We start from the raw sequence: 144,179 nt of genomic DNA on the forward strand, positions 1-144,179 counted from the left end.
TCCACCCTTGTCTCCCATATTAAGGTTATTTTATTGCTACGTAATGGGTTAGTACTGGAATAATCATGTATGTTAGGAGGCAGAGAATAATGTGGTTCTGTTATACCTACATGCTGATAAATTGAATCCTCAACTATCTTTTCTGCAATATAGAGTTTAATTCCTCCCACTTGGCCCATGATGGCCTGATAAGAACATTTGAAGTGGTAAGAAACACTAAATAAGCAGTTTAGGACAATGAAACTTGTCAGAAGGAAAACGGGTGAAATCCAAATCCTTTCTCAAGATTGGAATTAAGAGTATTTTGATTCATCGGTTTCTCTTAAGGTAGATTAAAATGAAATAAATACATACTGTGTATAAATTTAATTGACAGTAATTCAGATTTTTAAAAAAGGAATATACCTTTTTGGTTTCTCTCTATTTTTAATGTATATTTTAAATGAAGGCGAACTTGAGTGAGAATCAAAGTGGAAGTCTCAAGGTTTGGAGCCTTTTCATCAAACAAGCTGATACTTTTGTGTTAAGGAGACTTGTCTTGAGATCAGGCCATTTCTAGATTTGGTAGTTTCACTGCAAAGTTTTGTTGTCCATAAGACAACAATAAATATACAGTTTGAAATTTCATAACCTTATATTGCATATGTTTCTGTAAACTGAAATTTTGTCAAATACCATGGGCATTATGAAAAGAATACCTTTTTAGACCTGCCGAAATTCTGATCTAAACAAAGATCTGGGAGGAAATCGAGTTTATGATTCATAAGCTCTAATTTGGGTAGATTAGTTGGGTTTGATTCTGCCATATGTTTTTATGGTTGTAAAGAATTATTCTTACCTTTTCTGAGATTAAATGTCACCTACTTTTATCAGCATAATCATAGAAATGAAGTCTTACCCCAAAGAAGCCCTAAAAATAAAAAATTAATAAGATATTATCTTCAGTTCATTAAATAGATTTGTACTTTATAATAGGTTAAAAATTGATATGGACTTACCCCTAGTTGATTCAAAATAGAAGTGATTAACTGTGAAAGAAGAAAAATCAGTGATCAGTGTTGTCAATAGATTTATTTTTAACTTAGTACATATATAAGTTAAAATTCTTGCTACATGAAAATCTGTTTTTTAAAATTTTAATTTCCATTTTACTGCTTAGTTCTTTATTTGCATGATACATAAGGTTTTAAAATGAATATGCAATATCTAGATTTGAATTCTCTTAATTTTGTCAACTATAAGAATGGGAAGCTGGTAAAAAAGTCGCCTGTAATACCAGGGATAGTTTAACATCTGGGTTAACATCAGGCTATTGAATGACTTGCTTGTTTCACTTGTGGATGTTAATAAATGCTAATAAACAGAAGAAAAACAAACAAACCAAACAAAAATTCCCTTAATTCACAGGAATATTTTCCTGTAACTACTTTATAACTATCTTTACTATATCTGAAAGATAGAAAATGGATGTGAATGGTTAAGAAACTCACTGTGTATACTTCCTTCCATACAAGCTCTGTTTCTTAAATTATGCAAATTCCCGGTGTGATTGATGCTTGAACCAACATTTTAGGACAACTGTGAATACTTTGCTTACACAGCCAGTTTCACTGGAAAAGTATTGCTTTGTAGCTTCCACGGGGTCCTTCTGTTGTTATAAGAGAGTGGCAGCTTGCTCAAGAAATTGACCTTTGTTCCAAGAAGGCAAATCTCTATTTGTAGAGCTGGGAGAGTAAACACTGTCCCAACTTGTTCTTAGGCAAGAACAGTGACCTGATGTGTGTGTTCCTTTAGGATGCCTTTTTCTGCTCCCTGACTTAACCAGGTCGCTCGGAGAAAAATGTTCTGAAATCACCATGAAGATACAGGCAATTCTATGCATTATTACGTCAGAATTCTTTCCAGTGTGGGTTGTGGTCAACAGTTCAGAAAAAAGTTCAGAAAAGTAAAGTATAAATAGTTCAGAAAAGTATAAATAGGTATTAAGTGTTCCTGTCTGGTAATTTGAATGAGTCATGTGTCTGGGGAATCAATATTTTCAAAGGAAGAGACCTGGGAGCTAAATTCATACATTTACCAAAGGTCACACAGATAATTTAATTGTAAAGATGAGATTAGAATCTAGGCCTTTCAACCACAGGCCACTGCTCTTTTAGGCATGTTTTGATGTGTAAAGGTGAACTTGCTAATTTTGTAGTCAATAATTAATCGTTGAAGGTAGTTTCCTAAAACATTTTTAGTTAGAAATATGCTAGAATTTTTGTGATTTTCCATTTGGAGTTGCACTATAATATTGCTTAAACAGAGTGGATTGTGGGAGGAGTACTTCACTATTTGAACTCAAAAGACTTAGGTTCTTGTTTAGTTAGGATCAGAAGCCACCTGTTTGACCTTCAAGTTTCTGGGACACTTAAATATTCTTCAAGATGGTTGACTTTAAATAGTCTGTATTGAAGATCCTGAAAATTTTCTCTCAGGCACACAAATGATTTAGGCCTAATTTTCTGACATTTTTACAAATTAGTGCATATCTCTGATTCTAAGATATCATCAATTGTAAAATTTACCATTTTATAGTTAAGATAGCATTTTAAAGAAAAAGGAGATCCCAGATGAAATGTGTCTGTGTGAAGTGTCTCGATTTCAGAAAATGTTTTAAGTATGAAAAGTAGTTCTTAGACCAGAAAATAGAATTTTTTAATGTTATCTTTCATAACTCCAAGTATTTCTTCTGTGTTTTTTATAAACTAAGATTCTGAATAACTTATTGTATAAATAAAGGGCCCCATTAAAAAGTTGAATGATGTGCAATTCAGTTAAAAAAAATTATCTGTTGGGATTTAGATTTGATAATCTTTAATATATGTTTATGTGAATGCTTTGTTAGTGAAGAAATAATCAAATCTATGTCATCTCTTGTGAAGCAATTTACCTGTAAGTAAGTCTTTTGACTCTTCACTTTTACCCTTATCAATAATTGAAGAGGTTGTTTTATTGATTTATAATTTGGATGAATTGCATAAATGAATGTACAACTGTTTGCAGGCATTGAGGTTGTTTTTTAGTTTTGAATTTAACAGTTGTGCTTTATTTTGTTTCCTAATGAATTGGAATAATGAAGACAGTAATTTTCATGATGAACTGCCTCATCTTACAAGTATGTAGGGTGTTGAATGCAATATTCTTATAAACTTTATAGATTAAAAGGCTAAAATATAGTTACCGCTATAAGGTCATTAGGTGTCAGGGCCTAAAATAAAGGAAACAATCAAATAATCAAGAAGTTGTAATTCAGCATTTTATCTATCTTTTTTGTTACACATTTTATATTAGCTTGATTAATGAAATCATGCTGTTTAGAATTCTTAACATTCTGAAAATTATCATTAAGATTCATATAGTATTATAAGTAACCTACCATAATCCCCCCCTTTTTTTTGTGGGCTGCAAATGTAGCAGAGACTTACTGGAAAGATAATTAAACTTATGCTTACTACTGTGTTTCCCCGAAAATACGACTGGGTCTACATTAATTTTTGCTCCAAAAGATGCATTAGAGCTGATGGTCCGGCTAGGTCTTATGTTCGGGGAAACACGGTAGGTTGAAAAAAGACTATATTTTGGGGCCACTTATTTATGAAAGAAAACTTTAATAATGACATTTCCTATAATTGTAGAGAAAAATTGGAATTAATATGCTAAAATATACACTGCTTATTTTTTGGTTTGTGACTGTGTCAGTCTTGTCATATGTAGTCATCCCTCATTCAATAAAATCCTGTCAAAAGTAAAATTTAAATAATCCTTTAATATCATGACCATAAACTTCAATCTAGTTCAAAGGCTTCTAGGACAGATTTCATTTCAATAAATGCATTTTCCCCCCATTAATGGCAGATATAAGCATAAAATTTAAGAGGTGAAATGTACTTTATAAATAAATCATTTCACTATTTTATTTTCTAGAAGAAAATAAGGCTCGGAGGAATTTAAGATTACTCCAAAGTACTAAATGGCAGAGCTTGCATCCCCAGGTTATTTGACTTCAAATGTTTTTTCTGCTGTTTCCTGGGTTTCCTCCACATGATCAAAGAAAGTTTCAGGTCTTAGGTAGTTCAGTTTTTCAAGGGCATGTGAGATTTGTACATTAAATGTTTCAAATCAGACAAAATATCAGTAACTAATGGTTCCCAAAAGAGAAGGCTAACCATTAATTCTTGGTATCAAATACTCTGACTAAATCTAAAGAATTTTCAAGGTTTTCTTTATATTCATTTAAATACTTTCTTAAAAAAAATTAAGTATAATTACCTGATTTGGATCATATGGAAAAGGAAAAGGAAGAGGAATTGGAATCTACAAAAAAAGAAAAAAGTGAATTGTGAATAAAACAAAATTTTGTTTGGGCTTTTTTCTCATTTATTCATCTATTTATTTATCTATTTATCCATCCATCCAGGATTTGAACAATTATATGATCTCAGGGAGCCCACCTTCTAGTTGGTAGAGATTAGATTCTAGTGGATTTTAAATAAATTTTTTTCTTTGAAGAGGTATGCTTATTTTGCTTAGTCAAAACTGAAGCCCAGGAATTTGTCTTATATGTTAATAATTCTTGCAAATCCATGTTTCTCTACCATGTTTCCCCAATAATAAAACCTAACCAGAAAATAAGCCCTAGCATGATTTTTCAGGATGACATCCCCTGAACATAGCCCTAATGAGTCTTTTAGAGCAAAAATTAATATAAGACCCAGTGTTATTTTTGGGGAAACACGGTAGTTTATTTTTTGCTGATTTTTAATACTACTCTGCCCTCTGGTGGAAGGAAGAGTTTCCATTTCAGATACTACTGATTTTTTTTTTTGCCACATAGATTTTATAAATGATATTATACATAATTTTATATATAAGATGTTAACAGAGATTCCTAAATTCTAATTACAAACCACGACTCCAGGATCTTGCATTAATTTAAAGCAAATCTTACTGAATTTCAGCCAGAAAAAGGGGAAACAATGCACCTAAACCTGACTAGAACCAAAATAATTAACAGTTACTTTTAAGTGTAAGTACTTAGAATTTTAGTGGCTAAAATTCATTTAAAACATGTGAAAATATTAAAGGGAGAGAATGTTCCATTGAGGACTGTAGTTTTAGTGACCAATTTTCAAACGCCTACTTAAAGTTGAGATATAAACCATTTGAAATTACATACAAGCAAAGGGAAAGTGTGTTTATTACATTTAGATATAAAATCAAAAGTATGCAAAATAGTGTTTTTTTTAAAAAGATACTTAGGTGCTAAATAAGTTAAGCAAGATGCTATTTTAAAATGTATGTGAACTTTTCAAAACATCATTGTTTCAATACTATCCAAATTTAACATGTTTCCACCCTGTGTTGCAGCCTCATTGTACTGGTTTCCCTCCCACCCCCCAAACACACACACTGCCATGTCCTCCTTAGGTCTGTCCTATGCATTTTGCTGTTCCCTCTGCCTGAGTGCCCCACCCACTTCTCATTCTTCATGGCCTGGCTCAGACACCATCTCCTCTGTGAATGAAGTCTTTGACCCACAGCTTAAGTTGGCTTTGTATTTGTATCTAGAAGCACTTACCAAATTGCACTGTTTTTTCATGTATGAATCTCTCCTCCTCATCAGACTATGAACTTATCTCATTCTTTTTGTATTTCCAGCCCTCACTATAGACCCCGTTATACAGTAGACACTCAGTAAATATTAACCAAATGAATGCTATCTGTCCATACCAACAAAAGAATTACATATGGAATAAAGAATAAAGGCAATTCTATTATATATTTAGCATTATTCTGGCCTTTATTAAAAAATGTTATTAGAATCCAGATATCAAAAGATTGGAGAGGGTCCAACAAGAAGAGTAAACTAATGATATTGTTTGACCTGTGAGAAAAAGCTACAGAGAGCTGGAAGAAAACTTTTTAGAGAAAAGCAGCAAGGTGATTTAGAAAAAGAATGGATGTTATAGAAAGAAGTTGGTATTATCTTCATGAAGAGTAGGCTCATCATAGTCAAAGTAATTCAGTACAAACACCTTTTTGATGGCAGGTGGAGAAAGACATTGGAAGAAGTTACTAAAGATTTTGGGGGAAATTTGCTCACCCCTTGTCATACGCCACCACAAGCTATGCAGAGAGGGGATTGTGAATAGCTAATGACTGGTGACTTAATAAATCCTCATATTCCTGTATCAAAATTTGGAAAATATCCTAACCATCATCCAACTAATAAATGCTTTTCACAATTTGAGTTTCCCCAAACCCATGCTTACCGGGGGCAGTTGTGGAGGTGGGGGAAATGGGATCTGAGGAAAAAGTGGTGGTCCTTGTGGTGGGTAAAAATTAAACCTCTGTAAAGAGAAATATGATGTCAGTAATTGCAGACAATTGCACTTTTAAAATAATGAACATGCCATTTGAAAATACTACTAGAAGTTTACCTGACAACTGGAACTTCCTCCCGATTGTTCAAACTTGTAAAACAATGACAGCAACAAGGTGAGGCAACATATGGCAATACATCACTCAATAACAAAGATATTTTATTCTGAATGAGAACAGGTAGCAAACCACTCTTGAGCATTATACCCATCAGTGATGTAGCTTCACCTCTGAAATGAAAAGCATTTGAGTGTCTAATAGGGAAAAGTTGAATTAATTTTGTCCAGTGATGAAAACACGTACTTTTTGCCTTTAAACTTATGTCCAAAGAATGTTTTTATTTACATTTCTTAAGATTAACTACATATGGCATACCTCTTTATCTTTGAATCAACAATTTTTGTCAATTTAGTTCTCAGCATTTAGAAGTTCAAAGTGAAGGGAGTATGGAAGTGTAAATTTAAATTTTATATCCCCAAACATACATTTTGAAAACTCCCTCACTTATTCGAAAGCTCCTTTGTTAACACACAGACACAGAAATGTTCAGGGGAGAGGGTTTCTTGCCTACTTGTTGTCCTACTTATTCAGACTAGGAAACACACATTAGACTCATAGATCTCATTTGTACAGATGTGGAAAGCATGGCTATAGTCAACATGAGACGGTTTGGGGGAAGGGTACTGTAAATGAAACTCAATTTAAACTGTGTAAGACCTAGGTCACCGCAGAATACTTGTCCTATATTGCTAAGTTTCTTTGAGAGTTTCCTATGTTCCAATTAGGACCCTTTAGTGCGTTAGATGCATTTTTATCATCCTCACAATACTCTAAGGTAGTTTTTTTTTTACCTTTTATTTATTTAAGTGTGTTTTTCCAGGACCCATCAGTTCCAAGTCAAATAGTTGTTTCAGTCTAGTTGTGGAGGGCGCAGCTCACAGTGGCCCATATGGGGATCGAACCAACAACCTTGTTGTTAAGAACACCTCGCTCTAACCAACTGAGCTAACCAGCCGCCCCCCTTAGGGAGTTTTGATAACTCATTTTACAGACAGGAAAGCCATGGGTTACTTCCTTGCTCAAGGTCATACACTTAGCACATGGCATGTGGAGCTGGGATTTGTACTGGGAAGACCCTGGGCCTACAACTTTCCTGGACTCCACTTTCCTCTTTTGTGAGATGGAAAGACAGGAAATGCTTTCTAGCCCAGAAACACTGTCTCTAGAATGGAGGGGAGTACTCACAGGGATGGGCAGAGCGGTGGTGGCAGTGCTGAGAAGGCCAGCCAGAATGAGAAACTTCATTCTGAAGGAAGAGTCTGGAAAGGAAGGGTTAGGAGATCATTTATTTTATTTTTTCCCCTTTCTTCTGCCTCCCTCCTCCACTCCGGTTCAAGCCATTGTTTCTCACTCTGGTTGTGTAGGACACAGCTCCCTGGCCCATGCTGGTATTAATGAGCCTTGTGCTCCCCCGGCTGAGGCAGTTGCCCGCTAGTGGGCTGCTCACAGCAGCTCACAGCAGCTCTTGCCGGTTGCTGGCTGCTCACGCTGGCCACTGGCCACTCATGGCAGCACACAGTAGCCCACGCCAACCTCTGGCTGCTCACCGCAGCCCAGCTCCAGGGAGAGCTGTTGTTCACAATCTTAGCTGTAGAGGGCGCAGCTCACTGCCCATGTGGGAATCGAACTGGTAACCTCGGTGATAGGAGCAGGGTGTGCATGGCGTTCCAACCACCTGAGCCACCAGGCCGGCCAGGAGATCATTTTTAAAAAGGTTTTTCTATCTAAGTCCTATGACCATTGTAAATAGACTATTTAGTTAGAGATGTTGAAACAGTGGTCAGGCTAAATTCTGCCTCTAGATTCTGGTTTTGTAAGCCTACAGAGTGCTTTAAAAAACTTGAAATGTCTTTAGACAAGACATGCATTCTCTGGCTCAGAGCAGTGCATACACTTCCTACTCTTCCTTATATTCTCACAGTTCAACCTATACCTGTTTGGTCCCTGAAGTTATTTGAACTTGTGATCTCTACCCACAAATCAAACACCAGTGTCATACCATGCTTAATATTGTGAATGGACCACCGCTGGCTCAAATGAAATTTCTTTTTATGTAATATACAAATAAATCTAACTTCATGAGACTCACCAGGCCTTCACATGGTCTGGGTGCTGTTACTGCCAATTACAATTTCTCAAGAAGGAAATGATATGGGGAAAATCTTGTAAGGGGTTGGCAGGGAATACGCATAACATGAGTAAATTCCATAAAGCAAATCAGTGTGGCCTTTACGGGCCAGCTGATACTGAAAGCAAACCTTTCTATGGTCTTCAATCACATTAAATTCAAAATAACTTACCTTGTGTGTTTCAAACCAAATCTCTGTACTCTGGAATTGAATTTTGGAAGAAAAAAATCGACTTCATCATGTTCTTATTAAGATTTGTCCCCAGCACCTGAAGCAAGTTATATCTCTTTACATAGCAGTCACTCTTCAACTATTTTATGTTTTTGAAATTCAACTCAGTTACCTTTGTGCTATTTTATTTTGCCTGAATTTAGGAAATAATCCCCCTTTCCCTCCTCTTTCACGTCTTTTTCTTCTTTAGATTCAAACCCTTGAATTTCTTTCTTACTTTAAGTGGAACTATTATATATTATGAAATTATCCAACACAAGACTATCTTACATTCTTTTACCTTGTGCAATAGAATCAGTCCAAGTAATACTGTATGTCTTTTTAATTACCTTTGCTGCAATGGCCCTTGGAGCAAGAATTCAAAGAGCAGTGGGATCTCCTGGGATCTCTATGCCTGCGTAGTATTTAAGCCAGGTTGCTAATACCTTGGTGGTCATGGGCAACATGAGTCACAGAATTCACAGTTAACTGAATAACTGGTTCTAGACTAGGAACTCCAACTTCTAAAGTAGCTCAATTACACAGACATGGGCTTAATGACTGATTACTGAGAAAATAACTTCATCTCCTTGGTTAGGATTACAGTAATGTCTTTATCACAAACAACCCACAATTAAAAACTATGACCACCAAGAATATTAAAATGCTTCTACAATATATTATTTAGGGCAGCTATATACATGGAAGGCTTAACAGACAGAAAAATTTAAGGTTTTAAAATTTTCTGTTATATAATATTTTTCTTTTCAAAATGGAAATTATTTTCAAATAAAACACTTTTAGTAAACATTTAAGTAGTGTCTTTAGCATTAAAATTACTTTTCACTATTCAAAAACATTTAAAACATTTAAAATAGTAACTTACGTCTAATTAATGCCTCCAAACATAATTTCACTGTTCTCAACATAGTAACAACTAGAAACTTGGTTTCTAATTAAGACCTCTAATGACAGTTCTCTGCAGCCACCCATAAAAACATTCTGAATTTTGAAGTAATTTCTAAAATTATTTCCCTAGTTGGAAAAAATTATAAGTAATAATTAGACTTTGATTAATCAAATTGAACATAATTATTTAGTCATGACATGGTGTGATGGGGTCTGGTTAAGAACAAGTGATTCATTGAGCTAAGAAAAGAGATAAGAAATACAACTTTGATGTTAATTAGAGAAGATTATTCTGATAGAAAGCAAACTTCCGTAAGTATCCTTCAGATAAATTCCGAGAGGCACATTATCTCAGTGACTATCACAGATAAGGCTCTTAACAAATTTTTGGTTATTTAAAAAAATCATCAAAGACAATCGCACTGATAGCTTCCATTTCAGATAGGACAATATATAAAACATCTAATTTTCTTTCAAATAAGTTGAATAAAGTGGGTGACAGCGTCTTCTATTGCCTTCAGACCTTGTAAAACTCTATTATGTTTTCACAACCTAGATTTTACTCTAGTCATAGTTACCAAAGAACAGCTCAAATGAAAACACAGATATTCCCTTACGACACAGTTTCTTGCTATCAATTTACAGTAGTAATATTTATCTCTGACTAATAGGACATTAAGACAAGTCAGGGCTCTCCACTCTATTATTTTGAGGATATGAAATGTGTAGAAATTTTGCAGGGCACTCTCTCCCCCAACACACATGCACACCTGTACAAAGGCTAAAATTAGTTGGATCAAGCAGTGCATAATCACACTTTTAACTAAATTTGGTGTAGGGCATGTCATGTGGGGTGTCATGCGGGAAGCTCCTACTCCCTGCATAAAAACGTGGGATATAGTGAGGCCAAAAAGGAACACCCACGGAGCCATAGATAGGGGAGTCATACCACTATAGTCTCACTGGTGGCTGGGTTGGAGACACAGGAAGCAAGAGCCACACGATGTGCAATCCGCTGTCTGCTTCTCCGCCAACCAACCAACCCCTTGCTAACTGCAATCTGCGCTTGCTAGCTTAGCCACGGCAGTTAAATCAGTGGCTAATGGCTAACCGGTAAAAGCTGATGGCCAACCAGTTACAGCTGATAGCCATTTACTACTCGAGCCAGCACCTTTCCGAGTGTGGGGACTGTCCCCAGATTCTACCCCTACAGGGTCTCACTTCACAATTTACGTGACAAGTGTCTTCCGCGAGGGGCCCTGTGTCAGGAACCTGGAGGTGGATGCAATACCCTGGGCACAGCCAGGCTTTCTGGGCACAGCCAGGGTTCTCAGGATACCACCAGTCTTTCTGGGCACAGCTAGACTTCCTGGGCATAGCCAGGGTTTCTCATAAATAAGACTAGTCCTACACCTGAGCTATTTCATTAAGCGCATCTTCCATGTTACAACGCAACACAGTGAGGAACATCCAGCCCACACGGCCGGCTGTATCCTTTGTCTCCTCTGGCAACCGCTCAGCCAGAACCTGCAGGGCCCTCTCCACGCTGGCTGGAGAGCCATCCATGTCCTCCCACCCCTTGGGGGTCCGGCTCCTGAGAACAGTGTCTACCGGGCACCACACACTGTGTGGGGGCCACCTGTTCTCCTGCCCAGAGTCAGACACCATTCCTACCCGGCCGGAATCCTGCTCGCCATGCCAGGTGTCATGCCAGGTGTCCGATTGGGTGGAGGCCTCAGTGCAAGACGTCCACAACCCTCGGAGCCTACAGCAGCAGCAGGTTACCAAAAGGAAGGCGACGCCTTCTATGGCCAAGAGGGAGGTGTGCCATCTGGAGGCTCAAGTCTCCCAGGCAAACTGGAACTCCCGTTCCTGGCGCTGCTCCTCACCGGCCTCCTGAAGCTGAGCTTTCACGTGTATAAACTGCTCCATTACCCCTCTGGGCATTCTGGCTGGTGCCATACCCTGTTCGCTGTGCTTTGTGTCATGCGGGGTGTCACGCGAGGTTTCTGGTCCTGCTCCTCGCGTAAGAATGCAGGATATGGTGAGGCCAAAAAGGAACACCCAGGGAGCCATAGACAGGGGAGTCACACCGCTATATTCTCGCTGGCGGCTGGGTTGGAGACACAGGAAGCAGGAGCAACACGATGTGCAATCCGCTGTCTGCTTCTACTGCCAACCAACCAACCCCTTGCTAACTGCAATCTGCGCTTACTAGCTTAGTCATGGCAGTTATGTCAGTGGCTAATGGCTGACCAGCAACAGCTGATGGCCAGCTAGTTACAGCTGATGGCCATCTACTACCTGAGCCAGCACCTTTCCACGTGAGGCCGAGAGCCTGGAAACTGCTCTCTGGGACTCTGTCCCCACACGGCACTTGAATTCAATTTTTGCCCTCTTTATACTTACATTATGAAAAAGACATTCATGAGCAACTACGATTTAACAACTGAATATTTGTTTTCCATAAGAAACATCTCTCCCAAGCACACTCATGTTTTAAAAAATAAATTTTTTTTAAGTAGTAGGGTCTAAGAAGCACAATTATAATTTGATATGAAGTGTGAGACTGCAGTTTGTCTTTCACATATAATTGTTTAAATAAATGACCAGAAATAAACTTGAATAAACATTTGGACTTTTATGAATTTTTATTAGGATATTAAGATATTGAAAATAATACACATTCACAACAAAAGAGCATTAATCCATTTTCTTGACATGCATGTGGTATTCTGGACAAAATGGCCATATTATGTTTTCGAGTTTTAGAAATCAGTATTTCATAAATGAGTGCTGAGTGATGAGTTAAACTCCTATTCACAAACAGTATACAGTATTTTGCATATATCGATTATACTTAATTTTAAAGTTTATTTTCCAAAGTTAATGTTAAATGCCTGGTGCATATACTGTTATCAAGCAATTATTCTCATTGTCTTCCTTGACATGCAAATGTTTTACTAAATATAACTCTACAAGTATCATAGCTGCATATATTTCAGAAGTGGTCAGAACAGAGGAAGATGCTGGAAAGTTTGAATTCTTTCAGATCTGAATTCAAAACAGGAGATTTTCATCTATGTCTTCTGTAAGAGACGAAAGCAAAACACAATTTTAGAAAGTAGACAGAGCAATAACATAAACAAATAACGTCAGAGCTGGGGGATTAGAGAAGTCACTAAGGCAGTACGATGGTTCTCGGCCCTGGTAGGGCATCAATACCACCCATGAAGCTTTTAAAAAACACATCCTCAGTCTTCACCCCTGGTTTCTTGAATCAGCATTGCCCACGGGTGGGCCAAGGGCATGTATACATTTAGAAAGCTCTGCAGGTATAGTTCTGATGTAGGAGTCAGAACCACTGATAGAAGAGATTGAAGGGAGACCCTCCAAGAAGTGTCAACTGTACTAATCTGTAAGGATCGCTAAAATATATATAATACAAATCAATAGAATGATAGGGCCAAATTTCCAATTAAGTAATTGTGAAAGAACTTGTTGCCACACTATGGAAGAAGACTGCATCCTGTGGGGGCTACAAGCCCACCCTTTACCAGTATGGCACACCCTCACTCAGTAAGTGTTGAACAAATATTTAAAGCACATTAATTTGAAGTGTGCTGAACTACTATCCTGTCTGGGACACTAGGTAATTTTCCTGCCCAATATAAGTCTTCCTCTCACCCCAAGAGCGGGAAAGATTATGGGCTTTGGTATATTTCTTATGAGCAGTGACTTCATCTGTAAAATGGGGATAATAAGTCTCATTACTTATAGATTTACATATATTTGCACTTCTACTTTTTGTCTTGTTTCTGTTGTTTGGATGAGAGATGTTCCTCCTGCTGACTTTAAGGATAATCCTCTACCTGTGCCTCAGATCTCTTCCGACCTCAGAATTCTCCCCTTATTTCCGCTTGTTTTAAAGAATTATAGGTAGGGTCAGGGAGAGTTGAGAGATTGAGAGAAAGAATAGTGTGACACCGAGGTTCCTGGCTCCGGCCAGGGAGGGTACATAAGGGTACCTTCTCCTGAGATAGAAAACACAAGAACAGAAGCAGATTTGGGGGAGATGACAAATGCCATTTAGGACACACTGAATTTTGAAGTTCTTGAGAGACAATATACAGTTGATAGTTGAAAATATGGGTCCGTTTTTTAAGGCAGAGTCTGGGAAATGAGATACATATTTGGAATTCGTAGCATACAGAAAGTAATTGATACCAGGGAAAGGAATTAATTCCCCAAGGGAAAATGTGTTGAGTTACATGGAAAAGGGTCTAGCATTGAACACCAGGAAACAACATCTAGACGACAGATAGAGGAGAAAGAAGGAGTCCACGGAGGGGAATGAAAAGTCTCCTAAAAGGAAGAAAACACGGTAGTGCCATGTCTAAAGGGGTGTTTCAAAGAGAAGGAAGAGAGCACAGTGCCAGATGTTGCCGAGGTGTCAAGTAAGATAAAAGACTGAGAATATTGGTTGGACACAGAAATCAGGATATCTGGGGTGGCCTTGGTAAGAGCAGTTTTTAAGGAATGGTGGAGATGGAAGCCATATTCTATTGGTTCAGAAAGAATAGGCGATGAGAAAGGGTAAAGAGTGGCTGTTTGAAGGCAAGAAAATACTAGAGAGAGATGTAGAATTGAGGAAAGCATTTTGGGGAATAATAGAGGCTTGAGCACTCGTGCACTCATTCATTCATTCATTCATTCCTTCATTCATTCAACAAATCTTTACTGATGGTCCACATACTGCCATCATTGTTCTTGAGGCTGGATCTAGTCATACAGCATATGTAAATGCCAATGGGAAGAAACAGTACAAAAGGAAAAGATGAGGTTATAATTCTTTAAAACAAGCGGAGATAAGGGGAGAATTCTGAGGTCGGAAGAGATCTGAGGCACAGGTAGAGGATTATCCTTAAAGTCAGCAGGAGGGAACAGAAACTCTCTCATCCAAACAACAGAAACAAGACAAAAAGTGTAAGTGCAAATATATGTAAATCTATAAGTAATGAGACCCTACCTATTCCCTATCAAATATTATCTTACTATTTCCACATGTTACACATCTTGAATGTGTTTATATTCTTGGATATATCTTGAACATACTTATATTTTTAAATATGTATCTTGAATATGTCTATTTTTCTTTCCCCCAATGGAACCGATCTAGTTCAAGTTCTCCTCAAGTCTTGCTTGAATGTACCACATCCTCTCACACTGTTCTTTGGCTTCCCCACTGTCGTGCGGGGTGTCAGGAGTGACATGGTGAGGCCAAAAAGGAATACCCACGGAGCCATAGGTAGGGGAGTCACACCACTATACTCTCGCTGGTGGCTGGGTCGGAGAATCAGGAAACAGGAGCCATACAATTCTCAACCCTCACTGCGCCGCTTGCAGACTCAGCCACCATCTTCTTGCTAGCCCCAATCTGCTGCTAGCGTAGCCACGGCAGTTATATTAGTGGCCAATGGCTCACTGGTTACAGCTGATGGCCAACTAGCCACAGCTGATGGCCATTTGATCACAGTCGATGGCCATTTACTACCTGAGCCAGCACCTTTCTATGTGAGGCCGAGAGCCTGGAAACTGCTTTTTGGGGCTCTGTCCCCACACCCACAATGTAACCAAAAGAATCTTTTTAAAATACAAATCCAGTGAAACCACTCCCCTGTTTAAAACACTTTGGTGATCCTCTAGTATTCCTAAGGTAATATCTTTAATTGGCTTAGCAGGACCTGCAGGATCTGACTCGTTTACCCTGTTATTCTCACTGGGAAGGTTTTTCTGAAGATTCCTTTGGATATGTGGCACTATTTGTAATGACATGGGCAGTAAATAAATAAGACTTCTCCAGCTCTTAATTGAACACCCTTTTTACGCACAAGGAAAAGAAGACTTTCTGAGGATGAGCAGCACGCTCTAATTCAGGTAGCTAGTTTAGACAGAGCTGGAACATTTTAGTGCTTTTGGTTCAGAGGAAAGGCAATTAAAATTCAGGAAAACACTGGATAGAATTTATCTTGTCCTTCTGCTGACATCCCAGCCCCGAGGGAAGGAAGAGTATACTTACCAATAGAGATATATATTCTGTTGCTTTCCCTAGTTGCATCTCAAAGCAGTAAGGTGTTTATTTGTTCTGACTCAATATTTAATATCTGTTTTATTGGCTGACTGTGGTGATAATTCTTTCCCTTCTTCAAAATAACGTAATCAGAGCCAAACCGCAGTGAACAAACAAGACTATTAGGAGCTTTGCGAGTCACTGAGCTTTAAGCTCTTCTCGCTCTTCCCTGCAGAGCCTGAGTGAGCCTACATGCTGAAGAGCTGCCAGAAGTTTAAAACGAACAGCGAAGAGCAACGGGTTGCCTTAACAAATGGTCTCTGTTCAAATTTGCCTTTTGAGCACTCGTTTAAAATTAAAATGAAAGGAGTGTATGCCATCTAAAAGGGCATACATACACAGGTCCTGTCCCAGCTGTTATTCCCCTCTTCATAACGGTGGGGGCGGGCCAGCTGTACTTGGGTACCTTTTAACAAGGGAATTGGAAAAGACAGTGTTAACCATTTTTGTGGGTATATTTGAATTTTTAAGTACTGTGCTTATGGAAGAATAGGTGTTAGAAAGGAATTTGGCATTATTTGTATGGGTCTTGGTCTTAAAAGCTTGTAAATTTTTTTGAATGGTATAAATAGTGTGTGGTAACCGGCCTCCAGGATGGTCCCCAATGATCCCCACCTCCTGTATCTCCTCCCACATTGTAGCAGGGTTGGTCTGTGTGACCAACAGTATATGGCAGAAGTAATGGTATGTCATTTTTGAGAACAGGTTATAAAAGACATTGCAGCTTTAGTCTTGGCTATTCTCTGTCTCTCTTTCTCTGTCTCTCTGTCTCTCTCTCTCTGATCACTCACTCAGGAGGAAACCACATGCCATGCTGTGTGCAGTCCTATGGAGAGGACCATTGGTGAGGAACTAAAGCCTGACAATAGCCATGTGAAAGAGTTTAGAGCAGATCCTAAGCCAGAACCATCCATGTAAGCTATTCCTGGGTTCCTGACCCTTAGAAACTGTGGGAGAGATTTTAAGCTTCTAAGCTTCTAGGTTAATTTGTTATGCAGCAATAGACAACTAATACACAGAATTAGGTGCTTACAAAAACATACATTTTTTTTTTTTGCTCATTCCCGTTGTGCTTATTTCTCAGAATAGTATAGCAGAGAAAAAGTACTAACCTTTTCGGCTTACCTATTTATCCATAAATAACTAAATCTTCATACTCTCAACTCTTTCTCCCTAATTTTAAGGCATTATACATAAGCATGAAGAATATTTTTAAAGTGAAATTCACACAACTTGCCTCTTTTGGGGGAAATTCTGACCTTTGATGAACTTACTTTTCTTTACTGCTTGGTTGCATGTCATCCTACACATATGCTGTGCTTATATGTATAAAATGTCTGCTTTTGAGATTTGACGTTCACTGTTCATTTACATTCTGCAAGCAGTTTTGATTGCCTATTTTTTGATCATCTTTCAAACCTTGATTATTGAAAACATGCTTGCTCATAAAAATCAACTCTAGGTTAGGAAAAGAGAAGGAAGTAGATTAAGATATAGCCTCGCAAAACAAATGTCTAAATTTAAATTTCTCCACAGTGGGAGTAAAGAAAGAACCCTCTGATTTTTATTGTTTCTCCACCAAAGATGAAGTAATGGGTCACTTTTGGATTAAAGGAATAATATCTGGACACAACATGTGATGTAAGACCCAATTGTTAGTGTGTTGACAATGCATTGTAAGATTCTTCTGACGTCTCCTATTGTAAGATTCTTCTGACATCTCCCATCTCCCAGAATCAGGCTGGCTGTTTTACTCTTCACATGTGGTTTTTAAAAGTTTGGCTCCATAACCAGGTTAAAGAAGGATATAAAATCCTTCCTTTCTCAGAAGGGTAGCCTTCTGAGATTTGGCACAACTTTCTGGGTTCACATCATTTTCTTAGGCTTAACCAACTGCTGAGACCTCAACGCAGTTATGCCCTCAGTAGTCACACTTGCTATAAAGAGGGTTCCTCTTTACTTCCACTGTGGAGAAATTTAAATTTAGATATTTGTTTTGCTAGGCTATATCTTAATCTACTTCTTTCTCTTTTCCTAACTTCGAGTTGATTTTTATGAGCAAGCACGTCTTCAATAACCAAGGTTTGAAAGATATTCACAAAATAGGCACTCAAAACTTTGAAAACAGAGTATCATAAAGGAAGTAAGAAATAACCTGGCAATGACAACATGTGCACTGAAGGCTGCTGCCATTTTGTCTCTAGGTTTCAATTTGAACACGCAGCAGGACCTCTCTCTCAGAGCTGTAGGCCTTAGGGCTTGTCTAGAGAATGAGGATGAATTTACCTTCTTTAATTCCAAAGCAGTGGCCCCACTCCTTCAGGGTGATGTGCTTATCTTTGTTGGGGTCACACTCCTCAAAGAAGCGAGTTATGCAGTGTTCCATGGGCACCAGAGATGCTCGCAAAGGAGCAAGCTCGGAATGTGTCAAGACTCTGCAATGAAATCAATGGCAACTTGTTAACTGCGTTAGCTTGTGTATGAAAGTTGGCTCTCAGAATCACAAAGGCCATTTTTCTTCTACAAGGTTGCTGAGTATGCCAAATAAATAATAACACTCATGAAAAGCTGCAAATGAAATAAACTATTTATGGGTAAGATAGACAGCATTGGGAGCGTCAATTCACAAGGTTTCCTTCTTGACTGGGAACTGTCCTCCCTCCACCCTAAATTTATAGGGGTGCACCCCTATAAATTTATGCAATCTGTTTGTACAGCCTGGCTCTTATGCACTTGGCCATACCTGATTGTTCCAGATATAGGCACGTGACCGAATTGGGCCGATCCGATTACTACCTTGGGACTTTAGGATCAAGAATAAGAAAGAGTTGGAAGCGTTTTTGTGGGAGGCTGGACCCCAACATGTAAACGTGGGAGCTACAGCGTGGTTATAATCTGTTATTTTCAAAGCAGTTTTGTGGTTAGGCACCTAACTAGAATTGTTTGGCATTTCAGTATTCTAGAATGGAACTGGGAAATTTCCTAAAACTGTTTAGAATTCTCTTTGTAAAGATAACTAGACATTATATCAGGGAGGTGACCTAGCAATGGGAAGGTAAAGAGCTTTTACCTGTCCATAGGATGTTTGTCAAGTTCACTAAACTGCCAGTGCACAGGGTACACATACATGTGGTAGTTTTTCTTAAAGTCCCTTAAGAGAAGGTCGATGGAATGGTCCCCAGCCAAGAGCCTCTTTTCATCCAGGTAAATTTTCTTGACCTGGGATTAGGAAGGGAGAAGATCATCAGAAAATCAAACAAGTGTAATCAAATTATCAATAATATGACAGAGGTAAACAAGCCCAGGCCATCAAATGAGAGCAAATAAAATGCCTTCTAATCAACACTTCAGCCTTTCTTATTTCTACGTAGAATTATACCCAATGTTAAAAAAACCTATAGTTTTCAGAAGAAATTTGTCTTTTTTGATTTTTTTCTTTTAATCAAGTAATGTTTATGATATTCCTTAAAATTATGAGAAGATTTTAATGAAAAGGGCTGAACTGACTTGGGCAAAATTATTGGTTATATAGTGAAAAGCCCCACTCTTCCCCCGTTGGCATGTTCCATTCTTAATTTTCTGTGTATTTCCATCCAGTGCCTGCTGAGTCTCAGTTTAGCCCTAGTGTGATACTGTTTGGCCACCTCTGTTGAAATTTCTGTTTTGTTTCTAATGCTCTGAAGGGTTTCTGTGAGGATGTATTAAAGAGAGGATAGAAATTATTTGATGGCAATGCATGTAAAACTCTCAGCTTGTGATGTTACCCATTATTTCACTGAGTTACTGGAAGCAATCAGAACAAAACTTCTACCCATTTCCATGACCACATCTACCAACTTCCCTCCCTCCTTGTTATCATAGATGAACTTCCTTTGCTCCTCATCTAAGCCCATCTCACTGATGCTCAGGAACCCACCCCTTCTCATTTACTCAAGACTACCCTATAACAGTTGGGTACCTTTCCTTCTTCACTGGCTTATGTCCAGAAGCATACAAACATCCTCTACCATCTCCCACTGGTAGGTGGGACTCTTGAACTCACATTCCCCTCCAGCTGCCACCTCATTTCACTTTTTCCCTTTAAAGCAAAATGTCTTGAAAATATTGTTTATATTTACTGCTTCCACATCCTTCTTCCTGTTTTGGATCCTGTCCACTCAGGCTTTTCTCTTCCCTACTCTGCAGAAACAGCTCTTGTCAAGGTCAACTATGATCATGATTACCACATGCCAGATGAGTGGCCAACTCTCAGGCCCATCTTACAACCTATAAAAACAGTATTTGGCACAGTTAATGCACACCCTCTTTTTTGTTTTATTTTTGCTTCATAGCACGTTTCATCCCACCTGAAATATCTTATACATGTATTTACATGTATTTATATATTTGCATGTATGTTCATATTTGCACATATAAATACATATCTACACACACACACACACACAAACACACACACAGAGACATTTGTTGAGTCTTATCTTTTTGCCTAGAATGTAAGCTCAGGAAAGCAGAGATTTTTGTTGGGTTCATTGCTATATCTCCAGCAGGTAAATTAATTCCAAGTACTTAGAATGTACTCAGTAACTATTTGATGAGTAAATTTTTCCTGGAACTTCTGGACTCAGTATTTTGCACATTTTAATCTTAACATATTAATTACATTGTGAAATGATGGATTTCCATTATATCATAAATCTACGTCTGACCTATGAGGACAAAAAGATGTTTAGATTTAAATAACATGTCTGGGCCTGAATGTATAAATGCTGGACTGAGGTTCAGTTTACTCAACCAGAGGTTGCTCTAGGTATGAATTAAAGTGCCCTTGGTCAGGCTACTGCCCTTTGTACAGGAATGGCGAGGTTTGGCCATGTCCCAAACCTTGCGGCATGAACGTTGACCATTACTGCTCTGTTAATCCATATGTGCTAACCAGGTATGGGGAGGCACAATGGGCTTTTGCCGATATGCCGAGGGAGGTAGCCGCTCCCACCACCCGGGCACTTTTTCTTCAGGCCCTGTAGGAGACCCGTGGCAGCTGACCCATGGAGAACTTACTTTATTTCTCTGCTTCTCATTTAGATATCCAGCATGTTCAGGGTTAGACTCATAAAGCTGCATGAGAATATTCTTGAGCCAGTCTCTCATCCTTAGAGGAAACTGAGTCACTTCAAAGTCCGTACAAGTGGGAATAGCTGTTTCAAGCAGAGAGTAAATAGAGTTTAATCTTCGGGTCTTACTCCTATCCTATGGCAAGACCTCAGAATAGGAAGCTTAACAACTTCCGGTGACCGATGGCTTCCTCACTGCCCCACCACCACAACAGTGGTCTTCAACCCTGGTGGCACAACAGAATTGCCTGGGTGTTTTAGAAACATATCAGATGCCAGCTTCCATTCAAAGAAATTCTGATTTCATTGGTCTGGGGTGAAGCCTGGGCCTCAGGATGTTTCAAAAGCTCAAAAGCTAATTTTGATGTGCAGCCAGGGCTGAGATCCACTTCTCTAGAACTAGAGAGATGGAATTCAGAGGTGGAGGACACGGGGGAAAAGAGAAAACGGGAGAAGTTAGTTTATACTGTGGTAACAATATAATAGTTTCAAATCTCAGTGGCTTACAGAAACAAAAGTGGTTTAGTTTTTCAGTTTTATTGAGATATAATTGACATACAACACTGTCTAAATTTAGGTGTGCAGCAGAATGACTTGACACACATATATTGTGAAATAATTACCACAATAAGTTTACTTAACATCCGTCACCTCATATGGTTCCAATTTTTTATTTTACTTGTTTTGAGAACTTTCAGAATCTGCTCTCTTAGCAATTTTCAAATACAGAGGGTGCCAAAAACATGCATACGCTTTTTAAGAAAGGAAGGACCTGTACTAAAATTGTAATACTCAATATACACCAATAACAAAAGACGAATACAAGTCATGTGCATACATTTTTTGGCACCCTCGGTATACCATTGACCAGTGTTAACTATATAGTCGTCAGGTTGTACGTTATAACAAAGGTTTATTTCTTGATCTTGCTTCACATCCAATACGAGTTGACAGGAGGACTCTGCTCATCGCAGTCTCTCTGACACTCAGCATGATGGAGACTCCACCATCTCAACACAATCTTGGCACAAGGAAAAGGGAGCCTGGAGAACCACACACTAGCTCTGAAAGGCTCTCGCCCAGAACTCACATGGATGACTTTTGCTCAGATTTCACTGGACAAAGCAACTCATGTGGCCATATCTAAAATCAAGCATGCTGAGAAGTTTAATCCTCTCATGTGTCTGGAAGTAGAGGAAACCGGAAATACTAGTGAATACTGCTAATATGGAGAATCACTTAGTGACAAGGAGATCCAAAGATAACTGAGAGTATCTTGGGAAAGGAAGACAATTTTTAAAAACTTCTGGGAGGATATGTTGTCATAAAACTTCTTGGCAGAGGCTTAACTTAACTTGGGAAGAGGACAAATAATTTAGCAAAATTCCAATGATTCATTCAGTTATTAAGTGGATCACATTATCATAGTAGTTCTGAACCCTGGCTGCACATTAGAATTGTCTAGGTTACTTTAGAAACAAATGAAAAAACAATGCCAGCATTCCAAACCACTCTAATGAAATTGAAATCTCTTAGAGTTAAAGCCTGGACATTATTGTTATTTTTTTTTAAGCTTCCCCAGTTTTTTTCTAATGTGCAGTCTCGTTTCAGAACTACGTTAAGCTTTTTCCTTTTGCATATATATGAGTACGTATGCATATATTATAGAGATATGCACAGATTCACCAAAAACCCTCTCAGGAAAGGTGGTTGGTTGTAGTGATGGGATCTTACATTTGCAGGCTCCAAAATAATCCAGCTGCAGGTGGTGCCCCTTTTTGGTTCCCTCCAGTCTGCACTTAGCAGCAAACAGATGACAGGAGCTAGCATAAGTCTGATTGTCGGTGCCACAAACCTAGGAAAGACAAGCAGGAGAATAAGCTTATGTTTCCGAATGTTCATTGGGAAAACACTCTGCTCCTTAAAGCTCATAGTCTGTCTGGCAAACTGTGCTGCGACAGATATGGTCGGGTAGGTCAGGCTATTATCATCATAACTATCCCATTTGGCACGCAAAAAATCAATTAAATTATACCACTGATGATGACAATTTAGTTCCAGATGAGTTCAGTACAATGAAAACTGCAGATGTTTCAAGGGTAGAATGAATTTTAAAATGAGTTCTATAGATCAGCACCATTGTTACCTCTTTAGAGCACAGTTGACATTCTTTGATTTTTGTTGGCATTTGGTCCTATTTAATATTAATTCAAATATTAGGTGATAATCTGGGCATTTACCTTTTTTTATACAAAAAAAAATTAATTGCAAACTGCTTTCAAATCACTATTTGGTGTCCCTTAGGGATCATTTCGTAGAATACTTACTTGATCAAGGACTTTTGTAGGAGGACAAGTCACTGGATCTTGGCAAACACAGTGAGGTTTTCCTTGTTGGTCAGCCTTACACATGTGTCCTTTCTTACACTGGAAGTTCATGCAAGAATCTAAGAGAAAAGTTTGAACAGGAAACGTGGACTAAGTCAAACTGAGTATGTAAGCTCAAATTCATCTGGACAATTAGCTCCATTTTCATTAACAAGAGAAAATTTGGGAAAATATTAGAAATCATTTTAATGCTAATTTTCAGGTGGGATCATCTGGTATCAGACTATTACACAAAAATCTAGATTTTCTGTGCAGTTGGGTTGGAGATTGAAAAAGAACAAACAGCTCTTCTTAACCTGCCTGCAATGGTCGTAGTCTGAAGTCTATAGTGCAGTTTTGTGCACGTTGTTCAGAAGTTAAATAAGTCACAATAATTGTATTGTGTTGAAATTAAAAATGTGTGTGATTGGGAATTAGGTCTTAATTAAATATGGGATCTAAATTCACTGGTAAGTTGTGGATTTGAGAATAAATAAGGTAGAATTAATTCATCTCAGAAGGAGAAGGATGTAGAGAAAAAGAATTCTAGCTTTTGCAATAATATCACAATAAAACTTACAGTTTGTAAACACATTTACCCATAGTTGTCCCCCCTTTCTCTGTGTGGGGGGTTATGTTCCAAGATCCCCGGTAGATGTCTGAAAGCATGGGTGGTATTGAACACTACATACTCTGTTTTATCCTATACATACATACCTACATACACACATATGATAAAGTTTGATTTATAAATTAGGCGCAGTAAGAGATTAACAACAACAATAATAAAACAGATAAATTATAATAATATACTGTAATAAAGATTATGTGAATGCGGTCTCTCTCTCTCTCTCACTGTACTGTACTCACCCTTCTTCCTCTTGTGGTGATGTGAGATAATAAAATGCCTATGTGATGAGATGAAATGAGGTGAATGATGGAGGCATTATGACGTAGTGTTCAGTTACTACTGACCTTCTGATGATACGTCAGAAGGAGGGTCACCTGCTTCCGGTGATCCTGGATCATTGAGCCATGACGATGTCAATGGTTGGGAAATTTAATATTTTCAGACCCTAGTTGACCATGGGTAACTGAAACCGTGGAAAATGAAACTGAAGATAAGAGTGGACTACTCTATATCATATGTGTGCAAGAGAATGTCAACAATTCATGAGAGCATTTCTTTGGGGAGGATTAGGGAGAGGAAAAATTCTGTGCAGTAGTCACACATGAAGAGCTGAAGATAGCTCAGTGTGGCTAATTCTATCTCTTCCTTGACATAATCACAAATAGCTTGCTGAGTTTGTACTCACCAACACCGTACAACCTCACGTTGACTTCGCTTGAACTTTCATCTTCATTTGGTGAGAGCTCTGCTCTTTTGGCCTTTATAATAACAAGAACGGAAGTTGAAATTTATTGGAAGGCTGTTACATAATTTTTATTTCCACTGTGCATAACTTCACAGAGCTTTTCATACCCAAATAATTTCAGATCTCAAAAAGAGACACCAGCCACAGCCGTGGAAATAGACACTAACCCTTTGAGAACAGGAGCCATTTCTATCTTTCTCAGCTCTGTTCAGCATGGTATCTCTGAGGATGACTCAATAAAAGTTGAAACTACCATCAGGATTAAAGTTAGAATCTCTCCTTTGGATTTGGGGAAACAGTAGAAATGTAGTATTATGATGTGATTCTGTGGTTAAGACATGGTTATGTCAGTAATCTCTATGAAGCTGTTAGTAAAAGTTTCTTACCAGGTTTCTAAAGTGTAAGAAAACTCCTATTTTAGAACAGCAGCAGAGTTCTCAGTAATCAAGTTTACTATTGACCTTGCCCACCAAAAGCTGTGTCAGGTCCTGGTAGGCGGCTGCCAGGGTTTTGCATGAAATTTCCAAATGCTTAAACAACCAAATAAGAATATGCTTCTCCCCCATACCCACCCACCCTACTGCAGTTTATGATTATCACTTCTAGTGTGTCTTTGCTTAATACAGTTGTAGCGGAAGTCTCTCTTTGTTCTTAGTCTTTATAGCTAAATTAACAAATGTTGCCGGGTCTCTTATCATTGTAAAGGCATTTGGCCAGACATTGGTGATTCAACTTGATATGACATGGCAACTACCTGCTCTCAAGGCATTAGAGTAGCAATTGTCAGAATGTCCCGTCCCTCATACCTGTCAGAATTTAGAATTCTAGTTAGCTCCAGGGACTTTCAATGGCCAGTATCTATCTGTGGTTTCAAAACCATGGAATTCTACTTGGCTTGCTCAAAGAACAGACTGAAAGTTCTGGGGAATTAACACCCCTCCAGGCTCTCCTCAGCCTGTATAAATACCCCAGCTCTCTCTCTCTACATGGGGAAATTCAGAGGAATGAGCTTTACATGGCTTTCTCCAGGTACTTTTTTTTTTTTTTTTTTGCTGTTAAGAACACTGTTTATTATGTGAAAAAGTATCTTTTTTTGTGAAGATTTCTATAAGAAATATCTGTCTTACTGCCAAGAATTTTATCTCTAGGCAATTGATTTATTTAAAGCTACTGGACCCAAATGAATGTGTAACTGACAATTTCTTTTGATTCGCTTCCTTTCCTTCCCTGTGTCACTTCTTCACTCCTCTTTGTTCCCTGAACTTGCCAAAAAAAAAAAAAAAAAAGTGCTAAAGTCCAGGGTCTGCTCCTAGGGGAACCCAACTAAAACAGGCATTTTCAGCCTCATGATGGAGATGCAGAGGAAAGCAAATAACTGTAATATATTTGGAGATGTACTGCTAGAGATAAGCACAGGAGACTGGGAGAGCGCGGAGAAAGGTCATGGCTGTTTCTTGATAAAGCTAACTGCTTTATCAGACAAGCATCATTGTACTTAATCCCACCCCTTGGTTCATGGGTACCTACATTCACATTTTCATGTGTTCTTTCTCTTTGCTCCTCATATTTGATGTGATGGTAATTGGAAGTAGCTTTTTCATCCTCATGGAAGGCCTCACTTGGGATGAAGTAGCTGTCACTTGCACCATGTCTGGGGCCATCATCACCATTATCAGTAGGATCTGTGAGCAAAGCCTCAGAAACAGTCTTTTTATCTGTCTCCTCAGGGTTGTTGATAACTTCAAGGCCAGGTTTTCCCTCTTGGCTCTGCTGTTCAGTATCTTGATTGTGCTTTTCGAGTTTTGATGAAGTTTCCTCTTCCATCTCTTCATGAGAGTTACCATCTTCTTGTTCTTGGTGACCCTGCTCAAATTCATCTTTCTGCATCTTGCTTACTTGAGTTGGTTGATTGGACTCTTCCAAAATATCATCAGATTGCGTATTGGCTTCTTCCTGCTTCCTGCTAGGATGCTCCTCCGAAAATTCTCTTTCCCTTTCTTGGTTATCATTGTGGGTACCAACTTCACCTTGCTCTTCTTCCTCTTCCGCTTCTCCATTGGGACTGTTTGGATCCTGCTCTTGGTTTCCTTGATCACTTAGGTCATGGCCATATATGCTGCTCCTGTTCAACTGAGATTGTGAATCATTTATGGGCTGTCCTTGGTTTTCCTCTGTGATGTTTTCTTGTTGGTTAGAATCTACAATGGAACTAACATCATGAGCAAGTAAATCAATGTTCTCGGGGAGTGTTTTCTCTTGAGGCTCACTCGTATCTTCTTTTAGGTCTAATGTACCTTCAGTTGGTATATACTCCAAATTCTCACTTAAGTCACTTTTGCTTTCCTCTTCATCCTGTAATCCAAGCTCTGGGCTGTAACTCTGGTTCTGATCTGCTGATTGGTTTTCCTCCTTTGACTTTATTATTGAAGAGTTTTCAGCCTTAAAAAAAAAGTTTATTTTGAAATTATTTTGAAAAGATAATTTAATATATACATCACATTTATAATTTATAAGCTAACAATGTTTAGTATTCTTTTTCTTCATGTATCATGTAAATTTATTTATGATGTTCTTCACATTCTATAGCTAGAAGTTGTATCTGAATTTGAATTTTGTGAAATGAAACAATTATATAGCATGTCAGCCCAAGCAGTAAAACTGATTAAATCTCACAATTCTTCAAGTGATTGGAAGTGGTTGACGTGATCATCTTTAAAAATATTAAACTGAGATGAGGATGAAATAATCTCTTTGACCATGCTTGGAAATGGAAACTTTTGGAGACTTTAAAAATTACATTAGCTCAACCATGTTACCTTTACCTCGTGGTGGGGATGGTCTTCTACGTATACTGCCGTTTCTGTGTCATTTTCTGCATCGTCAACCCTTAAAATGGGCACAGTAGTGTCATCAGGTGTTACCAACGTTTCAGCCTGTTCGACGGAACTCAAGGAATCAGCAGTTGGCTGGGGATGATCAGATAAGAACCTTGCATTTGTCTGAAAAAATTAAAAACTGGTTTGTGTTATTCATGTCTAGACATTAATGTTCAAACTTTTCAGTTTTTATTATCATCATTAATAGCAATATTTCGTTTCTATCATCAATTAAATGATATTTTCTAGAATTTTTAAGGATAAAGCAAATATCCAGAATGTAATCTTAAGTGAAAACAGAATCCCAATCATGTTTAAGAAAAAAAAAATACACACACACACACACACACACACAAACACACACACACACACACAAACACACACATATCTCTAAGAGACTGGATTAAAATAAAACAAAAATGATTTTAATAATAGTGACCTTTGAGTTTGGAATTATTTTTTTGTGTTTTTCAAACTTTTACAAGCATTCATACTTTATGATTTTGATAAGTGTTTTTTAGCAGAAAGTAGAAGTCAAATTAACTCAATCATAGGATATAATGTACATTTTTTAAAGTTAACTTTTAAGTACTCACTGATAATTAACAGAAAGGTTATACACATTTTATTTGATATTTGTTTACTTTGTTAACACTATCAGCTTTATATCCATCAAGAAATCTTTTAATAAAAACAATGTAATCTTCACTAATTAAAAAACTGTGAAACAGAGCACCAAATCTAGTAAGGAAGAGCAGCTGCTATTTCCACTAGGGATGGCTCTATCTATTTTTAGCAAGATTGGGGGCATAGACGAAGAGTTGGGCACACGATGAATAGTTGAACAACTGGACTTAGAGATAGGACACCTCCCTTCAAGTTTTGACTCTGCTATTTACTATCTACTTGTGTTTTTGTTAATCTCTACCCTGACATCTCTCAAGGAGAAGTGAGCAGAAATATGAAGATAAGGTTATGTACGTTAAAATATTTTGTAACTTTTAGGGAGTTACCCAAGTGAAAACTTACCACTGCTTGTAGTGTCACTCAGTGGTAATAATATGAACTGTTTCATATCTTAGGTAAGTAGTCACCATGGGTCTTTATTAGAGAGATGCTGTGGACATTCAGATGTTAGATCCAGGTGTAAGAATAAAACTCAGATTCTATTTGGATTGGCTCGTGTTTACTCCATCAGCAGGTTCTGTAGTGCTGATTTTGCAATATAAAGAAAGCCATGAAGTACAGGATTTATTTTAGATTTAGTTTGCTCTCTTTCTTCTTATAACCTTTCCAGCTAAGTTAGGAGTACTATATTTGAAAATATTGCCAAAGAAGCTATTATTAAGAAGCAAAAGGAGAAAGAATGGTGACCAGGTTGGCAAGTTGCTGGCAGGGGCACCATGGAAGCCAATAGCTAGAGGAGATTTTAGGCTTCTTAGTGGAGAGCTGCTCTCTCTTTCTGTTCCCTTTCTCCTTCACTCGCCTTCCCCCATCGAAGAAATGCACAAAAAAATAATGGCAGTTTATCTTCTTTCAGAAATTTTCTGAAATAAAATTGTTTTATCATTATGCTCACATCTATATTTATAACAATATACCCTCTGCAAATCTACATGGAGTCTTCTAACCACACAGAATCAACCCACAGAATCAATCAATCCTGTGGCTCAGAATTGAACCACCGAATCGGTCCACACAGATCAATCAACCAACCACTTTCAGATTGATTTTCCTCAGGCACAACGGAAAATGATACAAGATTTCTAATCGGTAAATCTATTTTGAGCATTTGACTGGGTCTACATGATAACAAATTGTCCTAAAAAGGAGGATGGCTTAATGGATTAGAAAACAAAACCCTTACATATGCTGACTACAAGAGACTCACTTTAGATCGGAAGACACACACAGACTGAAAGTAAAGAGATGGAAAAAGATATTTCATGAAAATGGAAATGAAATAAAAAAGCTGGGGTAACAATACTTATACCAGACAAAACATTTTAAACAAAAGCTATAACAAGAGACAAAAAAGGACCCAGTAATCCCACTTCTGGGTGTTTATCCAAAGAAACCCAAAACACTGCTTTAAAGGGACGTGTGCATCCACATGTTCATTGCAGCATTGTTTACAATGGCCAAGATGTGGAGGTAGCCTGGGTGTCCATCAATGAATGAATAGATAAAGAACAGTTGGTACATATATGTAATGGAATATTACTCAGCCATAAAAAAGAATGAAATCTTGCCATCTGCGACAACATGGATGGACCTAGGGCGTATTGTGCTGAGTGGACTATGTCAGACAGGGAAAGACAAATGCCATATAATTTCACTTACATGTGGAATCTAAATGAACAAACCAAACTGAAACAAACTCATAGATACAGAGAACAATTTGATGGTTGCCAGAAGGGAGGGGTACTGGAGGTGGGTGACAAAGGGGAAAGGATTAAGAAGTACAAATTAGTTGTTACACAGAAGTCATAGGGATGTAAGGTATAGCATAAGTAATATAGTCAATAATATTGTAATAACTATGTATGGTGTCAGATGGGTACTAGGTCTATTGGAGTGATAGATGGGAGGCAGTTGGGGAGTGGGTGAAAAAGATGAAAGGATTAAGAAATATAAATTGGTAGTTACAAAATAGTCATGGGGATGTAAAGTATAGTATAAGAAGCATAGTCCATAATATTGTAAATATGTATGGTGTCAGAAGGGTACTAGATTTATTGGGGTGATCACTTTGTAAGTTATAGAAATGTCTAATCACTAGCTTGTACACCTGCAACTAATATAATATTGTATGTCAAATGTAGTTGAAAAATAAAAAATATATATATTTTAGAAAATTGTCCTGAAAAGGAAACCTCTGGAATGTGTCTATATGCAGGCGTGTCATTCAAACATTCGGTTGAAAGACACTTTTGATGCCTGTTTACATAGCAGCAACAGCTGCCAGGGAAGAAAAAAAGTACAGGAAAAAACAGTGGTTCAGAGGGAACTCCTTTTTGTGCTGAACATAATTTATCCCACTTTTGTAATTTCCTTTTTTAAAATAAGAGTTTATTTAAGCCAAACTGATGACATATGCTGGGGAGTAAGATCTTAAATACTTCCCCACGTTTGTAATTTCTGAGGACAATGTATAATGCTGGAGTAGCTTTCTATTCCTGAAGCATGATTCTTAGCATTGGTCATCCATTCTGTTTCCTAAGAACTGCCTGGTCTGGGTGGCACGGTGTTTGTCTCTGCTGACACATCTATCAACCAGAAGCTAGCCACCATCTATCCAAAAAGCAAGGATAGAATCTTAGATGTGGAGAGGGAGGGAGAGAAGGGACAAAAGATAAATTGCTTTGTCCATTTAAAGGAGCCTGTTTCCTCCATTTGGTGAAATAGAAAAAAAATACACAAATCCTTTAGTGTGATTAAGGATGATACGATCATCCAGCCATGGTTCCATATATGTAACTTTCAGTTTATTTTGAGGCTGCTGACATGGTCTCAAATAATCCAATTTGTATCCGGCTTATTTATTACTGTGTGAATGGTAGGGCCAGTATATCTGACCGTGAAGAAAAGAATGTTCTAGTCCTGTCTGCTTTCAGCACGTTTGCTTGGACAACCCCCCCAAGAATGAGTTAGGAACTGATTTGAGGTTACCATACCATTTCCTGTCCCTAACCCCTTATTCCAGACTCAGAATTTCTCATTCAGTTTGTATATGATCTTAAAGAAAATGCTGCTGGAGAGTATGGGCGTGCACTCCAAGATTTCTCATATTATTAATGTGATGAGCTTCCATAGACTTTATTTCTTCCTGTTCTCTTTGGTATTTGGGCATATTCCCTGGCTAATGAACTGATAACTAACACTTCCAGCTGCATATTTATTACATCTTGTAGAACCTGATAGTTTTTAAAAGAAATATGTTTTTAAAAAAGTAACTTATCTCAATTTTTCTAGTCATCTATTCCTTGCTGGGATAAAATAACAACAACAACAACAACAACAACAACAACAATAATAATATGATTAAGATAAAAAGAGAGTTTCAAACCACTGTATAGGAACATTTTCTTTTAAATGGAGGATTTCTAAGCTAGATGTCAGGAGGGAGAGATGTAATAACAGAAGAAAGAATATTTACCGGGATTGCGGCTGCAGTTCCCAAAATGTTCAGGAAAAAAAGCACAGTCTTCATGTTTCCTAGACCTGTGAACCAAGCAGACAATTAGCAGTGGTGGGTATAAGTTTCCTTATGAAAGAGTATCTAATAATCTTCTTAGCAAATATTGAGCTTGATATTGTCCTTTGTATTTAAAGGTAATTATCTTCGTGGGCTAACATGTCTGAAAAGACAGATTAATGGCAGTTTTTACTCAGTTGTGAGAATGATTCCTTGATTTTTTGGCTCAGCTGTGTTCAGTGGAAACTCTATTTATGATTGTTCTTCCTTGAATGAAAACTTCGTAACATTTGAGAGTGTTCACAGTGAAGATAAAAGTCATCAAGTGAAGTAATGTGGTATATAAACAAATTGACTCTTTGGTAGTGGGGAAACCCATGCATTCAGTGAAGATGTTTAGGAATGAGACATTGCAATGCCCTAAAGGTACCACCAATGTTCACCTAATTTAGAGGTCTCACACTGGCAATCTGTGAGTTAGCAGTGTCCTGCAGATGGGTTTGGTTTGGTAGGCACTGTGTGTTTTAAATTAGCATTTAAAAATCCAGAGGTTTCACATAAAAATCCAGATTTGCAATTTCTCTTGAACTATTAGCAACAGCAGGGCTTCATGACGACAGTTGGCTCCATCTGAGTAGATACTATGCTGTATAAGGGATGCTGGCATTTGTACCTGGTCTGTTTCACTTTTGTTATTTGCCTTGCATTTGAGTTTCGTTATTTCCAAACTAGCTTCTTCAGTTTAGAGATGAGACAAGTGAGCCTAAGAGGCTAAGTAAATCGGCCTCCTCATGAACTCTCTTAAAAGGAGTGAGCTGTCTACATTTTCTTTCAGTGTATCCATAAGTCTCATAGTCTGAACTCTGGGATTAAGGATACAGGTTTTGGATTTTAATAGAGATTTTTTTTCTATCTCTGGATTTCCCAGAAATAGTCGGTAACCCTTTTGAAATATTTTTTTAATCATAGTTTTATACACAAATGCATCCAAAGAGATTTAAATAATACTTGAGGTTTATAAATAAAGTGAGTAATTTCTTCTGCTCAATATTTCTAAATAACATGCTTAAATGGATATTTTAAAATATATTACGTTAAGCTGTTATACTGATTTAATACCGTAACAGCTATCACTTCACACAGACATGCGACTTACGCAGGCACACACACGCATACCATTCTCTTCTCATCCTTCTTCCCCTCGCCTCTCTACCTAAAATAATTGTATCACAATCCTTATTTAAACCATTTTTTAACATTTATGACAATATAAATATTCTTCACACCTCAGCCAAGTAGTAATTTCCTGTTTTGAATTATACTCAAATTTCTTTTCTTGAACAATATTTTGATTTTGTCTGGACCTAGAAACAGCCTCGTTTTTTAAATGTACTTTTCCATGTACCCATTATTTAACCTTCTAAATTTTTGAACAAAATCAAAAAATTCCTTTTAACATGATAACAACAACAATAACAATAAAACCACCACAGTGAACCCACAAAGAAATCCTCCAGTCTCATTTTCCCCCTTTGAGAGGTCCCTCCCAGAGTGTCAGTTCTCATGCTCCATTTGACTTCTTTTCTATTGGGATCTCTAGTCACCACCACCCTGGGAATCCCCTTTGCTCTTTTCTTGTGTTTGAGTTCTTGCTTCCTGTGTCCCATATGTGTTTCTTTTTTTGGTGTTCTCATTTTCATGGAGCACATTCTCCAGAAGCTTTCTGAGAAACAGTCATATAGGAGACAACATTTTTGAGACTGCATATCAGAAAAACATCTGTATTTTTTTCTTCACTTGATACATAGTTTAGCTGGATATAGAATTTTAGCTTGGGAACTTTTTAGTCTCAGAGTTTTAAAGCATGTTTCATTTTCTTCTAGTTTCCAGTGTTGCTAGTAAGAACTCCAATGTCAGTTTCCCTCACTTATTTATAATGAGATTGTTTTATTCTTCCTGTCGAAGGCTTTTAAGTTTTAATATTTATCCCCAGTGTTCCAAAATATTACAATTTCTGCCTTAGTTTGGGTCCTTTTAAATTTATTTTAGGTACTAATTCTTTGAATTCGGACATTTATATATTTCAGTTCTGGGAGACTTTTTACCTGTTAAGTTCTTTGATAATTTTTGCCCCTCTATTTTTTAATTTGTCTTTTGTTTCTGATATTCATGTGGGGTCTCAGCTCCTGCTCCGCGCACAAGAACACAGGCTATGGTGAGGCCAAAAAGGAACAACAACGGAGCCATAGATAGGGGAGTCATAGCACTATATCGTCGCTGGAGGCTAGGTTGGAGACACAGGAAGCAGGAGCCTCACGATCCACAATCCACCATCTGCTTCTCTGCCAACCAACCAACCAACCCCCTTGCTAACAGCAATCTGCCATACTAACTGCAATTTGTGCTTGATAGCCTAGCCATGGCAGTTATAACAGTGGCTAATGGCTAACCGGTAACAGCTGATGGCCGTCTACTACCTGAACCACCACCTTTCCATGTGAGGCTGAGATCCTGGAAACTGCTCTCTGGGACTCTACCCCCACATCATGTTAGTTAAATGTCAGAATTCTTGGGTTGATGCTCTAATTTACTTACTATTTTTGCTCCTCTTTTCCATCTTTTTAATATTATTCTGGGAAACTTCTTCAACTTTATCTTTCATTTCTTCTATTGATTTTTTAAACATTTTGCTCATATGACTGTAACTTCTTATTTCTTTATGGTCCCCCTTTTAAAATATTATTGTCTTCTTTTTTCATTAGTGTGTGTAATATATACTTTTGTCCTTTTGAGGACATTAACCAAACATTTTGAAAATTTCATCTGCACACTACGTTTTTCTGTTTCATATTATCCTTCTGATTTTGGTTTGTTCATTTTGGTCTTTGTTTTTCTTGTTGAAAGCTTTTCTCAAGTGTCTAATGTCTTTGGTTGTCCAGTAATATTTAGTAGTGAGTCACCAAAAAGCATATTAGAAGTTTCATGGGCAGGACTTGTCATCCTGCAGAGCTTTCACGGAGGAGCTGAAGCAGGAACTTAATAGTTTAATGGGGCACCCTAAATGTCACTGTCAGATCTTTTCTCTTGGAGAGATATTTTTTTCTAGAGAAGATCTTCATATCTCCTACTTTGGGGACGTGGGTATAAGCCTGGTTGCTAGCATTCTGTGAGATGAATGAGTGAAAAGACTGGAGTTCTCTCATTACATACACTGACTCTCACTTAGTCCCCCAGGTTTCTGCATGGCACCATATCCCACTCTCCACTGTGTCAATCTCAAGTCCAGGGCCAGAGAAGAATGACCTTTTTCCTGTTTAGGGTGAAATGGGAAGCCCCCTGTCTGTGCAGGCATAAGGAAGGATCTCATATCTGTTTATCTGATACATTTTCAACAAATCCTCCTGATTTCAAGCTCTACCCTCACCACATCTCCCAAATTACTTGGTCCCTCCAATTCTTGAAATTTTTCTGGGTTCTCAGTGTGAATTGCCTTCTTTGTCTGTGCACCCTTCTCTGAAAACCCTTAGGTTTAAGCTTTTCTTGCTCTTCCAACTGCTTTATATGTCCTAAAAATTTGCTGATATCTTTTATCTTCTTTGTCTTCTCCTCTTTTTCACTTTGTCATTGTGAGTTTATAATTTTTCTTTTTCTATCATTATACTGGAATTTTAACAGGGAGTGGCGATATATGCATATATTTAATCTACCTCATTTAATCAAGAGGTGATTTCCATTTCTTCATCTGATTTATATTTTCCTTTACTATTAATATTTTATTTTATTTTTTTAGGACACATAGGAATTAGTATGGGTATTTGGTTCTAACTTCATTAGCAAATAAAGTTTTTATTGAAGAAAAGGAATCTATAGGTGCTAGCACAGACTTTCTTATCATGTGAGAAACAAATAAGAACTTGTTTTCACCTGTCTTACTATGTGTACCCCACAAGGTGGGCCACCTGGACTAGGGAACAGTGCTTTGGAAATACGGAGAGTAAAGCTGCACATAGGTGATTCGTGATAGAATGTATGGGAAAAACTGAAATCATTCATAACTTTATGTAATCTAAAATTACTAATCTATTCCAGTTTTTTTTAAATAGTTGTTTTAAGTACCACCCAATTTTTTTTTTTAATTTTATTGGGGAATATTGGGGAACAGTATGTTTCTCCAGGGCTTATCAGCTGTAAGTCATTGTCCTTCAATCTAGTTGTGAAGGGCGCAGCTCACTGGCCCATTTTGGAATTGAACCGGCAACCCTGTTGTTCAGAGCTGCTTTCTAATCAACTGAGCCATCCGGCTACCCCAATCTATTCCAGTTTTAATGAAAACAATGTACTCACCTTGGAGACTTAAATTCCTCTAAGAGACCCCTCTGAAAATTACTATACATAACTTAGGTAGAAATTCAGAGTACTAACAGTGAAATGTGTATTATATCATTTATACCTTTGGATGAACATTAGTTAGAAACAGTAATGGTGTATAACAGACCCTGGGAGTTTATATTATCAAAGTGCCTCAGGTTTACCAAACAGATTTACAAATAGGATATTACCTTATTTAATCTTTGCAACAACCCCATGATGTGGCAGATGAACAGGACTAGAAAGGCTGTGACAGGACATACTTAAGGTCACAGAGCTTTTAAGAAGGGAACTGGGCTGGAACCCAGCTTTCCTAGCTTCTGTTCAGATGATTTCTCAGCTCTCTTGCAAATAAAAATCTCCATTTAGTTCTTACACAAAGATGTTGGGAAAGAGGAAAAACAAACAAACAAATAACCCAAAACCAGTATTAGAAAAAATTCAGAATTCACTTTGAATGTTTAAATAAAGAATTCCAAATATTCTAAGGTTTTGCATATGTGGCAAATATATTTTTCTGTGTTGGGAGAAACAAAGGCTTATCATAGGAGATTGGTTGGGTTATTTGTTATCAAAAGTCCCTTTCCATGATACTTCTTATAGTCTCAACAAGGCAAAAGCGTAGAAATTAAATTTCTCTTGACTGAAGAACATGTTTAAATAAAAACATATAGTATGTTAGAAAGGGTCTTTGGGACAGCTATGAGGAGGATAGAAGAACAGAAAGACTTATTAGGAGGAAATTGCAATATTAAGATGAGAGGTGGTCAGGCCCTTAAATTTTGGCTGTGGTCTTAGAAATGGAGAGGAGAGGATTCGATCTAGCTTGTATTGGCTCATGAGAGCCAACTGTTAAATTTCCAGGAATTTGATGAGCTGGCTTCAAAAATTGAATTATATATGCTTACAATTAAATTAAATATATCAAAAACAAAGGAAATAACTACTCAAAACTCAGCACTTCATACTCATACTGTTACTTACTCTTTTGAGGTCATTTACGCCTGCTGTATCTACAAGTGGAAATACCATAGAATGTGTGCTACTGCACATTTCTTCCCAACTATGTTTGGTGATGTCATGTTACTAGCTTGCAATCAGCCATGGTGGGAGGATTATACCATGGAAATCATAAAATGCCACCCAATCTCTCCCCACACTTTCCCAAAGCTGGTTGTTGAACATTTACCAGCATACCACTGGATAGCTTTGAGAAATATTTAAAGGCAGAGCAGATAAAATGTAATGACCAATTGGGTATTGTGGGAAGAAGAGAAGGAAGAGTCTTAGGTTATCACATTTCTACTTTGGGCAAATGGGTAGATGATGGTATTAATCACCAAATAAGGAATTATAAGAGGAGGGTCTGGTTTTAGAAGAAAGATGATGAATTAGTTTTGGACTTGTTGAATTTCAGCAGAGATATGTTTCAATAAGTGGGTCTGTAGGAAAGCATAGAATTTGGGGGTTAAATACATAGTTTAGGTGCTATTAGCATGAGAAGCTGTATAATGAGTAGAGCAGAGGGCAGGAGCAGAAACCTGGTGAGTGAAGACAGTTAGGTGCCTTTAGAGCATGAAAAGAGCTAAAGCCATAAATGATGAGAGAAAGGAGAGTCACATAAGAAAAAGAAAGTGTTAAATGTCACAGAGAAGTCAAAGTAAACAAGGTCAGGGAATTATCCATTGCCTCTGGAAATACAGAGGTAATTGGAGAGTTGAGAGAGATTAGTTTTGGTGCCACAGTGTTGGTGGAGGCCAGTCTGTAGTGACTGGAAAACACAGTCGATAGACAGTGATGAAGTGAGGACAGTGAATGTAGACCACTCTTTTAAGATGTTTGGGCTGTGAAAGGAAGGAGACTTAAATGGTAGCCAAAGCAGAAAGTATGATCGCAGAAAATTTTTATTTGTATTAAAATGTGGTCATCCAATATTTTTTATGCTTAGGAGAAAGCATAAGTAAAACATATAAGAAGATAGAGTGACAGAGAGGAAATGTAGTATTTAATGATGGCTCCATGAAGCCGACAACTCCTGGGCTCCATGCCCTGTGTCTTTGACCTTTGCCTTGTGACTTGTTTTGGCCAATGAGACATTAGACAGCATGACTTTAGCAGAGGCTTGGCAAGGACTTGCACATTGGGATTTGTTATCCCGTGGAAGCCATCCCCCATGCTTTAAAAAAAGCTTGGACTAGAGACTAATTTGTACCGCTGAATGATAAGCGGCCACATGGAGAGAACTCTGGAGGATGAGAGACCATCTGAGATGGTTCAGCTTCAGCTGAGCTCCCAGTTTGCTGGAGTCACACAAGTGACTCCAGACAAAATCAACAGAAGAACCATCCTGTTGAGCGCAGTACAGATTAGAGAATCATGTGCAAATGAGGGAACTGGTTTTAAGCCATTTAATTTGGGGGTGGATTGTTCTGCAATCACAGATAACTGAAATGGGGGAAAACAGAGAAGTTGCCCGAGCCATTGGGAAGCTAATTTTGCACAGCAGTTAAAGACATAGGCTCTGAAACAGGACTACATTGGCTCTAATACTTAATTTGCATCATCCTGGGTAAATTATTTAGTTTTTTTGAGCCTCACTTCTTTATCCGTAAAATGATGATGAAGATTAAGTGAGATGATAGAATCTCAGTAAGCCCTTGATAAATATTTGCTGATTTAATATCAATGTGTAGGTGGAAGGTTTAACTCTGAACAGAAGGAGGGATTATTTATTTCTTCAGCAAAAAGGGAGGAAAGCTTAACTGTAAGGATGTGTTTAGACAAGGCCCAGTAATATCAATTCAGTAAGTTAGATGTAGTTACACCTTCCTTACATTTAATAGCATTTCACAGTTTATAAAATATTTTCTTTTGTACTTTCTCATTTGATTCAATAAGGAGAGTAGATAATATTTAACTATAAGAAACCAAAGAATCTAAATTATTTGGTTTGGTATGGAGAATCTAAATTATTTGGCTCAGTGTGCAAAGGCAAGAGGTGAGCAAAGAATGGAACACCACACTTTGGACTCAGAATCCAGAGGTTTCACGTGGTCCAGCAGAACAGGCTGCACACCAGAAATCAGAGGTTTTTGCTTTGGGCCTTAGCTCTGCCAAGTACTAAATGTACTTTGAGCAAATGACTTAATCTTTCCAAACTGCATCTATAGAGTGGGAATAACAATTCCTTCCAGTATCAAAGGGAACCATTGAGGTGGGGAGGCTTTTTGCAAACTCTGAAGTGTTAGGTTGGTGCAAAAGTCATGGCAGTTTTTTGCAATTATTTTTAACCTTTTAAACCGCCATGACTTTTGCACCAACCTAATAACATACACATGTCAGTGATTATTAGTTCCATTGCTCTGCCTGGAAATATTATCACTATAGTCATTTATGTCTTGCAGGAAGTGCTATATAGGAAATGAAACTTTAGCGTTCCCTTACTTTTTTTCTCTCTTCTTCCAAGTCTTCCTCCACTCTGTGATTTCAAGCTGCCCAAGAGTTCTAGTTTCAGAATATCTTTACATTTAGTTCATTCAAAAACAAGCTCACTTGTCTGATATTTCATGTATTTAAAGTCTAGTTTTCTATATGCATCTAAATCCACACTTAGAAGATAATGTGCCTGACTTAATGTCTTTCTAGTCTCAGTACGAGGTATTTTCACATTGGCCTTACCCCAAAGGAGCTACTAGAATGCTGAGAATCTTGGCATAGCTGTGGGGGAGACATATTAAGACGTGCAAGTAAAATAAGTGTAGGGTTTGTCATATGACCTTTGGTGGCCAGTTGAGGGTCAACCCCAACATTTGCTGCATGGTCCCTGATTGTGTATTATGTCCCAGGTTGGAATTATTTTTTAGGGGTCTCATGTTTTGTTATATTTCCATCCAGAAATGGAAAACAAAACTTAACGATAGACTATGGCTATGTCATTTACAATGATCCAAGTGGGAAATCACCTCGAGTTTTTAATTCTAAAGCAGGTGCCTGTGTTGTGTTCTTGTGGAAAAATCTAGTACCTGTAATGTAGAAGGTCGTGAGTTATTCTACTGTGTTTCACATTGTCCTTCAGACCAGCCACTGGGCATTTTTGTCTCGCTGAGCTAATTGTATTTGCTACATGCTGATTGAAATAATTTCATGGCCTTTCACTTCTTATTTTAAGACCTGAACAAATGTGCTCATTTGTATAAATAAGACTGAGTGGAGAACTTTCCTGGGAAATGAGAGATATTTTGAAAACAACTGTCATGCTGAAGACTGCAGGAATGCTTAATTAGCTGATGCTTACAAAGTACTTTGAAAATGAAACCCATGATGTTCTTGCTAAGTATGATGAATACCATTTATTCTTGGATAAGGAAAAAAATCCTATATTTTGAGATATTTAAATTTGGTGTGCACTCTCTACAAAAATACAGATTGTTATCTTTGCAGAAAGAGCAAATAAATCTCTAGGTGAAAAATGCAAAAATGAGACATTTTTGAATAGAATTATTATCTAAAAGACTTAAATATGCAGTGGATGTGAAATTAGATAAATATTATTTTGTTCGAATTGCATGAGTTCATTCAAAGGCAGCAGCATAGCTGAAAGAACATTTGGTATAGAATTGGGAGATCTACGTTCCAGACCTGAGCTGCCTTTTGCCAGCCAAGAGACTTCGGTTAAGTCACTGGTTTCTTCATCTACAAAAAAGGAAAAATAATAGTATGCTTCCTATTTAGCTTCTAGGGTTGTTTTGAGACCCAAATGTGATCATATAGTCATCTGGTAATTTCACCAACTGTAAAAATGAAACGAGAGCTATCATTTCTTTGAGACACTCATAAGGCAAAAAATAGCTTAATAACCCCCAAATTAATATTTTACAGAGACTTTAATTCATCCTTTTACCTAGAGTTTTTCAGTTATTTCTTTCTTTTCTCTATACCTCTGTTTCTTTTCATGGGTCTGGAGAGGTTAAAGATGAGAAATGGTGGGCACTTCAAGGAGAGCCTTTTCCTTCTGTTAGGAACAGAGTGCCTCCTTACCAATCTTTCAGGAGAACCTTATCTGGAATTTTGAAAGATGACAGCTAGACTGCTTTTTAAAGATATGGCCTGTATGGGAAAACCAGGATTTGGAATTTCAGATGTCTAGAGTTCTTGTACTGGCCGGAACCATGGACCATCGAAACAAATGTCCAGAAGAAACATTTGGTGTGGCAGAAACAGGTCTCCCATGAAGAACCAAACACCCATGGGTGTGAACTCTATTCTAACTCATGGGGGTAGCTGTCTTGAGACAATTTCTAACATTTTTCATTTAATATTTATAAGCACTATGGTATCGTAAAGATGGCTGTAAATTCTTCGCTCCTTCTCCCACTAAGAGGTAGAGTCTAATTCTCCTCTGCTTAAAGTTGCTCCTCTGGATCGACTTACCTGTCCAAATGATTGAGGTAGAAGTGATGGTCTGGGACTTTGAAAATTAGCTCATAAAAAAGCTTTGGAGTTTTGACCTGAATCTCTCGGAATACTTGTTTTGGGAGCTCTGACCCACTTTGTAAGAAACTGTCATTCCACAGAAGACCATTGTTCAATGGTCCCTGCTGATCCCAGTTTTCCATCTATCCTCACAAAGGAACCACCTTGGACCTTCCAGAGCAGCTCATCTGCCAGCTCCATACCTCCGAGTGACCAACCTAAACTCCTGACCCACAAAATCTTGAGACATCAGCTTGGTGTAAAAGTAATTGCGGTTTTTGCAATTATTTTTAACCTTTTAAACTACAATTACTTTTGCACTAACCTAATAAAACAATTGTTGCTTAAGCCACCAAGTTTATAAGCAGTAATAATGAATTGGGATAAACATTAAATATCTTTTTTTTAAAAAGTTTTATTGGAGAATATTGGGGGACAGTGTGTTTCTTCAGGGCTCATCAGCTCCAAGTCATTGTCCTTAAATTTAGTTGTGGAGGGCACAGCTCAGCTCCAAGTCCAGTTGCTGTTTTCAACCTTTACTTGCAGGGACCTCAGCCCACCATCCCATTGAACTGGCAGCCTTGTTGAGAGCTCACGCTCTAACCAGCTGAGCCATCCGGTGCCCCGCTGGAAGCTCAGTGGCAGCTTGTTGTCTCCAATCTAGTTGTGGAGGGTGCAGCTCAGCTCCAAGTCCAGTTGCTGTTTTCAACCTTTAGTTGCAGGGGGCACAGCCCATCATCCCATGAGGGAATTGAACTGGCAACCTTGTTGTTCAGAGCTCGTGCTCTAATCAGCTGAGTCATCTGGCCGCCCCTCCAGAAGCTCAGCAGCAGCTCCTGTCTTCAATCTAGTTGTGGAGGGCGCAGCTCACTGGCCAATGTGGGAATCTAACTGGCAACCCCATTGTTCAGAGCTTGTGCTCTAGCCAATTGAGCCATCCGACCATCCAACATTAAATATCTTAAGTGAAATAGCACTCAAGTATATTCACTAGTAGTAGAATCACTTGTGTTCATCAAAACCTTATTTTATTAAAGCAGTAGGTTTTATCATTGACTGTTTAATACAATAGCTAATGTAATGTCTTACATCTTTTTGAGATTTTACTATATGCCAAGTACCATGCTAAGCAATTCATCTATGCAGCACCCGTGTATTCCTGTCTGTCACCTCACACCCACAGCACAGTTATCCAGTGAGAACTTCCTGAACATCCCTTTGTACCACTGTGTCCAGGCATGACGGAGGAGCATGGAAGACAAAGGATGTGATGATTTCAAAAGGGGTAGCTTTTCAGGGACATTCTCAAAGATCTCTCTCTCTTTCTAGCTCGAGAGAAAGTAATACTCCCTGTAGTGCAGGGGATCCTGCGGACTACGCCAAGTGTCGTGCGGGGCGCCAGGCGGGGTCTCTGGTCACACTCCCCACATAAGAACGCAGGACATGGTGAAGCCAAAAAGGAACACCCACGGAGCCATAGGTAGGGGAGTCACACCACTATACTCTCACTGGCAGCTGGGTTGGAGACACAGGAACCAGGAGCAACACAATTCTCAACCCTCACTGTGCCGCTTGCAGGCTCAACCACCATCTTCTTGCTAGCTCCCCCTTTTTTTGCTAGCGTAACCACAGCAGTTATATTCATGGCCAATGGCTCACTGGTTACAGCTGACGGCCAGCTAGCCACAGCTGCTGGCCATTTGATCACAGTCGACGGCCATTTACTACCTGAGCCAGCACCTTTCTATGTGAGGCCGAGAGCCTGGAAACTGCTTTTTGGGGCTCTGTCCCCACACTCCCTCTTCTCTAATGAGTAATTGAAAGATTACTTTAATTATATTTAGAGGATCCCCACTGGCTTATCTTAGGCAAGCTTGTGCTATAGCCATGTTTCCACACCTCTTATCATTCCTTTCAGAGTTCCTCATCTTATTGTACCACTCACCACTCACTAATCCTACTGGGTGTCATTTCACAATTCTTTATGGGCTGGGCCTGTGAAGGCAACACTCTGTTTTTTTCCCTTCAAACATTTGCCAGCTCTTCAGAAAGTCTCTACCACTCCCTGCCCTGGGGTGTAGTGAAAGAAATTAGTTTGGCCATATTTATTTTTCTTTGCTCAAATCGTGTTATGATATCTGTATTCTCATTTCCTCTCTCTCTGTGAATGTGGGGTTTTTTCATATTTACATTTATTTTCCCCTACCTTTCATATTCTTTGGAGTACAGATAGTTGAGTATGGCCAGAGGTGTAAAGGTAAAAAGCTTACATTTCGGGTCTCCTCACTTGTACAGGACTCTTACATAGCTCTGTACCTGATTTTGATTTTCCTAATTTTAAAAAAGAGGGCCCCACACATTGTGTCACAAATTCTGGGTCCACTCCTGAGTAAGGCTCGCCGGAAGGCTTGTGGCATTTGTCATGTTGCAGGGCTTAATAATGTCTGAATGATTTGCTTCATAGTGTTTGTGATGCAGGGTGTCAGGCGGGGTCTCTGCTCCCATTCCCCACACAAGGACACAGGATATAGTGAGGCCAAAAAGGAACACCCCCGGAGCCATAGGTAGGGGAGTCACACCACTATAGTCTCACTGGAGGCTGGATTCACACGTGTGACCTGCTGTCCGCTTTTCTGCCAACCGACCGACTCGATTCTCCTCCTCTCGACTCCCCAGCACAGCTGCGACAGTTATACTAGTGGCCAACGGCTCAATGGTTACAGCTGACGGCCAACTAGCCACAGCCAACGGCCATCTACTACCCAAGCCAGCACGTTTCCACGTGAGGCCGAGAGCCTGGAAACTGCTCTCTGGGGCTCTGTCCTCACACTCCACCCCTACAGGGTCTCGCCTCACAATCTACGTGACAAGCGTCTTCCGCAAGGGGAGTCTGGAGGTGAATGCAATATCCTGGCTCTCTGGGCACAGCCAGGGTTTCTCAGGGCACCACTAGTCCTTCAGGGCACAGCCAGACTTCCTGGGCTTCTTAGGGTACCACCAGTCTCCCTGGACTCAGCCAGGGCTCTCAGGGCACTGCCACTCTCTCTGGGCACAGCCAGACTTCCTGGGCTCAGTCAGGGCCACTCAGGGCACCGCCACTCTCTCTGGGCACAGCCCGACTTCCTGGGCACAGCCAGGGCCTCTCAGGGTACCACCAGTCTTTCTGGGCACAGCCAGTCTTTCTCACATATTCTCCACGGCAGCTGGTTGAGACACAAAAGCAAACATCCACCAGTTCCACTACATGGTGGTATGTTCCCAAGCAAACAGTCAAGCGTTCCATTAAATTAGGGATAGAAGGCCATTCCCCATAGTCCAGTCATTGGCCAGGGCTGTGAGCCTCACAATCTGTGCCCCTCCGCAGGGCGAGGGCTCCAAGTCCTCCCCAGTCTGGGGGTGAGGGCCTCAGTAAACACTTCCCAGCCCACAGGGCTGCAACGACCTTCGCTTTCTCCGGCCTATTCTGGCTGGGGAACCGTCCACGTCTTCCCACCCCTCCACGGGGGTCCAGCTCTCCGGCAGCTGCTCCTCCTGGTCTTCCTGAGACTGAGTGTTCATAGGCACAAACGGCTTCACTGCCCTTCGGAGAGCTTTGGCCGACACCGTACCCTGCTCGCTGCGCCATTTGTGACGCGGGGTGGCTTGCGGGGCCTCTGGTCCCACTCCCCACTCAAGAACAGAACACAGGATATGGTGAGGCCAAAAAGGAACATCCACGGAGCCATAGGTAGGGGAGTCACACCACTATAGTCTCACTGGAGGCTGGATTCACACGTGTGACCTGCTGTCCGCTTTTCTGCCAACTGACCCACTTGACTGTCCTCTGCTCGACTCCCCAGCGCAGCTGCGACAGTTATACTAGTGGCCAACGGCTCAATGGTTACAGCTGACGGCCAACTAGTCACAGCTGATGACCATCTACTACCCGAGCCAGCACCTTTACACCTGAGGCCGAGAGCCTGGAAACTGTTCTCTGGGACTCTGTCCCTACAGTGTCAACAGCATGACAATGCTGTTTTTTTTTTGACACCTTTAAAGCCTACGTCACCACTGAAATGATCAGATACACTAATCCTGTCCTTTTTCTGCTTTTAGCTCTCCTCTCTATTCCCTAATTTCTTTTATTCTCTACCTCCCTAGAATTTCTTTCCCCTGAATGCGAAGTTCTTAGCTTTCTCCTCTGACTACTCTTATTTGAATTTCCCTTATTTATTAAACTCTGCCAGCATAATATAAAACTTCTTTGGATTCAATGGAAATTATCTCTCCTCTCTTGTTAACAGAACACGTCGGTTGTTAAGTTCCGCTTGTTGGGAGAGGAATTTCAAGTGTTTTCAGCTCTGCGACTATATTGAGAATAATTCACTGGGGGTAGTTCTTTTCCAGGATTAAGTAAAACAGCAAATCATACCTAACTTGGAACAGTTTCAAGTGGCCTCATTCTCTTGGTGTTGGGACCTGTTGGGGAACGATGGTGGGATTTGATGAGTATTTCTTGCATGAAAGCACTTGCTCCCAGCAGAAGTTCCTCCAGGATTTAGCGCATGGTGACACTTCTCGTGGATCTTGGTGAGGGCCAACTCACTGAAGAGGGGAAACAACTGCTTGCCCCAGTGGTACAGTGTTATTCATTACCTGCTTTCACCAAAAGAAGCAGATACAATAAACCCTAATGGATTTTGTAACTGGGTGTTGAAGAGTTCTTTGAAAACAGGTGAAAAACCTAAGCTTATTTATGCCTTCACAGAGGAAGAAGCACTAGAAGACTCATTCAAGCAAGGATAGGACACAGCTGGTCTGCAGCTGTGAATTCTGCCTCGTATGGGGAAGAGAGTTTTTTGTTTGTTTGGTTGTTTTTTTCTCTGAATAGCTAGATAGTTTCCATTTGCTCCCTCAGATCCACTCCACATCCACTCACCAGCCTTCTCCACGCTGAGCTGCCCCTGGGGGGCCTGTGTGAATTGCATCATAAGTTCTCTTGCTTGATGGTTTCTGTTGGGGTTAGCCAATGGGGAGCACTGGCAGGAGAGATTTGACCGAAGGAATAGGGTAAAATTTGGATATATATTTTCTCAGCTCCCTTTCTGTGATTAGGTTCCTCTCCTGAAGGTCACAGCCCCTCTCAGTGACCTCCACACAGCATTTTCTGTCTGGGTTTAGAAAATGCTCCCTTTCCTGGTTCATACAAGCTTAGCTCTTATTAGCCTGTTCTTCTAACCCCTTGTGGCTTCTCCATACACTGCCTACACGTTGTTAAAATGCTCCCTTAATTCCCCAAATTCAATTTTCCTGCGTGGATCTATCATTTCCTTGCTGGGGTTGGACCAATACAACCCTTGATTCAAAGGTTAGGATTCATGGGTTTGAATAGTTTTCAGATCCCCTGCCAACAAAACTGGCTCCTGCTCCACAGTGCTGCCCTATTTCAAGTGTCTCTATAGTTGCTATGGGGAACCTTAGAGTTAGTGTCAAGATTATTTTAAGATGGAGATATTTGAGATTCAACAGATGCAGAAGGAAGCCTTCTCAGTGCTTCCCTTCAATGACTAAAAGCGGAAACTTCTGAGAAATGAGAACTGCTGTAAATTCCCTCTTTGGTGTGGCTTCTACTCCCAGGTGAGAGACCACAAAAGAACCTACCATAATCCCTCTCCAGGGGAGCTTTCTGACCCTGAACAAAACAGAAAGACCACTTATACCTGTATAGATAATTGGCACAAAGGCTCTTTATCTCTGGTTTGTTCTAAAAACCCATTTGTCTTTCCTAAAGAAACTTTTTCTTTCTTCCCCCAGAAGCTGTTTCTACCCCCTCCCTTTTCCCTAGTAAATTAGGTATATAAGCCTTTAACTTCAACAGCTTAATTAAGTGCTCCAATGTGTGTACGAATAAACCATTTTCTTCTGTTCACCTGTCTTTTATCAAGTTAATTTGCAGGCCTCAATTACTGAACATAAGAGGGTAGAGGAGAAAGTTTTTCCTCCCCTACATGGCCTTAGTGGGTGCACATTTTTCTTTATAAATGGGACATAGCAGTCCTCTTTTTTGGAAAGAATAAAAAGGTACAAAGTATCAAAATGTGATTAGCACTCAATAAAGATGATTTCACTAATAAAATCACAAGATTTGAAGGTGCTATGGAATTGAAGAGTTTTAGAAGAAAATATAGGCAACTAGCTCTGGGAGCATTTTGTGTTGGAACATGGCACGTTTCACTTTATAGTACTCTCCCATTTCTTTTTTTCATGCAATCTCTAGAATATTATGGCACCAGGATTAATCTGGAACCGTGGGAAATAAATTAGTCTCTCTGTTCTTTTCCCTTCTGTTAGAGTCCTTTCCCACTCCAAAGGAAACCTAATTCATTAACTCAGTCTGACTCATTTTAAAAATTGTTCTAAAAACACTGTTTTGGGGTTGTCAGTCCCAGAACATGTAGAAATTTGCCTAATCAAAAGTAGTCTAATTAGCCAAATTGAAACAAAGTTGTATTTTGGGTGTAAATAATACTGCACAAGGAAATCTGTTGTTAATTTTTTTGGACAATGACTATTTTTGTTTTCACGGTACTAAAATGTACACACATTTAATAACTAGCTATGGAATTCAGGAGATATCAGCCCTGTTATCAACATGGCAGTAAGCAGGAGGTGAGTCAGACAACTCCAGCCATGACCACAACCCCACGCCTTACTGTGGCCACCATCCAAACACATAAGAGTTGAGAAAAATAAAACAACAAAGAACCAAATGTAGAGTAAGCATGGGCTGGATTTTTTTGTGTCACTTTTTGGGAAAGAAAAGCAGTTAATCATATCCAGGTCTCAAGCTATAGTAATCTCCTACATTCCTACCTGGAATATTTTTCAAATTATTAGAAAACATTTGCTTTTGAAATCAGTCACTTCAAATTATTTTCAGATTAAAAGGAGAGAATCAGTTAGTTGTTTTTAACAGTGAGCTGACGCTGGTACTCGGCCCCCATACCCAATGCCTATCTAAGAAGCTACTAAATGCAAGATCCCTGGGAATACCAAGGTTTAAACCAAAGGTTTCCCAGATTAAAATCAAAGCTTCTAGTATCTTCCTCTCACTTACACTTTAGGAAGTTACTGAAAGTTTTCCTAGAATGAGCTTAACCTGTACTTCTCTATGAGGTCCTCAAAGCCTACTGCTATGTGCTAGATCAGGGAAGAACAAAAGAGAAAGAAGACATCTGGGGTTCAGCATTTGTGTTTTGATTCCTCTGAATTCCAGCAGAATGCTGTGTTGCTTTAGAGTTAGCTCAAAGTTGTTTGATCCCAACAAAAATTTGGGAAACCGCTGAACTATTGGTTTGAGAGTTAAAAATGATTCCAATGTGCTAAGACAGCATGAAGAGTAACACAGTGTCTTAAAACAAGTCACATGTTTTCATTGACTCATAATCTTGATTATGAGTCAAGATTATTTCTACTACCCAAATTCTGACTTTCATAGATCTCAGGCCACCTTCCCACTGAGTCCCTATCATGTTATATGGATATTATCCATTATATGGAACTCAAGCATCAAGTATAGTAAAAACGTATTGCATTCAGAGCTATTTCAGGGTCATGCAGAATGGTGCATTTTTATCCTTGTTTATTTTATTTACTTTTATTAACTCTATGGGTATAGCACTTTTATTAAACCTAGGGTAAATTTCAACCTACTTGTCATGCAGGGTCTCAGTGCCTGCTCCCCGCACAAGAACGCAGGACATGGTGAGGCCAAAAGGGAACACCCACGGAGCCATAGATAGGGGATTCATACCACTATATTCTCCCTGGCGGCTAGGTTGGAGACACAGGAAGCAGGATCCACACGATGTGCAATCCGCCGTCTGCTTGTCTGCCAACCAACCAATCCCCCAAAGCAGCCATGGCAGTTAAATCAGTGGCTAATGGCTAACAAGTAACAGCTGATGGCCAACTAGTCACAGCTGATGGCCATCTACTAGCTGAGCCAGCACCTTTCCACGTGAGGCCGAGAGCCTGGAAACCGAGGTCCTGGCTCTGTCCCCACAATCCACCTCTACAGGGTCTCGCCTCACAATCTACATGACAAGCGTCTTCTGTGAGGGTGCTTGTGCTGTATTAGCCTATAGGCACCTACGGGTGGAAAGAAATAGTAGTCATAGGAACCAACAATGGCAAATCCCTTCCATCTGGGAGGATACATGCTAGCTTTTAGTCCTGGGAAAGGAGGGTCGCTGTCACTGGCACCTTTCCAGGTTTGTGGTACCAGAACTTTATGGCAGTGCTTGGGGTCCCCAATGTAGTTTCAACATGCAACAGAACAGGGGACCCCATAATTGGCCATAGCAAGAGCACATATGTTCCCTGCAAAATCGTCCTGGCATCGGGACCTCCATATACTACAGTCACTTGCAGTGGCCACTCGGCCACCACCCCTGGTGTCACTTAAAAATCATAGGTCAAACCAGCCCCTCATGGGGCTATTAGGCCCAACCACTGACAGTGGGGGCTTTTGACCTACCAGGGCCAAGTCCATTGCTGCTGTTGTTCCCCTGCTTTCAAGCATGTGGGTGCTGGCAGCAAAATGTTTCCATTTCTGCCATAGCCTGGCTTTAAAAGAGTCTCACTTGTGGCAACCTGTAACTGAATGGGAGCGGCCGTTAGATGTAGCAAAGATTCTACTGGTGCGGGCCATCCCTTCCGTGGTCTCTCATTCAGGATTCTCAAGATGTCCCATAGATGCAAGTCCCACTAGTGCATCATGGGAGAGTGTTTTGACACCCGGAGGCCTTGCTTCAAAAGGCCGTTGTAGCATTGAATCATGCCAGCTGCTTGTGGGTTATACGGAGCATGAAACAACCATTGCACGTCCATCCTGGCAGCCCAGCGCTGCACTTCTTGACCTGTAAAATGGGTACCCCTGTCACTTTCAATGACTTGGGGGCGCCCATAGAGGGCGCACAGCCATGTAAGAGTGACCCTCTATGCCGCTGATCCGCAGCCAGACACGGCCAAGCAAACATCAACCCCGTAGCAGTGTCCCCTGCTGTGAACGCATATATTGTATTGCATGCTTTAGGTAGGGATCCAATGTAATCCACGTGCCAGTGACTGAGGGGTACCCTCCCTTGCGTAATCTGCTGTGTCTCCCAGGGGAGCCTCCGCCTTTGGGGGCTGTCCTGGGCACAGACGGCACAGTCATAGCAGGCATCTGTTATCTCCTGCTATTTCAAAGGCAGACCCCAGCGTCTGCTCACCTGCCACATGGTTCAGCTTCCAGCGTGCTGCAATTTCCTATGCAGCCAATGGGTCACATCAGTGCCCGGGGCCCGTTCTAACCATTGGACCCATGCTAAGGCATCTGCTTCATCATTACCTGGGGATACAAGGGGGAGTGGCCTGTGATATGCCTCCTTTCTCTGCCCTAGGTCCCAGAGGTCCTGCCATATGGCTTGACCCCACTGTGGACGGTGTCCTACCAACCAGTTTTGGTGTTTCCACATAGTGGGCCACAACTTTATGCCCCGGAACACCGCCCAGCTATCAGTACTAGGGGCCCAGGCTCGTGGCTGATTATCATCCACACAGCCCGTAGCTCAGCCCACTGGCTACTCTGGCCCGTCCTAGTATCAAACCAAATGGTGTCTGTTTTGGGCTGTACACCAATAGCCATCCAAATGGCTGTAGCTCCTTGGCTAGAACCATCAGTATACCAGGCATTTTCAGGTACTGGGGGCTGTCCTTCTTTGTAGGGTGAGGGCTCCAAGTCCTCCCCAACCTGGGGGTGAGGGACGACCTTGACCTCACCCGCATCCTCCACCAAGGACTCAGCAAGCGTTTCCTCTTGGGATTACAAATCCCACATCTGAGCTGCCTCAGCAAGCACTTCCCAGCCCACAGAGCCGTGACGACCTTCGCTTTCTCTGTCCTATGCTGGTTGAAGAATTGTGCACCTCTTCCCACCACTCCACTGGGGTCGAGCTCTCTGGCAGCTGCACGGCTTTTTGTATGCTGGCCACGCTTGCTAGCATGCACAAACTGCTCCACCGCCCTTTGGAGATCTTTGGCCAGCACAATACCCTGCTCACTGTGCCATGTGTCATGCAGCGTCTCAGCTCCTGCTCCCCACACAAGAATTCAGGATATGGTGAGGCAAGGAAGGAACACCAAGAGATTCATAGATAGAGGAGTCATACCACTATATTCTTGCTGGCAGCTGGGTTGGAGACACAGGAAGCAGTATCCACATGATACGAAATCTGCCATCTGCTTCTCTGCCAATCAACCAACCCCCCAACGCAGCCACGGCAGTTATATCAGTGGCTAATGGCTAATCGCTTACAGCTGATGGCCAAATAGTCAGTTGATGGACATCTACTACCCAAGCCAGCACCTTTCCACGTGAGGCCGAGAGCCTGGAAACTGCTCTCTGGGACTCTGTCCACACACTACTAAAACCCCCCCAAATTAAAGAATTTACCGCTCCTTACTCCATTCATAGTTAATTTAAAACCTACTAGTGAATGAGCCTTCTAAAAATGTTGCCCATTTTTTGGATAAGTTGCAAATCTGGGCTTCATACATATTCAGTGGACTACAGTGACTGTTGGTAGTGATAGAGATGTGATTAAAATGTGGTTAGTGGGATTTCTGGTCAAGATGGCAGAGTAGGTAAATGCTGTGCTTGCCTACTGTCATGACCACATCAAAATTACAACTAAACTACAGAACAGCCATCATTGAGAATCACCTGAAGCTAGCTGAACTGAAGCTCTACAACTAACGGCATAAAGATGAAGCCACCTGGAGACTGGTAGGAGGGTAGAGATACAGGACGGGCTGTTCCCACACCCACATGTGACCATTAAAACTCAAGAGGGATATCTTGGCTGCAGAGGTGCCCCTGGAAGGAGCGAGGGGCCTCAGCACCACACCAGGTTTCTGAGATAAGGGTTCCAGTTCCAGGGAGAGAACACCAAGAGATTCTCTCTCCAGGGAGAGAACACCAACTTCTGGCTGTGAAAACCAGTAGAGACTGTGGCTGAGTGAGATGAGGGTGGCTGGAGTCCCAGGTGCTCCTCTTAAAGGATCCACGTATAGACTTACTTGCTGATGGACTCACTCACTCTGAGCTCCAGTGCTGGGGCAGCAGCTTGAAAGGCGCCAGGGACATATGGGGAGGAACTGAGTTGTCTGGCTTCAGAGTGATGGCTGGAGGGGCAGCTTTCTCCCAAATGGAGGAGCTGGTGGAAGCCATTGTTTCTTTGTTGAGCCCTGCCCCTCCCTGCATGCAGACACAGGTGGGCTGCCATATCTGAATCTCCATCAACCTGTCTAATACCATTTGTTGCCCTGCCCTGGTGATTCCCTGAGATCCTGCCAACTTCCACAAGTCGTTTCCAGTAGCTTTTCCATACAAAAGGCCTATCTTGGCTAATGCTATGGGCTTTCCTAAAATCTCTCCAAGATTCAAAAAACCCAAATAAGCAGTATCTGGCTTCAGTGTGTCCTGTACCTCTGACTGAGCAGCTGTAAGCCTGTAGCTAATTGCAGCTGGCCTTGGTTTGCAGCTTGGCCTCTCGAGGTACCTCCAAGCTCAGTTTGAGTGGTGGCCATCTGTGGATTGCTTTGTGGCTCATGCTAGCTGGCCCCAGGCAAGGCACAGGCTGCACTGGACTTGGCGTGCAGTGGGATCCCTCCAAGAAGGCCCCGGGACTGGCACACCCAGTGGCCTGCCGTAGACCAAGCCAGAGCATCACCCAGCTGCCTATAAGGATGACACACCCAAAGGGCAGACTGGGCAGGCACCAGAGACCCGCTAAAGTGAATCTTGCTCTGTACTATCAGCCTCTGCACAACAGCTCCTCCACTGTAGTTATGGCCAGTCCTCACAACCAATCAGCCTGAGTGTCAATCCCTCTTACTGACGTGCAAAGAGCAACCAAGTCTCAACTACAACAGGAGGACACACAAAATCCACACAAGGAACACACCTGGAGTACCTGGCTCTGGTGACCAGGGAGACAAACACAGGGAGTCAGTCAACATGGGGAGACAAAGAAACATGTCCCAAATACAAGAACAGAACAAAGCTTCAGAAAAGGGACTAAACAAAATGGACACAAGCAATCTTTCAGATGCAGAGTTCAAAACACTGGTTATAAGGATGCTCAGTGATCTCAGGGAGAATTTCAACAAAGAGATAGGAAACATAAAAATAGAGATAGAAAACACACAAAAAAGAACCAGTCAGAAATAAAAAATACAATAACTGAAATGAAGAATACATTAGAGGGAATCAATAGTTAATTAGATGAAGCAGACAATCGAGTCGGTGATTTAGAACATAAAGTAGCAGAAAACACCCAATCAGTGGTGCAGCCACTATGGAAATTAGTATGGAGGTATCTCAGAAAACTGGAAATGGAACTACCTTATGACCCCGCAATTCCACTCTTTCTGGGTGGAATCTATCCAGAAAAATCCAAAAAGCCAATTTAAAAAATATATATGCACCCCTATGTTTATTGCAGCATTATTCACAATAGCCAAGACATGGAAACAACCTAAATGCCCATCGGTAGATGACTGGATTAGAGACTGTGGTACATTTATACAATGGAGTATTACTCGGCCATAAAGTAGAATGAAATCTTACCGTTTGCAACAGTATGGATGGACCAAGAGAACATTATGCTAAATGAAATAAGTCAGGTGGAGAAAGACAAATACCATATGATCTCACTTATATGTGGAATCTAAAGAATAGAATAAATGAGCAAACTAATCAGAAACAGTCTCAGGGATATAGAGAAAAAAACTGAGGGTTGGTAGATAGGAGGGAGGTGAGGCTGAGGTAGAAGGTGAGGAGATTAGAAAGCACAAATTGGTAACCACAAGATTGCCATGGGGATACCAAAGACATTTTTGGGAATATAATCAATAATGTTGTAAAGATTTGGTAGGGTGTCTGATGGACACTGTCTTATTAGGGCGACCAGCTCATGGATGGTGTAGATGCCTGAGCACTGCAGTGTACACCTGAAGCTGAAGCTGAATAATCCTGAATGCTAAATATAATTTAATATATAGTCACAGGATGTGGAGTACAGTATAAGGAATAGAGTCAATGGAATTGTAACAGCTATATATGATGTCAGAGATGTAGTAGATTGGGGGAGGGGGATTATCACTTTGTGAAGGGTGTAAATGTCTAACTATTACATGATTTTGTACACCTGAAACTAATTTTTTTAAAAAAGAAAACACTCAATCAACAAAAGGAAAAAAGAATCCAAACAATAAGGATAGCTTAAGGGGCCTCTGGACAACATCAAGTGTACCAACATTCTCATCATTGGGGTCCAAGAAGGAGAGAAGAGAGAGCAAGGAATTGAAAACATATTTGAAGAAAGAATGACTGAAAACTTCCCTAACCTGGTGAAGGAAATAAATATACAAGCCCAGGAAGCACAGAGTCCCAAACAAGATAAACCCCAAAAGGCCCACACCCAAAAACATCATAATTAAAATGTCAAAGATAAAGACAAAGAGGGAATCTTAACAAGAGAAAAGCAGTTATTTATTTACAAGGAGCTCCCATAAGACTTAGCTGATTTCTCAACAGAACCTTTGCAGGCCAGAAGGGATTGGCAGGAAATATTCAAAGTGGTGAAAAACAAGGTCCCATAACTGAGTCTACCCAGCAAAGCTATCATTTAGAATCAAAGGACAGATAAAAAGCTTCCCAGACAAGAGAAAGCTAAAGGAGTTCATTACCACCAAACCAGTATTACAAGGAATCTTAGAGGACTCGTTTAAGAAGATGAAGAAAAAAAAAGATAAAAATATGAATAATAACATGGCAATAACTACGTGTCTATCAACAACTACTGTCAATGTAAATGGATTAAATATTCCAATCAAAAGACATAGCTTGGCTGAATGGATAAGAAAACAAGATCCTTACATATGCTGCCTTCGAGAGACTCACTTCAGATCAAAAGACACACACAGACTGAAAGGAAAGGGATGGAAAATGTTATTTCATGAAAATCAAAGCAAAACAAAACAAAACAAAAAATCTGGAGTAGCAATACTTATACCAGACAAAATAGACTTTAAAACAAAGGCTATAACAAGAGACAAAGAAGCACCCAGTAATCCCGCTTCTTGGTATTTATCCAAAGAAACCCAAAATGCTGTTTCGAGGGGACATGTCCATCCATATGTTCATTGCAGTATTGTTTACAATGCCCAAGGCATAAAGGCACCCTGGATATCCATTCGTTGATGGAAGAATGGATAAAGAGGAGGTGGTACATACCCTATATCCAATGGAATATTGCTCGGCCATGGAAGGGAATGGTTTCTTGCCATCTGTGGCAGAATGGGTGGACCTGGAGGGTATTTTGCTGAGTGGAGTATGTCAGACAGAGAAAGACAGATGAAATGTGATTTCATTTACATGTGGAATCTAAATAATAAAAAACAAACAAACAGCCCCTTTTCCTCAGCTGCCGGTAAGATGATCGGTCCTTTCAAGGAAGCTAAGGATGTTTTGGGGTGAGGCCCTCACTTCATCTGGTGACGAGCACCGCGCCTGGTTATGCTCGCCCAGCACTCGCCCGCACCATGGCCTCCATCTCAGAGCTCGCCTGCATCTACTTGGCTCTCATCCTGCATGACGATGAAGTGACAGTCATGGAGGATAAAATTAATGCCCTTATTAAAGCAGCCGGTGTAAATGTTGAACTTTTCTGGCCAGGTTTGTTTGCAAAGACTCTGGCCAATGTCAACTTCGGGAGCCTCATCTGCAATGTACGGGCTGGTGGACCTGCCCCAGCAGCTGGCGCTGCACCTGAAGGAGATCCTGCCCCCAGCTGCCCCCGCTGAGGAGAAGAAAGTGGAAGCAAGAAAGAAGAATCTGAGGAGTCTGATGATGACATGCGCTTTGGTCTTTTTCACTAAACTTCTTGTAACATGTTCAATAAAAAGCTGAGTCTGCTAAAAACAAATAAACAAAATAGAAACAAAGTCGTGGATACAGAGAACTTTTTGATGATTGCCAGATGGGAGGAGGGCTGCGGGATGGGTGAAAAAGGGGAAGGGATTAAGAAGTACAAATTGGTTGTTACACAGTAGTCATGGGGTTGTAGGGTATAGCAGAAGGAATATAGTCAATAATATTGTAATAACTATGTATGGTGTCAGATGGGTACTAGATTTATTGCAGTGACAGATGGGAGGGGGTTGGGGGACAGGGTGAAAAAGATGAAGGGATTAAGAAACACAAATTGGTAGTTACAAAATAGTCATGAGGATGTAAAGTAAAGCATAGGGAACATAGTCAATAATATGGTAATAACTATGTAGAGCACCAGGTGAATACTAGACTAGTCGGGGAAATCACTTCTTAAATTATACAAATGTCTAACCAGTATGCTGCATACCTGAAATTAATACAAAATAATACTGAATGTCAACTGTAATTGAAAAATTTAAAAATGTGGGTGAAGGTTAAGGGGAATATGAAGTTCAAACTTCTAGGTGTAGAACAAATAAGTCATAGGGCTGTAATGTACACCATAGGGAATATAGTCCATAATATTGTGATAGCATGGTACGATGATAGGTGGTTGCTGGACTTGTCATGGTGATCACTTCTTTAGGTAAATAAATGTTGAATAACTATGGTGTACACCTTAAACTAATATAATATTGTATGTTTGCTATATTTTAATAAAAGTCTTAAAAAACATGGCTAATAATTTTATTATTTCAGCAATTCTAGACTTATACCAAGTAATTGTAGAATATGTATTTCTATAAATGACTGTTCTGAGAACATTCATGTCAGTCAGGTTTTGGAAATTTGGTGTGACACTTCTTCAAGCAACACTGCAGTTTCTCATTATCCTCAAGCAAATAGATTGGCTGAAAGGGTGGCATAGAATACTAAAGATGTCCAAAAGAGATTATAGGAGGCTTAAATAACTCACTACTTTTATTCCTTGTCTAATACTACCATCCAAGTTCAGTAAGAGAAGTCATCGTGCTGAATCAAAAATGAGTATGTGGGGCTGGCCCCGTGGCTCAGGAGGTTGGAGCTCCGTGCTCCTAACGCCAAAGGCTGCCAGTTCCATTCCCACATGGGCCAGTGGGCTCTCAACCACAAGGTTGCTGGTTCGACTCCTTGACTTCCACAAGGGATGGTGGGCTGTGCCCCCTGCAACTAACAATGGCTACTGGACCTGGAGCTGAACTGTGCCCTCCACAACTACGATTGAAAGGACAGCAACTTGACTTGGAAAACATCCTGGAAGTACACACTGTTTCCCAATAAAGTCCTGAAAAAAAAAAAAAAATAAAAAAGGAAAAAAAAAATGAGTGTGTGGAGTGTGGCTCAAAATTTGTTTTCCTTAACAAATGGATCCTTGAGGAAATCCCCAGAAACTCTTGGCATCAGATATGAAAATATCCTTCTTATGGGAATGGGGGTAGTAATAGATTATAACCATTGTTCCCAAGCAAGCCAAGGTCACTGCAACCTTTCTGCATAGTTGCCTAAGAGAGAAGGCAGAACACAGGCACATCCCCTGCTTGAAACCCCTTTGTTTAGCTTCCTTTATTGTATGAAAAGAATTGGCTTTCACCATGGGAGAGGCTGTAATTGAATTTCACCATGAAAAGAGGTTGTAATTAGATTTCTCAGCAGGTCTACAAGTTTTGGCCCTGGAAAAACAAGGAAAAGGGCCTAAATGTTTTTCCCCCTCTAGCTAGAAAGGTAACACAGTCCAAGCCTGCAGATATTGGCCTGAAAGGCATGGGCAGAAAGGGCTATGCATGTGTCAGCCACCTCTGATCTCTGATGGAGCAATGTCAGCTCTGGCCTCCGAGACAGAGTGCATGGCCTTTCAGGTGGAGGGTGGAAAGCTGCGTGTGTAACAGCAAATATTGCTTGGACATTGCATTTGGTAGGGTACATAGGACATTCCTGAGTCAAACCCTTTGACTCTTGGTCTCTGTCTTTTGGTGTCCTAAAATTTCTATCTCCTAGAGAAGGGGAGGGCACCTAAAGTTTGGTGCACCCTAGAACATCATCCATCTAGATTTAGAAGTGAACTTGTACAAACAGCTTTGGTTTCTCTGGTTCATTTTGAGTCTTATTTGTAGTTGGTTCCATTTCAGTTTCTATAATATTTTCTAGAAGTTTAAATTAGAGTAAGATTAAGTCAGAGTAGATTTTTGTATTTGATTTTTTTTCAGTTCCTATAGCTTTTTAACAACATTAAATTCAATTAATTAATTTAGAACATTAAATTTACATTTAAAATGGTAAGTATTATTTTTGAAGTTATCCCTGTTGCCTTACCATTTAAATCTACTTATCCTAACCATCTGTCTCTACTGGGCCCTTCTTGTCTCACTGTACTTCTCTCTTTTTATTTCCCTTCTCTTTCCTTTTCTCTTAAGCATTTAACAAGCTGTCTGACCATTGAACTCAAGTGTAAACATGGCCACCCATACCTCTAAAGAGAGGAATCTATTCTTTTACCTCTCTTGTATTGGCTATGTTAATGATTCCTTGGAAATTTCAGTGCTGGTAGTTATTTCTTCAAATCTTTCTCATTGAATTTTCCTCATGTTGCCTTGAGTTTCTCCCCATTTGTTGACTGCTTCGTTGGCAGCCTCAGGAAAACTTACAAGTCCTCCTCCTTCCCTTCTAAACCAAGGAAACATGCTTCAGCATTTTTGGTTTTCAAGGCAGATGATGACTACCTGATCTGTTCATCCTATTTTGTTTCAAAAGAAATGAGAAAAACATACCACATACCCTAGAAGAAGGAGAGGTTTGCATCGACTATTTTCCCTGTTATTTCAATTTTCTTCTTACTATTGACATATCACTTCCCGGAGTACGTACATCCACACTTCCAAATAAGGACAGGTATCTTCTGTTGAATTAGTTTATATCAGAGGAAGCCTGCGGGCTGCTATTTTTAGTAATTATTATAACTATGGAAAAATTTCCTCTCAGGGAAATGTAGTAAACAAAATGATTATTATGGGTACTTCATAATCAGACCCAAACAGGACTTTCTCCTTCACCTTGTCTTTACATGATAGCCAAAGGCATTGTTATCAGAGAACAAGTCCTTTAGGCATATTCTGGCTAACATATATACATGTTGTTACCTGATCCAGAGTTAACACTGATGCTTTAGGGCTTTTAAAGTATTAATGAATCTCTTGGGAGAGCTCTGTATCTTGGAATTGAAGTCATCTGAAAGACTGAAAAAGATGCTCTCTTATTTTGTGTTCTCTGCTGAGTCACCACCATCTGACATCAAGGTGTCCCAGCCCTACGAGTGTGAATAATATACTCAGTATCAAAAGTACTGGAGCTCTGACCTTGAATTGCCTGTCATCCTTTCTATAATAACTGAACCTACAACAATGTGGGTCTGAGCTAGGCATAATCATGGTTCATGCCTATCAGAACTTTGACTCTACATAGAATTCAACAGAGACCTTATAGACACGTATTAACCGTGAATCAAGCAGAGGATAAATACCTTTAGTGCTCAGGGAATAGAGCACTATGGGGAGTTGCTTAGGCTGTGCATCTCTCACTGCTCTGGCCCTTGCTCAGAGGAGCTGGCCGTCTCTCTCCTCCTCAGATAGGCCTTGATCCCTCCTGCTGCAGGGTCTTTGTGAAAGGTGTTCACACTCTCAGAATCTTCTTTCCAACAGCCACTCACCCCAACCACCACCACCCATCACACACACACACACACACACACACACACACACACACACACACACACACAGAGTTAACTTCTACCTAGCCTTCACTGATCTTGAGCAGAGGTCAGGCTCCTCACATACTTTCTTAGAACAAAGGTGCTTTGCCTTCTTAACACTTATTTCAGCATATACTTATATACAATATATGCTAAATGTAATGTGAATTGTTTCATTCCCTAAAACCATGCTGTGGAAGAGGAATTTGCCTTATATTCTAGTCCTTCTGAGGTCTCTCACATTAAAGGCCATTGCCTCCATTACTTCATTTTGAACAACAAGTACCATTTCAGGAAAGCAGCCTAAAATAATCTTATGCAATGCTAATTTTTGTTCTTAAGAAGGTCACTTTGACAATAAAAAAGGAGATAAAAATATTTAAAGCTGAGTTAGTATTTATTCTTGAGGTATGACTTCATTATTGCAAATGTTGGGATTGCACAATTTTAGAAAGCCACGCTTTACAGACTCACGTGGTTTCCAATAAACCCTTTAAAGAGCACTGGTGAAAGCAATACAGTAAGTAATTAATATGTAGCGATCATTGCCATAGAATGAGAATTCATGCATGGGGATCCAATGTGCAGCACCAGCAGATTTTTAAGAAGTGTGTTATAAACAATATGCAGAGAGAGGATTGATGACGTACTCTGCGTCAGATAATTACAGAGTGGACCCAGGGAACACAAACACTGATGTTAAAGATGCCTGTAGGAAGTTTTAACAAAATTATTTCATAAAATATGAGAATGGAAAAAGTCATTGTTATCAGGGTAAAGCATTTAAAGGGACATGAGATTTGAAATATGTTTATATCACCACAGAGTGCATATCCTAAGTCTACTTTACAATATATTATCCACTTGTACGTTTAGGTTGGCCAGAGACTTTGGCTGAGGATCTTTTCATTAGAGAGATGAACAGGACTTTGTAATGAGGTCACCTTATGTTTGAGCATGGGCACTTTTTCTTAACGTGATGGTGTGATTAATGACTGACTCCCTAATTACGTAGCGAGCTCCTCAAGAGCACAGCCCGCTCTATTTTTGCTCCTGTAGTGTTGCTGGCCTTTCACATGGGATAGCACACTGAATACATTAGTTGTGTGAGACATAAGATTAAAATATTACATATTTACATAATTTTATGACCTGAAAAACACTGGAGAAACTAACACGGAAACTTGAGTAAAAGACATTTTCATGAAAGATAAGATGTGTTAATACCTTTTGCCCCCTAGTGTTAATTAAGCTGAGCAGAGTCTTCTCTACTCGTCATAAATGTAAAAACCCTTATTATTTCTCTTTTTTTCCCTCTTTAGGAATTCAGTGGCTCATGTTTATACAGTGACACTTCTGAGGCCTGTATACATTACAGTTTACTTACTGGGAAATTCCAAGTTGAAAAAAGTCATTTTATCAGGTTTAGACCAAGTGATGAAAAAAATTAAAAGAACTACCTCTTATTGAGCACTTATATCCATTATTTCAGCTAATCCTACAACAATCTTATGAATTAACTGTTATCCCCATTTAATAATTAAGGAAAACTGAGGCTTGTCAAGCTTAACAGTCAACCTTTACCCCTGGACAGATACTGTAATAAGAACCTTACATACAGTATCTCATTCAATTCCCATGACAATTTTATAACTATTATTGTCACTATTTTACATATGAGAAGATGGAGGCAAAGAGTGAATAAGAAAAACAAACTAGAAAGTCTGAGTACTAGGATTCGTGTTCTGGCAGCCTGCCCCAGAATCCCCCTAGATAACCACTATCCTATAGCATATGGTGACAACGGGAGGAGACAGTGGGAGAATGGATTTATTGCAGGGTGTGAAGTATGTGCTATGAAGTGAAGTCATTTCTAGTTCTCTTCCTTTGCCATCCCAGTTGTTTTTCCCCTGCGCTCCCAGTAAACTGGTCACTATTTTAGTAGCTTTCTTGTTCATTTTCTTAACATCTATTCATTGAATCTTTAAAGGAAACATTTAGCTACTGCAATTGGCGTGCATAAGCTGGTTGTATAATAGGAAGGAAACAAGCCAGGACTAGGGACTTCATTTCTAAAGAAGGATTTTAAAGCAGACTAAAGTTATTTCACAGAGTGGGTCATGAAACTCGAGTCTCTCTATACCCTTTCATTGCTATGACGACAGGCTGCTCCTGCTACATGTAGCCAGAAAAAGCAGCTGACATTTCAATGCTAGGAACATAGGGGAGAGGTTTACAAAAACAAAAAACAAAAACCAAAGCCTTTTGTTTGAATTTCAGTTACAGAGCAAAAATACCCCCTGGAGTAAGTCAAAACCCCTATTCTTGAAAAGATAAGAAAGGAGAAATGCTGGGGGCCTTCTCTTCTGTCCAAGCAGGCCAATAAAACAGAATTGACTGCAAAGCAGCATTTCTTCTCACTCTCCTTAATGGCAATCTGAAATAGAAAACTCTCTTTGGTTTCATTTGACTTGGCCATTAAGAAGCAGCTAATTGATGAAGCAGCAAAGAATCACAGTAATAAATACTTCATGTTGAGGCCCCCAGGAGAATACAGTAGGGTTTGATTTATTTTTTCCATTTCTTTGGATAAAAAAAAAAAAAGACAATGAATTCTAAGAATATTTTCTTAATTCCCAATTTTACTACCAGAAAAATCATTTCAAGTGCATAACCGAACACTCTCACCGTGTGTCTAGTGCACTGCCAGGTGCTATAGTTATTTTAAAAAGTCATTTAATTTCTACAACAACCCCATGTGTGGGTAATAGTATCACTAGTTGCTTGATAAATGGGCAAACTGAGTTCTGGAGGTGTGAAATCACTGCCCAAGCTCACACAGCCTGTAAGAGGCAGAGTCAGGATTTAAGTCCAAGTGTGTTGGACTCGGAAACACATGCTCTGTCCACTGTGCTGTGCTGACTCGGAGGCAGAGATCTGACATCGACATTTTGTTATACAGCAACGTGTGCAGATATAAGCAAGAAACCCTGAGGGAAAACCTGGAGAAAATTCCCTTTCTGTGGAGTTCCAGTCAGGACATGTAGGTATGCTAGTGCTTTCATATTAGCTATGATCGATTGATAGCTTCATGTGCACCAGGCATAGCTGTTTTTTCTTCACTTAGTCATCCCAACAAATCTTTGAGGTCGCCACCAATTGTATGATGCTGCGTTTCCACAAATGAGGGAACGGAGGCCCAAAGAGTCATTTACCAAAGTCACAGAGCCTGATACAGCCTAGATATAAACTACATCTATATGCCTCCAGAGCCCATTCACTCTATTATTCACTCTATTATTCACTCTATTACACCATCTTGCTACAGTCCCTCTCTTCCCCAGAATTCTGTCCACCTTTTGATGCCCAGGACAAAAACCAGGCTAGCCCCAGGTGGTACCACTATTGCAGGCTCAGCTTTTGGGGAAAGATGCCCTGCAGGTCCTGTATGAACCAGATCCTGGCCTAGTTGGGCATCTCTTGGGCTGCCTACAAGAGAAGTTCTCCTGGATTTATGGGGCCTCCTTCTCCTTCACTGAAGGTTGTTCCAGAATGCTATGTGAGGGGAAAGGGCACCTGAAGTCTTTTAACAACAGTTGTTTGTGTTCTTCTTTGTGGAAAAGATTTCTAACATGTTCTGGACATTGTGCTAAATTTCATTAAAATAGCAGTGTTTACATACTGTTAAAAATTGACTGAATAAAAACAAGCAGTCAAGAGGAAATAAAATGAATAATGTTTTGGAATTGTCCAGCTACATCACTATTCATTTCATTTTTATCATCATTATTATTTTTACTTAGTTGATAAGTGAAACTGCACATGAGAGACTATTGGGGATTAAACCCCAAAGGACGTGTAAAGGAAATCCAGTGCTCTAACTGCTAATATGTACAAAAATTTCCTGAAAGAAAAAGGGCAAGATTTATTAATCACATGTATATATTCTTTTCCAAAATGTGAAAAGCAGCATTAATTGATTGGATGATAAGGAGATGAAACAGACGCCTCTGCTTTGCTAGATCTTGTTGAATGAACAGAAATATGTACTTAAACCTTTCCTAAGGGGGATGTCCTTTTTTTTCTAAAGTCATAGTTAATGATAGTCATAACCATCAAGGTTTAGCTAAATAAGCTGTGAACCCAAAAAAGCTGGTATCCATGAGAAAGGAGAGAATTAAAAAAAAAAAGAAAGATTTCTGCTGAGTTGGACCGAGTGAACATTTCTATTCAGTGTACTTGGGCTCTGGCCAGACAAGAGCTCAGATATAATGCCAAGGTGACATATTTAACCTCTTTGCCGATTAAAGACCGTACAAGAAAGATACTCTTTCTGCAGTACCTCTTGCTTATAGTATCAACAGTATTGATCTGTAGTTGAAAGCATGGTTTTCTCCTGCAGGGTGACCTCTATTACTTGGAGGAATGAATGAGCATGACTTGCATTATTTTTTTATTTTAGAAGATAGAGCCAGAAGTGATAGTACCTTACAATATGAGAGTTATAATCACTTTAGCTTTTTGATCCCCCTCCCTCCTTTTTCCCTTCCTTAATAAGAAATCATTAGGAATTGAGAAATTTTATGTATGTTTGTGCACATCTTAAAAAATGATAGAAAGTGATTAGAGACAATTAGTCATAAAACTGTAAAAGGGAATCAGGAAAGGAATACTAGGCACAATAACTATAAAATAATCAAAGAATAATATAATATTATAGGGATTTTTCTGCCTTTTGAAAAAGCAAAATGTTCCATTTCTACATTGCTATTAAGTACAGACTGGACAATGGTGGTTATCGAATAATTTCAGATACTTTAAACATGGAGAACACACAAATTACTTTGACTTCATAGTTGTTTTGAAATTACTTTCCTTATGATTTATTTAATATATTTAGTAAACTATTTCTACAAAACACATTTCAGAATTCAGACTTCACCAAGATCTGAATGCAATTCTGGCCAACAACAGTTTTACATCTATGTCCTTGCTCTGCACTAGACCCATCATTTTTCAGTACTTAATATTTAATCTTGCAGAAGAAAAGGAAACATGAATAAAAGTGTTAAAATTCCCGATTAAATAGCTTGTCTGTAAATCATACAAGAGATTTTTTTCTTTTTTTGGTAAATGAATGGCTTTGTTTTAGGCTAAAATCTTAATCTTAGATATCTTTATCAGATCATGCAAATCAGTTAAAGACATGCAGCTAGACGATATATAAACTTATTAAAATTTACCTTCTGGTAGATGGCTGGACCCAGAGCCTTTGCCGAAAATTGAAGTTGAATCCCCTCTTTGCACACAGCCAGGAAATAAAAGTTTGACAAATACCCAATACTCTTTAAATTTCTTCTCTTGTTAGCTCTGCTTCTTGGCCCAGAAACACATTTGAGTCTATTGGAGTTGAAATTCTGCGGCTCTGTCAACTCCTCAGAGTCTGGGGTGACAGGAGACTTTGGAGGTTGGCACTGGGGCGTATTTCAGCCTGTCATCGTTTTTGTTGCAGATTCCTGCCGTTCTCTGGCAGGCTGGCCTCTCCCGGAGGGAGCGATGAGCTTTACCAGCAGTGCAAACCAACAGGGGAAGAGTTAACAGTCCTTCCTTCAAGCTCCTGTTCTCAGAGGCTCATAACTTGGCTACGATATAAGCACTTGGCTCTTTATGCAACTTTTTTTTTCCTCCAAACTACTCTAAAAGGTTTTATAAGCAGGATCCCTTTTTTTGGAGATTTTTATTTTAAGACTTTGAAAAGAAACTCCATGCTGTTGTTTCTTCCTAAAGGAAATTGGGGGATGGGCGTTAAGAGAGGGGAGAAGAACTGTAGCAGTTGCGTTTTCACATTGCTTAATTGGAAATTGTTCTCACGAATACAGTCCGAATTTTTATAATAGCTGGGTATTTCAGATGCTTTCACCTTTCTTTAAATGATCTTCAGAAATTTACATGCATATGAAGCATCACTGCTTTATAGTATAGATCGCTCGTATGCCAGTGCACAAAGGTTGCAGTTCATTGACTGTTCTTCCCTCAACACAACTCCCGACTGTAAGACCCTCTATGATGATTGGTCTATAAGAAGGAGTTTTCCTGTGAAATAGACTGGAGGTGTGCATTTATTTTTGACGTGGAATTCTGGTCATTTATATGTGTCTCTAATCTCTTCTACTGCTACTTCTCCGTTTGTTGCACATTTGTTATGCTTCAGACACTGTGCTAACGGTTTTTTGTGCTTTGTTTCAGTTGATCCTCACAAGTCTATATGAGGTGAGTATTACTATGTTCCCATTTGAGGGAAGTGTAGTCGAGTGGTACAGTCTGCACGCTTTGAGGCCACTCAGCATGTGTTTGAGACCTGGCTTTACCACTTCCTAACTGTACGACCTCGGACATGTTATGTAATCTTTCCAAGCTTCAGCATCCTTATCCATAAGATGGGGATACAAATATGGGGACAATGATAGTATCTACCTCAGGCGGTTGCTGTGAGTTTTAACGTTGTTCTGAGTTTTAAGTAAATTTTAGTATATAGAACACCTCTTGCCACTTAGCTGACACTTAAAGATTAGCTATTGTGTTTTGCATGAGGAAACCGGAGCTTGGTAAAGCTGAGTGATTTTTCTAGGGTCTCCAGCTGCTCAGTTGTAGAATGAGATTTCAACCCAGCTACCTTGGCCGATGGCTACGCTCAACCTCTAGGCTGTAATACCTCTTTCAGAGGAAGCTGTGAGCTCCTTCAGGGTAGGGGCGTGCCCTCTCTGTGTTCTCCATGTGCCTGGCACAGTGCTTTGCATACTGTAAATGCTCCATAAACATGAGATGATTGGTTGGAATTTAATTTAATTTAGATTTTCTACATTCATGCCCAAATCAGGCCAAAAGCAAACAAAGAACAACAAAAATAAAAAGCCAACCTCTAGTTCTAGGCAAATCTGCCCTCACACAATTATCTCCAAGCACTATAGAAACATTTGCCCTGTTTATTTTTCAGAACACCGTAAGAGAAAGGTAACAAGTATTATCTCTCTTTTGCAGTTGGGGAAATTTGGAAGCAGAGGAAACTGGGCAATTTGCCTAGGAACCAAACACAAGTCGTGACACAGCTGGGAACCATCTCACATCTCTAGAATCAGGATGACTTGTTCCAAACTGCCTTTTCAGGCACAGGATGAAATGACGTGATGTCCTTTTGCCTCAGACAATGGGATATTTTTCCTCAGCCAAGCTCTAGTGTTTGAGCAGTCTCCTCAGAGGAAGATCAAAGGGGTAGACTGTCTTTGACTTTGCTTCTTCTTTGCCTCTGTGCACATCTGGATCTGAGAAGTGTGGGAGACAGAGACACCATTTCTCCAACAGCTCCTGAGGGCCATGGGCGTGGTGCGACCATTGCAGGATCTGTAAAACAAGCATTTCTGAAGATGTTGCTCAGTTTAGCCGAAGAAAATTTTCTCTGGGACTGCAAATGTTGACTTCTTATTCTAACAACATTCCCCATTTATTTGAGATAACTTTATGAGATTGATTTCAGGTAATCACATTAATTCAATGAGACTAAGTTTTAGCTAGAGAGCTACAGAAAAGAGATTTGACCAAAAAAATTTTTTTTCTAATATTAAAATTGATACTTTTTATTTCTATGAAATGATCAAACTAAATTTCTTATAGAAATCTATGTTAATAAAAATAATTCAGTTAAAGCAAACTGGATTTATCTCTTAAATGTAAATAATGTACCTAGAGTGTTCATTTGTAGGTGGCAAAGTGTGAGAATTTTGACTCTCAGCTATACTGGATGTTTCCTCTAGGTCTTACTAATCTATAAAATAATTAAAAAACAGAAGTGTATTTCTTATAAATAGAAAATAGAGAATTTTTGAAAAAATAAAACTAAAAATACCTTGAATCCACACTGTCTTTTGTTTTTTTTTCTTTTAAATATGGCTTTATTTTTGAAATGTTCATGGGCAGATATCCAAACTCTTATTGTTGCTGAAGTTGTCATTTACAAAATAATTTACAGTTCATGAAGCCGAGGACAACAAACCTACAATAATACTCACTTAATGTGTGAAGCTGCAGATCAGATTTAGAATCTTATCCAGTGTCTAAATGTGACGGGAGAACTTTGACTAATAAAGAGCTTATTATATTACTGCATATGAACTGGCCGACATAACATCAGAATTGAACAGAAGGGTCTAACAAAAGCCAATATTGAAGCTGAAATATTTTTTTTAACCTCCTCGTGCTAGGATTCTCTTTGAGAATTTAATGAAAGCCGTGGGCAAGCTCCTAAAGTCCATCTATGAACTCCTCTACTCAGGCGTCTCATGAAGTTAAGTACCTCTGATTCAAGCGAAGAACTAGAGAATACATGAATCAATCCTCAAGCATTGAATGAGCCTTACTGTTACACATAGCACAAGTCTCTGGGTGAGACGAGAGAAATATCATTGTTCCTACCTATTAGAAGTCTAAGAGACAAGACATACATTCATTGTCGGAAGGGGGCATGGTTCCCTTGGAGTAGTGGAGAGCCCCAGGTAGGAAGTAAGTATGGATGAGGGAAAGATGCAGGAAAAACAGTGTCAACAATTATCTTGGCCAGAACCTGACCTGTAGCACCCTCTTTCTTGTTTACACCATGTGTTAGTTTGCAAGGACTACCATAACAAAATACCACACACTGGGTGGATTACATAACAGAAATGTATTTTTATCACAGTTCTAAAGGCTGGAAGTCCAAGATTAAGGTGTTGTCAGGGCTGGTTTCTTCTGAGGCCTCACTCCTTGGTTTGCAGATGACTGCCTTCTCCATGTGTCATCATATGGTCATCCTTCTGTGTGTGTCTGTGTTCTAATCTCTTATAAGAATATCAGTCATATTCGATTCGGGCCCATCCATATGACCTCATTTTATTTTAATTACTTTAAAGGTCCTGTCTCCAAATATAGCCACATTCTGAGATACTGGGGATTAGGACTTTAACATATGAATTTTGGGGGGGACATAATTCAGCCCATAACAGGAGTCATCCTGTCTTTTCCTTGAAAGATAACATATGTTTGTAGACGTGTAAAATTTTGGAAGTTTAGCAGCCTTCATTTCATCCTGTCTCTCTCCCTTTCAGCCCAGGGTAGAAATATTTATGCTGGTGTAACATTCTCAAGAAACTTGTGAGTCTCCTGTGCAATTTATGTGGGTCTAAGCCATTAGACAAGAGGGTCCTCCACAAATCTTTCCTGAATAAATTCATCTGTATTCCTCGCTTCTGTTGAGAAGGTTGATTGGATTCATGGTCACATTCACATCTAATCTCTGTAGCAAAATGGTGTCTGGCTATATCCTTGATGTTCTTTCCAGAGCATACTTTCCATTTTTTGCTATTTGGAGGTTGGGAACTTTCAAAATCATTAAGTGCTGGTTCCTTGTCACTTAATAGTTTGTTCCTCCATTTATCTCTTTTCTGTAAAATTTTACTATAAGCAGCAAGGTAAAACCAGGCTATGCCTTCCATACTTTGTTTGGAAATCTCCTCAGCTCAATATCCACATTCATCACTTACAAGTTCTGCTTTCCATCCAACAGTAAAAGATAATTCAGCAAAGTTCCTGCCACTTTATAACAACGGTCACCTTTTCTCTAGGTCCAATGATATATTCACCCTTTCATTTGAGACCTTACCTCACCAGAATTACCTTTAATATTTATATTTCTACCAACATTCTGTTCATGACAATATATGTATTCTCTAAGATGATAGGAGATTCCTCTATAGTTCTTATTTCTTTCTAAGCCCTTACTTGAATTTCCCTTAATGCCCATATTTCTACCAATAATCTCCTCAAGGCAATCTAGACTTTTTCTATCATATGCCTCCAAAGTTTTCGAACAACTACCCATTATCCAATTCCAAAGTCACTTCCACTTTTTTTGGGGAATTTGGTATAAGAGTAACCCATTCTCAGTACCAAAACTTCTATTAGTTTCCAACAGTTGCCATAACAAATTACCAACAACTGGGTAGCTTAAAGCTACAGGAATTTATTTTCTCAAAGTTCTGGAGGCTAGAAGTCTGAAATAAACAGGCACAGGCTCCTTAAGAAAACTTTAGGGAAAAATCCTTTGTTACCTCTTCCAAGCTTCTGGTGGCCTCCAGCAATATATATATATATATATATATATATATATATATATATATATATATATATATATATATATATATATTTTTTTTTTTTTAATAAGGACACCAGTCATTGGATCTAAGGCCCATTCTAATCCAGTATGACTTCATCTTAATTTAATTACATCTGCAAAGACCCTATTTCTAAATAAGGTCCCATTCACAGGTACCAGAGGTTGAGACTTAAACAAATATTTTTGAGGGACACAATTCAACTCACTACAAAGTGAGCTGCAGATTTGACTTTAAACGACTTTTTGACCAAAGTAATGAGGAAAACATGATTATTAGTAGAATTCACAATGTAAACAAATTTCAGGAAAAAACATATAAGACCAGTATATAAAGCAGCAAGTGGTACCCTCACAGCATTCTTGGAGTATCATGTTCCTTTCTGCTCTTTCCTACAACATTCGTAGGTGGATAGGTAATGGAAAAAGGCTAACGTCCAATCAAGTAAAAGAAATTTTGTGAGACAGTAACAGATGATCTGTGATTTTTAATTCTTCAATGTTGACATTAGCAAAACTCCAAAAATTATAACTGCCATTTGTGATTAAATTCTGATCTCTGTTCTGTGGGTTCAGTTTAAACCTAGTTTTACGTACTACTGAATAAATTTGGACATGTCTGAGGGATGAGTGGGGTGAGTCCTCGAGGAGGAGCCAAGGACTTCTTGGGAAAGACTCATTGTAAGGGAACAGGAAGCCAGACAGACAAGATTAGCTTAATAGTATAGCCAGTAGAGTGATGGAATAGTTTATTTCTCTTAGATTTAACCCTTGGCCAGCCCTCAGTGGACTGAAGTGCATCCTGGAAAGAGGGGGCTTCTGAGTTTAAATGGAGCAAGTTATTTAATTGAATCTCTTGAAAAACCAGGGCATAAGAAGTCCTGTTTTCATACCCAGGTGATTCAGTGTAATGAAAAGCACAGTAGGTTTTAGTGTATGGATGACTCCAGAGCACAGAGGGCATCTCAGTGGCTCCAGCCACAGGCAACAGTGCACCCCAAGAGCCTTCCTGGGGTGATGGTGGTAGTGGTGTGGATTGGCAGTGACAGTGCTCAGCAGAGGCGGAGTTCCAGGTGAGGTTGATGGTGTTAGCAGTGAGAGTGCTGCCCCCTAGAGGTAGTGGTGTCGGGCAAACACAGTGGAACTCAACAGGAAGGGGCAACGGCTGGTGAGCGTAGCCCGGTCCCGGGCCTCAGACCAGGGCCAATCTCATGTAGCTTCCCAGACGGTGGATAATCCCAGAGGAGCCATGGCAAGAGATTACGAAATGGGAGTCATCATGTGATAACTGGGAACCTAGGAACACATGAGAAATTGTTCAGGACATCAGGAAAATGACTTTGACGTGGAGGGTTAAGTTTAAAGAGTAAGGTTGAAAGTTAAAAAAGTAAAGCTACAGTGCCCTGAGGAAGGAAACAGGAGATTTTAATACATACTTTTTCCTTCTGGAATTGCTTAAGATCATTTTTAGTTTAATCAGAATCTACAGCTGTTTTTATGTGGTCCAGTTCATGATGATATTTTTGTATTTGTGCGAGTGGATTTTCATTTAGTACTCAAGAGTTCTGTGTCCTTTTTTGTATTCCTAAAGTCCTTTATCACAGTAGCAAGAAATTTTTTTTCTTTTCTTTCTTTTTTTTGTCCTCTGAGAGTTTTAATCACCATTGAAAGATTCAAAACAAAACAACAACAAAAACAAACAAACAAACAAACAAAACACCCCAATCTGACGGTATTTACCTATGAACATGGACTGTCAAATCCATTACTAAAGTGCTAGACACAGATGTCTGAGTCCCAGCCCAAAAAGTTACATGTAGGTACATATACCCAGTGCTTTGATTTCAGAATTGGTAAATTCTAAATTGAAGGATGTTAGCAGTTGAAGTTCAATGCCTGCTGTGTTCTTGTCCCTTTAATCTTTTGTGCCTACATCCCTATCAGGTGTCAGATTATCAGAGGCTACCAAAAAGTCCTGATAGGGTCTTGCTAATCATTGATGCCATTGAATACTACTAGAAATAAATTCTACTACCTCTGAATCTAAATTATACCAATCAAGCCCTTGGAGGATGGAGTACCTATTCGAAATCCTTTTTCTCCCTGGAGGAAGCATAGCAGACAATTGATGAGTCAGACAACCTGAATTTAAGTCCCAGCGCTGAGACTTCCTAGTTCTGTGACCTTGGGCAAGTTACTTAACCTCTCTGTGTTTCCATGTCCTTATCTGTCAAAAGAGATGATAATAATACCTATCTGATAGAATACTTTTGAGGAAAAGATATGATGTTTGCATAGTGCTTTGTCCAATGCATAACTGGACTAGGGCTCAATAAATAATGATAATAATAATAATAATAATAATAATAATAATAATAATAATAAAAGATAAGAATGAAGGCCAGCAATAAGGAAGATGAATGATGCTGGAGATTGTCATGGAGCCTTCTGCAATAAGAATTAGAACGCCTCCTCTTTTCACATAAACTGCTAATATACGCTGTGAGGGAGATGACTTTCAGGCACAGGGATAAAACACATCCTTTTAGTCAAGCTCTGTAAACACAGCAGCTGCTCACATCAATCCCTGGAGTCCTATGTCGCTGTCTTTTCTCAGACAGAACCCTCATTGAATTTGGGGGAATTGGGGTGGGCTGTGCACTAGCAATGTGAGCTACGTGGCTGCTCTCTTCTTCTGACCTCACCTTGGGATAGACACAGAGCCCAATCTCTCAAATTGCCTGGTGTGTGGATCTCTTGTCCCAATGAGATACAGCTGGACTTCATAATGTTTCTGTGCATTTGACTTGCAGGATGTGTCTTGTTCACCAAGACCGAAGTTTATACTTGGGCCTTCTCATGGGTGAGGTCACTTTGCTGTTATTAGCCAAAAGCCTCCCTCCTCCAAATCTGTCTGATGTTTTCTTGGCTGCAGTGTTAAGTTCCCAGAGCAAGATGTTTTAGACTAAGAAGTACTTTTTGTGTACTGACGCAATCCTATTCTGGAAATTTGTTTCAGTGGTTGTGTTTTGTTCTTGGTTTTGAGCAAGGGCGTTTGTATTTTTGTCAATATTGTAGTTGTGCAAGAGCACTGGGTTTGTTGTAGAGATTTTGTGTGGTCTGGTTATACACACGAGTGTTGGTGGCACTGCAACTGAGGCTTGATTTCTAGCAAAAGGTAAAAGAGCCAGATTAGGACTGCTTAGTGTCTACGATGGCATTCACTGGCTGGCAACTCTAACGGAGACAAAACAAACAATTTGCACAAAGCCTGTTCTCTCTAGTGTAATATTTCTCAAAAATTTCTTTTATTATCACTCTCCCATAGGGCCTTTTGAACATTTTTTTCTGAGTGTTCCCTGCCCCCCCATGAAATTTTAATATCACAGATATATGCTTATCCATTTATGTACTATATCTATAGCTATATTTTATATGAATATAAAAATAAGATTTTTTTGCCCTTCCCAAGAACCAGTTTTGCCCCTTTGACTGATGAGCCTCATTAGTTGACTAAAACACATCTCATGCCAAAAAAATACACAATTTACTGTGATGTAATCAATGGACTATTATAATTTATGCTTGGAGAAACTGAGTCATTCATATTTTTCTGTTCAACTCTGTATAAACATTTGCAACAGTATTCATTACTCTAAAAAGTTTATAAAGGAAGAAGGCGGAGTAACTTTTTGAAAATATTATAGTTGTTTTTCTGAGGAAATGCAGTCAAATTTTTTATAATTATAATTTTTTTCATCTTGTTAGTACTTGTCATGTGTATGTTAATAGTTGTTTGAGGTTCAGCAAAAATAGCAGGACAAATATCCCTTGCACCTGCGTTCAATACCTTCCCACTGCCTACGAAGTCAATTGCGAACTTAGGGGCCAGGAATTTAAAGCTAGCTGCCACTTTATGTGTTATCTTCCCTTCACTCTCTTTTCCTTGCTTTGTAATTTTCTATTACAAAGAATTTTTTATTGTGGTAAAAAACATATAAGATAAAATGTACCGTCTTAACCATTTTAAGTGTATGGTTCAGTGGCATTAAATACATTCATAATGCTGAGCAACCATCACCAGCATCTGTGTGCATAACTCTCTCCATCTTGTAAAACTGAAAATCTATACCCATTAATCATTAACCCCCATTTCTTCTTCCCCTCAAAGCCCTGGCAACCACCCTTTTACCTTCTGTCTCTATGATTTTGACTACTCCCATGAGTGGAATCATACAGTGTCTTTTTGTGACTGGCTTATTTCAGTTAGCATAATGTCCTCAAGGTTCATCCATATTGTAGTTTATGTCAGAATTTCCTTCCCTTTTAAGGCTGGAGAATATCCCACTCTATGTACATACCACATTTGGCTTATCCATGCATCTGAGAATGGACACTTGGGTGCTCGTATATTTCAGCTATTGTAAATAATGCTGCTGTGAACATGGGTGTACAAGCATCTCTTTGAGACCCTGTTTTCAGTCCTTTTGGGTATACACCAAGGAAGGGAATTCCTGGATCATATGGTAATTTTACATTAAATTTTTTGAGGACTGGTCATGCTCTTTTCCACAGATGCTATATGATTTCACAGAGGCTATACCATTTTATATTCCAAACAGCAGCATACAAGGGTCCCAATTTCCCCACGTCCTTACCAAATTTGTTATATTCTATTTTTTCTTTCTTTTCTGTTTTCTTTTTTGATAGTAGTCATCCTAATGGATGCTACAGGAGCTGAGTGAGCAGGACTGTTGAGGAGAGAACATTGTGGACATTGCTCATTCATAGGCTCACCAGGAGTCGGAGCCAAATCAACAGCTCATAACACACACATTCCAATGGGTCTGAGGTGAACAGTACATTATTTTTGATAAAGTGCGTAGAATACCTGATGCAGAGTAAGTGCTATATGCGTATTTGTCCTGCACTACATAGAATGTGTGGACTCAGAAGAAGCAGCTCATCAACTGTCACCCTTCACTTCCCATCTCTGGCTTCGTCCTGTCATAGGGAAATAGCATATTAATTTAATTTTCAGGGGACATTTATCACTTTTGTCATGTAATATAGTTATGTGTATATGGTTGTCTTTCCCCTAAAAGATGCTATTTTAAGGCAGGGATTATTTCTTATATAACCTTGATTTTCTAGAGTGGCAAGTACTCAATAAAGATCTCTAAAATGAGCATCTGTAACTTTATTGATTGGTTCATCCACCAGATCAATCCTTCCCCAATTTGCCAAAAGTTCCAAATCTATTGCTGTGCTAGTTGAAGGGAACCAAATTGAGAGAACGCAAATGTAATTAAGGAAGGGTAAAGTGCAAGGAATGACCAGGCCTCTCATGTATTTGCATCAAACCTTCCCCCTTTAGCTCAAATGTTGAGTTTCTTAAACATTGATCACTGAAAATTTAATACAAAGTCTATTGAATCTTGTTTTAAAATGTTAAACATCCTGTCATTTTTTTTTTTTAATTGGCCTGACGTTCTAGAAGGATTGCAGAATGAGTGATTTTCAGATTATCTGACTCAGATGAAGAAATCTGATTGCTCATTTGCTTTATTGGGCTCCTGTGTGCAATCGGTATATTTGAAAGTGGCCACAAGAGGGGAGTATGAACCACCATCTTCTTTCACAAATGAATGGAACCCATGAGTCATTGTCCAGATGAATGCATGTTCTACTCTGAACAATAGTCAATTGAATAATCATACTGCTTTCTGCTGATTGTCAAAGAAGGAATGTGGATTTGTCCTGTATGTGTTCACAGAGAATGTAACCGTCAACTCTCAGCTGTCCAATCATACCACAATCCCCATTGAAGAAATATTTATGAAGAAGGGCTTGAAGGACATGCAGTCCCCCTCCATTATTAACACCTTTGTATTAAATCGTAACTCTGAGAAAACTGTGTCCTTGGATTACTTTGTTTTGCCCTAATTAGAATTGTTTATGTTGAATGGTGATCTGGCATGTTGTCATAGGTCTATAGTGAGTAATGCTTTAAGAAAACATTTGTTTGAAATGTATTATATCAATATAAGGATGCTGCCTACAAATTCACACAAAACTATGGACCCATGGGGAAAATTTTGCTGAAAACTCAGACAAAGAAAAAGCTACGCTTTTCCTGGAAAATGTGCTTGCTTCTAATTATTGATTTTGTAAATATTTTAACTTATCATGCTTCTCTCTTTTCTTTGACCACTGGGAGGCTTCTGTTATTCAACAAATATTTATGGAGTGCTCCTTATATGTCAGGCCCTGCTAGCTGCTGGAGATACGATATGGAGCATGAATAGAGGATTTTTGTCCTCATGAAGACTCAAGTTTAGTGGAAGAGGCAGATAGTCATTAATCACTCAGATGAACATGTAAACTACAGACTGAAAAGGGCTATGAAGAAAAAGGAACCTTGCTCTGAGAGTGCATAACAGAAAGACTGGACTTAATTTGAAAAGGTGCCCTTTGAACCCAAGGATGAGTAGGAGTTACCTGAGGGACAAGGGTCAGGCACTAGCTTTCCTGACCGGAAGGGGATAGCACCTTGCATTCTGGCAACTGGAAGAATTCCAGAGAGGCCAAAGGGCAGGCAAAGGTGAGGGAAGGTATGTCCTTGAGAGGACAGTGAGATTTTGTGGCCTATATATGTGTTTCTGCTTGCTAATCTTACCCAGGCTTTTGTGAACAAGGACTCTCCCTGGAGCTGGGCTGCTGTGAGCTGCCCAGGGCTGCTGTGCTGCCGTGGGCTATGGTGTGCTGCCAGGAGAGGCCAGTGGCCAGCGTGAGTGGCCGGCAGCCGACAAGAGCTTCCGTGAGCGGCCAGCCAAGGACGGGCGACCGACTGCCTCAGTGGGGAGGGGGGCGAGAGTGGGGAGCGCAAGGCTCACAGTACCAGCCTGGGCCAGGAAGCTGTGTCCTACACAACTAGACTGAGACACAACGGCTTGAACCGGAGTGTGTGTGTGTGTGTGTGGGGGGGGGGAGGTGGGTAAGTGAAAGAAGGGAAAACAAAACAAAACCAAAACCTTTATTTTGCCTTTGTTGAGGATGAGACTGTGTTCGTGAAAGATTTCTAGAGGAAACCTCTGTGGTGAGATGTTCTTCACTTCATGTATTGCCCCAGTTCTCGATATGGAGTTGAACCGAGGCTTTCATGGGGACAAAACAAAATATTAACATTGTTTACCTTTCCCAGTCAGGAAAAGTTCTATTTCTGAGCCCTTACTCAATGTAGTAAAACATGTTTCATTGAACGGAAAGGGGGGGAAAGGAAGAAAGAGGAAACAAATTGGAGCTCCCAATTGAACACGGTTATAAATAAGGTTACTCACTCATTCTGCCTTAGCCAGGCAAAGCTCCTTCTTGACCTTCAAAGCATACCAGACACATTGCTGCCACAGGTCTTTAGCCCTGGCTGTTCCCTCTACCTGGAATGCTCTTCTGTATAATCACATGTCTGATTTGCTGAAATACTTATAGTTTTTGATTGAATGCTATCTTCTCAAGGGACCTACTTTGATCATCCTACTTAAAACTGATGACCCCCTTGAACTCCTCATTCCTTTTACTCTATTTCAGGGGTTGACAAACTATGACCCCCTTTTTTTGTAAATAAAGTTTGATTGGAACACAGCCATATATATTCACTTGTTAATATCTTGACTATGGCCAATATTGCCCTTCAATAACAGTTTGCTGACTCAATGAATGAATATAAAGTGTTCCACAAAGATTACACGGTGAGTTATGATCATTATCATTATTTTAATATATCCATAACTTTTCTTTCATTTTTTAAAAACTTTTTATTTTTTACCTCCCTTCTTCTACCTCCCCCTCCCACTCTGGGTCAAGCCTTTGTTTCTCCGTCTAGTTGTGTAGGACATAGCTCCCCGACCCATGCTGGTATTATGAGCCTTGTGCTCCCGCCAGATGAGGCAGTCAGTCGCCAGTCATTGGTCGGCCACTCATAGCAGCTCACGGCAGCTCTCACCGCCTGCTGGCCACTCAGTCTGGCTACTGGATGCTCATGACAGCACACAGTAGCCCAAGGCAGCACACAGCAGCCCACAAAAGCACGCAGCAGCCCATGGCAGCTCACGCTGGCTGGCGGCCACTCACGTTGGCTGCTGGCCACTCATGGCAGCACAGGGTAGCCCATGGCAGCCCAGCTCCAGGGAGAGCCATTGTTCACAAACCTAGCTGTAGAGGGCGTAGCTCACTGGCCCATGTAGGAATTGAACCAGCAACCTCAGCGTTAGGAGCACGGTGCTCCAACCACCTGAGCCACAGGGCCAGCCCCATAACTTTTTAAAAGGCAGGGATATGCACTACACCAGCATATATTCTCAGCCCAACGTCTAGAAAGTTGTGAATATCACAAGACTCCCTCACTGCAGGAAGCATATTCTTATAGGTTTGTCTCTGAGCCTTATATACCTGCTCACCTCTACTAGAACACCTACACGATTCCAAAATAAACACTAGAGAAAAAGGCTTTTCTTTTATAAAAGTAAACATATTTTGCAGCTCTAAGATGTTTGGCTTTTGTTGGGGAAGTGCTATTTTCATGTTCAGACAGAGGAATGGCTATTTTTACACTACAGCCAGACAAGACTTAACTATGGAGCTAAATGGGTAGGTGCGTTTTCAAACTGCATCTTTATGTCATTTAAAAGAAGAGGGAAATGGATAAGCTCACTTTTTGACCAAAGAAATAAAAGGTTCATCCTTTCAGTTCTTCAGCAACTAATAAAATTTTTTTTCATATGGGTTACATTTCCTGATCATATCAACAAACACCAATTTATTTAAAATAGTCTCTTGTCTATGCAAAATATCCATAGTTACTGCCACAGCTTTAGGGTTGGATTGCATCTAACCAGAATTCTGAAATTTATTTTTCATTTCTGCTGACTTTTTAAATCTCCACTTCAATTGTAGTTTTAAAAAGTACAGATATATCAGCCTCTTTATTGTTTTTAGATAGTTTTTGAAGGTGAACATTAGCTGAATACTATGTACAGCACAACAAGGTCGCCTCATGCAGCCAGTCTCAATCAGCGGTAGTTGTGTATTTAGCAAAATCTGGAGATATTTTTGACTGTTATGACTGGCATCTAATGCTAATTAACAATGCCAGTAATACTGCTAACTGTTCTATAATGCCTAGGATAGGTGCCTCCTGCCCCTTAACATCCCAACAAAGAGTTTTCTTGTCTAAAATGTTAGTAGTGCTGAGATTGAGAAACCCTGTCATATAATATAGTCAACATTTTCCCTTTTCCTTTCTAAGCTATTTGCTTTCTTGTTGCTTTGGTGATGTCATCACATGTAACCTATGGGTTATAGTACTGTGTTTCTCCGAAAATAAAACCTAACTGGAAAATAAGCCCTAGCACAATTTTTCAGGATGACATCCCCTGAACATAAGCCCTAATGCATCTTTTGGAGCAAAAATTAATATAATACCCAGTCTTATTTTCAGGGAAACATGGTAGGTACCCATTTCTTTCTTCACTGGGAGAAGATAATAACCATAAGTCACTATAAAACATTCAGGCATTAAAAATCCGTAAGGAAAAGAATTGTTACTATTTATTATGAGAGAATTATATGTCTCCAGATTTCATGGCTACATTGTCTCAGGGCTGGTTTTTTTGTTATGTTTAAATCATTTAGGGAAGCTTAAAGTCTGTATGTTAGTGTTTGACCCTTTATAGGGTCAAAGAGAGAAGGTCGCAGAACACAAGATGTAGAAATTCACATAAAAAATCCTGACATGTTTCCTCTTCTTGGTCTCTCTGTAGCTGTCCTATTCCAAAGTGTTTCTCCTCTCTCCATCCTTGTAACTCGCCTTCCTAGTTCCTTTTTCTTCCTGAAGGATAGCTTTGCTCCAACTTTTCATGCCTTCTCCCTTAATTTGCTGGTATTTCACCAGCTTTCTTTTGTTACCGAAGCATTCCTTTGGGGTCTCACCCTTCACCCAAATTGCTTAACAATATTTTTTTTTCTGGATAAATACAATGTCCTTATAAGATGAACTTAAGTGAATAAAATGTTCTTCATAATATGAATGTGACTATTTCCCCTTGAATGTTTAATAATTTTATCCCACTTAGCCCTTCTCAATTAAATATTGGGTAAATAGTAAGTAGTATAAAAATGAAAACTAGAGAAAAGATTTACTTCACCAAAATATTTATTTGGAGCTGAAAAGGGAACTTTGTGGCTTTAAACCAGGTTCCTAATATCTAAGACACCCGAATTCTCAAACTGTTGCTGGAGAAACTGTCTTTGCTTGCTTTGTAATTTTATTGAAGTCTTGGGTTATGGGGACATAACACTGGCATAGTGGTAGTGCCTGCTACATAAATGAAGGACACAACTACTAAGCTTGAAGGGTCAGAACTTCTTATCTTCAATATACAGATCATTTTCTCACAAGAGTTTATGGAAACTAAAAGAGTATATCTTAAGATGGGATTATATGCATTTCTACATAAGTCTCTCATGAATTTTTAAGAGGAGGTTAGTGGTTAGGATATAGCACAAGGCTCTTCCACTTAACAAACTGGAAACAATTTAGATGTAAAAGATTGAGTTGGATAACTTACTGGTCCTCCCCATTATGTTATTTCTTAGGTTTTTATGTTTTCTTAAAAGAGGAATTTAATTATCTATATCAATTAAATTCAAGAGAAAATGTATGAGGTGTGATAACAAACTACAGTGAATGTGGCTCGTTGGCTCAGTGGTTGCAGTGCGGAGCTCATAACACCAAGGTCACCAGTTCGATTCCCACCTGGGACAGTGATCTGTGCCCTCCACAACTAGATTGAAAACAACGACTTGACATAGAGCTGATGGGTCTTGGAAAAACACACTGTTCCCCAATTTTTCCCCAATAAAAACTAAAATAAATAAATAAATAAAATACTCTCGCTTTAAAAAAAACATACAGTGAATGTTTAAATAAAAAACATTGATTACAGTAAAAGACGCATTGCCATTAATCCACCTCGAAATACTCCCTCTTGCTTCAAACACACTTTTGGCATCATTCTTGCCACTTTCTGAAGCAGTTCTGGACGTTCTCTTTCGTGAGTGTCTTTAGTCTTTAGTTGTGCTGTCATGGCTGCCTTGATGTCCTGAATTGATTCAAAACGTTTTCCTTTCATGGTCATTTTTACTTTGGGGAAGAGCCAGAAGTTGCTTGGTGGCAGATCCGGTGAATAAGGTGGTAAGGACACAGAGTAATGTTTTTGACAGAAATTGCCGTATACCAGAAGAGCTGTGTGACAACAGAGCATTGTCACGATAGAGGATGAAGTAAGGATACTCATGAAAGAGGACTTCCAGAACTGCTTCAGAAAGTGGCAAAAGTGATGGGATAAGTACGTGGGAAGTGAAGGGGAGTATTTTGAGGTGGATTAATGGCAAAGTGTCTTTTACTGTAATAAACATTTTTTATTTAAACGTTCATCATGTCTTTTGATTACACCTCGTAATTTACTTTCCATTTGCACTCAATTTAACATCCAAAGTCCTTGCATTGGTCTACAAGGTCTAGAGGCTACGGCTGCCATGATCTCCATGACATGATGTCATTTCCTACTATTCGCCCCTTCACCCTCACTCACTCTGTTCCACAACACTGGCCTCCTCAAACCCTTCTGACACAGTCTGGCCTGGGGCCTTTGAACTTGCTTTTTCTTATGCCTGGAGTGTTCTTTCCTGGTTTATCCACTTGGCTCGCTCTCTCCCAACCTCACATTTTCGCTCCAAATTCTCCTCAGTGAGACCTCATTTGACCATGGTATTTAATATTGCAAACCACACCTTTGCCTTCTTCCTTCAGCTCTCTTGATCCTTCTTTCCTGTTCAACTTTTTTCTTTCTTTACATGGTAATGATCTTCTAACAAACTAAGTAATTTATTCATTTATAATGCATTGTTTATTTTCTCCCCTCTGCTAGAATGTAAGCTTCTGAATGGTAGGAATTTTTGTCTGTTTTGCTTACTAACATATCTCAAGAGACTAGAACAGTGCCTGGCTCATTCCAGACATATTTGTTGAATAAATGAATGGGTTGATTAGGCATAGGAAGGAACAGAGAGCTGCAGTTAGGGCAGGGCCCTTTATGAGGAGTTTGTGACTGTCAACAGGGCAGCTTAAAGACACCACAAAACAAGGATAGAAAGAAGACAAGGGGGAGAGGGTGTGATGTGTATTGCATTTTACAGTTTTCCTAGGATTGACCTTGCTGGCGGGTATCTGAAGTGTGGGGAAATGCTTGGATATAGGTGCTTATAAACAGCTGTTTCCTGTGTATTCTAGGAGTGTATGTGATAGGGAGAGGAGAGAGGCAGGAAGACATTGCAGTGGTACTAAGAAACTTCCCATCACTCACTTGACCTCTCAGACGTCCACCTCTATACACTCAGTCTACGTGCTCGTACCTGCAGCATGCCATCTGGTTTTATTTTTATAGTCAGACAAACATGACAAACTCAAGATATCTCTGGATACAACTAGGGCCACAATGAGACAAAACAATTTCATTTTTACCAGACACAAGACAAAAATGACTCATCAGACAAAACAAATCTACGTTTCCAAACCCACCTGTTCCCCCTTGGGAAATTCTTTTAACTTGATATTCTAGTAGCTCTGGCTGAATTGCAAGGCAGAAGGGAAAGGTTATTAGAAGACGATAAGGTCATATTAGTTTCTGCTTTCTTCCCCAGTATGAGCAGCTCTGAGCTCGAGCTCTGTGTTAGTTTGGAGGATGGGAATCATATTGCCTGGTTGAAATCTTGGTTCTATTAGTTAATAGCTGTGTGATTTAAGTAGTTATCTAATCCTTTTAACCCTCAGTTTTCCCATCTGTAAATAGTACCATGACATTATTGTGAGGACAAAATGAGCTAATATACATGTAAACATAATGCCCTCATAAAGAATATCTCTTAAGTATGCTGTGTAATATAGGAAGTTATACAGCCTATATTAAAATTCTGGCTTTACTCCTTGCTATGCAACTTGGGGCAAGATATTATTATACCTTACTTTGTTTCAGCTTCATTTTTAAGAGGCAAATTACTTACCTCAAAGGATTGTTATGAGGACCCAATAAAATACTTTATGCAAGTTACTTAGGAAAGACCTGACACAACAAGTGAACAGAAAAAGGCAAATTCTATTACTGTTATTTACCACTACAATTATAACTACTACTATTACTATGAAAAGGTTGAAAAACAAATCCATAAACTTTACTCTCAAAGAGACGTGTGTTTACAGTTTTTAAAAACACTTTCCCTCATCTTCTTATCCATATCCCTTTATCCCTGAAGTATAATAACTTATCAATAAAAATTGGTGGATGTTATCAAGATAGGATAAGGAATACCCTTCAGATTCTTGACTCTGGAAGCACTCATGGAATTCCTTGAATTGTAATTTGAACTGCATATTTGAATACAAAAGTCCCTGTTTTCCAGTTCATTTCATTTGTACTTGGACTTGGTAACACACAGAAAATGATGGAAGGGATAAGGAGTTGAATATAACCGAGGAATAACTAACTGGTCACTGTAGGAGAGATTACAAATTGTCTACCAATATTTATTTTGTCCTTTCTTTAATATTAAAACTACTGGGTCATAGCTGGGCACTCTGCTTTTCAGCTGGAGACTATTTCCCAGATTCCTTTGCAGCTAGCTGTACTCTTATGACTAAGTTTTTGATAATAGAATGGCAACAGAAGTGATGTGTGCCACCTCTAGGTCACATCCTTAAAGAAATGAGTAATGCACACTTCTTTACCTTTCTTTTTTTCTGACTACCTGGGATGCAGATATAATGGAAGGTGCTGAAGCAACTGTTTTAGACACAGAGGTGGAAGATTCATAATGAGGATGGCAGAAATGCCATACCAACGTCGGTCATTTATCTCTGGAAATTTACATTCAACAATAAGCTTTTATCTTGTATTAGCCACTAGACTTAGGGATCTCTTAGCCTGTAACAAATACAGCCAAACTAACTCAATAAAAATCGCACTCTATTCAATCACAATTGTAAAGGAAGAAAATTTCAAACAGTTTGAATGCAATAAAGGTATGTTCAGAAAGGAAACACATCAGGTTTTGAGGTAGATTAATTTAAGTTCAAGACACCAAATAAAGTTCTGAACTTTAAAGCAGTTTCCAAATCTCTTTCTCATACTTTGTGCCATGTGAAGATCCAGCCCTAGTGATCAGAAGCAACTCACAGTTACATTTGCAATACTATCAATTACCGGAGCTCTTTTGGATTTGTGGTTAGATACCATTTTCTACGGTTAGAATTCAAACAAGTATCAATGTGATTATCTACATAGTGTACATTTAGAGTTTTAACATATTCAGTCCTTAGATAGGGTGATGTAGACACCAAAGTATAATAGACCCTAAAATTTAAGATAAAAGATAACTACATTAAAATGTCAGCACTAGATCAGTATAATCATATCAGGGAATGATGTGCTCAAGACTTGCAAGTCTGAATTATTTACTGTGAGCATGGACTGTTTTTATATTTAAAACAAATTTAAAAACAATTTTAATATGACATGCTAAAGTCCCAATGATTATTTACAGGTTTAGAATTATCCTACAATTTAGAGATAGTTTACTCTCCCTGAGAGTGAGCCCCAATCATCTTTAGGAAGTCAGCATATTAAATACATGAAAAATCAGGCAGTACATTAAAAATTACCATGTTAATAGAAGTTAAAAGAAGCAGGCTCATAGGCGATATTAAATCCAGGAGAAGGTAAGTGACCCTGCTATAAAAGGGGGATGAAAAGTGGGTCTTTTCTTTAGTATGGTCATGGCCAAAAGATGACTCTATCATATAGACTGTGATTGTGTTTCATTAAAGAATGTCTAAAATGAAGGGAGCCTTCTATCAGGCTAGAACAGCATTGTAAAAATGCTTGTAAAAACATCCATGTACTGTGCTTTGCTTCTGTAAACCTTTGCTCTGAGCTTTGGGCACTTGGGTAGCCCTGCCATGTCAGGGGAAATGGTACCCTCTCTCTGGCCAGGTTTGTCTGATATTGTTATACCTGATATCCTAGCCTGCAGATAGTCTCTTAGTAGTATGGCATGGCTCAGTGCCTGTATGTCCTTTTATCTTTCAGTCAATGAATAAAATAAAGTTTCTGAATCTTTAGAGTTGGGACCAGATCACTGACCTCAGTAAAATCCACCCATTGAGATTTCACCTGAAATAGCTATCTTTGGGTTCACATAGGTACATATATTATTATGCTAATTTTATGTTTGGGAAGCACTAGTCTTCATTATTTCAACATTTCTCAATTTTAAATTGGACATATAAAGAAAGGACAGGTTATATTAATTTGAAAAATAAATGACTACCCCACTACACACCAATTAACCTTAGGGAAAATACTGATAATACTAAATGCTGACAAGAATGCAGAGAAGCTGGATCTCTCATATATTGCTGGTAGAAACACAAAATGGGGCGATTACTCTGGAAAACAGTTTAGCAGTTTCTTATACAATTAAACATACACTTACTATACAACCTAGCAATTTACTATTGGGCATTTATCCTGGAGAAATAAAAACTAAGGATCACACAAAAACCTGTACACAAATGTTCTTAGGAGCTTTATTTATAATAAGCCTAATTGGAAATGACATAAATGTCCTTCAAAAGGTGAATGGATAAACAAACTGAGGTAAATGAATACAATGAAACAGTACTCTGAAATACAAATGAATCAATTATTGATACACACATCAGCTGGGAAGGATCTCAAGGCATCATGCTAAGTGAAAAAAGCCAGTTTCAAAACATAACACACTCTATGATTTGATGTGTATAACATTCTGGAAATAGCAAAAGTATAGGGATCTGACCAGCAGATCAGTGGTTGCTAGGGGTTAGGGGTGGGGCTGGAGGGAAGGTAGAACTATAAAGGATATCACTAGGGTGTTCCTTTGTGGTCCTGGAATCTATACTAGCGCTAAAATTTTATAGAACTATATGAAACAATGAGTGTATGTGAAAACTAGTGAAATCTCAGTCAAGTCTATGCTCTACTTAATAGTATTCCCTGTTTTGATAATACTCTGTAGTTACATGTTATTTTTAGGAAAAGCTGGGTGAAGGGTTCATAGGACCTCTCTGTACTATTTTTGTAACTTCTTGTAAATCTATAATTATTTCAAAATAAAAAAATTAAAGTAATGGTTACGTTAACTCACCAACTATGACAGTTTATTTTTAAAATCTATTTACGCCCTGGAATATTATGAGGGTGGGTTAATGCAAGAAGGGGAGAGCATGCTAAACTACTTTAATCGGATCAGTCTGCTTTTATCTGTTTATCCCTCTGGGAAGATTTCTTATGGAGAGAGATTCCTAGAATAAAGTTTGAAAACCACTTCTAAAAGTTTATAGACATCTCTTGAGGCACTAAAACTCAAAGCATGTGCAATTTAGTTTTTAATCAGGAAAAGTACGTGTTGTTTAGAAGGCAATTTGACTATAATTTATTGTAACAAAGGGTTATATCTTTCAATGGAAGTGATTATAAGTAGCCACATATTTTAGAAATGGCATCAGAATTGGCTTGTTAGTTATAAAATTACAGCTGCTAATTCTCACCATAGCTAATATACTGCTTGTTGCAGTGCAGGGAAATGAAATTGTTGGTGGACTCTTCCTAGAAGTCATTTAAAACTAACAGTTAGCTGGTAGAGCAGTGATTTTTCAATCTGAGGTCCAGTTAGGTAAGACAAGACAGCTACAAAACTACTTAGCTTAACCTAACGTAGGATGTCTTGCCAATATAAACTGTATCTCTAAATATTCAAGACATCTTTATTTGCTTCCATGAAATTTTGCTCCCATTCAGATATTTTGGACAGCAGAGCTGTTGGTGGTGGTTGTCAGCCTCTTCATTAGAAATGTTTCTTGTAGCATCTGGAGGCAAAGCTTTCCTTGTAGGTTCTGACCAGATGTTGTTTGGACCCTCCATTCCCCAGGCCCAACACATATGTCTCTTCAGAGCCCCCAATAAGTCTCTTCTTCCGGTGACCGATGCCTGATTACTGCTGTGGTACTTAGATGGGGCCTCTGAGTAATTATAGAGTCGGCCTTGTGGTTGTCTTCCAGGAAATGGCAAGTACCACTTGCCCCAGTGTGTCCCTGCAGACTTCACTTGGGGACAACAGGAAACAAATGCCATGTAAGGACATCCTGCAGCAGCTGCTGCTTTTCTGTGGACAACTGGGAGATAGATATGTTCTCTTTTACCATCTGTTTTCCCTTCCAAATTAATTTGAGGTCTATCATTAAGAAAAATTTGTGCATATATAGTGATCTTCAAAAGGAACTACATGAACTTTCACACCAGAATTTTGGAGACTTGCTTTTGAGCTTCCTCTATTTACAGTGACTCTGAAAATGTTTTTTGCAGCTAACTTTCAACATGATTATCTCACTGCCAAGTCTCCAGAAATATTCAAAGAGTTTCTCTGTTTTCATCACTTATTTGAGAAAACAGTAGGTTTATTAGCTTGTGGCCAAAAATGGATTTAAAAAAATATAATTTAATTCCCAGAAGGAAACTTATCAATTGCAGAAATCCACCTCTTCTCTGAACAGTTAAATTTGGATGTGTAATGTGAAACTAGAGCAGGAGAAGAGGAAATATGTTGTTTGTGGGGAGACAAGTCAGACAGGATCTTCTCAGGTGTCCTCACCATCTATTGCTCTTGGCTACTTGTCCAATTTTCCTAGCACAAGAGGAATTTTAGAGAGTGTTGTAATGTGAAAGGAGGCCGTAGCAGGAAAAGCCTTGGAATGCCCTGGAATATTATGTGGCCATTAAAAATAATTAATTAGAGCTGACCCAGATGTTCTTCAGGAATTTCCACAAATTATTGCTGAGTGAGGAAAACAAGATGCAGAAGAGTGTGATGGAATAGAACCTTCAGCATTGGTCTCCCGTGCTTGCAGGTTATACATTTGGCAAGGGCAGTAGCTTAATCAGCCTTGGTGAATGGGAGCATAGATGGGGCACACACATAGCTTCTCTCCCTGACACAGAGCTACTTCATCCAATGTCCATATACCAGCAGTGGGTGGCTGATGGTAGAGGATGGCTGATATAGACTGGTTAAGCCATTTTTGTCTACATGGTTGTTTGGTACCCTTTCCATCTTTGTGCTCTTGGGTAGGTGTTAACATATATTATGCAGCTCTTCATTCTTTATGCTCATTCTCTAATGTTCCACTCTCTGCCTGTTTCCTGGACTTGTTTTTTCCTGCTATTCCAATTTTTCTCCTTTTAGTCCTCTGTAGTGAGTTGAACAGTATCTTCTTGAAAATTATGTCTACCTAGAACCTCAAAATGTGACCTTATTTGGAAATATTGTCTTTGTAGATATAATTAGCTAAAAATTTTGAGATGAAATTATCCTGGGTTTAGGGTGGGTCCTAAGTCCAATGTCTGGTGCCCTTATACAAAGAAGAGAGGACACTGAGAGACAGAAAGAAGAAGGCAGTGTGACCATAGAGGCAGAGATTGGAGTGATGAATCTACAAGCCAAGGATTGTTGGCAGTTACAATGAGAAAACATTTAAAACCCAATCAATTGGAAAATTGAAGAACTCTAATATTATCAGATATTGAAGAGGATGTGGATCAATAGACAAGTTTATATGTTGCTGGTGGGAGTATAAATTGGTTCAACTACTTTGGAAAACAATTTGGCATTATCTTTTAAAGTTGGAGATTCATATACTCTATGAATATTAATTCCATATATACATTCAAAAGAAATTCTTGTACATGTAGATTAGGAAACATACACAAGAATGCTCATAGAAGCATTGCTATTTGAAATATCAAAAACTAAGGAAAAATCCACATGCCCAATGACTGGAGAACAGATAAATTGTGGTATATTCATACAATGAAATATTTTACTGCAAAAAAAAAATGAATGCAACAAAGAAAAATGAATGCAAATGTGTCCTAGAAATATAATTTGAGTAAAAAGTAAGCCCACAAAATTAGATATATTATAATACTCCCCCTTTTAAAAAAAGTTATAAACAAAACTACACAATATATTTTTAAGAAATATTTATGTTGTCGTAAAACTACAAGTTTTAAAAGGCAAGGGGAATAACAGTAGAAGTTGTAGGATAGTGATTACTTCTGGTGGAGAGAGCGCAGGGTACAGGATAGGGAGAAGAGTGTACGTAGATGTTAGAAATTATGAATGTTCTCATTTCATTCTGAGTGGTAAATACACAAATATTTATTGAATAACAAACACATATGTAAATAAGTAAGTAAATAAATAAATAAATGCCTGGATCAAGGATGAGCCTGTGTCTTGGACCAAGGGTTATGATTAGTCAAATTTTAGGTACCTAGTATTAGAAACACAACAAATGGACTTTTGGGTGTGCAGATTTGTTCCTGGTTGAATCACCATTGGAAGCAAGAAGAGCCCTGGATCCGGGACCAAAAGAGAGACAGGATGGAGTCTGAAAGAAAAGGAAAAATAAGACCCCCCAAAATTACAAACATGGACTAAGGAGGAAAGCTTGTGGGAAATTCCTTGCAGGAGATGGTCGATGAGCTTGGAAAATAAAGATGGCTAGGGAACCATTTAAAGTTGTTTCCTGTTCTGAGCTCTGGTGTAAGTAACCTCCATTATCCAAAGCCCACAGTAAAAGTCAACTATATAGATAAAATAAATAATAATAATGAATTCTTCATTCAATTGCTCATTCATTACACATATTTGTTGAGTTCCTACTGCCTGGGGTACAATAGTAGGGATATAGCAGCAAATCAGATAGACCAAGATTTCATCCTCACGGAGTCACTATATAATTTTCCAGATGCTGTTAAATGCTAGGGCAAAAAATGAAGCAGAGTAAAGGAGAGGGAGAACCAGGAGTGGAGGTGATTTGTATTAGTGGTAATTAGAGTGAATGGAGAGAAAGCAAGCAGAAGGATGGTTATTCATAGCACACGGGTAGGGAAGTAGTGAATGGGGATTCAGAACCAAGAGTTTGCAGTGACAGGCATCTAGGAGAACATAAGTCCCCTTTATAGTAAATCATAGGAACGTTGGAGAAGATTCTAGATTGCATATTTATGCAGAATGTGGCTTGCATCACTTAGTTTGTACATTAAAGAAAAAGTTAATGTCAAAGGTTGGAGAACTTGGGTTCACTGCCGCTATACTTACAACACTTCACTATGGGGTTGTTTCTGTACCTTCTTCTGTATCAGTGGTACAAAAGAGGAACATGGGCATTTGTGCTTTGAGAAAGTTTTCCAAGTAACTCTGCCTCCCGACACCACACCCCAGCTCCAACTTTCTCCACTGATGAACATTTCTTCAATACCATGGTGGGTTATCCTAGCATAGCTCAAACGATCTCAGGTTATAAAGTTTTAACAAAGTAATAAACAAATATTATTGATAACATATTTAATTTAAAAAAACCCTCAAACCTAACAGAGCATTTGTTTAAAAATAGTATTGTTGACTAGATCCTCAATACCTCAACTTGAGAATCATTGTGTTAGAGTCAGTTTTAAAAGTCATTATTTCATCCTCTTTAATAATAGTTCCATTTTTACTGACATTGTTTCCAACATATTGGGATTAAAACTGGACAAAAAAGTTAGATAAATGTTGAATTAGCATGAAAGTCTCTTCTTTGATCTTTTTGTATCTGTGTTTAAAGTTTTTATTGAATTTTTTCAATAATTTTTCTATCTACTGAGTATTTACTATATGCCAAGAACTATTTTAAGCATGTTGATGTATTAGTCATTTAATGTTCACAAAAGCTTCATGAGTTATATTCACTAGTACCCCCCACTTACAAATGGGGAAATTAAGGCACAAGTTCATGCAGCTAATAAGTACTGTGCTGTATTGTCACCAAGGTAGTCTGACTCCAGAGCCCGTGGCTTTAATTCATTTGCTACCCTGTCTTCAATAAATATCAACACAATTAATAGAACAATGTCCTAACATCCCTGAACAGTAATGAAACTAGAACACAGAAAATACTTTTTCTCACAGAAAAGTGTAGAAGTTCTTAGTGACCCTATATTTTCAAGTTTCTTGTTAAAGTGCTTAGAAAAATTTGCTGCCTTGAATTTTCAAGGTCTTCCCCGTTCATGATTATCAGCCCGTAAATGCAAGGAGAAAAGATGATTCATTGCTACCCAAATTAAAGTACAACAGGTTCTTAGTGAAAACAGTCCAGGGTTAGTTGATGACTAAATCTAAATGCCACATAGAGTATGTCTTTTTATTTTTAGGGGCTCCAGGAAACAAAGATATCCAGGTACAAGCACATTACCAACTCTCAGTGGGCTTTGCCAGACAGCATAACTTAAGCATTTTATTTTGAGTAGAAAGAACTCGGTCTTTGTGCCCTACAAATGTCACACCATTTGTTTTCATACCATGTTCTTTCGTCTGTGGTTATTACTTCCTTCTAAAGTACACAGATAGAAACTTTTGCTTGCATGAAGGGAGCTTTTCCAAACTCCTATTTCCTTTCCCCACCACATTCCATAGTAAAACAGTTTTTAAAAAAAAAATCTCAAATTGCCTTTCCTCTTTCTACAGCTATTTTAGTATTTCCAGGATTTGAGAACACACACACACACACACACACACACACACTCACTCACTTACCACCTCATTAAAAAAGTCCTGTGAGCTTATAATTTCTCTATTCTGATTTTTTTCCCCCTCAAGTCCTATAACAAAGTTATCTTTAAGGGTACAAGCAAGAAGGGCTGTTTACAATTAGTTAAACTCCAGGTCACTCTTTTTTGATATAGTTTCTGGTGTCCCTGACAACTGATGCTGTGAAACTTCTAACGACCCTGACATTGAGAATTGGGTCCCCCATGGCAATGTAGATATTACAGATTTTGTTTTATTTAGAAACAAAAGTTTAACAAAAACCACTAACCTTGTGACGCATGCTAACCTATTCTATTCTGTTCAAACAATACTGGGGACCCACTAAATGGATTTCGCAACCCATAATGAGTGATGAACCACTCCTTGTAAAGTAAAGTGCCCCCAAATGAGCCACCCCTGGCATCTCAGGATGGTGGCTTTCAACCTGGGCTGAACATCAAGGACTGCTTGTGGAATTTTTGAAACGTGCAAATGCCGAGGTCTCACGTAGGACTTATTCAATGAGAATATCCAGGGAGTTATGAGGCAAGTTTCACAAACATTTCACTTGACAGATTTGGGAGTAGACTTGGACTGGGGGAGTGATAAACATGGGTTCATTTGTCACTGAGAAATGAGATAAGTGAAGTGCAGGGATAGATTCAGGTTTTGTGAAGCCTGAAACTTGTATAATTTTGGAGTTCTTTTCAAGAAAAAGAATACAAAATTAGTTTAGAAAATAAATGTTTTTGTAGAATGAGAAAATAAAGCACAACAAATTACAAATTTTAAAAAGCTGACAAATTTCACAAACATAAAATATTCCATAAAAATATTTTTATTAATTAATGCCTTACGTGGCTCTTTAATACTTTCTATTTTACATTTGTTATATTCATACACTTTGATTTATGGTTAGACAGAATAGAACAACTATTTGGTTTTTCTTTAGCATAGTTGAAGTTTATTTTCTATTGGTGATAGTTAAGAAAAGTTTCTTCCAGCTTCAGAACTTGTTATTGAAGTATCATGTAAAATGTTTAGATTGCTGTCTATATTAGTTTACCAGGGCAGCCATAACAAAATACCATAAATTGGGTGGATGAAACAACAGAAATTTATTTTCTCACAGTCCTGGAGGCTGAAAGTCCATGATCAAGGTGTAATCAAGTTGGGTTTCTCTTGAAGCCTCTGTCCTTGGCTCACAGATGGCTGTCTTCTCGCTGTGTCCCCACATAGTTGCCCCTTTGTCTTTGTTGTGTGTGTCCTAATCTCCTTTTCTTATTAGGAAACCAGTCCGATTCGATTAGGGCCTTCCCCAATGACCACATTTTAACTTAATTCCTCTTTAAAGTCCCGGTCTCCAAATACAGTCATATTTTTCAGTTCTGGGGTTAGGGTTTTGACACATGAATTTTGAAGGGACACAAATAAAAAACATAATGTTTTCAAATTTGGAAAAACTTCTTCCAATTTTTTTTTTCATTTATGAGTATCAAGATGTCAGTATATTAAAATTGTTCTTGTGCAATGATTGATCATAAATACACTGAATTGGTGACACATTAACTAGTTTGGTGTCCATGTCCTCATTATATTGATTTATTGCTATATTTTTGTAGATGTCAAATCAGTAAAAAGAAAATGGAAAACATTTCCCAGTGATTCAGTTTTCCTCGTTATTTAAATTTTCAGACAATCTAAATATCTACAAGTTACTTCTATTTTAAATTTATCACTTTCTTTTTTTAAAAAAATTTTATTAAAATATAGCTAACATAGTTATTCAACATTTATATACCTAAATAAGTGATCATCATGATAAGCCCAGCAACCATCTGACATCATACCACATTATGAAAACATGATTGACTATATTCCCATGCTGTACATTATGTCCCCCTAAATTATTTATTTTACATCTGGAAATTTGGACCTCTTATTCCCCTTCATCTCCCCCTTCATCTATTTAAAAATTTCAATTAGAGTTGACATTCAATATTATTTTATATTAATTTCAGGTGTACAACATGGTAGTTAGACATTTATATAATTTAAGAAGTGATCCCCCTGATTAGTCAGTCTAGTACCCACCTGGCACTATGATAGTTAATTACTATATTGTTGACTATTCCCTATGTTTTACTTTATAACTCCATGACTATTTTGTATCTGCCAATTTGTACTTCTTAATCCCTTCTCCCTTTTCACCCACCCTCTCACTCCTCTCCCATCTGTCAACTATCAAAATGTTCTCTGTATCCACAACTTTGTTTGTGTTTTGTCTGTCTGTTTAATCTGTCTTTTAGACACATAAGCAAAATCACATTACATCTGACATACTCATGCTCCACTCAGCACAACACCCTCTAGATCCATTCATGCTGCCACTCATGGCAAGAACACATTCCCTTCCATGGCCGAGCAATAGTCCATTGTATATATGTACCACCTCCTCTTTATCCATTCATTCATCAGTGGACACCCAGGCTGCCTCCACATCTTGGCCATTGTAAACAATGCTGCAATGAACACATGGATGCACACATCCCCTTGAAGTAGCGCTTTGGGTTTTTTCAGATAAATACCCAGAGTGGAATTACTGGGTTCTTCTGTGTCTCTCGTTATAGACTTTGTTTTAAAATCTATTTTGTCTGGTATAAGAATGCTATCCCAGCATTTTTTGTTTTCTTGTATTTTTTTTCATTTCCATTTTCATGACATATTATTTTCCATCCCTTTATTTTCAGTCTGTGTGTGTCTTTTGATCAGAAGTGAGTCTCTTGTAGGCAGCATATGTAAGGGTTTTGTTTTCTTATCCATTCCGTCACCCTATGTTTTTTGATTGGAGCATTTAATTCATTTATGTTGAAAGTAATTGTTGATAGATGTGTAGTCATTGCCAGGTTATTATGCATATTTTTTATCTTTTTTTTTTTTTCTCATCTTAAAGAAGTCCCTCTAAGATATCTTGTAACACTGGTTTGGTGGTGATAAACTTCTTCAGCTTTCTCTTGTCTGGGAAGCTCTTTATCTGTCCTTCCATTCTAAATGATAACTTTGCTGGTTAGGGTACCCTTGGTTGTAGGTCATGGCTTTTCATCATTTTGAATATTCCCTGTCAATCCCTTCTGGCCTGCAAAGTTTCTGTTGAGAAATCAGCTGACAGTCTTATGGGAACCCCCTTAAAATTAACTAGTTGCCTTTCTCTTGCTGATTTTAGGATTCTTTCTTTAACCTTTATCATTTTATTTGTAATGTGTCTAGGTGTGGGCCTGTTTGGGTTCATCTTGTTTTGGACCCTCTGTGCTCCTGGGCCTGTATGTTTATTTCCTTTGTCAGGTTATAGAAGTTTCAATTATTATTTCTTCAAATAGTTTCTCAATCCCTTGCTTTTTCTCTTCTCCTTCTGGTACCACTATGACACTATGACATAGGGTACCACTATGACACTATGACATGTTGTTACACTTGACGTTTTCCCAGAAGTCTCTTAAACTATCCTCATTGTTTTGGATTCTTTTTTCTTTTTGATGTTCTGATTGGATATTTTATGCTACCTTGCCTTCCAAATTGTTGATTCGATCCTGTTTCATTTAGTATGCTGGTGATTCCTTTTAGTGCATTCTTCATTTCAGTTATTGTATTCTTCACTTCTGACTGGTTCTTTTTTATAGTTTCTATGTCCTTTTTTATGCTTGCTATCTCTTTATTGAAGTTCTCACTAAGTTCCTTGAGCATCTTTATAACCATTGTTTTGAATTCTGTCTCTGGTATGTTGCTTGCCTCCATTTTGTTTAGTTCTTTTTCTGGAGTTTTCTCCTGTTCTTTCGTTTGAGATGTATTTCTTTGTTTTCTCATTTAAGCTGCCTCTTTGTGTTTGTTTCTATGTATTAGGTAGATCTGTGTTTCTCAGTCGTGGCTGAGTGGACTTATGTAGTAGGTTTCTGTAGGGCCCAGTGACACAGTCTCCCTTGTCCACTGTGCTGGGTGCCCCAGCAGTGTCCCTTGTGTAGGTTGTGTGTGCCCTCCTGTTACAGTTGAGCCTTGATTGCTCTTGGCACATCAGTACGTGGCATTGACTCTTAGGCTGACTGGTTGTGGGGTTTGGCCATGTCCACAGCTCATGGGCTGCTGTGTAGGAGGCTCACTCCACTGAGTGGCACTTTTCCCAGTGGGCTCTGGTGCCTGTTGAGACCACTTTTCGTGTGTGCCGCTTCTGGGACTAATTGGGTGGTGCTATGCTGTGGTCTGAAGCCAACCTCTAAGTATGTTGGTTCTGGGGCCTCTTGGGAGGGGCTCTGGTACAGACCCAGGTCACCCACTGCCTGTGACTGGATGGGGACTACCTGGTAGGAGCTACAAAGCAATTTGTGATTATTTGCTGCTTCTGCTAAACCTAGAGGTGCATGGAAGAGGCCATTCTGCAAACTGAGGACAACTGCCACCAGTACTGGGCCTGGCGTAGCTCTGCAAAAAGCCAGGACACCTGTAGGTCTGCTGCCACCTACCAGCACTCTATCAGCCACTAATAAAGCCTCATGTGGTACATGAGTTGGGTGAGGTGGGGTCTTAGGGAGTCACCAGGGTGGGATGAATTGCGTTCACCAGGTTAATGTAGATTCTGTTTCGGTGCCAGTGCTGAGCCTGGAGCTACTCAGCAAAATTTGAGGTCTGAGGATCCGCAATAGTTGTTCAAGAAAGAGTGCAATGTGGGTGGGGCTGACTGCTCATGGCAAATTGCCTTCAGCATTGGGCAAGTTGGGGGGGGGGTACAAGGGAGTCACCAACGTGGAGATAATGGAGCTCACCAGACCAATTCAGATTCAGATTTGGCCATGGGCATGGAGGGAGGGCTCAACACAGGACAGACGGTGCCTGTCTGCCTACTTCATGGGAGAAGGATCCCACAAAGGGAAAATGGCAACTGTCCCTCTAGTCCTCACCTCAAAGTCACAGAACTCTGTCTTTATCCATATGTCTCTGACGCCCCCTGAGTGATCCCTCTACTGAAGCCCAGGGTGAGTATCTATGAGCACGTGAGTTTGTGCTTGGGCTCTTTAAGAGGATTCTTGGTTTCCCACAGCCTTCTGTCTCACCTGGATTGTCAGAATCTCCACTGGTTTTCACAGCCAGATGTTGTGGGGGCTTCTCTTCCTGGCACAGGTACTTTAGGCTGGGGAGCCTGGTGTAGAGCTGGGATCCTTCACTTCTTCAGGGAGGACCTCAACAGCTAAGATATCCCTCCTTATTCTCAACTGCCACATTGAGGTTTAGGGCCCATTCTGCTTCTTTGCCCCTTCTACCAGTTTCAATGTGGCTTCTTCTTTATATCCTTAGTTATAAAACTTCTGTTCAGCTAGATTTCAGATGGTTCTCCAGGTTGATTGTTCTATAATTTAGTTGTAATTTTAATGTAGTTTTGGGAGGCAAGCACAACGTTTATCTATTCCACCATCTTGGACCCTTCCTATTACTTTCTCTCAATTATTGCTTTTGGTATAATCTAAAAAATATTTAACAGTTCTCTTTTCAACATTAGATTAATTTCAATTTATTTTAGTCTCATCTTTTTTGCTTTTGTTTTATAGTCAATTAAGTTTTATTTTAACTTTTTCTTATTTATTTATCAAATAAATTTAAATTATAAAAGAAGTTATGCTTTATATAAAAACCAAATCACAAGACTTTAATTTCTCAGTTTTAAAAAACAAAAACTAAGCTAAGTTTCTTGCCAAAATTGCAGTTGGCTTTACCAAATATCCCATAAAAAAAGAAAAATACAATGTACAGTGTTTTTATAATTGTATATGCTGCATCATTCAGCATATAATCTTGACAGGAGAGAACTTCTGTTTTGACAAGGTATAGATGAGAACTGAATCCCTCATTACCATTCTGTATGTCTGATGTTGGAAGGACTTTTACAGACTAACTTCTGTCTCCATACATTTCAATTCTTGTTTCTTAATGACTACCCACATGCTTCCAGTGCCAACTGCAATATGAGATGTTCATGTCTTGAACTGGCTCTGACTGTGCAACTTCGTGATGCCAGATGAGTTGGCACAATGGGTGGTATGTGTATTAATGGAGGTCATTTCTATCTACATTGGGATAGCTAGCAATTACTTCACTATACACATAAATGACTGCGAGACATGTAAATATATCCCACTCAACTAAAACTGAATATATCACCATTTTACCTTTCACTTTAACTAGACTCCAAAAGTGCTAGTGACCACATCAGTATCAGTGTACATAAGGGGAAGTCAGAGTGGAAAGAGACAGTCTTCACTGATTGTGATTAAAATTTTTTACTTTTGTAGTTTTCCCAAAATTATGTGACCATGTGAATATATTGCTAGGCTTTCTCCCAGGGCTCTAAACCTTAAGCTTCATTGTCTTCATTGAAATTTGACTCTGGAAACATCCAGGAGTCCCATACCGTTTGAGATTTGCACCCAGTACAATGGTTCCCCTGTGCTTGTCTTCAAGTTAGTGCCAGTCCATGACAAAGGTTTCAATAATACAAAATGAAATGAAAAGGATAAAGACAGCGTGATATATACCTGTCACATAGGGTCATCAAGTTTTCCCTGTTGAGAAAGACTCATTTTTTAAAAAAACTTTTATTTATTTAAGTGTGGTTTTCCAGGACCCATCAGCTCCAAGTCAAGTAGCTGTTTCAATCTAGTTGTAGAGGGTGCAGCTCACAGTGACCCCATGTGGGGATTGAACCGGCAACCTTGTTGTTAAGAGCACTGTGCTCTAACCAACTGAGCTAACTGGCCACGCCTAGACTGTCATTTTTTAATGAGGGTATATCCTTCCTATAATTTAGTGTTAAAATATCTTCCCTTGTTTGAAATATTGGTGATAAAAGAGAGTAAAATATAAAGTTTGCAAACTTATATCTGTCCCTCTACTTTCTGGCTGTGCTATGATAGATTCCTTCACTTTTAGCATGTAGGGATGGGGGAGAGAGAGAAACAGAAGATTGCACGGGACAATTTATGACCAGGCTTAGAAGTGTATTTGTTTCTTTTGCTCACATTCCTTTGACCAGAGCTCAGTCCCATGGTTCCACCCTAGATGCATGAATAGCTGTGAAATGTGTGCTCTGGAAGAGATTGCATTAGTGAACTATAGCATTCTCTCTATCACATCATCATTTCTTGGATTCCAATAAAGTTTTAAGCAGTAGGAATGCTGCTTTTAGGCCTCTAGTCTATTTCATTACTTCTACCACGTAAGATAACAACCTTATACCTACTGTATTCGTTTTTCTATTGTTGTCTAACAAATTATCACAAACTTAGTGGCTTAAAACAACACCCAATTATTATCTCATAGTTTTGTAGATGTGGCTGGAGTCTCCTCTCAGGGTATTACAAACCAAAATCAAGGTATTGGAAGCTATACATAATTTTCTGGAAGCTCTGAGCAACAATTCACTGCTGATCTAATTGATTGCTGGCAAAATTCAGTTTCTTGCAGCTGTGGGACTGAGGTTCCCATTTCCTTGTGGCTTCCTCCATCTTCAAGTTAGCAATGGTGTACTGACTGCTTCTCATGGTTCAAATCTCTCTGTCCCCCTCTTCTACTTTTAAGGGCTCAGGTGGTTACCTTTGGCCCACCCAAATCATCTAAGATAATCTTCCTATTTTAAGGTCAACTGAGTCATAATCTTAATTATACATGCCAAGTCCTTTTTGCCATGTAATATAACATATTCATGGGTGTAACACCAGGGGCAAAGGTCAGAAGGGCCAATATTCTGCCTATCACAATAGTAGTATTCCACAGAAGTAGTCTTCCTTCTCTTTTTACTCATTTTTCAAATCTACTAGGTCCCAAGAGACTTTCAGCATCTTGCCACGCTTGCCGCCTGAGGTACGAAATGTCACCAGGTTTTCTTCTATGCCCAATTACAGGTGTAGGCAGAGGAGTGGGCTGGTGTGTCTCACCATTGGCGGGATGAGTATAGAGGGGACTGATGGGGCGGGGACGGGTCTGGTGTTAAAATAGTGGTGGGACAACGCTGAGCTTCATTCTTCTCTATTTTAAAAAGCAAACACATTGTGCTATGAAGCTGATACATTTTCAGTTCCACTCTCACTCTTATCCTAAGTCATGGGACTGTGAAATTAAATAAAAAAAGGAAAAGATCCAAAAATAAAAATTCTTTTGCTAATACTAGAAAAGACTATTTCTGGAATTCTTTTATTAAAAGCTCATGTTCCACACACATTCAGATTCCAAACCTCATAGTCCGAGGTACTGAATATCACTTGTTTTTCTCCTCTGCCCAAGACCAGGCAAATGCAGAGGTAGACTAGGTACACATTCCTGGCATATTTTGAAGCAAACTGAATAACCAATTTACAGTGCTCACAGGCAAGAACAACTTGTTTCATGCTTCTTTGTAATTCTCAAGGAGCTTTCTGAGTTGCTATAGACATATTAAAACTCAATAAAGTATAGTCCAACCATTGCAACATTATAAGCAAATAAAATTGTAAAATATCTAGGCCAGTGTGTGCCAGGAAAGTTATCGATGTCAGAAGAAACAGCAGGTTCACATCATGTATTTTGACAGTGGTTTTACTTGTTTTGTCTCAACTTCAGAATGGCTTGTTGTAAAAGGGTCTTTTTGTGTTCGATGCCACTAGTATATATGTTTTAAGATGGCATCACATAATCTGCTTCCCATAAAAATAGCATTTTCATGACAAACGGTGCTTTCATAGACAGATAATTATAATTTCTGCACTGTTGTTCAAGACTAGACACATCATTTGACTCAAAATTAGAGATTTATGTCAAGAGGTAAACACACAAAACTAAATCTAACCTGCTACGGCTTTCTGTGGCAGGGAGTGAGTGTCTAAAAGCCACTGATCACCTCAGGAGAAAAACATTTGTTAAAATCATGTCATGTGGCAATGTAACTCTCTGAGTTTTTTGCTTTTCATTAAACTGTCAAGATTTTATCAATATAATGAAGATACTTTTAAATTTTTAAATAATTTATTGTGCAATAATCCCATACTTATAGGACAGTTGCCAGGACAGGTAAAAGAACTGCTATATCCTTTTCACCCAGAATTCTCAAATGTTAATATTTTATTGCATTTACTGAAACACACAAACTCCATTATCATTAGTCTGTTTCTGAATCTTTGGAAAATAAGTTGAAGAAAGGATGTCCCATCACCCCCAGATACTCCAGTGTGTATTTCCTAAAAGTAAGGGCACTCTCATGTAAAAATAACCTACAGCTCTCGAAATAAACTTATCAACATTGGTACAACACAACTGTCTACTCCAAAGACCCCATTCAAATTTTGGTAAATTTCTCTTTTCCCTTATGATTCAGGATCTTATCCAAGATAATGAGTTGCATTTAACATCTTGTCTGTTAAGATACCTTCAATGTGGAACAGTTCCCACTTTTTATCTGCCTTTCTTGTGCTTGATGGTTTTAAAGAGTTGAAGTATGACATTCCATAGGATGATCACTAACCAGGTTCATTTGGTCTGCTTTCATGCCCAGACTTAGACTACCCATTGTTGGCAGGTGTGCCACTGAAATGACACTGTGCTCTTTCAGGGAGTCACATGATGTTTACCCATCCTACCGCTGGTGGTGTTAACCTTGACCACTTGGCATGTTGTTCTCTACCAGATGTCTGCATCTTAAAGTCATCATTTTCCCATTTACGGTTGATTTGTACTTGGGGTATATCTGAGGGGAATTATTCTGATATTTTGCTAATGTCCTGTACCTCATCTAATCTCTGCTCACCAGCTTCAGAATCCATTGATAGTTCTGCCACAATCAACCTCCTTTACAATGGTTTCAATATGGTTATTCTCTATTGTCTACCTTTAATAGTTGAAATTTTATAAGGAAAAACTTTCTTTTCTACTCTGTTTTCTTATTTTTTATATCCGTATGGACTCATGGATTCCTATTGTATTTTTGCTTATTACCATTATCTGTTATTACCATTATTTTAATGTTCAAATGATTCCCAAATTGGCCAAAGGGAGCTCCTTAAAGGTGGCCCCTGTAATCCTTTGACATGTCCCCATCATTCCTTAAGTATTTATGTGCTTTCTGATATAAAATGACATTGCAGGCTCATCTTGTATTTTATTTGCCTTAGTCCTCATCAGCCATTTCTCAAGATGCTTTGATTTTTTCCAGAGGACAATGGTATTTAGAAAGCAAAATCTGGGTGCTTGGTGTACTCATTACTACTGGGGTACATGGCTTCTAGGTTTCTTTACTAGACAGAGCTAGGATTACATAAACATGCCCATAAACACACACATATACATCTACAACTATTTCTATTTCTATCTGTGTATTATAAAACCATTAGTTTACATTGTTACCTCAGATTCTAATCCCATATCTCAAGATTCTTTCTAGCCCTCCCTCTTTCCATGTTTTAAATACCCTTTTCCAGCACTAGAAACTTGGCTCTAATTTTTCCCAATTTATTTACTAATTTTCTCAGCATAACCAATTTCCAACTATATCAGTCATTTTCTCCTACTGCCACTTCAGTCTACCTACTCCCTATTGTCCCATGTCCTTGGCTAACTCACTTGCTTCCCCACGCCTGTGCTTCCCCATGGTGCCCTTAACCCTTCGCTGCCCTAACACCTTCAGCCACTTTGCTGACTTCTCTATACTGGGAAAGGGCAGGGGAAGGGGCAAGACATTGCCTTTTACATTTCATTTAACAATGCTTTCAGTTTTACATGGTACCAATCTGGCCAAATCCTATTCAATTTCCATTGATTAAATTATGATATTTTTCAGTTCGAGTCCAGGATATGAACAATTACACATATTTTATCTTTTTGATAATGATGACTATGGTTAATTATAGCTCACAGTATTGGTGGGGGGAGTCCTAATTGGCATTATATTTATTTATGTACTGCCTTGATTAAGGAGAAAGAACCGAGGGAGCATATAAAAATATATATAATTAAGATGTTGGAAGTAGTTGATGAAAGAGAGGGAAAACTAGAACAGGAACATAAAATTGAGCGAATATGTGAGAGTAACAAAAGTGTGTTTCATAGACATCTTTAGACTGAGCCCAAAATGTGACTCTAGGTTTCTTCACCCATTTTGCCTGGGTTTGGCTCTTGACTCCACTATTCACTAGATTAGGTAGTAGGCCAGGCATTTAACTGCCCTATGCCTCAGTTTCCTCATTTGTGAAATGGGGATAAAAATAACGATCACCTCATGGATTGTTGTGGAAATTAAATAAATTAATCCATTTAATCCATGTAAAGTTCTTAGTGCTCAGCACATACTAGATTCTCAGTAAAATCTAGCTGCTATTATTAGTTGAGGTAGAATTTACTTTCTGTGGTTCATACAAGGATAAAACAACCCAGAGGCCTGGAAATCTAATATGCTTCTCAGACTGTCTCAATGTCATTTCCTTAACCAGATATTTAATAGGTACCTGTTCATAGTTATTTCTAAATTGATGCTTCTGTCCAGGGTTTGAAATGCAGAAAGTGTATGTAATTGATTAAAGATCTGTATCCTTTAGTTATGAAGCAAGAGGGGCAAATATAAAAAGAAATTCTTAAGAAAATTAAGGATATGGGCAGTTTCTTCACGTCAGCAGACATAGCAGAAAGCTTCTTTTCTCAGAAGAGCGCCAATGGATTTGCATACATATCTGGACAAGAACTTGATGGAGACCGGAATCCCATGTTCTAATGTGACAAATCTAAAGAGAGGGCCTAAAAAATAATTCCATCAATTGTCTGCCTTATCCATCAAAGAAAAAATGGCCTAGAGTCTGAGGACAAAAGCATAGCAAGGAATTTCCTGCAAAATGTATTCCAAGCAGCTGAATGAAGTGACCTACGGGGTAGGCTCTTTTGGTATCGTTTCACTTGTACATTGAGTGATGCTTATAAAAATTCTGTTTTAACAGTGAGTAGTCAAGAAATCTGGTCATACCTTAAAACTGCTTTTATTTCAGTATAGTACAGAGAAGTTTTTTTGTTTTTTTTTTTAATGTCAATGGATTTTCTTATCTTATACTTTCAATCTGGCATTCATACTTTTCCTGTTCTTTACTTTTTAATCTTTTTAGTAAAATATTGCTAATATAAAATATTATATTAGTCTCAGGTATACACCATGGTTATTCAATGCTTTATTATTTTTTATAGGATACTTATTGTCATTAAAATACGTAGTTCAAACTTAAAGTGAAATTACTTAGAAAGAACACTATTTTCTGATTTTTATATTTTGTCTGTTTAAAACTCTTTCTTGATTTGTCAGGATCAGTGCAAATTAGAATCATTTTAGAAATGTGATTTTATATTGTGCTGATTAAGTCAAAATTTGCACTGTGATCTTGTGTCCTTTTGCTATTTTTATTCTGTGATATGATTTTAGGTACTGATGAAACATAGCCCTGCTGAAAATACATCAACTGTTCTGAATAATGAATACATCCCTTCTCGATTTGCACCTTGGGCATGTTGGTGACATTAATTATCATACATTTTCAAACTTTGAAGATGACTGTGGTATAGCTTCATGCCCCCTCAAACACAGCTGTGGAACAAGGAGTTTCATAAGACTGCCCCCATTTCAGATGCCAATTTAGACAAAATGCAAACATATTTATAGCCCAGCAAAAGGGGTGGTAAATTCCCCTTATAACTGAGGTCATTGGCAGTATATTCCAAGTGAAAACCCGGGCCTATCAAATCTGCTCAGTTTTCTCTTGTCGGGGCTGATCCTCACCCCACTCTATCTCTCCCACGGGGAATGCATCCTTTGACATCACTGAGAGGGCACTCTATAGAAAAGAGGCTCCAAGAATTCAATTATCTTATGTGAAATAATATCTTTTCCACGACATGCATCACTGAGATATTGATTTATGATTCTAATTTTGACATGTTTTAATTTTAGATAGAAATAATTTATTTTGCAATGTTCTGGCTATAGTAAGTCTCTTCTAAACATTCTGTATATGGGCATGTCAGTTTGCTGTAATTTTCCCTGTCCATTGATTTGATGCCCACATCTATTCTCTCTTTGCCAACCTGCTCCTTTCATCACACCCACATAAGAACAGAGGAGGGCTGCAGTCCCAGTAGAGGTGGGCAATTCATTAACTCCTGGAGGTGGTAGCAGAAGGAGTAGTAGCTGGGGGTGGTGGTTGGAGAAAGGAGCATGGAGTCAGCAGACTGGAAAATATCACCATGTGATTTCATTCAGCAGAATCTACCATGTGATCCACACTAGAGCTAGATTTCAGGACATTTATGAGTAATTATCTTTTCTGTAGCGAAAGGGGAAAAAAATCTAGTATCAATAACAATCACTAGAACACCTATACTTCGTTTCGTTTACAAAATATTTTCAAAATTATAATCTTGTTTGATTCTTACAATAATCCTGTGAAGTAGGCATAAAAGGCAATATTATTATCTACCACCCCCCCTTTGCAAATGAGATGACAGAATCAGAAAGGTTAAGTGGTTTACTAAGATTTACAAAGCTTAGAATCATCAAGCATCATCATGATCATCGTCATTGTCATGGCAGCTAACATTTGTCCTATACTGTATACCAGGAACTGTATGAAGTACTTTATACAGATAGTTCTTTTAAGATAGCAAGATGCTAAGCCAAAAGACAAAAATAAACAAAGTCCTGCTCCATTTCTACTATATTAAACTGCCTTCCTCAATAATAAATCTCAGACACTCAAAAGTAACTCTACTCCGTGAGAAAGTCCAATACAAGATTTACATTTCCTGAAAGCAAACAGTTCCCATAGCCTATTACTTTCTAGTGAAGCCTACTTAAAAAGGCTTTAAAGAAAAAAATTATTTAACTTGATTTTTCTGTCCAAATTGTTTCATTCATCTTTCAATTAAATTGAATAAATCTTATGATTTCACGTAGAGTTGGTGGAAAAGAATGTAGCAAACAGACATTCTCATTTAAGGTTGCCTCTATTCTTTAGCATAAAGCCGTCATTCAGGCACTCAACATGAAAATAGCTCAATTACTCAAAGGTGCAAAGGTGCCCAAAGAATAATTGTATAGTTGACTCTATTAAGCCTTGTTCTCTTTGCTGAGCATAGGTTATCTATCTATATATATGTTAGAATTGCTCGTATAATTTCCTGATGAAGAGATAATTTTTTACCCTTTTCTTGGATCTTGATATATTAAAACATTTATATTATATAAAAACAAAAGTTATAACTCACTAAGCACTAACTTTAAAGGTTTAATTTAGGGCTGGCCTGGTGGCTCAGGCGGTTGGAGCTCCGTGGTCCTAATGCTGAAGGCTGCCGGTTCAATTCCCACATGGCCCAGTGGATTCTCAACCACAAGGTTGCCAGTTCGACTCCCGCAAGGGATGGTGGGCTGCGCCCCCTGCAACTAACAATGGCAACTGGACCTGGAGCTGAGCTGTGCCCTCCACAACTAAGATTGAAAGGGCAACAACTTGACTTGGAAAAAAAGAGTCCTGGAAGTACACACTGTTCCCCAATAAAGTCCTATTCCCTTTCCCCAATACAAATCTTTTAAAAAAAAAAAAAAAGGTTTAATTTAAACAAACATTTTGTTCACTTACTTTAGAGTCAGCATATTTGTAGCAAACATGTCACCACTCTCCAATCCTGGCCTAGTGGTAGATGTTGCTAATTTCATGAAACATTTGTTTACTTTAAATCAGGACTCAAAGCAGCCTCCAAACTTGCACTCTAGCCATTACTAATCAATCATAGTTGGAACCTATAAAGAAATCTGAATCTGAATAAGATCAATGGAGTATATCAAAGCCAATATCCTGAGATATTGTATTACAGTTTTGCAAGATATTGTTATTGGGGGAAACTGGGCAAAAGGTACTCCAGAGCTATTTTTCTCACAAAACTCCTGACACCAAATATGTGGGGTTTCTCCCCACATCAACCAATACTCCTATACCAGCTGGGTGTCCTGCAATTGAATTCAATTCTGACACTATCTATCTGAGGTTAGCATCAGATCCCGCAAGTTAAGGGCTCTGTTTCATAAGACTGCCCCCATTTCATATGCCAATCACAAGTTCCAGGCCTCCCGTACTTCCGGTTAACTGATTATAAATCAGAGGTTCCTACAATTTCCTCCTCAGGTTTGATAATTTGCTACAACTGCTCATGGAATTTAGGAAGTCACTTTACTTGCTAGTTTATTGTAAAGGATAAAACTCAGGAACAGCAAAATAGAAGAGATGCATTAGGCAAGGTATGAAGCGATCTGGGGCTTCCAGACCCTCTCTGGGCGCATCACCCTCCCAGGACCTTGATTTGTTCACTAACCTGGAACCTCTCCGAATCCTGTCAGTTAGTGGTATTTATGGAGGGTAGATTATGCAGACATCATTGGTTAAATCATTGGCCAATCAATCTCTAGTCCCTCTCCCCTCCATCTATGTCAGGGGACTGGGCTGAAAGTCCCAACTCTCTAATCATGCCTTTGTTTTTCTGGTGACTAGCACCCATCCTGAAGCTATCTAGGAGCCCCCAGCCACCAGCCATTCATTAGCATAAGAAGGACACTCTTATCACTCTGGAGATTCCCACAATTTTAGGAGCTTGTACCAGGAACAAGGGACAAAGACCAAATATATGTTTCTTATTATCACAGGTACATAAGCTTTCTCTGTATTATTTCTTACAACTCTATGTAAATCCACAATTATCTAAAAACAAAGACTTTAATTAATAAAAAAGAAATCTATTTGTCACCTGGGATTTGCCACACATTTCACCGAGAATCTCTGATTTGATAATAGAATGACCATTTTAGCTATATCACATAACTGTAGAGCAGGCCCTAGTTGATCTAGTTCAGCTCTTTTATTTCAGAATAAGAAACTGAGGCTAAGGGAAATTAAATGACTATTACTGTGGTACCTGAATCTATTTATACATATAACACCTTAAGTGACTGTTCTGTGGTAGACACTGTGCTAAAGCAGTTTGTATACATGATCCTGTTTTTACCTCCCAAGAATTCTTGTAGGTATCATTCTCATTTCACATCTGAGGAAATAGAACCTTGTCACAAGTCGTAAAATTAATAGCGTAAGTAATACAACCTGGATTCAAACTCCTTGTGATTCTAGAGCAATTAGCTTTCTGCTACACATTTTCAAACTTTTCCACTACAGATCCACTATAAAACACAAATATTACATTGTAACCCACATTACACATACAAACCAAAACAAACCTTTTCCTAATACCTTTATCATGTGTGATGTTCTGTTCTACTCTATTCTTTCATTTAAAATACACTAAAATTCATTTTATGATTCATTAATGGGTTGTGATCTATTGTTTAAAAAACACAGCATGCTGTTTTCCCTTTCCTGTCACCATTCTATTAATATTTTGGAAGAATCTTTCTTCTCAATGCTGACCAATAGTCTTCTTTTTAGCTTTGCTCGGCTCTTACTAAAATTAAAGGGGATGTTGTCTTTGTTTATTTAAATTCATAGCAGCTCATGCAAAACATCGTAGCGTGATTCTTCCTGTGGTCTTAGGCATTTTAGCAGCCCCCCTTCTCTTCCTGAACACATCCTTGTGAGGGGGCAGATAGACCCATTAAAATTGAACCCTGTCATTTTCTGAACTGATGGGTGGTTTGTTGTCTGAAGAGAGTCCAAGACCGTGTCTATAAGAGGCAATTGTAGGCAAGTTATCCACTGATTTACATTTGGCTTAAAACCCTCTCTGAGTGGGTGTGTTGGGCGGCAGTAGTGGTGGAGTTGGGCTACGTATCACTTACCCTGGCACTACTCCATGTGACAGGGTACACTTGGGTGGGCTGGCATTCCTAACTCATTTCCTGAAGGGTGCCGTGATGTACCCATTGCAGTCACCTATATCATCTATTCACAACTCTTCCTTGAGTAATGGAAATCAGGCACTTGAATTTCTTGGCCCACCTGGGATTATTTTTAGAGCCCCGTAACACCATGGGTCTATCAGTGGTTCCGTTCATTTTAATAATTGTTGGCATCGATTTAGCCATCTGGGTGTCGGGATCTGATTGAAACACGTCACACACAGTATCTAACTGAATCCTCAGAGCCGCACTCTGATGAGGATGTGATTATATCATTTCATATAAGCCAACGACTGGTTGGCAGGTCACTTTTGTTTAGTAGTCACTTGGAAGGGCAGGGGAGGGTTAAATTAGAAAATGTGATGAGATGAGAAAAGAAGTGGCAGAGATGAGGTTTACACATACTCACACACACACTCACACACACACACACTCACACACACACACACACACACTCACACACATATGCACGTGTGCACATTCCCATCAAAAATAAAGTTTTGAGGAGTTTTGGTGTCCAAGTTGAGCTTGTCATGTTTTCTTCTTGTACTGACCTTGATGGTCTGGCCTCTGTCATCATCTGTTTCAGCCAACATTATGACAGTTTAAATTCTAGAATTTTCTATCCTTGGCTTCTCTCATTTAGAAAAGAAGATTGAAGGTGGATCTCCGACCTGAGCTTATTTTGTAATCACAGGCAGGCTCAGCTTTCAAGTGGAAGATATTTCAGTTTTCTTGTTGGATGGTGGTTCTCAAATACTAGTGAATACAAGAATAATCTAAGAAGCATCTTAAAGAGTAATCTAAGAAGCATCCTAAAATGAAGAATCTGATTTAACAGGTCAGAGATGGTTCCCTGAAATCTACATTTCCTACAAATTTAGATTTAACAGCTTGAATCAAGGTGATTCAGATTTAAGTTGTCTAGGAACCACGTTACAAAAAATGTTAATTCCAGTATTAAAAATTGTAATGTAAGAGTAATCCACATTGTGGGCCTGTCCTCTCCTCAGTCCCATCTTTAAAACTGTCTTAGAGAGGACCTCAAATATTTTTATTAAAGACAATAACAATGATATTTATTAATAACAACCTTGGATGAAGAAGAGTTAAACAGTGCTCAAAGCTATCTAAAAGTGTCCTTGGCCACATCTAAGCAACCAAGATACAGGTCACATGCACAAATGTGAGAACCCACACGGAGCCTGGAAAACTTTTCCTGCCTGGGGCAGATACTGTTAATGGGGCAGAGCCCATATCTGAAAGCTCTTCCACTTTTCCCAGCTTCCCAGCTTGGCTCTGTGATTGGGTCCAGGCCAATGGATTGTGGACAAAAGAAAAGAGCCACTTCTAGAGCTGATTTCTAAAATATCCAGAATAGTCTTTTTTGCTAGTTGTCTTCCCTCCCCCATCTTTAGATAGGTAATGCCCAGGGTGACTTCGAAGCTGTAAGACGATAGAAAAAGATGGAAATAACCTGGCTTCCTGAGTTACTACCTACAGGAGAGCTACCTGATCTTCACCGAATTGTGAAATGTGGGAAAATAAGCCTTTGTGTACTAAGCTGCTGAAACTTTGGGGCTTATTTATTTAGGCAGCATAGTCTATCCTATACCGACTAATACACTGCTATGTTATTGACAATTAATTAATAATCATAATATAAATTCTTTCTTTATTATAACAGAACAGACTAATTTCCACTAAATTCCCCACAGGGCCAATAACCTAGCAGAACATAACCTGGGCAATCTTGCCATTTCCCCCCTCACTCTTTTCTTTTACCTCCTAGCACTGCAACAGTCTGAGTCAGGCAGATCGAGATTGAAATTCTAGTTTTGCCTCGTAGAAGTTGTGAGTCTGGACCTCTGTTTTCTCTTTTCTAAAATGGGATAATTGACTAATATAGCTTTTGTGAATATTAAATGTGAGGGCAGAGGACAAGTGCTTTTCAGAATTCCTGATGTGTGTAAGGGCTTCACAAATGTCACATCTTTGTCTTCCACCCCATCACATTCACCACTTCTTGAACTTCAAATCAATAGCCTGCATAGAACTATTACAACCAAATATTTGCTGAAAAGTATAAAAGTCAGTCTTGTTAAGCCTGCAAGGAATAACTACCCACTTTTTCATCTATGAAAAGTTTCTGGCTCTATGCCTAAAACTTGACCACAAACCAAACTCTACTGCATCATCTATAGAAGATTATGAACTTCCTCGTATGTCAGAAAGAGAATGGGGTCCATGAATTAAGTGGTTCTTACATTCAATGCCACATACCTAATGGGAAAATAGAAATGAACATGGCATCTGAAATGATGAAAAATAATGAAAACCTAAGAAGTTACTGCTACCAGTCTTCAAATTTCTAGAGAATGCAATCATTTAATTTGGCTCCATTATCTTTCCCATAAACTCCAAATACTGAAGTTATTTATTAATCTGAAAAACACATTTTTCTTTCTGTATGTGCTGGAGTAGTGTTTTCCAAATGCCCATAGTGACCCATTACTGGGTTATAAATCAATTCAGGGAGTTAAAACCATTATAAGCAGCATTAAAAATGAAACATAAGAGAGATTAGTAAAGTGTGTCATACATAGTAAGGGTATTATAGTTCATGAAAATTGTTCCTGATATAAACACACACACACACACACACACACACACACACACACACACACACAGGCAATTCTTGTTATCAAAGCAGCTGTGTTCTAGTCAGTTGCCTTGAGCACTGAATTGGTGAATGCTGAACCATTGCTCCTGAGGAAACACAGGGTTAGGTTCCTGAAAGCTTTTGGTCACAATATTTTTGCATCCACTAATCAATACATAACCTTGTTTTATGTGAATTTTTGTTTAAAGACACCGTATTAATATATGTTGTTGATTCATTAACATTGAACTCATGGCCAACAGCATTATACCTCATACCTTAACGAAGCTCATTGAACATGTATTTTCTCCATATGACACGCCACAGCCCTCTTACTTTTTGAACACTAGGAAACACTTTAGCACCATGCTTGGGGGGCATTTTAAACAGCAAAATCACCAACAAAAAGCACAAAATACAAAAATGTGGCACTAAGAAGACCACAAAAAAGGACAGTATATTTATAGCATGAGCGATGAAACAAGAAAGCTGAGTGTTACCTTGACCTCAGCCAGAAACTTATAACACAGCTCAAATTTTTTGCTACTCTGTGTGCACACACATGACCTTGACTGAAATGACTGTTAATATTGATTAGCAAGTTGGAGAATTAGCAAACATGGAATTTTCAAATAATGAGGATTGACTATCAAAGCTGCTGGATTTCGAGTTACTGCCTTAGTTAAAAAGCAGAATGATTTATGAATATATGCAACAAAGTTCATATATAAATAATATGTACATAAAATAAAAAGATATTATAGATAAGACATATAAAGTCTGCTTACTTAATAGGTAATTAGCGAAAATGCCACTAACAGTTCGAAGAATGGAGGTTCCTTAAAGGCAAACAACCTGTGTTTCTCATGGAGCCTGGTCCAATGCCTTTCTCTACAAATTTGTTGATTAAATTAATGGTCACCCAGGGTGATACAACTGGTTTTAGAAGAGTTTTATTACAGCCTGAAGTAGTTCTTTAGATTCAAAGAAGGTTCAGTTGTGGCAATTCTATCTAAACAATTCTACAATCTATTCTAGTTAGTTTTTTTCCTTAGCATTGGTCTAGGAGGTGGTGGGTTATGAGATTGGGGATCCCCGCAGCCGGTAAGGCTGGGTAGTAGTTACACCATAGTGTGAGACCATTGACTTTCTTCAGATATCGGATTGTCTCTCCTGCAAAGAAAAAAATTCACAATATGACCGCTTGGAAGGAGCATTACATCTGCTGACAGAATCCAATCTAGAGTCACCAGATTTAGCAAATGAAAATATGGAAGGCGCAATTAAGTTTGAGTGATTTCTAATTACATACGGCTATGTATATGGAGATTTAAAGGAAAATATTGCATGGAATATGCAATATTTGTTGTTTATCTGAAATACATTATAAAAATATCTAAATTACATACTTCTTTAATTATGGTTCCATTATCATTTGGCTCTCCTTACAGTTATTTATTTTGCAGGATTTACTAACAAAATCTTGTCTTGTTGTTATAATCTATGTTTAATTTACATTGTGACATAGCTTCTACAGTGGTCACATCCAATTCTTTTTTTGTCCACTGAACATTCATTAATGGAAAAACATACTCACAATTGCTAGGGTGAGTATTATAAGCTAGGGTGTACTAGCATAAATTTTAAAAATCGCTCTTCCACTTCGGTTTATTGAAACACATAGTGACTATTAAAAATGTTGTCCAGGGGGCAGGGGGTCCACAGGGTGAGGGATATAAATGATAAACGTCTAAGTAAAACAAAACAAAACAAACAAACAAACAAACAAAAAAACTCATAGACACAGACAATGGTTTGGTGGTTGCCAGAGGGTGAGGGGGGTGGGGATGGGAGATGAGGGTGGGGGAGATCAGATATATGGTGATGGAAGGAGAACTAACTCTGGGTGGTGAACACACAATGTAATTTATAGATGATGTGATACAGAATTGTACACCTGAAATCTGTGTAATTTTACTAACAATTGTCACCCCAATTAAAAAAAAAAGAAAAAAAGAAATGTTGTCCACTGACAAAAGCATTGCTGTCAATGTTATTCCCTGTTCAACACTGCACGGGATGATTCCACTTGTTCCCATGCTGGAAGAGTATTTAGAAACATCCACATAAAAGAACCAAATCCATCAAGGGATGAAATCAGTTCACAAAATACTCATGACAAGTGCCATAACAATTATTTATTTCAAGTTGGGATTTCTTTTCCTGTTCATAAACAATATACCTGTTAAGAACAGTTTTGACCCTTAAAGGGATAAATATTTTTGTAATTCTTTCAATACATTTCACAATTTCTTTAAGGATTGGAGTACTTTTATTACACTGTTTGCTTTTCTTTCAATTTGCATAATCACATTACTAAGGAGATATTGAAAAGCATAACCAAGAAATATGTGGGCCTCACTCAGTGGATTATTTTAATAGTTAACAGCAATTTTGGTAGGCTTTTCTTCAGAACGAATGTATGATTTAAGTGCTTCAAATAAACTCAGAATGTTCTCAAATGACTGTTCTAGAGAGCCCATGGATTCGAATGCAAGAGAATTGAAGAATGCAGAATGCCAACAATATCACAAAAATATTTATTTTTAATCTTCCCAAAGCTTTATTTTACTTTTTAGAGCAGTGTTAGATACATAATAGCCCAATTAAAAATCAGGCAAAATATTTGAACAATAAAAAAGAACTGCTGATATCTGCAATAGTATGGATGAATCTCAAATGCATTAAACTAAGTGAAAGAAACTAAACTCAAAAGACGTATGATTGTATGATTTTATTCATACAACATTTTGGGTAAGACAAAGCTATTAGGACAGAAAACATATCAGTGGTTCCTTTTTTTCAACTATTTATTTTAGACCTGTCCATGTTAATGTAGAGTTCTAGTTCATTCCTTTTGAAATGCTATAAAATTATTCTATCATATAAATATATCAATGTCCCCTACTGATGAATATTTAGGTTGTTTCCAATTACTTGCTAATATAACAAAGAGCAATGGATGTCATTGTGCATATTTTTAAAAATGAGAACTTTTAAGATCTACTCTCTTAGTAACTTTTGATTATGCACGCAATGCAGTGTTGTTAACAATGTTACCATGCTGTATATTACATCTCCATGGTATATTTATTTTCTAAGTGGAAGTTTGCACCTTTTGATCCTCTTTCCTCATTTCACCTACTTCCAATTCATACTGCCTCCCTCACCTCCCAAACTCTGGCAACCAGTAATCTGTTCTCTGTATCTATGAACTTGGTTTTGTTTATTTGTTCATGTTGTATGTTTTAGTTCCTACATGTAAGTAAGATCATACGGTATTTGTCTTTTTCTGTCTGACTTATTTCACTTTGCATCATGCCCTCAAGGTCCATCCATGTTGTTGCAAATGGCAAGATTTCCCATCTTTTTTTATGGCTGAATAATATTCATTGCATATATATATATATATATATATATCCATATATATATATATATATATCCATATATATATATACCACATTTTCCTTATCCATTAATCCATCAGTGGACACTTACGTTGTTTCCATATCTTGGCTAAATAATGCTGCAGTGAATGTGGGAGTGCATATATTTTTTCGAGTTAAAGTTTTCCTTTATTTGGGATAAATACCCAGAAGTGTAATTGCCGGATCATACAGTAGTTCTAATTTTAGTTTTTTTGAGGCATCTCTACACTATTTACTATAATGGCGATAGCAATTTACATTCCCACCCACAGTGCACAAGAATTCCTTTTCTTTACATTCTCACCAACACTATTGCTTGTAGCTATTCTAACAGGTGTGAAGTGATATCTCACTGTAGTTTTGATTTGCATTTCCCTGATGATTAATGATGCTAAACATTTTTTCATGTACCTAAATGTGTATCTTCCTTGGAAAAATGTCTATTTGGATCTTCTTCCCTATTTTAATTCAGATTATTTGTTATTTTTCCCCCTATATTGAGCTGTATGAGTGCTTTTTATATTTAGAATATTAGCCCTTTATCGGATAAATAATTTGCAAATATTTTCTCCCATTCAGTAGGTTGCTTTTTTATTTTGTCAATTATTTCCTTTCCTGTGCAGAAGCTTTTTAGTGTGATGTAGTCCCACTTATTTATTTTTGCTTTTATTGCCTTTGATTTTGGTGTCAGATTCAAAAAATCATCGTCAAGACTTATATCAAGGAGCTTACTGCCTATGTTTTCTTCTAGGAGTTTTATGGTTTTAGGTCTTACATTGAAGTTTAATTTCAAATTAATTTTTGTGTGTGGTATAAGAACGTGGTCCATTTTTAATTTTTTTTTGCATGTTGCTGTTCAGTTTTCCCAACACCATTTATTGAAGATATTTTCCCCATTGTATATTTTTGTCCTAAATTAATTGACTGCATATTCATGAGTTTATTTCTGGGCTCTCAATTCTGTTCCATTGATCCATGTATCTGTTTTTATGCCAGTACCATATTGTTTTGATTACTATAGTCTTGTCGTATTGTTTGAAATTGGTGAGTGATGCCTCCAGCTTTGTTCTTCTTTCTCAATTGCTTTGGCTATGTGAGGTCTTTCTGGTTCTACACAAATTTTAGAATTATTTGTTCTATTTCTGTGAAAAATGTCATTAGAATTTGGTAGAGATTGCACTGAATCTGTAAATTGCTTTGGGCAACATGAACATTTTAACAAAAGTAACACTTCCAATTCATAAACACAGAATATCTTTCCATTTATTTGTGTCTTCTTTGGTTTCTTTCACTAATGTCTTATGCTTTTCAGTATACTGGTCTTTTACCTCCTTGGTTAGATTTATTCCTAAGTATTTAATTTTTTTCTAATGCAATTGTAAGTGGGATTGTTATTTTAATTTCTATTTCTGACTGTTCTCACAAAAATCTTTTAATCACCCAGTTTGAACAGTATAAATGCTAAAGTAGAACAACTTCATGATGACTTCAATGTCAAGTGAAAGGAGATTAGATGCTGTTTGAACAACATTATGCAGAATATGGCAGGACAGCCGACAACTTCCATTTATGTTTGCTTCAACTTTGAATAAATGTTGTTTGTACTTTCATGCAAATATCCACCAAAATTTATATTCATATTATTGTCACCAAAATCAGTACAATTTTTCTCATTAACTCCTACCTCAATAATAGAGCTCCTCTGAAGTCTCATCTGGAAATGATTTTACTAACAATAGCCTTTTAAGTGACATTTCTTCATGAGACAATATTATACAAGCAAAGGGAACATGGTTTTCTCATTATAATTGCAGTTGACCCATGAACAATATGCAGGGTAGGAACACTGACTCTCGCACAGTAGAAAATCCATGTACTCATATAATTTTTGATGCCCCCCAAACTTAAGTTGTCCCTCAGTATCCTCAGGAGATTGGTTCCAGGATCCCTACTGATATAAAAATCTGCAATGCTCAAGTCCCTTATATAAAATGGCATATATCAATGCATGCACTAGACCCTCTGCATCCTTGGACTCCCAACTGTGTATCCAAAACAGTACAGGTATTTATTGGAAAGAAAAGTCAGTTTATAAGTGGACCCAAGTAGTTCAAACCCATGTTGTTCAAGGATCAACTGTACTTGCATCTGTACCTATGTTGTAAAAAGGTAAGACATTACATCTTTGATATACTCTGTAACAGCAAATGGAACTATCACATTTTTTATTATTGTAGTAGCTTTCATCCTGATAATTTGCTTGTAATTTTGGGATCAGAAAACAGCTCTGGTAGCAGCACATTTTAATAGTTATTAGAGCTGAAAACTGATGATGATATGCAATATGGAAACCCATTATAGCTTCTGATTATTTTATCTTCCTCATCTGAAAGTTTCATAAAAATTTATTATTTTATCACATCTTTAGCACTAGTTAGGAAGTTGTGCATCTCTTATTATGTTTAGTTATTATTATATACTGGTTTATATTTGACTTTCCACCATTTTTTATATTAAATAATTGGAAACTGCACCGAGTTTCAAAAAGACTTTTTCCTCATTTAATAAATGATAAGAAAATTTATCACAAAATTTACCTTACGTTTTGGCATTTTGGGGTTCAACTATACACAAATTAAAATAAAGAGCAACCAGAGGAAGAAGTGATAAGATTGAATTTGATAATGTCACAGCAGTGAGTGTTTCTCACTCACAAATTGGAACACATAATTAACTGTATACAGGAGCTGAACTGTTGGAAGTTGTGAACCTGTGAACTAACAATAAATTGAACTCAATATCTGATGTAAAAACGATGGACTTCCCCTCTACTCACAAGGAAGAGCTGTGCTTGTAAGGCACAGTATTATTGAATTAATGTTTTGGGAAGCCTGGCTTTCAGGGATCAGTGGACTTTGAGAAATGAGAGAGTTCAGAGACTGGTGGGCTTGCAGATGTGCCAGTGTGGTTACTGGAGTGAGGCACTTACTGATTGGCTGTTGTCTAGAAGCATGGTGTTGTCGCTAAATGGCCTTTCAGAAGCTTGGGCCGTCATTGATTTGCTAACTTCCAAAAGCACAGTTATTGGAGTGAAGTGTTTGCTGATTGGCTGGTTTTCTGAGCATGTGACTGATTTGTTATCGCTTATTAGTGGTAGTTCCTTGTTCATGACTCAGGAGTTTGGCCAAAGAACAGTCTTTTCATTTCTTATATAAGAAAAATATGTATTTTAATTTCAAGTCCCTCCTTTTGATCTTCTCTCAACCAAACCTGCAGGAGAGAACATATTAGATTGTACAGATCTTTATTTGTGGAGGAATGATTTTCGGCTAGTGTTGCTAATTAAGAGATTTAAACACCAATTACTGTGGTGGAAAACTAGTGCAAATTGCTAACTTTTTGTGATTATTGAGAAGAGCTGAATACAGGACGTTTAAGTAGTTCTCACAAAGTCAATATGGAAGTAGGAAAAGTCATTAAAATACAGGACATGGGTATTCAGATCATCTAGAACTCTGATCCAGAACACATCTCAGGTCCTGCTTTTTCTGTTATCTTCCCAGCAGAGGTTGTGTTCCACGGTCTAAAGGGTTCTCAAAGGAATGTGGCCCAGAGTGAGGCCGGATAGTTTGAGAAGTTCCAAGTCAGATTAAAGAGCCACTGATAACTTTGAATCTAAGTAGTGACATGATTAGGTTTAAATTTTAGAGAGATAATTCTTTCATCTGTGTGAGAGATTTGAGAGTAAGGCCCAGAGCCTGGAAGCATGCGAGCTTGTTAGGAGGCTCAGGAGACAAAGAATGAGAGCCATTACACTTTTGTTTGCACCAAAGATTAGTAATTTACAAATAGTATTGAATAAAATAATTGTCAAAGTTTTGGGCTCTTATTTAAAAGGCATCATTTTGCCAATAATCCTAGGAAAATTTGGGCAGTGATAAGTAAAGGATTCGGACTTAGTGAAGAACCATGAAATCATAATAGCTCCCCTCATTAGGAGTGTGTGTACTGGGCACTGAGTAGTTTTCCATGCATTACCTTCACAGTGTCATTATAAAGTAGGCACTTAGTGCAGTGGCTAAGAGTCAGGATCTGAGTTCAGAATTTTGGGGTTCAAATCTGGGCTGTGTCACTTATTGGTTGTGCCACCTAAGGACATGCATTTTTCAGTTGTATGATGGAGATAAAGCAGTGTTACCACATGCGATCATTTTAAGGACTACATGAGATAATGAGCCTAGATTGTTGTGTATAGGGGATGTCCTGTTATAAATGTTCAATAAGTTTTAGCTATTATTATAACTTAATTTTACAGATGAGGAAACTGAATCTTAGAGAGATTAGGTACTTTTCCAAGGTCACACTGTAAGGGACAGGTAGAGGTTTAACCCAGATATATCTGACTTCAAAGCCTCTGATTCTTAATTATTACTCTCTAATATCTCTCAATATCAGGGACACAGGTTTGGAGAAAATAAAATATATGCACATGAAAGGAGAAAAATTGAAGTATTCTTTTTTTTTTCTTAAGAAGAAAAGATTATGTGGTCTAGTAATCGTTGTGTTCTCAGTCATAATAAACCAATGGAAACTAAAGCTGACCCACAGACAAGTCTGCTACTTGAGGTTCAGTTATAGTGTCTTTTTAATTAAGGTATTTCAGAGAACATTATGCCAACTGTAGACTTGGAGGAAATAGAATAAAAAATTTAGAAGAAATTATTACCACTTAAAAAAAAACTATGGTAGTTTTTTAAAAAATTAATATGGTATCCGCTTTCCCAATTGCACTGGCATTAATTAAATATTAGGAAATTGATTTGAAGGTTTTTGCCCTTTAAATTTCCACCAATCAAAGATGCTCTGCTGGGATGTTGTACATCTGCCTACACAGAGAACTACTATTCAATTGCCTTCTGCTGGTTTGTGCAATTTGAGTCAGAACATTCTCTCTGTTTCTATATTGCTATTGCTATTCTTGCCTTAGTTTGGATGGTTGGCTCAGCTACTGTTTATCCAAATTTAAGAAAACAGGAAGGCAGATAGTTCAAAGTCATGGTAATAGAGCAGCCACTAGGTTAACAGTTCCACTCCAAACTCTTTCCTTAGGGATAGAATAAGAATCTTAGTTAAGGGTTTTGGACACGTGTTTAGTTACTAAATTGATAATATTGTGAAGATATCTGAGTCCAGATCTTAAATTTTAGTTAATTGTTTGGTTTCCACAAAAAATTGGGGTTTATATTCCCTTTTGGAGAGCCCTAATTAAAAGCATAGTTTTAACTTCTCAATTTATAGGATTTGAAATGGATTAATTACTTTTTCCTAACAGCTTTATTGAGGTGTAACAGACACAGAATAAACTGCACATATTTAAAGTGTAAAATTTGATAAGTTTCGATATATACATGTATATACACACACACACACACACACATACACACACACACACACACACACTTATGAAACCATCACCACAGTTAATACAATGAAAAGTCCATAAACATTTCCTCATGACCCTTTATAGTCCTGTTCTTCCATCCTTCCCCCGCCTCCCCCCCCACCCCATGAAGCCACTGATCTATTTTCTTTCACTATAGATTAAAATGTGTTGTAGGCAGCATTTAAAAATGACCCCCAGTGACCCTCACCCTTGTATAATCCCCTCTCCTTTGAGTATGGGGAGAACATGTAAGTATAATGAAGTATTATTTCCATGATTATGTCTCATTATGTGGCAAAAGGGATATGATAGATATAATCAAGTTTACTAATCAGTAGACCTTAAGATAAAGAGATTATTTGGATAAGGCTAACCCAGCCAAATGAGTCCTCTAAAAGCAGAGGTATACTTGGTGACTTTTCAGGCAGCAATAGAAAAGTAATACAGATTTTGGTACATGGAAGTGGAAGAGCTGCCATAAGACATTCCTAAAATGTGGGAGTGGCTTTGGAATCAGGAAAGGATTGGAGGCTGGAAGACGGTTAGTAGAAATATAGATGTTAAAGGTGTTCCTGTTGAGGTCTCAGAAGGGAGTGAGAAAGACATTACTGGAATCTGGAAGAACAAGGATTCTTATTATCATCATGGCAGAAAGCCTAGCAGAAAGCATAGCCAAATTGTATTCTTCAGGTATGTGGAAAGCAGAACTTTTAAGCGAGAACTTGTATATACAGCTAAGGAGATTTCTAAGCAAAGTGTTGAAGATGCTGCCTGGTTTCTTGCTGCTTATAATAAAATGCAAGAGGAGAGAGATACATTGAGAGAAGAACTGTTAAACAAAAAGGAACCAGGGCCTGAGAATATTGAAAATTCTCTGCCTCTTCAAATGGCAAAAGATGATAAAATTAAGAGATTCACTGTCAAGAGAGCATGATCTAGAAAAAAGGCTGAGGGAGTGACTCTACCACCCTTTGCTGAAAGCTGGGAAAGTTATCAGAAGGTCAGAATATTCATCCACAAGAGATTAGGAGTGTTCCTCACATCTTTTCACTCAAACCAGTGGACCTCTAAATAGTTTCAGGGCATTGTCCTTCATCCATCTCAGCAAAAGTCAAAGGTACAGAAAAAAATATGTGGAAAGATCTGTGGCTATGACTTTTGTTTAACTGAGTGAACACTTGTGAAATCCATGGAAGACTTCTTGAAAATTTTGTATCAGTAGAAATGCTGCCAGCTTAGATTAAAAGGGACAGAGAGAGTACGAAATGAAAAGAGGCTACTGTGGGAAGGTTTTTAACAACAAATTTAACTTCTTTAATGGATAAGATATAGGACTATGGTGGTTTTAAGCATTCCATGTGAGCTCTTGAATTTATTTACATAAAGTTGTTCATAGTATTCCCTTTTAAATCTTTTAATGTCTATAGAATCTGTAGTATTTTTATCTCTCTCGTTGTATTGATAATTATGTCTTATCTCTTATTTATCTGATTAGCCTGGCTAGAGATTTATACATTTTATTAAGCTTCTAAAAAAAAAAAAACAACAAAAAACACCAGCTTTAGATTTCATTGATTTTTCTCTATTTTTTTTTTTTTAGATTTTATTGATTTCTGTTCTAATCTCTACTATTTCCTTTCTTTTACTTAATTTAAATTTAGTTTTTTCTAATTTTTGTAGTTTCTTAAGATGAAGGGTGAAGTCATTGTTTTGGGATGTTTTTCTTTTCTAATATAGGCATTTAATGCTATAAATTTCCTCCTAAACACTGCTTTAGTGACATCCTGCAAATTTTGATAAATTGTTGTGTTTTAATTTTTAATTAATTCAAAATTTTGAATTTCCCTTTGGTTTCTTCTTTCACTCATTGATTATTTAGAAGTACACTTTTGTTATTTAGTTTGCAAATATTTGGGTTTTCCAGAGATCTTTCTGTTATTGATTTCTAATTTAATTCTATTGTGGTCAGTAAACATACCTTGTATGACGCAAATCCTTTTAAATTTATTGAGACTTGTTTTGGAGCCTAGAATCTGGTTTATCTTGGAAAATGTTCCACCTATTCTTCAGAACAAGGTTTATTCTGCTGTACTTGGATAAAGTGTTCAATAAATGTCAACTAGATCAAGTTGGTTGGCATTTTATATCTTGTTATGTATACTGATTTTCTGTCTACTAGTTCTATTAATTATTAAAATCTCTGACTATAATTTATGTTCATTCAAATTAAAGGAAAAGGAAGTAAGTTTCAGTTCACTAACCTCCACTGATGTCTGTGTGTGAGTGAGGCGATTGTGCTGTTTCCAGGACTTAAGACTCCTCCTTCTCCTCCACATAAACACGCTGTCTAAATAAAAACAAAGTGCTTGCTATGAAAACACAGCTTCAAAAAAAAAAAAAAAAAATCCTCTTTCCATTTCCTCCACTCCCTTTCAACCTTATTGCTTTCCCTGTAAAAGTCCTAGATATAAATTCTGTAGTTATCACTGTTGGGCAGTAGTATATTAGTGGTCTTACATGGTTCACACGCTTTGATATTATAACATACAAAAAGATTGGACATAGACAATAGTTTAGTGGTTACTAGAGAGTAAAGGAGGAGGGGGGTGGGAGATGAGGGTAAATGGGATCAAATATATGGGGATGGGAGGAGAACTGACTCCGGGTAGTGAACACACAATGTGAATATAGATGATGTATTACAGAATTGTACACTTGAAACCTATGTAACTTTACTAACCATTGTCACCCCCAATAAACTTTAATTAAAAAAAGAAAAAAACGATTGGATTATTCCTGAAAATTCTGAACAAGTTCATGCAGAGACATAGATTGTCAAGTTTTTAAACTCACAAATCGGAAAAATTGTGTAGAGATTATCTGCATTATAGGATATGTCTGGGGTTCAAGAGAACGGTGAGTTCAGGTACCAAAACCTTCTGCTAATAATGTGGTTTGGTGTTCTATTTTGTCCTCCACAGCTGACAGATAACTGGGAGATAATTGAGAGCTAAATCTTTTGTCCGTACACACTTTTGCACATTTAATTACCTTACAAAAAGTTTTGGTAATTTGAATATGTATTTTTAAATTTAGTTTGAATATTAAATTGATACATTTAAAAACTTCACATCAGTGTTTAGGTCAGAGAGATTGCATGGAGTTACTATTTATAGATTGTTAAAGACACCTCTGGGCAATGTCAGGACTGTTGCTTGAGGACAGTTTTTTGAATTATAGCACAGAAACCTTAATACCTACCTCAGGAATGATAGGGGCCTTAAATAGGCAGTCATATTTACTAAAGAAACCTAGAGTTTTCTTAGATTGCCAACCTTAGCAAGACAAGAAATGTCAGGGTGACAGAGTTTAAGTGGCTCTTTCAGATACATTACACCGATTCTCTACATTTAAGATGCAAAACAGCCTCCCAAGAGCTATTTAATTAAATGAAAGTAAGTCTAGTCCCTTTGGAACCAAATGGTTCAGTGAGCAAATACATATCAGCAAGTGAAGGAAGTGGGCGAAGTTATTATGTGCTTCATAGACACACTGACACTTTATAACCCTATATCAGGGATCCTAAACAGTGATTGGTTGGGAAAATTATCAAACTGCATTTAAATTTCGGCAGGTACAAAATTGTCATGCAAAAGTCCAGGACAGTGTGCCACTCAGTCTTCAAAGAAAAAGATAAGAAATCCTGGATTTTCAAAGTCCTTTTGAAGGCTTTTAAGGTAAGATGAAACATCCTCTTTACTCAGAATCAACAGAAGGCTTTAGAAAGAAATTTGAATTTCAGAAAAGAAGCCAACTATATTTTAAGAAGTGAATAACCCTGTATAATTAGATTTTTTTCCTTCCCTTTTGACTGGTCAAATCAAGAGTTTGTACTAAAAGATAATGGAAAATTATGTGGGAAAGGATGCTAATTCCACCTAGCAAAATATTGCCTCACTGAAGAATAGGGTTTTTTGTTTTCCCACAGCCAGTATGTCAAGATATCAGCTGCTAATAGAAAGAGTATATGTACGATGAAGCAAATTTTAAATCTAAAATGTTAACAACAGAATGAGTGATTAGAATCTTTTATGTATAATTCACTAAAGTACCATTAGTGTTATTTTTATCGAGAAAAAACATTTTTAGGAACCTTGAATCTACGTAGTTAACCATTGCAATGTAAGATGTGATGGGATTTAATGAAAAAGGGAAAAAAAACCCTCTTATTCTTTTAAATAGTAACAATAGTAACATTCAAACACTGACTCTATTAAGAAATAAACATGAATTTTAGAATTTGATTTAACACATTATGTTACATTTATTTCAAAGTCCGGCTAACCCACTCAGTGATAAGCTCCATGAGGGTAGGGCTCTTGTGTTTCTAGGACTGAATGTCTGGCCCACATTAGGCTTTCAAATTTTTGTTGAATGAATGAATGAATCCCAGTTTACATTTAATTTCTTGGTTCCTGAAAAATCAAACTGGCCTAGAAAATTAATTTATTTTCTGCCAACTGACATCAGTTTTTAAAACATCAAGGTTTTAAAAGCTATATTCAAACACTTCTACTTAGTATAGCTAGAGATTCTGACTTCTGTTATTCTGCTTTTCCACCTTACAATATAATGATAGGTTTGAAAAATGAAAGGTATGTTACTAAAAAATTGGCAAACTGAGGTGGAAATTTGATATTTATCTGGTTGCTTTGGTTAGTTTCAATAAAAAAATTAGATAGCTCAGATTTTAAAAATCTAACTTGAACTTTCAAACAAGGCTTTAAGGAGGCTTTTCACTATTTTATTATTTACTTGTCCAAATTAACTAAATAATTGCTAAATCTCATTTTATTTCTGGCAATACATAATCAGAAAGGGGATTCCCACAATTCTCTGCTTTCCAACTGACAAAATTGAGGTCCTTTCTGTAGTCATCTTTCAAGCCATTTACCTACATGTGGAAACAGTGGTGAGCATCCTCACACATCGTGCAATTGTTCTGGAGTGAATCTGAAGGGAGCTAAATGTGGGCAGATTACTGGGCTGCAGTTTACTACAAAGGGGCTGCACGTAATCTTGGCCTTCACTCTAGGTGCTTTTCGAGGACCATGGCTCCTCCAAATTGCGCTGTAGATTGGCCTTCTGCAGAGTCTATGTCTTGGTTAGGGACTGCCAAGTACTGTGTAACCCTCGCTTGCTGAACAGCTGCGCTTCAGCATCTGTTGCCAGAGCTCTGCGTTATACTTGTCCTGAGGTCACCTCAGCCTCACTTTTAATCTATAGCATTTTGGAAGGAGGTCTTGGCTTCCTGCTGAGCAGCTACAAGAGTAATCACTTTTTCCCTTCTCTGAGTAGCTCTGAACTGTCCTCTCTCCTGTGAAGACATGCCAATAATCCTATAGCAGCTGATATTCACTGAGGTTTTATTATATTTCCACTATCAACATTAAATTCAATAAAGGCTACTTTATGACATGCAGTATTATAATCTATAAATCCAGTGGGAGTTCATGAAAAAGGAATAAAACTCTCCCTTCCTTTCTATAGTAATAGTAACACTACATCAGGAAATTAAATTTACAGTAACTAGGAATTTAAATTTTTGATTCACATGGACTATAACGTCTATTCCAATGTACCAAAAATATGTACTAGATCATTTCTGGATGTGAATTCTAACAGGAATAGAGGATCATGTTTTTAGAAGTCCCACATAATAATTGCTATCATTTATTAAGAGATTGCTAAATACCCAGGACAGTGCTAGTTATTGCTTATACTAATACATATTTATTCATCAACAACATTCATGAAATGTCTTTTTCTGTGCTATGTATGAGACTACAACGATCACCAAGACATTCTCCTGGGTCTCAGGAGCTTTCAGTAGGGCAGAGGAACATATAAGCAATCAGGCTATTTTAAAACAGTGCAATGTGCTACTAGTGAGGTGTGCAGAAGCAGCTGGGTGTAAAAGGAGATACTGAACACCTTCTGACATAGAGTCAGAGAAGGCTTTTCAGAAAACATTCTTGTGCTAAAATAACTGAGGTAACCCTGAAGTGCAAGCATTATTATTATCCCAGACAGAGGAAACAAAGGCTTAATAAAGTGACTCAAATTTCTCAAGCTCACACATCAAGTAGCAAAGGTAGAATTTGAACCCAGGTCTCCGAATCCAAATTCCATGTTCTTTCCATTAGCCTAGACTCCCTTGTGTCTTTCCCTTACATCTAGAATAACCCAATGTATGGCTTTGGGGTGAGGATGATACCTGCCTCACCTTCGAAGCACAATAATAGCACACCTAGCTAATACTTGGTCTCAGAAGAGAGGGAGATTTTTACCATCAAGAAGGACAAAGATATGGTTATACCTTTGTGCGTACACGGCGGTTCCCCTTTACTGGCAGAGGCAGACAACATCTAGGTGGCTACATTGGTGCTGAGTATGATGGTGCACTGTATGTCCCTGTGACCACTTCGTATGTTCCAGAACACTGAGCCTTGACAGCCGCCTTCTCATGTTGGATACACATTCCTTGTCCAAGAAAAAGGCAAATGCTTACAGACCAAAATAAGACATTACTGTGGTTATCATGTCTTGCTTTATAAGTAACCTTGTGCTGTTCTCTTTTTCTTTTTAATAGCCATTAATTAATATTCCTAAAGACAATGAAGATAATTATATATGTTTGCATTTGGGCAGCAGCATGGGCTATTCCGGTAAGTATGCCTTCCTCAGAAAACCTCCTGACTTTGCTATCTCTTTTCACCTAATATTAAAAATATATATCTAACCACTATGCTGTAGATCTGAAACTAATGTAAAATATTATCAAATGTTGACTGTAACTGAAAAAAAAATTAAAATATATGTATATTTCCTTAAGACTTTGCAGATAAGCTGAGCCTAAACATTTAGATTTGCATAAAACAGTTGACAAGATATCTCTGGGTCTCAAGAAAATCAAACATGATTCCAAATTCATGCTCCCATTCCTCCAATTAAAACTCATGCTGGTCAGAAGGATTATTCTTTTTAATATTCAATCAGATTACCTTGTATTCAATGCTCAGAAGTTATGGAGACTTTGTTCATCTTTGTTCATGCACTATGAATTTCATTCTAATATCAATGAATTGTTTAGGAAGTTTCAAGAAAGAAAAATGGGAAAAACAGACTTTTTTTCAACATAGGAAAAAAATAATGTTTCATTCAGGGAGTTATTTTTTATATGCTCACTGTGGAAAATTTGGAATATACAGATAAACACCAACAAAGAAAATTGAACCATTTGTAATTTTATTAGTCAGCTGCTATGGTTAATATTTTGATGTGTTTTCATAATACCAAACACTTTACTATTTATATAATTGAGAATTTTCTCAACTATGTCAAATGTGCTTGTGAAGGACACAGAAGTAGCCAATACTTGATTTTGCTTCTGTATTGATTTTGCACCAGCTTGATTTTGCACCAGCTCTTGTCACAACAACTATTCTCTTAGGAGTTTTGGCCAAGATTATACCTAGCGCGTGTCTTGTGCTATCCTTGCAAGAGGCTAATTATACAGAAACACCAAATGTCTATCTCCTCTTCTTTAATAAAGACTATTCTCTTTCAATAGTTGAGATAAATGGTCTGGTTAATTTATCAATAAAATTGGTAACACCATTGTGGAAAATATCTGCATGCCCAGTTTAAATTCCACATAAGCCTGTAAAATGTCACTTCTTTTTGCTACCTGATTAGATCATACTTTGGCCTTTATGTTTTACAGATTTTTCTTCATGTAGAGAAAAGTGTTTGTGTGTGTGTGTGTGTGTGTGTGTGTGTGTGTGTGCGTATGTACAAAAAATAAGAATGTTTTCAATTTCCAATATTTTCACTTTGGTAGGTTCCTCAAATCAAGCCATTGGCAAGATATGCTGTTGAAAAACCTGTGAATTTAAATCTTCTAGCAAAATTGGAAGTGCCAATGCAGGTATGGGGTATAAAATGTGTTTCTAAGGTGTTTTTAGATTCCAGTAACTTCCAAAAATTGACACTCTTCTTTTTCAGTTTGCATTACTTCAAGATGATATCCATGATTTATTTTTGTTTCTTTTCCAGGATGAGTTAAATGCCAATGATACCACCAAAGAAAGTGATGTCCCCATGCACGAGAATGAAATAGGAAGGCCACAGTACATCGAAGATGGTTACAAAGGAGAGAGAAATGGCTCTGAGGGGGCAGAAGCAGAAAGGAAAAGTTTTTATACACATTCCACGTTAGGGAATGAAGAGGGGAATCCTGAGGATCAGAATGGGGGCACATATGGTCATGATGGGATACATGGGAGAGAGGAAAGCACCACAGCAAATGGCATCGGGGGACAAGTAAGCATTATCAACAATACTGGAGCAGCAAATGGGAGCAATATTAATGGAAATACTGATAAGAATTCAACAAATGAGGATGTTGGAGATGCAAGTCAGAGTGAAGATGCCATTGTTGTCAAAGTAGATGAACATCAAGTAGCTGGAAGCAATAACAGTTCAGGCCACGAAGACGAAATAAGAGGGAATTCCTGTAGAAATGAGGGTAATACTGGTGAAACAACATCTCAGAGAGAAGGCGAGAGAAATGGTAATGAGGAGGCAGGAGTGACACCAAGGGGAAGTGGAGCTGGCAATCGAGAAGATGCTGGCCTGGATAAGTCTGATGGGAGTCCTAGCGGGGATGGAGTAGATGAGGATGAAGATGAGGGCTCTGGTGGTGACGAAGGTGAAGAAACAGGAAATGGAAAAGAGGGCACTAATAACAGCAAGGGGCAGGAGGGTCAGGGTCATGGAAAAGGAGATGATGATGACAACAGCTTAGGGCAAAATTCAATTAGCAATGAAGATAATGATCCTGAGGACAAAGAAGATCCCCATGACACGGATGGAGACAACGCCTCTAAGAGTGAGGAGGATTCCGACCACATTCCAGAAGACACTGATAGCCAAAGGATAAAGGACATCCAAAAACCCAACCACAGAGAAAACAATGGTGTGGAAAATGGAATCATCAAAGAAGCAGAGCCAAGTACTAATGGGAAGAGCCAAGACAAGGTTAGTTTGTGAAGCTGATTTCTTTCAATGGCAGTTTAAATTCTCCCCCTCCACCCACTAACAATAGCCCACAAATAAATCACGACGCAAATAAAGTGTTTATGTATTTTTGCACCTAAATTACTTTAAAATTTAATGGGAAAGTGAGTCTTACTAGACTTCGATATGGAACAATTTTAAAAATCAGACATTTCTGAACATTTGGTTACAATTCTAGAAAAGTCTTATGCTAAATAATGGCTGCACCATGTAATGGTTTACAAAACTTCCTACTGGTTAAAAATGTGGATGGGTTATTATATAATCTAAACACTAGAGCACTTTTAAGTACTGAATAAAGCATATTTCCACAAACAGATGTTTCTGAAGTACCAGAAGCTGAATTCTTGTTTTGCTGGTCACTTTCCCCAGTCAGTCTTTCTTAGACCAATGCAATTTTGCATCACCACATGCACTAATTAACCATTCTTTATTCCATCTTTCCATAGGGAATAGAAATTGAAAGTCCCAGCAGTGGCAACAGAGATAATATTACCAAGGAAGCTGGAAAAGTCAATGAAGATAAAGGGAGTAAAGGACAACGTGGAATGACCAAAGGAAATATCAAGATACAAGGAGAAGCTGACAACATTCAAGGACCTGCCCCCAAATCAGAACCTGGAAATAAGGTTGAACACAGCAAAACAAGCAGTGACAGTAATAGTGGTGGATATGATAGTTATGAGTTTGATGATGAATCCATGCAAGGAGATGATCCCAGTAGCAGTGATGAGTCTAAAGGCAATGGTGATGCCAATTCTGAAGATGACAATGACAGCAGTAGCCAACAACATGCTTCTTATAACTCTGATGAATCCAAAGATAATGGCAATGAGAGTGACTCAAAAGGAGAAGGAAATGATGACAGTGATAGCATATCAGACGCTAATGATAATGACAGTGATGGCAATAGTAACAATGGGAGCGATGAAAACAGCAAATCAGACAGTAGCAAAGATCAATCAGACAACAGTGACAGTAGTGACAACAGTGACAGCAAATCAGATAGCAGCGACAATAGTGACAGTAAATCAGATAGCAATGACAGCAGTGACAGTAGCGACAGTAGTGACAGTAGTGACAGCAGTGACAGCAAATCAGATAGCAGTGACAGTAGTGACAGTAGTGACAGTAGTGACAGCAGCGACAGCAGTGACAGTAGTGACAGCAGTGACAGTAGTGACAGCAGTGATAGTAGTGACAGCAGTGACAGTAGTGACAGCAGTGACAGCAAATCAGATAGCAGTGACAGTAGTGACAGTAGTGACAGCAGTGACAGCAGTGACAGTAGTGACAGTAGTGACAGCAGTGACAGCAGTGACAGCAGCGACAGCAGTGACAGCAGTGACAGCAGCAACAGCAGCGACAGCAGCGACAGCAGTGATAGCAGTGATAGCAGTGACAGCAGTGACAGTAGTGACAGCAGTGACAGCAGCAACAGCAGTGACAGTAGTGACAGCAGTGACAGCAGCAACAGCAGTGACAGCAGCAGCAGTGATAGTAGTGACAGCAAATCAGATAGCAGTGACAGCAGTAACAGCAGTGACAGCAAATCAGATAGCAGTGACAGTAGCAGCAGCAGTGATAGCAGTGACAGTAAATCAGATAGCAGTGACAGTAGTGACAGCAGTGACAGCAGTGATAGCAGTGACAGCAAATCAGATAGCAGTGACAGTAGTGACAGCAGTGACAGCAAATCAGACAGTAGTGACAGCAGTGACAGTAGTGATAGCAGTGACAGCAAATCAGACAGCAGTGACAGCAGTGACAGCAAATCAGATAGCAGTGACAGTAGCAGCAGCAGTGATAGCAGTGACAGTAAATCAGATAGCAGTGACAGTAGTGACAGCAGTGACAGCAAATCAGACAGTAGTGACAGCAGTGACAGCAAATCAGATAGCAGTGACAGTAGCAGCAGCAGTGATAGCAGTGACAGTAAATCAGATAGCAGTGACAGTAGTGACAGCAGTGACAGCAGTGATAGCAGTGACAGCAGCAACAGCAGTGACAGTAGTGACAGCAGTGACAGCAGCAACAGCAGTGACAGCAGCAGCAGTGATAGTAGTGACAGCAAATCAGATAGCAGTGACAGCAGTAACAGCAGTGACAGCAAATCAGATAGCAGTGACAGTAGCAGCAGCAGTGATAGCAGTGACAGTAAATCAGATAGCAGTGACAGTAGTGACAGCAGTGACAGCAGTGATAGCAGTGACAGCAAATCAGATAGCAGTGACAGTAGTGACAGCAGTGACAGCAAATCAGACAGTAGTGACAGCAGTGACAGTAGTGATAGCAGTGACAGCAAATCAGACAGCAGTGACAGCAGTGACAGCAAATCAGATAGCAGTGACAGTAGCAGCAGCAGTGATAGCAGTGACAGTAAATCAGATAGCAGTGACAGTAGTGACAGCAGTGACAGCAAATCAGACAGTAGTGACAGCAGTGACAGCAAATCAGATAGCAGTGACAGTAGCAGCAGCAGTGATAGCAGTGACAGTAAATCAGATAGCAGTGACAGTAGTGACAGCAGTGACAGCAGTGATAGCAGTGACAGCAAATCAGATAGCAGTGACAGTAGTGACAGCAGTGACAGCAAATTAGACAGTAGTGACAGCAGTGACAGTAGTGATAGCAGTGACAGCAAATCAGACAGCAGTGACAGCAGTGACAGCAAATCAGACAGCAGTGACAGCAGTGACAGCAAATCAGACAGCAGTGACAGCAGTGACAGCAAATCAGACAGTAGTGACAGCAGTGACAGCAGCGACAGCAGTGACAGCAGCGATAGCAGTGACAGCAACTCAGATAGTAGTGACAGCAGTGACAGCAGCGATAGCAGTGACAGCAAATCAGACAGCAGTGACAGCAGCGATAGCAGTGACAGCAAATCAGACAGCAGTGACAGCAGCGATAGCAGTGACAGCAACTCAGATAGTAGTGACAGCAGTGACAGCAGCGATAGCAGTGACAGCAGTGAAAGCAGTGACAGCAGTGACAGTAGTGACAGCAGTGACAGCAGTGATAGCAGTGACAGTGACAGCAGTGACAGCGATGAAAACAGCAACAGTGCATCTGACAGTAGTGATGAGAGTGGCAGCAACAACAATGGCAACAACGGTAATGGCAACAATGGAAGTGATAGTGACAGTGATAGTGACAGTAAAGGCAGTGACAGTAATCACTCAACCAGTGATGATTAGAACAAAAGAAAACCCCACAAGATTCCTTTTGGAAAAAGCTTGGTGAGTGATAGGAAATCAATAATTCCAAAAAAGTAAAGAAAGGGGAGAAATAAACAGAGGACATGTAAACATTCACAGAAAATGAGGGGAATTAAATCAAACTGGCGGATTCAGAGCCAAGTTCCAACTCCTGCAGAGAGAGAATCTGAATGTATTACCTTTGGTACATGTGTGTTAAAACATATTCTGAAAAGAGTTTGCTAAAAGTGTAAATCTAAACATAAAAGAACAATTAAAAATTATTTAATACTTCACACAGAAACCTCAAGTAATCATGTACTACATGATAACTTCAATTGAAATGCCAAGCTACAGAGAATGTAGCAAGCAAACACTTCTTAGAAACAACCTGCGGCTTTGCCTTAATCTTTCAGTAATTATATATTCTGAATAGATGGTCCACTTTCTGCTGAGTAAAAGATGCTGTTACTATGATATCCAGCTTGGGTACTAATTCATTTGCTTGTTCTAAGGAAGAAACGTACTTGTAATATGAAAAAAAAAAAAAAAAGAAAAAAGAAAAAAGAGCAGCAACAATTTAACCTATATGGATCTTGGGAGTAATCTTTGTAATTATTGAGTAGAGTAATTCCAAACTAGGGAAATTCTAAAGAGTGCTAGAGAGGAATTCAGAGGCTGAGTTAAATAACAAAATACGAAGTCTAATTATTACAATTCCAGCTGGAAATTCAGCACAAAGTCCCTAAAACTATAGACAAACGGATGCAGTGCTTAACACAGTGACTTGCCTTCAATAGCCATTGTCCAAATACTAATAAATAAAGCAATACGTGAATGAAGGACTCTTGGAGAGGTTCACTTTTTGAACTCTATGTTCAGGACTCTGTTAAAGTGAAATCAGTTACTTGTCTGCCACTTTAGTCTCACCAAGTTAAACTTGGTTCACATTTCCCTTTTAAACTCCCAAAGTTCCACAACAGACTCTGAGATTCCCTCTTCGCTATTAATCTCTTTAGTAAAGCCAGGAGTAGCTGGGAGTAATTCTTGGAAACTACTATTTTTTTATATGAGAATCATATATGCAGTTAAGAACTGAGCATGGACCTTTCAGCTTTTGCATGAATGAGGGTAATTTTTAGATTTGGGAAGAAGCCCAAATACTGGAACATGAGGATCTTAAAGATATGAGACTAGAGTGTGACCTTACTATAAATACTTTGGAGAGTGAATGGGGGGCTATCAATAATTACTTGGGGACAGGAAGTATAAATTGGGATTGTTCAGAGACACTCGGAGATGCAATGACCATAGCCATAAAAACTTGAGGGTATTTTCTCAAGGTTTAGTAGTGATGATTGGTCATTTCTCTCTTTTTCCACTTAGGTAATTATTTTAGATTTGTTCTAATTCATAGGTAAAAATCAACAGAGTGAAGTTTTGGGTGCAACTTCTTTAATGTTAATTTTCAACCAGTCATTAGTTGACAATTTATGTTCTAATATTAGGAATATTCTACACAAAGAGTTTCAGTGGTTGTTTTTTCTGCTGCCTTCCTCCTTCATGCAAGAGTTTCTTAGTTAAGATTTCAATATTGTAAGGAATATTGATGAAAGCTTTAAAAATACTGCTATTCAAAAACTACTTGGTAACTCAAAATAATGCAAAATTTCAGGTTTCAATATATCACAATCATGTGAATGGTTCCAAACTTCTTTCGTGAAAATGTGCTCCAGATTTTTAACTCCTTTTAGGCTTCAGGTTTTTTTTTTTTTTTTCCTTTTTTTTTAATTTATGAAGTGTGGCTTCTAGTACCTGTTACACTTATTTCAAAAGGTTGTTATGAGCACTAAGTCAGGCAATGGATGTGAAACTCTTTGTAAATTGTACAAGATATGTAAATGAAAGAGATAATGAATTTTGATGTTATAATAAACATTTATTTATATGACTGTTCACAAGGAAAACTCCCTTTATCTTAATGAGTTTGTAAGTACTTACTCTCTCCATCACAGTTTTAAAAATTAGCTATTTTATTTGAAAAAGTAATATATGTATATACACAAAAAATTAAAACACTATGAAAAGATATACAAAAATATTAAACCTCCATCATGCCAGACTCCCAGTCCTCCCATTTCTCTTCCTTAGAGGCAATTCCCATTACTAATATCCTGTGGAACTTTCCAGAAATATTCTATGCATATATAAGCACATGTATCCTCCTTTTAAAAACACATGAAAGTCTATTATACACAGTGTGCTTGTTTTATTCTATAACCTAACAATATACCTTAAATATTGGTTCATAGCACACAGATTGACATTCTGTATTGTAGTTCATTTTGTAAACTGCCATAAGTATTTAATCAGTCCCTATTTTTCCATCATTTTCTAAGCCATTTCTAGTTCAACTCTACAGGTGTCACCTGAGTCAATAGCACAAGCTGGATAAATTTTCAGCCAATTCTTATAAAGATTTCATCTTAAGTGTTTCTGGGGGAGTGGAGATGTTCAGAATCTAGGGCTGATGTCAGAAACAATGAAGGAAGACTATGACTGTGAATTTCTTTCCCTCCCTCCCTCCCTCCCTCCCTCCCTTCCTTCCTTCCTTCCTTCCTTCTAGGGCGCAGCTCACAGTGGCCTGTGCAGGGATTGAACTGGCAACCTTGGTGTTATTAGCACCACACTCTTACCAACTGAGCTAATCAGCCATCTCTCAGTGTGAATTTCTTATATAATCATATCAGTGTTCACCTCTGGACCTTTGAGGCAAAAATGGAGACACTTCAAAAGAATGTCTCAAGAGTAGAAAACCAAATTGGCTTGGGGTTATTTTCTGGAATAAAGATCAATAAGCTACCTGCTAATGTTGCCTATGACAGTGGTATTTTTTTAAACTGCAGGTTGCCACTCATTTAGTAGGTCATGATATTAATTTACTGACCAACATTTGGTAAAACAAAAGAATAAAAAAGAAAATCTTGAGGCATTCTATGTAGTGTTTTGTGAAACTTGATAATAGTTATCTCTCTAATATTATGTAATATACATACATACACAAATCTGTCTAAATGTGTATATACTAGCATACAGTGTAAAACGTCATTCTAACTGTTGGTGGCAGTAAAAAAGATTTGAAAGCCATTGGTTTGGAAAAGTATTATAAATATCATTACTGCTAGTAATAATTTTATATTTAGTTTTCACATTCACTTTTCTCCTTCCATCTTTCTTTTCCAGTTTTGAAGCAGTGGTTAAAAAAAAACCAAAAGAAATAAATAGTGGTGTATGTGTGGAGGAGTTGGGGAAGAGTGCTGGTGGGATGGGTTTTCGGGTTTATTTGTGCTACAGTAAAAGAACCAAGGTAATATTGTCATCTTTTGAACAAGAGGCTATCATGGTGGTGCTGGTGGGTTTGCTGGGAATTCAAGATTTCTTCTGGGTTGCAGAGGCAACTCCACATGTGACTGATGACACACAATTTTAAAACTGGCTCTCAGAGGTCATTTTATCCTTCCCACCCTGAAACAGGAATTCCTTCTGCACCTGCCCACACCACAAATTAGGAAAGGTAGTAAAGGTTTTTATTTGTTATTGCTGTTGTTATAAAATCTATTTCTTAAAATAGATTATAAAAAGACAACCTTTGGAGAGTCATACGTCACCATATGAATATATTTTAAGTTATTAACTGGAATGGAATTTCCCAGAACTCAAACTTTATGGTTTGTAATGGAAGTTTTGAAAAACTTTAGACCAAAATAACTAGAAACTATTTTCCTCTCCAGAAAAGGAGCCGAAACAGAATAGTTCAGTCATAGATGAAAATATTGTTGTGTTCTCACAGTGATCCATTCACTGCTGTTTGCAAGCAAATCCTCTAGAGAACAAAACAAGTCAACAGCACAATGTTCCCAAGCACTTTCCTCTGAACAGAGATCTTGGGTTTATACTCAAAACAGAAAAAAAAAAAAAAAAAAAAAAAGTTAATTCCTACAGGGCACTTATGGAGCCCAGAAAAATGGTATAAAGTCTAAAGATCACCAGTGCATTATTCTCAGTGTGTTTCCCATTAGTGGGCACAATACCAGCTCTAGCACAAAGCACTATGTTTACAGAGCACTTTATCATAAGGTGCTTCCCTTACCTCCAGGTCCATTTTTGGGGCTTTGCCATTGGCTATATGCCTCCCTCCTTTACTCTTTCTTTTATCTTCTACCTAGTTGTTCCCCCTCCCCGACTTTAAAGAGATGAAGAAATGTTGGGGAGAAATGCTGTGCCCTTTGCAGAATTTCATTCCCAGGCATCTCCCTGTGTGAGGCCCCCGGCAAGCCCCATAGTCAGGGGCTGCTGTGCTGAGCTCCCATCACTGGCGCTTTGGTCGGCTCTGAGATTTCAACCAGCTGGGTCCCAGCTCCTGCCTCCTCAGCACGTCCCTCCATTGAAACCCCTGAATCTTTCCTTGCTCCATCCTCAGACCAACGTGAATCGGAGGCAGTAGATACTCAGGCTGTAATAGACCAACACTTCGGCTTGGCACCAAAGCGTATTTACTTCTTGTCTTATTCTAGATCCTGTTCCAGTAAGGGGACTCTTACCTTGTCCCCAAGCAACAGTCCTTTATGATCTTTCTCTCTGGGCTTCTGTGTGGCTTCCTCATCTCATTCTAGTGTACTGCTTAGAATTGTCCCAGCCCAATCAGCCTAAGGTGGCCAGGAGCAAACTTGTCTGACATAATCAGGCTTACTGATCCAACACAAGCAAGGAAACTGCAACCAGAGTAACCTCGGGTGTCTCAACAAAGGAAAAGGTAGAACTACTACAGGATTTGGGGAAAGGGTGGAATTTAGGTGCTATTTAAATGAAGCAGTGTTTGGGAGGCTCAAAGCAAAATGGGCTGTACCTAAAGGGGTCAATATCAGGTTTGGACTGTTAAGTAGACCCAGGCTCCTTTATCTTTCGAAAGTGCAAAGTTTAGATGGATGTGGACTGTGGTAGCCAGAGAGCCCTTATCTGAATTTCTGCCCCTGGCTTGTACATTGAAAATGATCTGTTTCAAAGTGCCTTAGACCCTCCAGGCAAGAGTGGGGTGTTTTATCTTTACTGACATCATTTTAAACAACAAAATCTCTGATGATCTATAATTTTAGACGATAAAGTTTCTGAATGATTAATAAAGCAGGAGTCATTCAAACTAGGGAGTTGTTATGGCACTTTACGACTTCACAGTCCTTTTTCTGCTAAATTTTATTATTTTCTGTTAAATTTGTAGCTGGCTGTTAGTCCAGTCTGATAAAGTGGGTAGAATTTCACTGTTTCAGTATGAGCTCATTTCTCACTTTCTTGGGAGGTATGTTTCTGCTAAAACCCAGATGCTTATTGTGCTTGTCCTTTTCCCCAGTGCCTGCCTGCTCTTTAAATAATGCCCATTCCGGATCACCACCTGTTGGACGTGGCATCACCTCCCATGATTTCTTTTTTTTTTTTATTGATTACTTTCAATACCCTGAACACACATTATTTCCTCTCAGTCCCAGTGTTTTGCAAACCGATTTCCCTGTGTATAACTTGCAGCATGGTATAACTTCTCCACTGGCATTTCTCACCTGTTTCATGTAGATGAGGAGGTCCCTGTTCTGTCTCCTTTCTGTCTACTCCATTCTGCTACTAGCAGCCCATCCTAATTGGTTAAGTTCTGGTAGTTCAGAGTCTCTATCTCTATATTGTACTCGAGTCCTCTTCTGAAATTCAGGATGTTGTGCCCTAACTTCGTAGATGTTTTCTTTCCCAGGAGTCTCTCTGTCTCTGGGTTTCTGAAGTTTGCTGACATATTTCTTCTCACATTTTGGGTTTGTTTGAAGGACAGCTAAAAGCTGGACGTTTATAACTTGTTCTGGGTTTCTTCTTTTGGTAAAGCTCAAATTTTCATCTGACATTATCTGCAAGTTGTTGGTACAGAATTTCATTTTTAAGAATGTAAATGAGTAATGTAGCCATTTTGTTCAACCAAGGAATCTTATCCCAGTACTTTTTTCCATTCTGACTAGACTCAGGATAAACGAGATAAGCAAAGAACCCCACAAAAATGAACAATCAGAAACAATCAGGAAAAGGAATAGACAATATTCTTCATGGCTTTACACTTTAGAAACAGAAAGACTCCCTTTTTGAAGTAAAATGGCCATTGATAAGTAAAATTATCAGATAGGTAAACAACAATTCAATAACGTTTTGTATAATAAATTTAGTCACACGTTTTCTTCCTCGCTTCACTTATCTATCTTCAGAGAAGTGTTTGATGGAGAAATGTCCCAATCCAGAATGTCTTTGGCTAGACCTTCAGCAATACCATTGCCAATTCTGACCTGTTTGAGCTCTTGAAATCATTTTATCAACCTACAGATGTTTACAGTATTTATATCAATGCCAGTCAAAGTGTAAGGTGGCATAGTTACAGCTGGTAACTGGTTTGTTCGGAAGTACAGAAATTGAAAACAAGCATTTATAATTTTTATAGCAACTTGACATTGCCATGAAATTCAAGTATGATAATTTTTCTAATAATTCATTTTCATTGTGTTTATATAAACAGAAATCCTGAAAACATATGTGGGAATGGATACTAAGGGTATGAGATAATGGTGGAAAGAACATAAAATTGGATAAGGCCAAATTTATTGAGATGGGCTCACTAAGCAAGATTCTGCATTTAATGTTGCAGCTTGGGGCGTTAGAAAGTGTTCTAAGAGTTTGATTGGTTGGTTGATTGACTGAAACATAGACCAAAAGGTGGCTTAAAGTGAATGAACTAGAAATGCTTGACCGCCTTTGGTTTAGTGCAGTGGAAGGGATTCAGAGACTTAGGGAGATTGGCATGTTGGAGTGGATTTGTCATTTAAGACCTACTCACCTACACTGGAAGGGACCATAAGATACAGCTTTCATCAATACTTTGAGAAATAAATTTGTGAGGGGAACCCTAGCCTCACTGAAGAGCTCTATGATTGCTCTTCTCTGTAGGCCATGCCTTACAGTAGGAATCATAGCTATTCAACTTGAAAACCTAAATGCGATAAGGGTAATTGGATCTCGGGGTGGCAGGGGCCAAGTGGTGACACTCAACTGCCAAAGACAGTGTGGTTACCCTAATGGATAGCAGAGTCAAAACAGTAATCAGAATAGTCTGACTTGCACAGAACTATGGCATTGGCTAGTTAATCATGGTGTTTCTAGAAGTGAAATAGATGGTGAGCTTACTAAATTCTACTTCATCTGTATTGCAGAAAAATTCTATATCAAGTGCACAAAAGTCTAACTTAAATAATAAAAACATAGAGGTATAAATCCTCAGTCAAATTCCCAGACTTGAGACAGTATAGAGACCCAGAACCCCTTGAATGAAGGGAAGAGCATTTCTACTTGAAGAAAAACCCTAGTATACTACTGAAATTTATACCATTAATCTTTCTCCCAACTTTCCCCAAAAGGACCTGTGGCCTTTCACTAGGGTGACTGCACATCATTGAGGAAAAAGAAATAATCAGACCTGTGGGAACTACTGGACACTCGCTCTGAATTAACAATAATTCCAGGGGACCCAAAATATCTCTGTGGCCCACCAGAAAGAATAGGGGCTTATGGAAATCAGGAGATCAATGGAGTTTTAGCTCAGTTGCATCTCACAGTGGGTCCAATGGGTCCTCAAACCCATCCTGTGGTTATTTCCTCAGTTGCAGAATGCATAATTAGAGTAGATATACTTAGCAGCTGGCAGAATACACACACTGATTTCCTGACCTGTGGAGTGAGGACTACTATGGTGAGAAAGGCCAAGTAGAAGCAACAGAACTGACTCTACCTAGGGAAATCATAAATCAAAAGCGATACTGCATTCCTGGAGGGCTTAGCACCACCATCAGGGACTTGAAAGATTTAACGGTAGTGATTCACACCCCATCCCCATTGAACTCTTCTATTTGGCCTGAGCAGAAGACAGATGGATCTTGGAGAATGACAGTGGATTATTGTCAACTTAACCAGGTGGTGACTCCTATTGCAACTGCTGTACCAGATGTGGTTTCATTGCTTGAGCAAATTAACACATCCACTGGTACCTGTTATACAGCATTGCTTTGGCAAATGCCTTTTCCTCCATCTCTGTCCATAAAGACAACCAGAAGCAGTATCCTTTCAGCTGGCAAGACCAGCAATACACCTTCACTTCCCAACTTCATTATACCTATCAACTCTCCAGCCCTATGTCATAATTTAGTTTGCAGGGATCTTGATTGCCTTTCCATTTTCAAAGATATCACACTGGTTCAGTACATTTATGAGTTGATGACATTATGCTTATTGGACACAGTGAGCAAAAAGCACGAATTGCTCTAGATTCATTGGAAAGACGTTTGTGTGTTAGAGAGTGGAAAATAAATCTTACTAAAATTCAGGGGCCTTTTACCTCAGTGGAGTTTCCAGTGGTTCAGTGGTCTGTGGCATGTTCAGATATCCACTCTAAGATGAAAGATAAGTGGTTGCATCTGGCCCTTCTATAACCAAGAAAAAGACACAATGCCTAGTGCATCTCTTTGGATTCTGGCGGTAATATATTCCTCATTTAATGTGTTACTGCAGCCCATGTACTGAGGGACCCAAAAAGCTGATAGTTTTCAGTGGAGTTAAGAATAAGAGAAGACTCTTCACCAGGTGCGGGTTATTGTACAAGCGGCTCTCCCACTTGGGCCGTATGATCCAGCAGATCCAGTGGAGTTTAAACTGTCAGTGGCAGCTAGGGCTGCTGTTTGGAGCTCTTGGGAGGTCCCTGTAGGTGAATTGCAGCATAAGCCTTTATGATTTTGTTGCAAGTCACTGCCATCATCTGCAGACAACTCCCTCCTTTTGACAAACAGCTCTTGGCCTGCTGCTGGGCCTTTGTAGAGACTGAGCACTTGACCATGAGTCAAGTTACCATGTGACCTGAGCTTCCTATCATGAACTGGGTGTTATCACAAAGTTAGGCGTGCACCGCAAATGGAAGTGATGTATACGTGATTGGGCCTGCACCCTGAAGGCACACGTGAGTTACATGAAGAAGTGGTCCGAATGTCCAAGGTCCCTATTCCTGCTATACTGTCTTCTCTTTCCCTGCCTGTACCTAGAACCTCATGAGGTGTTCCATATAATCAGCTGACAGAGGAAAAGAAGACTCGGTCTGGTTTACAGATGGCTCTGCAGAACATGCAGACACCTCCCAAAGGTGGACAGCTGCAGTACTACAACCTCTGACTGGGATATCCCTTAAGGACAGCAGTGAAGGCAAATCTTTCCAATGGGCAAGACTGTGGGCAGTGAACCTGCTTGTTCACTTTGCCTGGAAGGAGAAAAAGGCAGACATGCGGCTATGTACTAATTGATGGGCTGTGGCCAACAGTTTGGTTACACGGTCAGGGACTTGGAAGCAACATGATTGGAAAATTAGTGAAAATAAAATTTGGGGAAGAAATTTGTAGGTAGATCTCTCTGAGTGGGCAAAAAACATGAATATATTTGTGTCCTATGTGAATGCTTACCAAAGAGTGGCCTTCAGCATAAGAGGATTTTAATAATCAAGTAGATGGGATGACCTGTTCTGTGGATACCAGTCAGCCTCTTTCCCCAGCCACCCCTGTCATCGCCCATGGTCTCATGAGAAAAATAACCATGGTGGCAGGGATGGAGATTATGCATAGGCTCTGCAACGTGGACTCCCACTCACCAAGGCCAGCCTGGCTATGGCCACTACTAAGTGTCTAATCTACCAGCATCAGAGACTGACACTGAGTCCCCCACATAACACCATGCCCCTGGGTGATCAGCCAGCTTCCTAGTGGCAGGTTGATTCCACTGGACTGTTTCCATCATGCAAGGAACAGTATTTTGATCTTACTAGAATAGGCACTTACTCTGGATATTGAATTACCTTTTCTGCATGCAGTGCTTCTGCCCAAACTATCATCTGTAGATTTATAGAATGTCTTATCCACTGTCATAGTATTCTACACAATACTACTTCTGATCAAGGAACTCAGCTCACAGAAAAAGAAGCGCTACATGAGCCCACGTTCATGGAATTCACTGGTCTTGCCCTGTTCCCCACTGTCCTGAAGTAGCTGGCTTGATAGAATAGTGTGGGGATAGAGCCAGGAGTGCAGTTTTCAGGCTCTCGGCCTCATGTGGAAAGGTACTGGCTCTGGTAGTAAATGGTCATCAACTGTGATTGGATGGCCATTAGTTGTGGCTAGTTTGCTGTCAGCTGTTACCAGTGAGACACTGGGCACTAATATAACTGCCGTGGCTGGGCTAGCAGAAAATGGGGGCTGGCAAGAAGATGGTGGCTGAGCTAGCAAGCGCGGATTGCAGTTAGCAAGGGGTTGGTTGTTTGGCAGAGAAGCAGACGGCAGGCTGCGGATTGTGTGGCTCCTGCTTCCTGTGTCTCCAACCCAGCCGCCAATGAGAATATAGTGGCATGATTCCCCTTTCTGTGGTTCAGTGGGTGTTCCTTTTTGGCCTCACCGTATCCTGCATTCTGGTGCGGAGAACAGGACCAGAGACCCCGCATAACACCCTGCATGACAAATGGTGAAACGGCCTTTTCAAGATTTAGTTACAGTGCCGGCCAGGTGGCAGTACTGTGCAGGGCTAGGGCAAGGTTTTGCATATGCTCTGAATCAGGGTCCAATATATGGTGCGTTATCTATGATAGCCAGTATTCATGAGTGTGGGAATCAAGGGGTGCGAATGGGAGTGGCACCACTCACTGTTACCCCATGACCCACTAGCAAATGTTTTTGCCTCCTATTCTAGTGACTTTATGCTTTTCTGGCCTAGAGGTCTTAGTTCCAGAGCGAGGAACATGTCC

The 144,179-nt window shown here is 38.7% G+C and overlaps 2 protein-coding genes, 1 long non-coding RNA gene and 1 pseudogene across 5 annotated transcripts; 3 read left to right on the forward strand and 1 right to left on the reverse strand.

Annotated features, from left to right (window-relative positions):
* Nucleotides 1–12,352: 12,352 nt before the first annotated feature.
* SPARCL1 (SPARC like 1) lies at nucleotides 12,353–65,964 on the reverse strand. 3 transcript variants are annotated; one of them, XM_033105645.1, is made up of 12 exons: nucleotides 65,675–65,964; nucleotides 40,795–40,848; nucleotides 31,750–31,814; nucleotides 27,531–27,713; nucleotides 26,242–27,153; nucleotides 24,655–24,727; nucleotides 23,300–23,418; nucleotides 22,707–22,827; nucleotides 20,920–21,056; nucleotides 18,932–19,080; nucleotides 18,148–18,296; nucleotides 12,353–12,820 (listed from the first exon to the last, which is right to left on the reverse strand). In XM_033105645.1, exons 3-12 carry the CDS (start codon nucleotides 31,801–31,803, stop codon nucleotides 12,792–12,794), a joined length of 1,926 nt encoding a protein of 641 aa, XP_032961536.1. In that variant the 5' UTR covers nucleotides 31,804–31,814; nucleotides 40,795–40,848; nucleotides 65,675–65,964; the 3' UTR covers nucleotides 12,353–12,791. The 3 variants fall into 3 exon arrangements, with proteins under 3 accessions (XP_032961536.1, XP_032961535.1, XP_032961537.1); XM_033105644.1 differs by lacking the exon at nucleotides 40,795–40,848 and having other exon boundaries at nucleotides 65,675–65,962; XM_033105646.1 differs by lacking the exon at nucleotides 40,795–40,848 and having other exon boundaries at nucleotides 27,537–27,713; nucleotides 65,675–65,959.
* On the forward strand, nucleotides 56,227–56,641 carry LOC117022037 (60S acidic ribosomal protein P1-like; annotated as a pseudogene).
* A 247-nt stretch (nucleotides 65,965–66,211) lies between the features above and the next one.
* On the forward strand, nucleotides 66,212–67,979 carry LOC117022038 (uncharacterized). The gene is made up of 3 exons (XR_004422990.1): nucleotides 66,212–66,542; nucleotides 66,678–66,701; nucleotides 67,470–67,979. It is a non-coding gene; the product is annotated as an uncharacterized LOC117022038 (long non-coding RNA).
* A 59,636-nt stretch (nucleotides 67,980–127,615) lies between these two features.
* DSPP (dentin sialophosphoprotein) lies at nucleotides 127,616–133,279 on the forward strand. Its single transcript, XM_033105643.1, has 4 exons — nucleotides 127,616–127,666; nucleotides 128,842–128,928; nucleotides 129,057–130,040; nucleotides 130,529–133,279. Exons 1-4 carry the CDS (start codon nucleotides 127,616–127,618, stop codon nucleotides 133,277–133,279), a joined length of 3,873 nt encoding a protein of 1,290 aa, XP_032961534.1.
* The last annotated feature ends 10,900 nt before the right edge of the window (nucleotides 133,280–144,179 follow it).

This window comes from Rhinolophus ferrumequinum, chromosome 5 (assembly GCF_004115265.2).
Source record: "Rhinolophus ferrumequinum isolate MPI-CBG mRhiFer1 chromosome 5, mRhiFer1_v1.p, whole genome shotgun sequence".
Lineage (NCBI taxonomy): Eukaryota > Metazoa > Chordata > Mammalia > Chiroptera > Rhinolophidae > Rhinolophus > Rhinolophus ferrumequinum.

Bases quoted from the DNA above. Each gene is read 5' to 3' on its own strand.
- SPARCL1 (XM_033105645.1), bottom strand. From the start codon at position 31,803: ATGAAGACTGTGCTTTTTTTCCTGAACATTTTGGGAACTGCAGCCGCA. The intron at 27,154-27,530 runs GTAACATGGTTG...TTTTTTTTTAAG, and splicing joins ATCCCCACCACGAGGTAAAG to GCTGAAAACTCTTCAATAAT. The intron at 19,081-20,919 runs GTAAGTTCTCCA...TCCTAATCCCAG, and splicing joins ATGAGAAGCAGAGAAATAAA to GTCAAGAAAATTTACCTGGA.
- DSPP (XM_033105643.1), top strand. From the start codon at position 127,616: ATGAAGATAATTATATATGTTTGCATTTGGGCAGCAGCATGGGCTATT. The intron at 127,667-128,841 runs GTAAGTATGCCT...TCACTTTGGTAG, and splicing joins CAGCAGCATGGGCTATTCCG to GTTCCTCAAATCAAGCCATT. The intron at 128,929-129,056 runs GTATGGGGTATA...TTTCTTTTCCAG, and splicing joins AATTGGAAGTGCCAATGCAG to GATGAGTTAAATGCCAATGA.